This window comes from Marmota flaviventris, chromosome 17 (assembly GCF_047511675.1).
Source record: "Marmota flaviventris isolate mMarFla1 chromosome 17, mMarFla1.hap1, whole genome shotgun sequence".
Lineage (NCBI taxonomy): Eukaryota > Metazoa > Chordata > Mammalia > Rodentia > Sciuridae > Marmota > Marmota flaviventris.
This window is the reverse complement of record NC_092514.1, coordinates 1,703,126-1,806,971: the sequence shown is the minus strand read 5'-3', so window position 1 is coordinate 1,806,971 and position 103,846 is coordinate 1,703,126. Positions and strand designations below refer to the sequence as shown.

The window sequence follows — 103,846 nt, the reverse complement described above, 5'->3', positions numbered from 1 at the left end:
CAAATGTCCGATGATGACAGCCCCAGCACCAGCAGTGGCAGTTCAAATTCGGACCAGGAAGACCCTGCTGCTCCAGAGCCTGAAGATCATGAAGAAAGAACCTTCTGCCACCCAGCAGAAGAAGAGCACCAAACTCTCTAGCAAAACCACTGCTAAGTTATCCACTAGTGCTAAAAGGTAACATTGTCAGGTTGTCTTCCAAGCAATTGGATGCTTTTATTTTTACATCAAGAACAATACTCCAGAAATACTTCATGACCAATTTTATTTGTACTTGAATGAATTGTCATCCTTTAGGGGGACATGAAAACGTCCTCACTAAAATTATGCTTCTAAGCAAACCTATTCTGTACCTAGAGACTGAATTCTCTTCCTGACAGTTTAAGGAGTTGGCCAGGAAAATTTGTGAAACTGAATTAGATGGTACATTGGGGATGTTTCCTTTTGTGACTTATACTCTTGAGTGAAATTAGCACATGTCCACGTGGGTGTCAGTCCAGGCATCTGTGGTGGCAGCTTCATAAAAGGAAATGTGTCACTTTTCATGAAAGGAAATGATCAAAAAAGTTTATATTTGCTAAAAAATGTTGAATGTCAGGCCTTGGCTTTTTTTGAAAGCAGATTTTAAATTTGCTTAGTTTTACAAACAAGTCTTTAAATCCTTCATAATAGGTATAATTTTTTTGTAGTTATAGTTATCCCTCCTTGTTCTTGTGAGAACAAATAAAACTGAAAAGTAGCCATTAACAATCTCAGGAGTCACTTTGCTGTTAAAACTTTGCACATCTTTAAAACTCGTGGATGTTCTTGACATAGTAGTGAAAACAACAGCAGGAAAAAACATTTTGTTGGTTGTAAGTGAAAGATTATTTGTTTCCTGCTGACTTTTATTTTCTATGATGGCAAAAAAATCCATCAATGGGACTCCATTAGTGATAGTGGTTGTATTGAGTAGAACTCTTGTACCCCCATCTTAAAAATAATAATAATTACTGATGTCAAAACACATCTCAATCATTATGATAGTCACTAACTCTTCATTGTTTTCCTTGAAACTCTAATATACATTTAGTGAATGTCAATTTAGGACTAATTGTGCTGTTTTATAGAGGAGAAAGCTGATTATAATGGTAAATGAAATCAGCTAGCATGAACTGATTTGTGTTTATTTAATTACAATTATCATGCTGATGACTCTACATATTAAGTCTCCACCTATAGTCCCCTAGGTGCTAATTTTAAAAACATGAGTTTTCATTAAAAATAAGAAAAGAAACCCCTCCATATGCATTTCAATAATTCAAATTGTATCATAATTTGACTATTAACACAAAGGAAAATCAATGCAACTAATTCAGATTTAAATTTAAGATTACACAGTGCAAAAGAGGAAATAGTCTTGGAAAGGGAAGTAGAAAAATGTAAGATCCCTCTTAGAGGTCAGAAAAAATAAATTCAAAAATGTGATTTTTTTAAAAGGTAGTGTTAACTTGAAGTGGAAAACAAAAAGCAAAAAACCTTTGAAGCAAAGTCAGTTGTGTTTACAAGGGCCTTTGGGTTTTTTTGATGTTTTAGTGCTTCTGGTTTTTAAAATGTTGATTTGTGGAGGATGGGCACAGGGGATTGAATCTAGGTGCTTAACCACTGATCCACATCACCAGCCCTTTTTTACATTTTTTTTTTATTTTGAGATAGGGAATCCATAAATTACTTAAGGCCTTGCTAAATTGCTGAGGGTGACTTTGAACTCAAGATCCTCCTGCCTCAGCCTCCAGAGCCACTGGGATTACAGTGTGCATCATGAAACCGGGCCTTAAATGTTGATTTTATAATCCTTTCTTTTTAGCTGATAAGAGAAATTACAAAATACAGAATACTTGCAAACTACAAAATATAGGATACTTACAACTAAAGATGCTTTGTTAAATGATCAGAGTTTAACTAAAGTTTCAAGCAGTGACTCTCAAACTGGGAGAGTGATTCTAGTCTTATCAAGAGAAGTTTAGAAATGCCTGGGGGCATTTTGTTGTTGTTTCACCATGACTGAGGAAACTACTAACATTTTTTGGCCAGGCCCATGGATAGTATATAACCTTCAGCTAGTAGGAACAGTCCAAACCAAAGTACCAATAGAGTTCTATCAAGAAACCCTGGTGCAAAGAAGCAATCTACCAAGGTCTCTTACTTAACTGCAAGGAAAACACAGTTGCAGTTAAGTAAGAGAACAGAGCAGATGCCTGGTGCAGTGCTGCATGCCTGTAATCCCAGTGGCTCTGGAGGCTGAGGCAGGAGGATCATGAGTTCAAAGCCAGCCTCAGCAAAAGTAAGGCCCTAAACAATTCAGTGAGACCCTATCTCTAAATAAAATACAATGTAGGGCTGGAGATGTGGCTCAGTGGTCTAGAGCCCTTGAGTTTAATTCCTGTTACCAAAGAAAAATAGACCACCCAGGTGACTTGTTTGTACCAGTAGGTCTACCTAAAACGAAAAGGGATTTTATGTGATCAAATTGTTTTATTATCCATTTAAATATAATTCTTTATTTCTTTATGTTTGTCAAGAAGTAAATATATTTAAGATAACAATGAAAAATAATAAAAGAATGACAAGTATAGGAACCTAATGATGACTTACACTTTTTGATTACAGACTTGAGATTCATCTGAAATGACAATGCAATCCCTAGCTATTGCAACAGAAATCTTAACCTCTCAGTGAAAAAAAAAAAAAAAGAGGGATGTTGAGATACCTTCAATCATCTTTTCTCACTTCTGCGTAAGTACCAAGAGAGGTTGGCCCAAAATATTTTAAAACCTAACACATACTTTTAAACTTGACTTTTTTTAAAATAAGTGCAAGTATATGGTATGGCCTAGTGTTAATTTACAATCCCTACTTTCTTATGCTGTGACTGTCTTTAAATGTGCCCAGTTTGAACTGAGATGTGCCATAAGTCAGATGTCAAAGACTTATTGTGAAGAATGTAAAATAACAGTTATATTTTTATTTTGATTACAAGTTAAAAGAATGACATTTTGAATATATTGAATTATGTAAAATGCATTATTAAATGAAGCTCGTCTGTCTTTTTAAAATATGACTTCTAGAAAATTTAATTTACATGTAGAGTTAATATTATATTTCTATTGGTGGTTCTAAGGGATCAGTGAGAAATAAGAGAAAGATCATGTTCAGATTCTCTATTTCATCATTTGGGTTTGATGTCATTCACTGGTCCTCTTATGTATTCCAAACCATTTCAAATTTCATGTGCATTTGGGTAAGGCTGAGCTTTCATACTAATCGCAGAGAACTTACTTTCCCATGTATGTTTGTTCAGTGTCCCCCACTGAGTATAGTCTTCATAATAGTGATTATGGTCCTGTTTCTAATTTTATTTTATTTTTTTAAAGAGAGAGAGAGAGATAGAGGAGAGAGAAAGAGAGAGAGAAATTTTAATATTTATTGTTTAGTTTTTTAGGCCGACACAACATCTTTGTTTGTATGTGATGTTGAGGATCGAACCCGGGCCACACGCATGCCAGGCGAGCACACTACCACTTGAGCCACATCCCCAGCCCCTGTTTCTAATTTTATACTGCATGCATCAATTAAAATGCTGAAGATTCAGGAGGGCTTGCTTTGCTTCAATGTATGCTCTGGTAGACTATATGTTATCCCGAAGAACATATTTTCTCCTCCACTCTCCCTGTCTCCTCCAAGAGGTGCTTGTGATCTTCCAAGCACACTTTGGGAGGATGTTATCAGCCTTACTTTGTTTCAGTGAGAAGAGGACAGTTTCCAGAGTAGGCACTATCTAAAAATGTCTCCTTAGTGATGAAAGCATTTATTGCCAAGACTTTTGTTGCTTTGTCAATTGTCTGTATTGGCTGTAACAGCCAGGATTTTGCTGTATAATTATTTAAACCACATAAATGGGCAATCTTTCATATATTATCTCATTTTCTTCTTAAAAAATGAACTATAAAATTTTTAACTTTGACCCATATTTGTATAGATGAAATATCTGAGACTCAGAAAATTTAATGATTTGCCTATAGTCACACAATTAGACTTTTGACTCTTACTACAATCCTTTTGGCTATATTCCTTACTTCTGCTGTTGTTCCGGTAAGGAAGTAATTTATATTTCTGAAAACTAAATGGATAAAGCCCAACAGTGCACTGTGGAAACTGAGATGTACAGGCCACATGTCCCCAATGTCTGTTCTGCATTTATTTCAACACACCAAATATTTGACCTCCATAGAAAGAATGCCAAGGTAAATTAGGCAGAACCAGAAACAGGAACTCATATACATGCCATATATTAGTGGCAATTTCAGATGTTTGAGTTTCTTTCTTTGTACAGTTGAAAGTGGAATAATATTTGTCAGGGCTAGACAAACAGTAGATGCTGGCAGAAGACCTTGCCTTGTATATGACTCACTTCCATTAGTGCAGTACACTTCGACATGACTTTTTAATTGTGGGGAATGCCTCAGCCCTACTGGTCATGCCCAGCCTAAACCTCCATCTTCCCTGGATTTAAGGACAAGATACTTGTTTAAATTCCACTTAAGTTATATGATCCCTTTACTTAAAGTCTAATACTTTCTGCATTTTTATTCAATTAAGTCTAAATCCTTATGCTTGATTTTCAAGGAATTTCATAATCTGACCTAAGCACACAAATATGTCTTCCTTTATAGAATCCTTTCCTCTTAGCAAAATGAGGTGTCCTTACTGTCCTTTAAACATACTTCTTTCTGCTGAGTCTTTCTTCTGCTGTTTAATTCACTTGCCTTTTATTCTCTTTTTAGAATCTGAATCCTATGTACTTACCCAGGTCTAGCTCAAATCCCAAGACTCATCTCTTACTTTTAACTCTTTAATGTTTACAATTTGTACCAAAATACATTTTAGCATTTATTTTGCGGCAGGGTAGGGCCCTTGCCACCCTCCCATTACACTAACTCTTACCAAGGAGGAAACTGGTGTTACCAAGAAAGACCTATTTATTTTTTTAGGAGTTCCCACTCTCGAGATTATAATGAGGAGCTAGAATCACCTCCACCCTTGGAGATAGATCCAAGATTGGGTCCTTAGGCACAGGTGTAAAGGTTGATCCATTGCCTAAACCTCTTACACTGGCACAGAAGATGATGTACACACACACACACACACACACCAAAACTCAGAGAGGAAGGGAGGGAGGGAGGGAGGGAGGGCAGGGAAAGAAGGAAGGAGACCCTTTGAAATCCATTGAGAAATGATACTGTTCTGGTCAACCTGACAGAAAATGGATATTTGTTGTCATTTTCTGACTTACCATATTGTGACCAAGCATAGTGCTTTTATTTTTATTATTTTTTTATTAAGACCTTTACTAGGATTCACCTGGTTTATAACTTTCTACCTTTAAATATAACTGAATCTGCTGGGAGGTGGTGGCAGAGTCTGTAATCCCAGATATTCAGGAGGCTGAGGCTGGAGGATCGCAAGTTTGAGGTAAACTTGGGGAACTGAACCAGACTCTGTTTCAAAATAAAAACTAAACTGGGCATGGTGGCACACACCTGTAATCCCAGCGGCTCAGATGGTGAAACAGGAGAATTGGGAGTTCAAAGCCAACCTTAGTAATTTAACGAGGCCCTGAGTAACTCAGTGGGACCTATCTCTAAATAAAATACAAAAGAGGGCTGGGGCTGTGGCTCAGTGGTTGAGTTCCCAAGAGTTCCATCTCTGATAGCAAAAAAAAAATTAATAATAAATGAATAAATAAAATAAAAGAGCTGGGGATGTCGCTCAGCAGTAGAGCACCCCTGGATATTTGTACTAGGGAGTACAAAAAAAAAAAAAGAATTTTCAATGCATATTACTTTTTGTCTAGTTTATTTCATTCAGAATCTCCCTGTTTTTGCTATTATCAATAGTTCTTTATTCTTGCTAAGTATGTTTCCAAAATTTATTATCTATTTTCCTATTGATATACATTGGGAATTTTTTTTAAGTAAACCAGGTTATATTTATACAGTGGAAAATTATTAAGCAATGAAAATAAGAAGTACATTCACATTCAACAACTTCGATAAGTCTTATAAAAATACATATGGAGCTAAAAAAGCCACACACCGAAGAACACATGTGTATGATTGCACTGTATAAAGTAACAAAACAGGCAAAACTAATCCTTGTTATTAGAAGTTAAAATACTGCCTAACTCTGGGGGAGCGGAGGGAATAATTAGGGGAGCAATGAGAGAGGGCTCATGAAGGTGCATTTGATGTCCAATTTCTTGACCTGGGTTAGGGTTTAGTGGATATGTTTACTTTGTGATAATTCATTGTGCTATACGTGATTTTCTTTTGTCTGTTATATTTAATAAAAGAGAAGCTCTATTAACAGTAAAAAAAAAAAATCAATCTCTACATTCATGGAATAGTTAGTAATCAAATGCCTACTATATGTTTAATATGAGTATAAGGGTTCTGAGGCATGTAAGACAGACATGTTCCCACAGTCCAACATTGGGGATTTTTTGACTATTACAAATAAAACCACCATGAATAGTTGTGCACAAGTCTCAGTGTGGATGTATGCTTTTATTTCTCTGGAGTAAATATCTCGACAGATGTGATTTAATTTTTAAAGCAACTGCCAAACAGTTTTCTAACAGTTTGTGCCATTGTTTGTACTACATGTTATACTCTGCAGTTCTAAGAGAGATACCATAGTCTTCATCTTTGTCAACATTTGTTATGATCAGTCTTAAATTTTGTCCATCTTACTGTATGTGTAATAACATTGCAGTTTTGATTTACATTTCAACTTATGTTGGATATCCTTTCATGTGCACATTCACCATATTTGTATCTACTTTGGTGAAGAAAAAAATCTTCTGCCCATCTTTTCAAATTGGGTCATTTTTCTTATTAATAAGTTGCAAAAATCATTTGTATATCCTAGATATCATTCTCTTGAGAGATATATGTTTTGCCAATACTTTGTCCTAGTCTGTCAGCTTATCTTTCCATTTCCATAACAATGAATATAGAATAGACAAAGTTTGTTGTTGTTGTTGTTTTTGGTACTGGGGATTGAATTCAGGGGCATACCACCACTGAGAGAGCTAGTTAGTTTTAAAAGTCTCTGCCAAACAGCTTTTTATGTTTTCTTCCAGAAGTTGTATAGGTTTAGCTGCTACATTTAGGTCTGTAGTCTATTCCTACCAGTAGTGTGTGAGGGATCCCATTGAGTCACATCCTTGCCAACTTATTATTATCTTTTTTATTATAACCATCTTAATAGATGTGAAGTAGTATCTCACTGAGGTTGTACATTTCCCTAATGGTGCTGGGTATCCTTTCATTTGCTTATTGGCTTTTGCCTATTTTCTTTGGAGAAATGTCTATTCTAATTTCTTGCCATTTGTCTTTTCATATTGAACAATAAGAATTGCTTATATATTCTAGGTAGTTATATTCTAACTACATGAATTGTAAATATTTTCTTCTATGATTGTGTTTTCACTTTCTTCGATGGTAGCCTTTAAAAGTTTTAAATTTGATGAAGTTCATTACTTTATTATTTTTTCTTTTGGTGCTTGGGCCTTTGGTGTCTTAACTACAAAGTCATTGTCTACTCCAAGATTTACCTATGCTTTCTTACATTTAGTTTTGGTTCTTACATATATATGTGTTGTCCATTTTGAGTTCTTACATTTATGTCTGTGGTCCATTTTGAGGTAATTTTTATGTGGGGTAGCGTTTAACTTAATTCTTTTGCATTAAAGACTACATCATTTTGAAATATATTTTCATTTGGAATGCAATTCTAGGATGTCAGTGTTTTTTTTCTTTCAGAACTTGAAAATGCTGATGTACTGTTTTCTGGTTTGCATGGTTCTTGAATGAATTTTGACATTTTACTTTCACTCCTTTGTACATAATGCTACCTGATTTCTGTAGATGCTTTTCAATTTTTTTCTTAGCACTGGTTTTAAGCATTTAGTGTATATTTGTGTTATCTTTATCATTTTTCTTATTTATTGAGCTTTTTGAATCTGAGTGTTCATCAGATATAGAACATTTTTATTTATTATTTCTTCAAATGTGTTTTTCTCACCTCTTTTTGGAACTAGCATAACACATATATTGGACTGGTTGAAGCTGTGCATACTGATGCTCTGTTCAGTTCAGTCTCTTTCTCCGTGTTTGATTTTGGAGAGTCTTTATCACTGCATATTCAGTTTGCCGATATTGACTTCTTCAATGTCGAATCTGCTGTTAATATCATTCAGTGTAATTTTCACCTTAGTCATTGTTTTATCTGAGCTTGAATTAGACATTTTTATATCTTCTTTTTTCTCCTTTAAATGCTTATGCTTTTCCATAGCATCTTGAACATATGGTATACAACTGTATTAATGTCCTTGTATAATAACTCTATCACAGTGTAATTAATGATCATTTCTATTAATTTTCTTTTCCACATGGGTTATATTTTCCTACCTCTCTGCATGCCTCATACATTTTTATTGGATTCCAAATATTGTGAATTTACCTTGTTGAGTATTGGATATTTTGTATTCTTTTAAATATTCTTGAGCTGTGTACAGCTTTTTGCTGAACTATCTTGGAAACATATTTTGTATTCTTTTAAATATTCTTGAGCTGTGTACAGCTTTTTTCTGCACTATCTTGGAAACATTTTTGTCTTTTTAAGATTCTGCTAGACAGGAGTTACCTTCAATCTTGGGCTAATTTTTGCCTTTTACTGAATGTGTTACTTGATGCCCTTTTATTACAGATTTTCCATTCCAGCTGGTGATTACAAAAATTGATCTCCATGCCAACAATCACCACCACCTTCTATCCTGTTCCTTTCTGAAGGTTCTTTCTCTGGCCTTACATGTGCACCCATTGTTACTTAACCACAGACTTCAGGGGAACCCTCCATGGATGTCTAGAGAGCTAGTGCATGTACACACTCTCCCTCCCTCTGCAGTTCTCTACTTTCTCCTTTATTCTGCTCTGTGACTTCTAGCTGCATTGGTCTCTTCAGACTTTGAAATCCATCTCTTCAACTCAGGAGATTTTCTATTTGAATTTCCCTTCTCTGGATGTGACCTGAAAAATTCTTTCCAGGGAGTAAATTGGGATAATCCTAGCACTCATCTCTCATGCTTAACTTTATCTTAGAGGTCACGCTTATGCTGCTTATTATCTAATATCTGAGAAATGTTGTTGTTTGTATTTTGTCCACTTTTTTTTTCCAATGTTTCATATGCAAGGGTAAATATATTGCCCCTCTCGGAGAGGTTTAGTCCTCCATAAATGTTTAACACTATTCTCTGGCACATCATTTACAATAGATGAGGTTCTTCCTGGTAACAGCAGCGTTAGGCCTTCTGAATGCTCCTAGGCAAGTGCCTTCACAAGTTTCCAATGGTGTATGTTATTATGCTGCCAATTATTTGTTTCAGATATGTTTTTCTTGTCTCATTTAGATTGTACTCTGACATTAGGAACCCTTCATATCTTAGAATTTTATGTCCCCTCCACCCAAACTGGATACATTTACCTTTAACAATTACTCAACTCTTACCCCATAAGAATTCCCTTTGAGGTATTAAAGAATAATGCACTTGAGATTATTTATCTCCATGCCAACAATCACCACCACATTCTATCCTGTTACTTTTCTGAAGGTTTTTAACATAACCTTATATTAAACATCAGTGCCACATATTTAAATGCTATAAGTAAAAGTGAATGCTGATTCATCCACTAATTGTATGTATCCTGGTAGAAAGAACTACCACTACCTTATTCTGGCCAGTTGAGAAATTTTCTTCTCATTATCCACCAGACTAGTTAATATGTCTTTAAGGCAATAAGTTTAAAAAATAATGCTGATAAATCAAAATATTGAAAACTCTACAAACTAAGCAGCTAGTTCTTCAGTAACTGGAAGCACTGACTATGCATATAAAATTATATCTGATTATGAGTCAAAGTAAATATCAAGAAGATAATATACAATTAGATCATTTTGCTATTCTGATTTTTCCACCAATGAATTGTCATTAATTTCTATTCTATAATAAGAAAAATTCTACAACATACCATATTCTATAATAAGAAAAATAAGAAAAAAATTAAAACTAGTTTTTAAAGATCTGCTTAAATATTCCAGTATCATGTAACCAAACAACTACTCTCCACAACAACTATGTTTTTATTCAACAACAAACACATTCAGGGGTACATTCCTGGAGTTGAGGATGCATGCTGCTGAGAGGTGGACCTTAAATGCCTTGTTCTCATAGCTTATTTCCTCTCAGTACTATTTATATACGGGGGCTTAATAGTTAATATATGTGTTTAGGTTAATAGTGTAGTATATTTATAATATCATTGGAACCATGAGTTTATCCAACAAATCATTTGTTAACTCTCTCATACATTCTAGGCATTTCCCTAGTCACTGATGTAACAGTAGTGAACAAAACAACTAATTTCCTGCTCGTGTTGGAAATTGTGTTTGAGGTTGGGTTGGAGCAGTCGAGTAGATAAAAAATGTAAGGCAAGTAGTAAGAGAAGTCTAAAGTGGTAAGGCAAGTCTGAAGAGAAAGAAAGGCAAGGTGATGGGCTTGATAGTCATGGCAAGAGGCTCTATTTTGTGTAGGGTGGCCAGGGAAGGCCTTTATCACATGAAATGCCACTGTTACAGAGACATGATAAAGTGAGGGGGTAGTTAGCTAGTCAGATGATTTGGGGAGTTAAGGTTGAGGCAAAGTTGCAAGTGTAAATGCTCTGAAGCGCAGGGGTGGGCTTGGTGTATTTAAATGGAACTAACTAACAGAGCAATTGAAGAATGTTAGGAAATGGGGAGAAAAGGATGAGGGGAGTCACATTGAATAAGAGCAGTCCATAATAAGGCAGGGCAGTCCATAATAAAGTCATGGCTTTTTTTCCTTTTTTTTTTTTTTCCTGATACCAGAGATTGAACCCCCAGGGGCACTTAAACACTGAGCAACACCCACAGTCCTTTTTAAAATATTTTATTTAGAGATAGGGTCTCACTGAGTTGCTTAGGGACTCGCTACATTTCTGAGGCTGGCTTTGAACTCAGGATCCTCCTGAGAGCCTCCTGAGCTGTTGGGATTACAGATGAGTACGACCAGGCCTGGCTAAAGTCATTGCCTTTTATTTGGAAATGGGAAGCTATAGGAAGATTTTCAGCAGAGAGACACAATCAAATTTATATTTAAAAATATCACTCTAGTTGCCATCAGGACAATAGATACTGGGGAAAATGAGGGCAGAAGCAAGGGCAGAAGAAGGCTATGGGAATCATTCAGGTGACTTATGATGTGGGTTTGGCCTGTATATTGGCTTAGCAGATGCAGAGGAGTGGTCAGATTCTGGGCATGTTTCAAATGCTTATTTGGAAAGAAGGAAGTCAGAAAAATAAATAAATAAAATGCTGTATAATTTATATCAAATTCTAGAAAATGCAAAACAATCTATAATGACAGGAGATGTTTGGAGACAGAAAAGGAGAGGGGAGGGATTACAAAGAAGGATGAAAGACTCTTGATTTTGGTGATAGTCTCATGGGTATATTCATGTCAAAACTTATCAAATTGTACACCTTAAACATGTGCAATTTATTGTAGGTCAACTATATCTCAATAAAATTATAAAAATAAAGACATAATATTGTCTAATGGACTGGAGTTGGAATGTGAGAGAAAAGAGATCAAAGATGGTTTGTAAGTTTTGGGCTTTGAGCACCTGGGTAATGGGAATTAAATTGTTGTTCTTATTTCTGAGATAGGGAAGACTGAAAGGAGCAGATTTTGAGAGAAAAATGAATTCAGTTTTCAACATGTTACTAGAGATGCCTACTAGATACATTTTATAACATAATAAATACATGGTAGAAAAGAAATGAAGAATGACTCAGACAGTTTCTATGATCCACTGGTTCTCCAGAAAGCGCAGAAGTACACTGGACCAAAGGGGACCTCTCATGGCCCCTGTAGACAAATGTTTGTGCACACCTTTTTTCCAACGTTTTCTTTATTTAACATTATGAACATGGTGGACTACATTCTTTTCTCTGAGTTTTAAAGATTGAGTTAATTTGGGGAAACAACTGATGGGTTCATTGTTGGAGGTTGATGAATAACTTTAGCAGAGACTATAGTAACAAGCCCTTGGTCACAGACAAATGAGAATGGCTCCACCAAGGATGGGAGCATTGCAGACACTCTTCCTTGGGCTGGCTAGCTTGTGCCTTCCCCCCCTTAACTGTACATATCAGTAATTCAGCTATATTATGATTTAAATCAGATTTTGCTCCTCTTGTCAGAAAGTACAACATTTGCTTGTTAGTTGATAGGTTGTGATGAAAAGGAGTCTACTCCTTGGGTTTGAAACTTAGCTCCGTTACTCACTGGATGTGTGACTGCCTCAATTTACTCTAAAATAAGGATTGGAATAGGACCTACTACTACTGTAAGGTACTATTGTTATGAAGATCAAATGAATTGATATGTATAAAACCTTCAGAATAACAACTGGACATAAAGCGTTCAAGAAATGTTAGCTACTAGCTTTCTTCTCTGACAATCGGTTTTGTCAGTTGGTTCCCACTAAGTTGTGGACTTTTTCGGACCAGGACCAGATATCTTGTCTTTTGATTTTCATCCACTCCCACACCATGCTAGGGCTTTGTCCAGCGTCTGGCATGAATGGTAGCACAAAATGAAAGTTAAAAATATGCTGTTGAATTAAATGATTTCTTCCCTTCTGGATAAAGATAAGAATCTCAAGATCTTAGCCCCAAGACTACTGTCCATCTCTCTGCCCTCACCTGTCCCCGCCTTAAAAAAAAGCAGGCCATTCATTGTCTCCAGTTTACACCCTCACTCACAGTTCCATTCACCTTCCCCTTTCCTAATCAGAGGGATCTTGGGGTGGGGCTTCAAGGAACCTCTAGGAGTTTGAAGGGGAGGGAGCCTGGAACCATAGACTAGCTGTGACAAGTCATGAGTGGGATTTGGTAGTTCAGAAAAGGAGGTACCCAACCAGGAATGGGGGATGGGAGTGATGGTGAAGTGGAGTAGGCTAGTTCAGGATGGACCAGAAATGAGACGTTGAGGAAAGCCAGAAAGGACTGGTTGGCGGAGTGGGGGGGGATGGGTGGGTGATGACTGGAATCATGCAGAGGGTCGCTTGTGAGGTCACAGAAGCAAAGGCAGGTGATTGGAGGAGAAAGAGAGTCCTAGTTGCCCCGGCAACGACTGGAGGAGAAGGTCTTCAGTTGAGGAGAAGGTCTCCACTAGAGAAGGACGGAGCTCTGGCTCCCTGCGTTCTCCAGTAGAGTCTGTGCATCGACCCCCAGATATCCCTGCTGACGAGTCACCTGGGAAAGGCTTAAGCCTTCCCAGGCGCCACCCCTCCGCGCCTCGCTACCCACCCGCCCCCTGAGGCCCACCCTCACCTCGGGGAGCGTCACCAGCTCCCCGAGGGGACCACAACATGGCTGAGGCGCCGGGGCTGCTCTTCTGGCTGTTCGTGCTCTGTCCGACCTGGCGAGTGCCGGGCCAACCGGACCCGAGCACCGGCCGGCGCTTCTCGAAGCACAAACTCTGTGCAGACGACCAATGCAGCAGTGAGTGCACAGGCGGGCGGGCGGCCCGGGGTCTCCGCGGTGGCTCTTCGGGGCTGCATGGGGCTCCAATCCTGTGGTCCCCAGCCCCGCGGGCTGGGCTAGGGGGTCGCTGGAAGACGGGTGGGGCGCAGGAGTGACAGAGCCTCGGGACCCTGCGTGTGTCCCCTCCGGCTCTGCCGGCGCCCCGGCCACTCGACTCCCACTTGTTGCCAGCGTTTTATTTTTCTCTACTGAGTGAGGCGGGGGTTGGGAAACACGATTCCCCAGGGACAGCTCTCAGTTTATTCCCTTCCAGGATTCGCCTAGGATCTCAGTGGGTGATGGGGTTGCGTGCCGCGTGCCGGGGGGCTCCCCACGCTGTATCAGAGCGCTTTTCTGCCCCCGCCACAGGGACCTGGGCCGGTGAGGTATCAGGGCAGATGCTCTCCAGGGCTCGGTGGCCCTAATCCCAGCGGCAGGTTGATGGTGGGGCTCCTTGGGAAAGGCTCACTGGCCCCTTCGTCCTTTTGCTGCACTGGGGATTGGGCTGGTTTTGCCTTTTAACAGGGACTAGAGTTTAGGCTTGGGAAGAGCACCGAGTCCAGGCACGCAATGTGTTCCGAGGTCTCGGCCCGACTCTGCTTCAGTCCTGTCATTTCTGTGCATAGAAACCTCCCTTCATATTTGAGGTAGGGTAGCAGGTGGGCCAATAATCTTTTGCTTTTGAAAGAGGCCAAGGATCTGCACCAGCCACCTGGGAACTGCAGCCTCTTCTGTGCACAGGAAGCGGACAGAATTGCTTCCCAGTCCTGGATTGGAGGTGGGCGGTGGGGAGGATGTAGCCATTCAGATTCAGATGAAGAGGTTTGTTGCAATAACAATAATAAATACTCCAAGATTTTTATAAGCCAATTCAGTTTTAGACTCAGTCGCTAGTGTTGTTGGAACCTCTTTCCTCTGTATATTTACTGGCCCAGAATACTTCTTATGGCCTCCCGCTTGGTTTCTAGTAACCTTGTAACTTGATGACCCTGTTGTCCATAAATTGTAAGCAGTACATATTTTAAAATATTCATGCTAAAAAGGCCAAGGAGTTTACCATTGAGCTCTTTATGCCTAAATTGGTGTTACCAAAAACAAATTTTATAATTTGAATTGTTTGTTCCACTCCAATAAAGAAAAAAGATGTCTCCAATATATGTTAAGCAGTTCCTAGAGGTAACCCTAAGGCTGGAGTAAATAAACACTCAGAAAAGCAAAGCAGCTGCCATGATATTTCCTTTCAGTTTTGGGTGAACAAAATCAGGCTTCCAGCATGGTAAAATGTTTGCTATTCTTTGCTATCGAGCGCTATCCTACATGGGCTACCTGGACAATGTCATCACTGATGCTTCCTCAGTACTAAGACATGGTGTTGGTAAGGTTCAGTGGGGTAACATAACTTGAGAAATGGCCTATGTCCAAACAGATGTGACCAAACACAACAGGTGGGTCTGTGTTGTGTTGTAGGAAGTAGTGAGGTGTGGATGTCAGGTGTCCTTTTGTGTGCCTTCCAAATAAGTGCTCCAAAAAAAAAAAAAGAACTAAATAGGTGCTCCATAGTATGCATTATGTTGTCACCTAATATATTACTGATTTGTAAATCCTCTATGACCTAAGGGGGAACAAGAGAAACATTGCCATTTCCACTTGTGATGAGAATTCCCCACCTTAAAGTGTCTCTCACCTTCAACTTGGCCTCTTAATTATATATGAATTAGGATGCTGACAGTTCTGAAAATAGTCCTATTTTAGCTTCAAAAAAAAAAAAAAAAACAAGTTACCCTCTCCAAATCTGTGTTTGTTCCTCAGACATATATTTTTATAAAACACACATTCTTGTGTATTTTACTGCTAATTGGCTTTTAGAAAAAGTGTTATTTCCATTTATTCTTTGTGATTTTTACATACATCTATTGTCCATTTCATCTTAAATCAGAAACTGTGTATTTGGTCAACCAAAAGAAAAATGTTGCTTCTACCAGTTTCTAGATCAATTGTGATTCTAGTCCTGCATTTTAAGCATGAAGGTATTGCCTGACCTTTTCTCATGGTTAAACTTGTTCCTTGTCAGATAGGATACCCACTTTTGATTTTGTTTATTAAAAAAAATACGAATGAGAATGTTTTGAAACAATGTTGAATATAGTCAACAATATTTGCTCAGAGAAAATACATTTCCTGGTAATTTACCCAGATCCTGAACACAGAGACAGCAACTCTGCTGCAAATGAAATTTACAGTGTTTACGGCTGCATGGTAGCACTTGCAGCCACTTAAAGGTAATGTCTTTTAGTGGTTAGTTCAAGTTAATTAACCCCTTGGGGGTTCCTGGATATTCTTCCCTCTTCCCTATTACCTCTGCATGAAGCCACACTTAAGCCTGTCCGTGTCTACACTTGGATTTACATATTTGCAAAATGAAGCTTTTTATGATTATGAAACAGAAAAAAATTGAGGCCTGCAAGAACCAAGAGTTTCACTGAAACCAGCCATGGTTGGTAGTAGCCACTTTGGTTTTTATTTCTCAGCACAGAGAAAAATAGAGAAGCTTCCTTTTCCCTTGTCTAATTGCAGGGAATATTGTATTTTATAGCAATAAAATCTCTAAGGATTTTAGATACTTTGAGCAGGTGAATTAAAAGTGATTCCAGAGAGTACTGGAAAAACTTGATTTTTGTTCATAGTGGGATTCATATTTCCTGATGAGTCAGTATGGACTGTGAAAAATCAAATCCTAATGTTTGTTTTTCTTTTTTAAATGTTCATATACAGTGTTAATGTATCGAGGTGAAGCTCTTGAAGATTTCAGAGGCCCAGATTGTCTTTTTGTGAATTTTAAAAAAGGTGACCCTGTATATGTCTACTATAAACTTGCAGAGGTATCACCAGAATGTTGGGCCAGAAGCGTAAGTAAAAGTTTGACAGGTGTTATATTCTTACTTTTGATGGGTTTTTCAGCAGTGTAGATTTAAATGACTGATTTCTTGGGGTCTTTGTAGAGTTAACCTGACCTCTCTGCCAGGCCCTGTGCTCCTAACACGCCTTGGACCTGGCACAGCATAGAAAGTCAGGAGACTTTCTGAAACAGAACTGAACTGGTTGTGGTTGCTATCCCTCACATCAAGTTCCAGAAGGCTCTACACATCATAAAGGTTGTCATGGTGAAAACCTGACAATTTTTAGTTTTACTGCTTCAAAAGGGAAGGATTCATGGACATTAGAGTTAATCCTGTAAATTAAGTCTGAGATAGTAACTCAGGCATGCATATTTAAAGTTGATTTTTTGTGTATTTTACCTAATCATTTGTGCTGTTTTTACTCTAAAAAAGCAGAGTATTATGTTCATTATGTGCTTTTTTTTTCTCCCCTTTTTTTTCTTTTTTTGCAACTTCTGGGCCATCCATTTCCTGCTTTTCCTATATTCTATGCCTGAAGGTTCCCCCAGGGGTTCTACTTCCAGCCAGTTGTATGGATCTTCTGATGAAAGACATGACATTGTTTATATCATTCTTTGATATTTTAAATGGGGAGATTCACTAGGAGTGACCTCATTGAGAGACTTATGAGTATTGTCCTTTTCATTTAAAAAAATGTGATATGTGGATTGTTTACTTAAAATAGTAGCAAGGGTCTTTGATGACTGTAGGAATGTTCCAGTTTAGAGACATTCCGGGTTGCATCCCTGAAAGTTCTCACCCTAAATAAAACACCACACAGCAGAAAATAAGAGTAATCCCTATGGGAAAACTAGTTTCATTTTGTTGCCATTTCTGATTCTTAGGGAATGATCTTGAAACATGGTGGCTCTAGGTACAAACTTTATATTTAGACAGAGTCCCAGTTGCAGTACTCCATATAAAGAACCATCTATTGTTTCTTTCAAGTATACCAAATAGGATTGGTAATCTTTAAACTTGGAACTGTTTTTCCATGTACCTAAGTGGCATTTTTCATATAGTAGTCATCTTTCTCCCCTTCTTTGAGCTTTTGGATAAATGGCTTGATTTACATTTTCTTCTGTCACATTGTAGCCTGTTAACTATGTTCATCCCTAGGACTCTTGCCATTCTGGGTGGCAGCACTCATCTTGTCTTCCTGAGGAGCCCTGCTTTCAGCACCTGACCAGAAAGGATCTTTGCCGACTGATGAGTATTTGGGTGGCACTTTGTTTGCATTGCTCCTGTGGCATTCATTTGTCTTCTTTGCCTTCAGTCAGGTTGTGTTTTATGTTAGCTCCCTATAAAGTAAAAAACTCAGTTAGGAAAGGACCCCTGTCTAATCCATCTTCCTTTTGAATATTTCCTTTCAGGGCAGTGGCACTTAAGTACATTTGTTCTGATAGTAGCTTATGCAGAATTTGTTCTCTTGTGGCAGTTCTTTGCTCCCCACCCACAAATCAAATCAACAGCACCTTGGCAGGGATGATGTATGGAAGCAAAATTAGATATAAAAATTATTTCCAGTCATGAGCTTCCATGATTCTGCATCATTTCTTTTTCATATCACAAGAAATGGGATACCACCCAGTGTGTAATTATGGAGCTTTATATAATCTATGGTCTCAATTGACACAGATTAAGAAGAGATAAATGTGTTTCCTTTCTCCATACATCTCTGGTTTCTTTCCCTTTTCCAAATTTAACTATAATAGAATTTTCAACAGAAGGGAAAATTGTATTTCCCCTCAGACTCGCCTCTCATGTCATGAGTGTTATACTTAGGAAATTAAAAACTCTTTATTTAGTTTTCAAAATGATTTCTCCTTTCGAGTTTTTAGTTTTCATTCTGCAATGTTGTTGGTTTTCTAGAGTCTCAGACTTTATCTGCAGTGATGAAGCTTTTAATTGCTCTGTCTTATCTAATCTTCATGGCAGTATTCTACCACTAATACTGGCTCTCAGATGGTTTCTAGATATAACAAGAACATTCATGAATGGGGATATTTTAGAGGTAGTGATAAGATGCCTTTTTTAATTTTCTTTTTTGGGCATTTGATTTGCCTATCAGTTTCCTTTAATTATTGGCAAGAATCTTCTGTTCCTTTTAGTCAGTAGTTAGTAATAAGAGTGTCTTTCTCAAGGGGAACTTTATATACCTTTTGTACACTTTATGTAACTTCATATAATTTAGCTGTTGGTGCTGAAAATAAATGGCGTTCTTTTCTGCAGAGGATTTATTTTCGGTGAAACTGAAGCTTGATATGTGGTTTCGTATGCATTATATTGTAATTTTATTTTCTCCCCAAGTACTTGTAAAAGTAGATTTGGAAAAAGCTAGGAAAGCATATACTATCAATACATTTGCTATAGTGGTAATACATTTTAGAGATTTTGTATTGTTTTTACTTATTAATTTTCATGACTGCTGTGTATTGGTTAAGAAAGACATAAATATTGGTTTATGAGCAATGCTACAAAATGTACAGGTAAATTCTTGCTAGAGGTTATTTGGAATTGCATTTATAACCAGCTTTGATTTACATAGTTTTAACCATATAATATACAGTAATCTCCTATGCAGATCTTTTATTTACTTCAGAAGTCTTAACTTTATGTGCTCTGTGTTGAGAATTAAGCTAAATGTAAAAAAGAAAACTTCAGTGGTTGGAAATGTTGTTTTAACAGTTCTGTACTTAATTTTTATTTGGAATAATAATCTCAGTGTAATTGTTATAGCAACTTTCTTTCTTGGTTATACCATATACCTATCTATTATGTGTATATTTCCTGCCACTTCTGAGAAATCTCTTATTTATATTCCTTGTACAGAATTTATTTGATATTTGTCTCTTTTGCACTATAGGTTGGCCATATTTTTGGATACTTTCCAAAAGATTTCATCAAGGTAGTTCGTGAATATACTAAAGAAGAGCTACAAATTCCAACAGATGTAAGTTATGGATTTCTTTTTTGTTCTCAATTGTAAACTGGCTTATGAATCCACCAGCTATATTCAGTTAACTGCTTCTGAAAGTTTTATAATGTGTTTGGGGGGCAATCTAACATTTGTGTATCAGATTTTCATTTGAAATCAGACTACCTGTAAAAAAAAAGTTTGAAAGGCATTCAAGGGTGATTATATTATAATCTGAAAGTTGTCTAATATGTTGAAACAGATATTCTTGTAGAAGGCTGTTTACTCAACTATGGGGCTTTTCTCTTCTGTTTTATATGTGAAAAATAATTTAATATATTTGTACTTGGCTATTAAATTTAAGAGGTAAATAATTTCATTTTACAGGCAAAACTCATTGGATAGTTATTAGACATTTTAAGTATATTTAGGTTAAATTAATAAACTCTAACTTTTATACTAGGCTAGAACTATGTACTTACAAAGGTTTTCTTATTCTTAGTCATATATGGGATCATAGTCATGTTATAGATTTGGAAAAGGGGACCTGAGCGTTTCAGGTGATGTTCAGTCTCAGATCTTTTAAGGCCCCAACTGCTTCCTTTATACAGCATTCCTGTATGGTGCTCTGACTTAAATTGATTTTGTGACTGAAAGGATTTCGTGTTCTAGAATTCTCACTTCAGCTGATTATATTCTAAAGTTTTAAATTGTATAGTAATTGATGCCCACCAACATTGAAACATCTTTGGGCAGCTCTTTGTCGTGGCTGTAGAATATGCAAGCTGCTAGGCTAGGACAGTTCTTAGATTAGATGGGCTGAATGGATAAAGTCATCCTGTTTGTTGCTGTTGTTCCTAAAATTTCTTCATAATCTCGGGCCATAAAATCACTTCTGTTGCTTGTTGGACTTCATTGTTGGTAAAGAGAGTTCTTGGGATTTAAGCTGTGACAGCAGTTCACTGATTACAGAGAACTCATTTGTTTTGAACTCTGCCTTCTCATTATATTTCCCATTACATGCATCCCTCATGGCTTAGAAATGCATGTGATGGGGAGAGGAAATCACTCATCCCTCCTACATTGAACTGCCTCCCCCACCCCCGGAACCCCCGCAGAATATTATGAAGATTTAATTAGGAGATGGAATTTTTTTTTAATTTCCATTCATACTATGGCTCCTTTTATATCAATTTGCTTACTAGTGGCAAGAAGGAAGACTAGATAAATATATAGATAGTCCTGAGAGAGATCTTAGTGACTGTGAAACCCTGATGAAGAGGAAGGTGTATACCTTGTTGAATCTTGTTTTCAGTTTGTTCTTGTGGTAATAATACCCTTAATATCATTCTTTATTCCACCAAATGTACTTGTATCTCAGTAAGATACTTTAAAACTGATTCATCTTTCTCAGTGCTGCAGGATCTTCCAGCTTTTCCTGAGCAAATGATTAAGAGTTAAATTTCTGAAACATAGGTGTAGATATTAAGAGCTGGAGGATCCTATAAGTGATACCTTGCCTTTCCCTACTTATGCTCAGAGCAAATTGAGAGAGACCCAAGAGTCAGGCAGTTGGAGACCAAATTGTCACCATTTTTACTCATTATGCTTTTTAAAGAATATGACCCATGTGAAAGAAAGAAAGAGAGAGAGAGAGAAAGAAAGAAAGAAATAATAGACTTTCTAACACTGTAGTCTAGAAAAAGACAGATTTACTCAGCCATAGATGGAGTGAGCCAATGGGGGTTGGAGGAGGGTAATCTGGTTGACCCCAAAGATTCTTTAGAACCAATCCTGTATTTGGGAGCGTGGATGAGTTTGCTTTTGTGACTCTTTGTTATTGACACACTAATGTTTTTCTTTTCCTTACAGGAGACAGATTTTGTCCGTTTTGATGGTGGAAGAGATGATTTTGATAATTATAATGTAGAAGAACTTCTAGGATTTTTGAAATTGTATGATTCTGCAAATGAAGATTCTGAGAAAGCTATAGAAAAAGTGGAACAATTTCCTGAAGTCTCCCAGGACGTTGAACCTGAACCTAAACCAGTAGTAGCAAACTCAGAGCAAATTGAAAGTGCATTCTCAGAAAACACTATGGATCTTGAGGAACAATTTTTGGCTCAGAAGAACCATCCTCATTCGGATAGTCAAACAGATAATGCTCAGGGTGAACAAACTTCATTTGAACCTTTTGAAGAAATACTACCAGATAAATTGAAAGTGCCAGAAAGTGAAAACAACAAAACCAGCAACAGTTCTCAGGTCTCAAACGAACAGGAGAAGACTGATGCTTATAAACTTTTGAAAAAAGAAATGACATTAGACTTGAAAACCAAATTTGGCTCTACTGCTGATACACTTGTGTCTGATGATGAGACGTCCAGAATGGTGACTTCATTAGAAGATGATTTTGATGATGAGGAATTGGATGCTGATTGTTATGCATTTGATAAGGAAGAAGAGGAGAATGAGGAAAGCTTTGGGGAGCTCCTGTTACCAACCTTTATAAATGAAGAAGACATGAAATTCCCAGTGGAGTTTGGAGTGGAGAAATATTTAATAGGTGAAGAGCAGAATTCAAATGAAGAAGATAAGGTTGAGTCACACATTTTGAGCGTAGCAGAGCAAATGCTTGATAATCGTGTGAATGATAATAGAGACATAGGAATAAAGGAAAGTAACATATTTGAAGAGGCTGCAGTGCTTGATGATATCCAAGACTCGATCTATTTTGCGAGGTACAAGCACTGCACAGTGGAGGAGACTGCTCCATTGATAACAGCGAATCCTCTCGAGGAAATCTGGGCTAAAGCTAAAGGTAAATACCTGCCTTCGGCTTGAGCTGGAGAAAAGGAGTTGTTCCATCCAGGTGTTTTCGTGTATTATTGTAAAGTTCTGTTCAGTTTCCATGTGCCTAAAGAAGAAAGGAGGCTGACTCAGGGGCCCCATATGTTCCTTTATTCATTCTTTTGGGCTAGAGCATGAAAGGACATTGCTTATTCTTTTTTTCCTTTAGGACAGTTGGGATTGGTTAGCATGTTCAAAAAGAAATTTTATAAAAAGCTAAAGAGAAAGATATAAATGAGAAACTAATGCACAAAAGTAGACCTGTTAACAGTACAGATTTTATGTTAAAATTATAAAAGGGCTTTATTAAACATAATTTCTTAATCATAAAATACCTGTACTAGATCATGTGGGTGTGGAGTGACTAGCATAACTTTTTTTTTTTTTTTTTTTTTTTAGAATTTAATCTCTTTTTATGTGGTGCTGAGGATCGAACCCAGTGCCTCACCTGCACTAGGCAAGTGCTCTATCACTCAACCCTAGCCCTAGAATAACTTTTAATGGATAGCTTGCCTGAATTCCCCTCCCCAGCATTCATCTTTTGTGGATACCATGCTATTTCCAGTCTCTTGGGGTTCTGAGGTCCTTGCATTCATATTAATCAAGGATGGAACCAGGATGACAAGCCTTGTAATGTAGTGCTTGACACATAGAACTGTCTTTCAATTAAATATTTGTCAAACTGACAATGAGCCAATATCCTGATAAAAGTTTTCTCTTTCCTGGTTTCATATTTGATCATCTCTATCCATTGTTTTTCAAAATGAAATATTTCAACTGAGAGTATATGATAAGAATTCCAGAAGGACATAAAGCCATTGGAAAATTTACTTCCCAAGAGTGCTAATTTTACCTGATAATTGGGGGAAGAAAACAGTTGTACATTTAATCAAAGCAGATATATTTTGGATAAGAATGCAAAGTACAAGTGAATGTTCAGGGTAGAGTATGAAGCTGTAAAGAGATAATCTTTGCTCTGGATCCTATTGGTCTATGTCCTGAGCTCAGGAAGGAGACAGGTTCACCATTTGGCTCCTAGGTTACTTTGAATATATTTGAAAGGCACATTAGCAAGCTAGACTTACGGAATTCCCTTGTCTATACTGGCTCAGTGAGACCAGCACACTTGTAGATGAAAGAGTTCCTGTTATTTCTGAGCAGAATAGACATTTCACATTTTTGTTCTGGACCAGAATTCTCTTCTGCACATTTATTCATGTGGGTGTATGTTGGTTTGCCAAGGGAAGGTAAGTTATTGAAGCCTCTATCATAATAGGACACCCATAGCACAAAAGTTAATAACTAGAATCAACAAATGGGACTTACTCAAACTAAAAAGTTTTTTCTCAGCAAAAGAAACAATAAGAGAGGTAATAGGGAGCCTACATCCTGGGAACAAATCTTTACTCCTCACACTTCAGATAGAGCCCTAATATCCAGAGTATACAAAGAACTCAAAAAATTGGACAATAAGATAACAAATAACCCAATCAACAAATGGGCCAAGGACCTGAACAGACACTTCTCAGAGGAGGACATACAATCAATCAACAAGTACATGAAAAATTGCTCACCATCTCTAGCAGTCAGAGAAATGCAAATCAAAACCAACCTAAGATACCATCTCACTCCAGTAAGATTGGCAGCCAGTGGGAGATGAGAAACAATTTTTCAAAAAAATCCCCAATAATGGCATCAACAGCATTCTACTTTTGTGTTGCTCACTCTCATTTTATCAGTAAATTAGATGATGATTAAATGTTTCATTTTATCCATCCAGTATGGTGCTATGAAGCCATAATTACTGTATTTTGTGTTTTTAAAGGTTCTGGTCTGTAAGCATAGCTATAGCATTATCCTGCACCAGTGCAGGGCTTGGCAGCACTGATCTGACCCCCGCCCCCCCCCCGCCCCATCTGCACAAACAGAGTGTAGGAGAACTCATAGCAGGGGGGATTCAGTTAATTTGAGAAGGAATAACATATCAGTTCTCCCATTTTCCAGAAGACATTGCATCCATATATGAACACTACTGACTTCTGAACTGTCTTTAACTCCATAAGGTTCTGAAAATGAATCATGCACCATTAAGATTTGTTATTTTCATGCTCCAAAACTTTCAAGATTAGGGAAAACTTGGCTTACAAAATTAAGAATGAATTATTTCCCTGGCCTTTTAGGTTCCACCACAAAATGATGTCAATGACCTTTATGGGTAAAATCTTCCCAAATGTCATTTAATGTGTCTCAGGTGCTGAGATGCTGAGCCAATGGGGCAGACTTCACCAGCAGTCAAATTCATAGACCAATAGTGAATGGAGGGCCTGGGGTTGTAGCTCAGTGGTAGAGCGCTTGTCTAACATGTGAGGCACTGGGTTTGATTCTCAGCACTGCATACAAATAAATAAAATAAAGGTCCAACAAATAAATAAAACAAAGGTCCATCAAAAACTAAAAAGAAATTTTAAAAAATTAGGCAAAAGCTTAAAAAAATAGTAGTGAATGGAATCTCAGGGTTGAGAAAGACCTTAGAGGCAACTACTGGTCCAACATCTTTTTTTAGAGGGAGGGAGGGAGGGGGGGGGAGAGAGAGAGAGAGAGAGAGAGAGAATTTTAATATTTATTTTTTAGTTATCGGCGGACACAACATCTTTTTTTTTTTTTTTGTATGTGGTGCTGAGGATTGAACCCTGGCCACACGCACGCCAGACGAGCGCCCTACCGCTTGAGCCACATCCCCAGCCCAACTGGTCCAACTTCTTAATAACTGCATGTTGGACTCCTAGCTGTTTAATCAAACGTACCCCAGGCTCATGTAACTCATACTGAAATTCCACCCCTACAAGCTCTCAGGTCTGACTGGAATTCTACTTCATTCACAGAGCCTCAATGCAGGTCTGTACCCAATTCCCTTTAGTCTCTCTTGGTATTACTGTGTTCTTTTTAAATAGCTGTCATCTGTCCGTTCAATAAATAGTTGTTGAGTATCTCTGCCAGGTGCCAGATGCTGTGTTAAGCCTTGGCTCATTCCACCTGCAAATCTGCAAACCAAGACTCCCTCTCTTTCAGCTTTCCTAAAATTTTTAACACAAAGTTTCACCAGCACTAAATCCATGTTTGTTGAATGTGACCCTGTCTATATATCTCTGGTTTTAAAAATTTTCCTTGAGTAAATATTGTTCTGATAGCAGTTGTATGGTCATGGAAGTATTGGAGAATAGACTGGAGATTGTTCATTTTATAATTGAAGGGTCTGACAGCTCTAATTAGGATTTTGAAGTTTTCTTCTCTGTGTTAATTGTCTTTAGGAGAGCCACATATTCCAGGCACTGTGACTCATATATTTAGTGAAACACTCGGTGAATATTGAAACTGAAGAGAGACAATTCTTATTCTATAGCATAAAATAAAACAGCCATTCCCCCTTTCAGTTTTAGAGCTACTTATAACAGAAGATACTTCTGTTGATGCTGCTGATACAGAAGACCATCTAGAGATAAAGGTGGAAGAGCCAGCAGATGCCACCCTTTTGGACAACATACTTTTCTTGTTATATTCATTCTTGCCTTATTTCTCTAAGACGGTAAGTTTGATATAGTTTCTTCAATTAGAATGTTGATTATTTATTAGTTTTTAAGTGGCTTCTGGTCATGAAGTGAAGAACTTAAAATGTCTTTATGAAAATGACTCCTGACCCTTTGAGTAGATAGCTCCTGAAACAAAAGCCATAGGGGTGTGGCTTAATGGCTACTTAGTTTAGCATATGAGGAAGATTTGCTGTCTACCAAGGCTGGACATTTGTACACCTGTAAAAACTTGGTTCTTCCCCTCAGAACCTTTCATTCTGGCAGGGAGATAACAGCATTCACTTGAAACACAGTAAGATAATGGCAGAAAGAGAGGTATTTATTTGATGGTAGAACATTATTGTCCATAAATGCATTTATTCTGGTTGGAAGGGTGATCAATAAGGTCAGAAAGTAGTTGAGATGTGTTTGAAGCACAGGCAAAGGGCAAACAGGAGTCTGACATGTGGTTTGTTGTTGATTAGACAGGCTGGGGTGGAGGACGGTGGGGGAAGCTGGCAGTCAGAAGAAATGTGTTCAGAGAAATGGAAACATGAAGAAAAGGGTATTTGGGGAGGCCAGGAGAATGTGAATAGTTGGTATTGTAAAGTGTAAAGTTGGAGGGGGATGGTCTGTTGGAGAGGCCAGCAAATCTTAAAGGAAGTCATGAGCCAAAGTAGCATTAGACCATTAATAGTGGGGATCCTTAGAAAGTTTTAAGAATGAAAGGAATTAGGTTATATCTGTTTCTTAGAAAGAGTCACTTAAGGCTGATCTTTCTAAAGAAAATCATGATCCAAACAAGACATTTAATATGTCTAGAAGCTTATCTAAGCATTTTAGGACTTACCTCCCCCTCATGGTATTTGTTGATATTGGACTTTTAGAGTTTAATTATAGGAATGAGAAAGCTTTTAGAGATTGGAGGATAAGATGGTCCTAGGGCCATTGTGACAGTAATCCTTCTCAACTGAAGTTGTTTCCTATAGGTTGTGTTATTTCAAGGCTTGTGTAAGAAAGATGATGTTGTTGTTTTCCTTGTAAAATGTATAGATTTTGAAGCCAGGTAGATCTGGTTTCAAATCCCAAGGTTATCATTTAGAAGTTTGGGCAAATAACTAAACTTTTGAATATCAGATTCCCCATCTGAAAAATGTAGATAATGCTTACTCCAATCATAAGAATTAAATGATTTGACAAGGTAAAGTGTCTGGTGAGGTGTCTGGCATTTTGTAGCGTTTTACCCCCACGCACCCCCTAATTCTCATGTAGGCAGTCAGAGGTGGTATAAAGACAATGAATACCTGGGGAGGAAAGACCACCAGGGTGGAAAAGATGTGGTGGGGAGAAACAAATCATTTTTCAGTTGGCTCCATGTTTGTTCATGGTGGTGGCAGCCACCTGGGTAAGGGGTATGTACAAACCAGGCAGTTAGAATAATGATATTTCCAGTGATTAAAGCAGTCTTCCACAGTCATAATTTGATTATCAGAATGAATCAACATCACTTGGAAAGTTTACAGCCTCACGATATGGGAAGGATTTCTTTATTCATATTTTTAGGTATGCACAGAGCCCTCCTCTAGGTCTAGGTCGGGGGACACGAATGTGGTGCAGGTATGGTCAGTGATTGTACGGTGATAGGTAAGACATAGACGTGAGTGGCAAAGCAGAGGCACAATGTTACGAGACTGATTTGAAAGGAGCCTTCAAAAAGGCATTTTGATGGCCCAGTATGTATAGGACATTGTGCGAGGACTAAAAGAGTCTAACAGGTGTAAGGCATGATTGTGATTTTTGAAAGCCTTAAGAAAAGGACTTAACAAATATATGCAAAAATTATGAACAAGTCAATGTAAAATCTTAAACAAGTAGTATGATATCTGATAGGACTGGAGAGTAATAGGTTCTGATGTGTTTGGGAGATGTGCACCAATCAGATTCATTGATCAATGGAATCTTAGTAGAATCTTAGTGTTAGAAGAAACCTTGGAAGGCTGTTAGTCTAGTTTCTCACTCATTGCTGTCATTTTCTTTACTGTGGCCCTGATGAGTAGTTATGAGGCCTGTACACCAGTATTTCCTAGCATGAGTCACTCTCTTACAAGGCTATATGTTCTTCTGTTGTCTAGTTCATCCTTGTATTGACTCCAAATTTTCCTCCACATGATTTCCTCTATAAAATTGAATTCTTTTCTACATAGAAATCCTTTAAATATTTGAAGTTATATCTTAATTTAAAAATTACTTTTAGTATTTTTATCACGGAAACTTTCAAATAAGAGCAGAGAGAATAGTAGGGGACTATAGGTAACCATAACATACTGTACATTTCAGAATACTAGAAGAAAAGATTGTGAAAGTTTTACCATAGAGAAATGATGTTTGAGGAGGTAGATATGTTTAACCTGATTTAAACATTACATAGTGTATACATGCATCAAAATGTCATGTTACCTACTTCAATAATTATAATGTTTATTTCTATGTACTAATTAAAAAAATAAATTTAATTAGAAAAGCTTTAAAGAAAAGCATAAAGAATAGTATAATGAACCCACGGGCCATCACCCAACTTAACAGTAATTCCTTGATAGCCAATATCAGTGAGTTTTTTTTTTTTAAATTTGTTCTAATTGGTTATACATGATAGCAGAATGCATTTCGATTCATTGTACATAAATGGAACAAAACTTTTCCTAGTTGTACACAACACATGTGTAGTCCTACATGTACCTCGGGTAATGAGGTTCATCTCATTCCACCATCTTTCCTATCCCTATGCCCCCTCGCCTGTCCTACCTCCCCTTTGCCCAATCAAAGTACCTCCATTCTTTGCCACACACCTCACCCCCTTTATGGGTCAGCATCCACTTTCAGAGAGAACATACAGCTTTTGGTTTTTGGGATTGGCTTACTTCCCTTAGCCTGATATTCCCATTCACCCGCAGATGCCATAATTTTTTTCTCTTTTAATGCTATAAGCAATATTCCATTTTGTATATGTACCACAGTTTCTTTATCCATTCATCTGTTGAAGGGTTGGTTCCACAAAACTATGGAATGATTCACAAATGTGGGTGTCATCCTTGCTCAGGGACCATGCTAATTTTTTTCTGTATTGTCCCAATTTTAGTATATGTGCTGCCAAAGCAAGCACACTCTGAGTTTTAACAAATGTAGATACCCATGTAAAAACTACCATAATCAAGATATAGAGCCGTTTTTTCACTAGAAAAGGGGTTTCCTTGGGATCCTTCCCAGTGAGTTCCTTCACCACCTGTTCCAGGCAACCACTGATAACTTTTTTTTTAAAACTATAGATTCATTTTTCCTACAGTACTATTTCATATATATGCCACTATAAGTGGACTCATATCTAGAAGTGCAATTGCCTCCTACGTTTAATGTATGTTTTTATCTTATGTGATACTGTCAAGCCATGCTAAAAAATGACCACAATCATTTTATACTTCCACCAGCAATTTAGGAGACTTCCACTTGACTTCATCTTCACTAGCACTTGGGCCATTCTAGTGGGTATGTCTTTGTGAGTTTATTTCCTGACAATTAATGATATTGAGTGAACTTTTTTTTTCTTTTGAGATAGGGTCTCACTAACTTGCTTAGGCCCTTGATAAGTTGCCAGCCTCAAACTTGGGATCCTCCTGCCTCAGCCTTCTGAGTTGCTGGGATTACAGACATGTGCCATCATGCCTGGATCAAATAGTTCTTCATGAGCTTGTTGACCATACTGTTTTTGTATGTCAGCTCTCTCTGGCTAGCTGGAATCCAGACTTCTCCCAGCTCAGTGCCAACTGTGGGATTGGTTAGCTTATAGTTGTTCTTGGCCCTCGCAGGTACTGCTTAGAATGTAGCCCCAAACTGAAGACCACCTCCATGCAGATTTCTGGAACTCTTTTTCTTGTGTCTCCCATCTTTCTGGTAGTTTTCTCTACATATTTTTGGCTGCTTAATCTCCTGGAACTCTGGTCTCTCCTCAGTGAGACTGTTATGCCCCATTTGGGTTCCCCTTCCCAAACTGAGGTCTAGAGGGTGCCTCCAGGTAGAATGCTCACCTATTTGTTCTCCTGCTCTTAGGGGTGACAGTTGCATATCCCTTGTGGCTTTCTATCTGAAAAATAGCTCTTTAAAAATATATTTTGACTGGGCATGGTGGCACATGCCTTAATCCTAGTGGCTCGGGAGGCTGAGACAGGAGGATCACGAGTTCAAAGCCAGCCTTAGCAAAAGTGAGGTGCTAAGTAACTCAGTGAGACCCTGTCTCTAAATAAAATACAAAATGGGGCTGAGACTGGGGATGTAGCTCAGTGATCAAGTGCTCCATATATATATATATATATTCCAACTTTCTGGTTGCTTTCAGTGGGAGAACAAGTCTCATATAAGTTACTATCTATTGATTTCTCCTTTTGTTGTAACTTTTTGCAATAATTGAAAAAAATATGTTTGTGGGACTTCTAGGATATATTGTAGTTTTGGTGAATAAATGACATCCCCCTGGTACAACAATTTAACCTGTTTTCTCTATTGCCTTTTTTTTTTTTTTTTTTTTTTTTTGGTGGTGCTGGGGATTGAACCTCAGGCTCCATGCATTCTAGGCAAGTGCTGAGCTGACAACCTCAGCCTCTCTCTGTTGCTTTATATTTCTTGGAAATTGGTAGTCAGGTTTAGGTTCAATTCTGTTTCTTATGAAAACTTAATAGGAAATATTGCATTGACATCTGCATGTCCTCTCCTTTGATGTTGACTACTAGTCAACAGTGACGTTGGTGAGATTTGCTAATATATTACAGGTTGCAAAATAGCAATGGTCTGAGTTGCTGGGATTTTTCTTTCTTCATTTAAAGGTTGGGATGCCTACACAAATAAAAATTTATGATTGATTATTCTTTCTTTTTTTTTTTTTTGGTACTGGGGATTAAACTCAGGAGCACTTGGCTAGTGAGCCATATCCCCAGCCCTATTTTGTATTTTATTTATATACAGGGTCTCACTGAGTTGCTTAGCAATTCGCTTTTGCTGAGGCTGACTTTGAACTTGCTATCCTCCCTCCTCAGCCTCCCGAGCTACTGGGCTTACAAGCGTGTGCCACGGCGCCTGGCTATGATTGATTATTCTTTACACAGATATTTGGTTTGTATAGTTAAGGCAGGAGATAAACATTTGATTCCTTTTCTTCATTTAAACACTTTTCAGAATAGTAAGATATTCTTCTAGCATTATCAAATGATACCCAAAGGGGCTTGAAATCTTTTTAACTTTTATTTAAGAGTCAATATGATGTCATGCATTTAAAAATATTTGGTGTATTTAATTCAATTAGGAATAGTAATTGTTCTTACCTGATGCTCCATTTCTCCCCCTTTTGCCTTGTAGAAGCCTCTTTATCTTGGCTCCTGGGACCCTTTGCCACCATCTAGTGGTCATTGTTGCCTATTTCCCTTGCTTTTGAAGTATGAAATGTTCCAAGTTCATCTTAAACATTTCCTGTCCAGACCTTGAAGGAATTATTTCTCTAAAAGAACTTTGGTTCCTTTCAATAGGAAATGATATTTAGAGGCTACATTCCAAGTACTAGGATTGCTTATTGCTCAAATTGACTGTCATTTGTAGGCCTTTTTAGTGAACAAAGCTCAGAAATATGTGGGAATTTTTCATCATGTCATTTAGATAATTCCCATGAAAATTCAGGATGCTAGAGAGATTTTACTTCACTTCATCTATCTTAGATTTGTGTTTTCTTTCTCTGATGTTGGAATTCCAGTTTTAAATGACATCAGTATAATTGTTTACAGTCTTGTGCCACTTAATGACATTTTGGTCATTAGTGCATAATAATGGAGCTAAAAAATTCTTGTCACCTAGTATTTTTAGTATCTTTTCTGTGTTTTGATATGTTTAGATATATAAACATTTACAATGTTATAATTGTCTACAGTATTCAGTATAATAATGTCTTATAGGTCTTTATCCCCAAAGCGATGATATACCACCATATATGAATACCTACATGTGGAAATGGCTATATTTTCTAGGTTTGTATAAGTATACTCAATGATGTTTGCACACTGAAATTGCCTAAGATGTGTTTCTCAGAATTTATTCCCATCATTAAGCAACACACGACTATATTTATGTTATTTAAAATACTTTCAGGAATGTATTCCTGAAATTAAATGAAATTCTCTTGTCTTTAAGCTATATCCCACTAAGACGTGTTTGAAATAATTCATTTCTGTGGTTTGTCACCAACTTGATATAACAGGTTGTTTCATTTTTGCTTTCAATATTTAGGTGTTACTTTTTAAGATTTTTTTGTTTATTTTACAATTATTTAAATATTTAGAAGAGCCAAAGTTAATTTGTAAAAATAAGTTGTTTCTGTTTTTTGGTACTGGTGATTGAACCCAGGGCTCCTATCCACTGAGCAACATACCTAGCCTCTTTATTTTTTATTTAGAGATAGTTCTTACTAAGTTGCGTAGGGACTTGCTAAGTTGCTGAGGCTAGCTTTGAACTTGTGATTCTCCTGCCTGATTTTGAAAGAACTCTAGCTTTTGTCCCAGTTTTGTCTACCCTGATGTTGTTACTCTCTTTTATAGTTAACTTTTAAAATTTATTTCATTATGTATTCTGCTATTAAAAAATAAGCAAATGAGAAAAGGGATATGTAGCTCAGTGGTAGAGCACTTGCCTACCATACATGAGGCCATGTGTTCAATCCCCAGCACCATAAAAAGAAAAAGAAAAGCAAATGATTTTTACATCTAGCTATGATAGCTTTATATAGGTACTGGCTTCACCTTCCCAACTGAAACAACTAAAATAAATATGAAAAAAAAAAAAACAAAACCCACAAACAGATCAAATTTGAAGATCAAGCAACATTGAAGATCAAGCAACAAAGAATAATTCTGGAAACATAAGGAACAAATGCTATGATCTCTTTAGTTGTCCCAGCTTTTACTATGTTAAGAGATTCCCAAGCCATGACAAAGAAGGGGAAGTCAGGCAGAACCAGAGGATACCATGAATTGAGAGATGGTGCTGAAATTCCAGGAAAACCAAAGTGACTAGAATTCACAGGGTGGAGTACCAAAAGAAGGTTGCTACATTGAGAGACAATTCTGGAAATCTGTGAAAGGCTCTCTGAGTGTTCAGCAGGGTATTGATCAGCACATAAGTGTGATGAAACTGCTTAGCAAGTCAGAGAAACAATCTTAAGTGATTAGAAGGAACAGGTCCTAACACAGGGACCAGAAAAGCACCTGGAAGAAACTATCTAAGGAAGTTGGGTAGAATAATCAGAAGGGTGTCACCTCAGACTGACTATTACAATTTATGTCATACCTAACAAATATTCAGACCCAAGAGAATCAAATTGTTACCAGTAACTTAACTGTATACAAAATATTAAGAATAGTAATTCGTAATGTATGGCATCCAATCAAAGCTTACCAGGCATGCAAAGAAACAAGAATAATACAATCCACAATGATGAGGAGAAGAATCATCCAATCAAAGCCAACTGAGAACTGGTGGAGATGTTAGAATGAGGTAATGGCATTAAAAGTTATTACTACGATATTTCGTGTGTTAAAAGGTAAATAGAGATATAGAAGATATATTTTTAAAAATCAGACTTCTAGAGTTGAAAATATATGATAAATACAGTGGATGGGATTAATGCCAGAATAAGCATTGTGATGAAATTGTTAGTGAACTTGAAGACATAGCAGGAGAAGTACCCCAAATGAAACACAGGGAAAATTTCTTCTGCTAAAGAAAAGTGTCCAGAGCATCAGTGAGCTGTGGGACCGTTTCAAGTTGAGCGATAAGAGGTTTTCAGAAAAATATTTTAAGAAATGATGGCCAAAAATTTTCAAAAATTTGTGAAAACTGTACATCTGCAGATCCAAGATATTAAATGGAACTAGAGTACAAAAAGCATGAATAAAGCTATATCAAGGTATATTATACCATAAACAAATTGCTCAAAACCAGTGATAAAGGGCAATCTTAGCAGTTAGAGAAGACATTTATGTAGAGAATAACTAAGGATGACATCAGATTTCTTGTCAGAAATTAGGCATAAGAGAATATAGTGGAGTGATACCTTTAATATATTTGAAGAGCGATAATGTTGGCTGATAATATCATGCCCAGTGAAATATCTTTCTATAAAATGAAGACTTGTACTGACATACAAGCTGAAAGAATTCACCCTACACTTGCACCAAGACAGCAGATGGAAATAATGGAATAAAGGAGTAAAGAACACTGAAAATGGTGACTCTGTGCATAAATATTTAAAATAATTTTTCTTATTTGAATATTTTAAAAAGTCATTGACTGTTTATTTTTTTATTGGTTGTTCAAAACATTACAAAGCTCTTGACATATCATATTTCATACATTTGATTCAGGTGGGTTTTGAACTCCCAATTTTACCCCAAATACAGATTGCAGAATCACGTCGGTTACACATCTACATTTTTACATAATGCCCTATTAGTAACTGTTGTATTCTGCTACCTTTCCTATCCTCTACTATCTCCCCTCCCCTCCCCTCCCATCTTCTCTCTCTACCCCATCTACTGTAATTCATTTCTCTCCTTGTTTATTTTCCCATTCCCCTCACAACCTCTTATATGTAATTTTGTATAACAATGAGGATCTCCCTCCATTACCATGCAATTTCCCTTTTCTCTCCCTTTCCCTCCCACCTCATGTATCTGTTTAATGTTAATCTTTTCTTCCTGCTGTCATTGACTGTTTAAAGACAAATATCAGTGTAGTATGGGACTTAGAAAACATGTAAAGTAAAATACATGACAACAGTATAAATCTCAGAAGGGTAGTAACTATTGTAACGTTCTTATTGAATATGTGAAGTACTATAGTATCATCTGAAGGTAGATTGTGACAAATTAAAGATGTATATTCTAAACCCTGAAACACCAAGATTAGAAAACAGAGTTATAGCTTAATAAGCCAATAGAGGAATCACTAAAAATACCGATAGTGGTATTTCTGCAAAAGAAGACAGAAAGAAAAGAAAAAGAACAAAGAACAGAAGGAACAAATAGAAGATTATATTAAGCTTACACCTATGCACAGCAGTAATCCTATTAAGTGGAAAGTATCTAAATACATCAGTTAAAAACAGAGTTTGTCATATTGCCTAAAGAAGCAAGACCCAAATAGATGTATATGGGAATAACACTGTAAATAGAAAGACACAAAGAAGTCAAAATTAAAATGATTGAAAAAGGTATCTCATGTTAAACACTAGTCAAAGGAAATCTGGAGTAGCTACATTAAACCAAAAGAGGTTGTGGGGCAAAATATATCATCAGGACTAAAGAAAGTCATTTCCTAATGATAAAGGAGTCAGTTAGTCAAGATTATATAATAAATCTAAATGCTTATACTTTTAATATTAGACCTTCAAAATACATGAAGTATAAAAATTGATAGAATTATGAGGAAAATGATGAATATAGGATTACATTTAGAGATTTCAATATCCTCTCCTCAGCAATTGGCAGAAAACAAAAAATAAAAGTAAGGTTGTAGAAAGTATGAATGACATAATCAATCCATCCATTTGAAATTAGTTGACATTTATAGAAAACCCCCAAAGAGCTGAATACCTATTCTTCTTAGTGCACGTGGAACATTTACCAAGATAAACCATATTCTGGATCTTAAATTATCAGTAAATATAAAAGTATTCAAAGACAGGCAAAGCTTATTCTCTGAACACAATAAAATGAGAAATCAATAATGGAAAAATCTGGAAAATTCCCAAATATTTGGAAACGTAAGTGCCAGGCTGCTATATATATAATTTTTTTTTCTTTTTTTCATTTTTGGTACATGAACACACAGTACATTTATTTTTATGTGGTGCTGGGGATCGAACCCAGTGCCTCACACATGTGAGGCAAGCACTTTACCACTGAGCTACAACCTTAGCCCCCACTGCTAAATAATTTTTGAGTCAAATAAATCAGAGAAGAAATTCATATTTTGAGTTGAATAAAACTGAAAACAACATATCCATTTGTGCAATGTCACTAAAGCGTTACTGGAAAATTTATAGCACTACCAGGCCCAGATAGCTTTATTATAAAAGAAGTCTCCAGTCATTGACTTTAGTTCCTACTATGAGAAACTAGAAAAGGAAAAATAAGTTAATCTCCAAGTAAGCAAGAAAAAAAGATATAATAAAGACCATAAGTCAGTGAAATTTTAAAAAAGGAAAATAAGAGAAAATCAATGAAACCCAAAGCTAGTTCTTTAAGATGAATAAAATTGATCAACATCTAGCGAGGGAAATAAAGAGGAGACACAGATTATCAATATCCTGCAATTAGAGAAGGGATATAACTACAGATTCCACAGATACTAGACTGATAATGGGGATATTATGAACAGTTTATGTTAATTAACTTGACAATTTAGTTGAAATGAAGAAATTCCATTTAAGCCACAAATTGCAAAAGTTCACTCAAGAAAAACAGACATCTTCATAAACCTTGTTGACTATTAAAGAAATTGAAGGTATAGATAAAAACCTTTCTACAAAGAAAAAAATATAAGACCCAGATAGCTTTATTGGTGATCCAATTAAACCTATAAGGAAGAAATGATACTAATTCCTAATAGTAATACTAAACCCTTGTAGAATATTAAAGCAAAGGATCCAACATGGCGGCCGGCAAGGAAGCAGCACTTTCAGTGTCTCCACATTAACCGGATCAGAAACACCCATTAAAACAGCTACATTCTACCTACTGAGGAACTTCTAGCAAAATTCCGCTGAAAGGAGACCTGCCAGGAAGTAGTAAGTTATATTAGAGGTGACAGTTGGCCCCAGACAAGTGAATCTTGGCCGGCCGCGGGCGCAGAGGTCCAATCCTGCAGCCACCGCCCAACCGGCTCTGCAAGCGGCCACCGGCGGCCCGGGGCAGTGAGAAGGGTCCACGCCTGGCCCAGGAGACGGCTCCCGCCATCCTGGCTCTCCTGGCGGCCCTGCTCGCTCGGTGATCGGCCACCCCGCCCGCCCGGCTCTTAGCCACGAGGCCACTGCCTACCGGGTTCTACAAGCGGCCCCGGCGGCCGGCGCGCCGAGAAGGGTCCCCTCCTGGCCGGGCAAACGGCCCCGCCCACCCGGCAAACGCCCCCCCCCACCCGCCCTCCCGGCTCCGTTGGCGGCCCCGCCCCCGGCCAGCGCAGGCTCGGCTCTGCAGGCGGCCCCTGCGGCCCGCGCAGCGAGAAGGATCCCTGCCAGGCCTGGCAAACGGCCTGTGCCCTCCCGGCGCTGCTAACGCCCCGCCCACCCGGCAAACGGGGCCCCCGCCCTCCGGGCTCTGCTGGCACCCCGCCCGCGGCCACCACCCCAGGCTCTGCAGTCGGCCCCTAGCGGCCCTGCGCTTCCAGAAGGGTCCCTGCCCAGCAGACGGCCTGTGCCCTCCCAGCTCTGCTAACGGCCCCGCCCCCACTGCGAACGGCCCCGCCCACCCGGCAAACGGCTCCCCCCCTGAGACGGCGTGAAGGAAATCTAACCAAGCCTTTATGAAATAGCGAACTGGGAACTAAAACCAGAGATTGGGTCAGACCAGAGACAAGCCAGTTCCACCCCTCCCTTCGGACACTCCAGCAAGGAGGCAGGGGCCCGCCATTGCAGAGAGGGGAAGTCACCAAAGTTCGGCCAAAGAGATTCCTTCCCAGCGGAATCTACTTTGGCAGGTGTGTGACTCCCACCCGCATCAGATACAAACAACCGGGAAACTTCAAAATCTCTCCGTGGGCATGACTGTAAGGGCCAAGGGACTCCCGACCCCCAACTCCCAATACTGCCAGTGACGTGGGCGTGACTGTAGGGGCGGAGGGAAGCAGAGAAGACTCCCCACCCCCAACTCCCCCAACCGCCAACTGAGAGGGCGTGACAGTAGGGGCGGAGGGAAACAGAGGACACTCCAGACCCCCAACTCCTCCTACTGCTAGCGGAGTGGTCGTGATTGTAGGGGCTGAGGGAAGCAGATGGGATCCTCGACCCCCAACTCCCGTTACCACCAGTGGCGACACCAATGGTCTTAGCCGCCAGACTCCGAAGGTGTGCCCACCAAAGGGGTCAGGAAAAATTAAACTATTGACTCCCAGAACACAGCTCCACAGCACTGGGGCTTAGATGAATGACAGAGAGAGTGCTCAGTCATTAGGGAAATAGAGCACCCAGAGGTGCTGAAAGTGTAACCAAATCCTTGGAGAACCTCCTCCGGTGCACAGGACCTGGCTGGCTGGCAGGAGGAAGGGGAGGAGGGGCCGTAGAAGTGAAATGGCTCTGGACCAACAGGATTGAGAGACTCCCAGGAGCCGCCTTACAGGGATTGCTGTTGACACATTGAGGGCAAATCTCAGCCTGGAGGGCACAGCTTTGCCTACGGGAAGAGAAGAAAATGGATCTCTAAGACCTAATTTTATTTCTTATTTTATTTTATCTTTTCTCTCCCTTTTTCCCTCTTTCTCTCCCCTTCCAAGTTTTATTGTTCTTTCCATTCTCCTCTATGCTATCTAACTCCCCCTCCTTCTTACTTTTCAAGAGCACCTTCCTTTCCCTTCCCCCCAACTTTCATCCCAAGCATTACGTCCTCCATTTCGTGTAACTGTCTAAATGCAAACAGGTGAATGTTTCGAGGCCGTCTATAGTGCTCCTAAATACCTAGCTACTACCAACACCCTGATCCAATTGACGGTTAGCATCCCCCTTCAGTAGAGCAATCTTCTAAAGTAGCCAAGACATACTAACCCGTATACCTTCATAGCACCCAACATAAAGTCCTAAGAACAAAAAACAAATCACTATATGCATACAAAATCCGGAAGCCCTTTATAAATTGAATGAATCAGCTCTAAAGTACAATAAAGCCCAACATCTATAGGCATAATCTCCCACCACAAAGGAGAAACAACAGATATAAACAAAGCCAAAACAAATGTATAGGAGAAGGCAGTTACAAAGCAGTCAAATAGAGCTGGAAAGTAACGTGAACAACATGAAAAAACCAGGGAAAAAAGGAGTACAGATAATGCAGGACAACTTAAATCTACAGGAGGACCTAGAAGCATCAGAAACATGGACAGGGAAAGAAATCAAGGCATACCTAACTCAGATGGAACGGAATTTTAGAGAAGACATGAGACAGCAAATCCAAGAATTGAAAGTATATTTTGAAAACCAACTAAACAAACAAATACAAACTGCAAAGAATGAGCTTTACCAGGAGATAGAGATCTTAAAAAAAAACCAAACAGTGATTTTAGAAATGCAAGAAACCATAAACCAGATTAAAAATGCTAACGAGAATATTACAAATAGACTAGATCAAGTAGAAGTCAGAACATCAGATAATGAAGACAAAGTTTATCAACTTGAAAAGAATATAGTCAATACTGAAAAGATGCTTAAATCTCACGAGCAATCTATCCAAGAGATATGGGATTTCATCAAAAAACCAAATTTGAGAGTCATTGGGATAGAAGAAGGCACAGAGATTCAAGCCAAAGGAATGGAAAACCTATTGAATGAAATAATCCTAGAAAACTTCCCAGAGATGAAAGATGGAATGGATTGCCAAATCCTGGAAGCCTACAGGACCCCAAACATCCAAAACTGTAATAGGCCAACTCCAAGACATATAATTATGAAGATAGCCAACATACAGAACAAGGGGAGAATATTAAAAGCTACGAGGGAAAGGAGGCAGATTACATTCAGGGGTAAACCAATTAGGTTAACGGCTGATTTTTCATCACAGACTTTGAAAGCGAGAAGATCCTGGAACAATGTATTTCAAACGCTGAAAAATAATGGATTCCAACCAAGAATACTGTATCCAGCAAAATTAAGCTTCAGATTTGATAATGAAATTAAAATCTTTCACGATAAACAAAAGCTAAAAGATTTCGCAGCCAGAAAACCAGCACTGCAAAGCATTTTGGGCAAAATTCTACAAGAAGAGGAATGGAAAAACAGTGCCCAAAACCAACAGCGGGAGGTATCTCAGTAAAGGCGGAGGAAAACAACCAAAAAGTAAAAACTAGCCAAACTAAAATAAATAAATAAATAAACATGACTGGAAGTACAAATCATATTTCAATTGTAACCTTAAATGTTAATGGACTAAACTCACCAATCAAGAGACACAGGCTGGTAACCTGGATCAAAAAAACAAATCCAACAATATGCTGCCTTCAGGAGACTCATATGATAGGAAAAGACATACACAGGCTGAAGGTGAAAGGTTGGGAAAAATCATACCACTCACATGGCCCTCGGAAGCAAGCAGGAGTGGCCATACTCATATCGAATAAACTCAACTTCAAACCTAAGTTAATCAAAAGGGATAAAGAAGGACACTATATCCTGTTAAAAGGAACTATTCACCAACAAGACATAACAATTATCAATTTATATGCACCAAATAATGGTGCAGCAACATTCATAAAACAAACTCTCCTCAAGTTCAAAAGTCAAATTGACCACAACACAATAATTATGGGTGACTTCAACACACCGCTCTCGCCATTAGACAGATCCTCCAGACAAAAGCTGAATAAAGAAACTATAGAACTCAATGACACAATCAATAACCTAGACTTAACCGACATATATAGAATATATCAACCATCATCAAGTGGATACACGTTCTTCTCAGCAGCACATGGATCGTACTCAAAGATAGATCATATATTATGCCATAGGGCAACTCTTAGTAAATATAAAGGAGTGGAGATAATACCATGCACCATATCTGATCATAATGGAATGAAACTGGAAATCAATGAAAAAAGAAGGAAGGAAAAATCCTGCATCACATGGAAAATAAACAATATGTTACTGAATGATCAATGGGTTACAGAAGACATAAAGGAGGAAATCAAAAAATTCTTAGAGATAAACGACAATTCAGACACAACATACCGGACTCTATGGGACACAATGAAAGCAGTTTTAAGAGGGAAATTCATTTCCTGGAGTTCATTCCTCACAAAAAGAAAAAACCAACAAATAAACGAACTCACACTACATCTCAAAACCCTAGAAAAGGAAGAGCAAAACAACAGCAAATATAGCAGAAGACAAGAAATAATTAAAATCAGAGCGGAAATCAACGAAATTGAAACAAAAAAAACCATTGAAAAAATTGATAAAACTAAAAGTTGGTTCTTTGAAAAAATAAATAAGATCGACAGACCCTTAGCCATGCTAACGAAGAGAAGAAGAGAGAAAACTCAAATCACTAACATACGGGATGAAAAAGGCAATATCACAACAGACACTACAGAAATACAGAAGATAATTAGAAAGTATTTTGAAACCCTATATTCTATTAAAATAGAAGACAGTGAAGACATCGATAAATTTCTTAAGTCATATGAGCTGCCCAGATTGAGTCAGGAAGACACACACAATTTAAACAGACCAATAACAAAGGAAGAAATAGAAGAAGCCATCAAAAGACTACCAACCAAAAAAAGCCCTGGACCAGATGGGTATACAGCGGAGTTTTACAAAACCTTCAAAGAAGAATTAATACCAATACTTTTCAAGCTATTTCAAGAAATAGAAAAAGAAGGAGCTCTTCCAAATTCATTCTATGAGGCCAACATCACCCTGATCCCGAAACCAGACAAAGACACTTCAAAGAAAGAAAACTACAGACCAATATCTCTAATGAACATAGATGCAAAAATTCTCAATAAAATCCTGGCGAATCGAATACAAAAGCATATCAAAAAAATTGTGCACCATGATCAAGTAGGATTCATCCCTGGGATGCAAGGTTGGTTCAATATACGGAAATCAATAAATATTATTCACCACATCAATAGACTTAAAGATAAGAACCATATGATCGTCTCGATAGATGCAGAAAAAGCATTCGACAAAGTACAGCATCCTTTTATGTTCAAAACACTAGAAAAACTGGGGATAACAGGAACTTACCTCAACATTGTAAAAGCTATATATGCTAAGCCTCAGGCTAGCATCATTCTAAATGGAGAAAAACTGAAGGCATTCCCGCTAAAATCTGGAACAAGACAGGGATGCCCTCTCTCACCACTTCTATTTAATTTAGTCCTTGAAATACTAGCCAGAGCAATTAGACAAACAAGAGAAATTAAAGGCATAAAAATAGGAAAAGAAGAACTTAAAATATCACTATTTGCGGACGATATGATCCTATACTTAGAAGACCCAAAAGGGTCTACAAAGAAACTACTAGAACTGATAAATGAATTCAGCCAAGTGGCAGGATATAAAATCAACACGCATAAATCAAAGGCATTCCTGTATATCAGTAACAAAACTTCTGAAATGGAAATGAGGAAAACCACCCCATTCACAATATCCTCAAAAAAAATAAAATACTTGGGAATCAACCTAACAAAAGAGGTGAAAGATTTATATAATGAAAACTACAGAACCCTAAAGGGAGAGATAGAAGAAGATCTTAGAAGATGGAAAAATGTACCCTGTTCATGGATAGGCAGAACCAACATCATCAAAATGGCGATATTACCCAAAGTTCTCTACAGGTTCAATGCAATGCCAATCAAAATCCCAACGGCATTTCTGGTAGAAATAGATAAAGCTATCATGAAATTCATATGGAAAAACAAAAGACCCAGAATAGCAAAAGCAATTCTAAGCAGGAAGTGTGAATCGGGAGGTATAGCGATACCAGATTTCAAACTGTACTACAGAGCAATAGTAACAAAAACAGCATGGTACTGGTACCAAAACAGGAAGGTGGATCAATGGTACAGAATAGAGGACACAGAGACCAATCCACAAAATTACAACTTTCTTATATTTGATAAAGGCGCTAAAAGCATGCAATGGAGAAAGGATAGCATCTTCAACAAATGGTGCTGGGAAAACTGGAAATCCATATGCAACAAAATGAAGCTGAACCCCTTTCTCTCGCCATGCACAAAAGTAAATTCAAAATGGATCAAGGACCTAGATATCAAATCAGAGACTCTGCACCTGATAGAAGAAAAAGTTGGCTTCAATCTACACATTGTGGGGTCGGGCTCCAAATTCCTTAATAGGACACCCATAGCACAAAAGTTAATAACTAGAATCAACAAATGGGACTTACTCAAACTAAAAAGTTTTTTCTCAGCAAGAGAAACAATAAGAGAGGTAAATAGGGAACCTACATCCTGGGAACAAATCTTTACTCCTCACACTTCAGATAGAGCCCTAATATCCAGAATATACAAAGAACTCAAAAAATTAAACAACAAGATAACAAACAACCCTATCAACAAATGGGCGAAGGACCTGAACAGACACTTCTCAGAGGAGGACATACAATCTATCAATAAGTACATGAAAAAATGCTCACCATCTCTAGCAGTCAGAGAAATGCAAATCAAAACCACCCTAAGATACCATCTCACTCCAGTAAGATTGGCAGCCATTATGAAGTCAAGCAACAATAAGTGCTGGCGAGGATGTGGGGAAAAGGGTACACTTGTACATTGCTGGTGGAACTGCAAACTGGTGCGGCCAATATGGAAAGCAGTATGGAGATTCCTAGGAAAGCTGGGAATGGAACCACCATTTGACCCAGCTATCGCCCTTCTCGGTCTATTCCCTGAGGACCTTAAAAGAGCATACTATAGGGATACTGCCACATCAATGATCATGGCAGCACAATTCACAATAACTAGACTTTGGAATCAACCCAGATGCCCTTCAATAGATGAATGGATTAAAAAACTGTGGCATTTATACACAATGGAGTATTACGCAGCACTAAAAAATGACAAAATCATGGATTTTGCAGGGAAATGGATGGCATTAGAGCAGATTATGCTAAGTGAAGCTAGCCAATCCTTAAAAAACAAATGCCAAATGTCTTCCTTGATATAAAGAGAGCAACTAAGATCAGAACAGGGAAGAAGAGCATGAGGAAAAGATTAACATTAAACAGAGACGAGTGGGGGGAGAGAAAGGGAGAGAGAAGGGAAACTATGGAAATGGAAGGAGACCCTCATTGTTACACAAAATTACATATAAGAGTTTGTGAGGGGAAAGGGGGTAAAAAAAAAAAAAAACAAGGGAGAGAATTAAACAATAGCAGATGGGGTAGAGAGGGAAGATGAGAGGGAAGGGGAGGGGGGATAGTAGGGGATAGGAAAGGTAGCAGAATACAACAGTCACTAATATGGTATTATGTAAAAATGTGGATGTGTAACCGATGTGATTCTGCAACTTGTATTTGGGGTAAAAAATGGGAGTTCATAACCCACTTGAATCAAATGTATGGAAGATGATATGTCATGAGCTGTGTAATGTTTTGAACAACCAATAAAAAAAAAAAAAAAAAAAAAAAAAGAATATTAAAGCAAGGAAATATTTCTCCTATGAAGCCAATGTTATCACTACACTAAACCAAGACAAAGATATAACAAGAAAACCACAGACCTCTCATGGGATCTCCAATGAACCTGTAAAGAAATTCTAAACAAAAATTTAAGTCAAATACAATAATATGTAAAAGCTCAAGAGATACAAAACAAGCATTTAAAAAATATAGCAGAGGTGGGAAATATTGGGGAAATTATATTGTTATTTTGTGTGCATGTACAAGTAGGTGACAATAAATCCCATCGACATGTAAAAAAAATCAGCCCTGATTATTATTTAAAAAAATTTTTTTTAGATGTTGATTGACTTTTATTTTATTCACTTATTTATATGCAGTGCTGAGAATCGAACCCATTGCCTCACACATGCTAGGCAAGTGCTCTACCACTGAGTATCAACCCCAGCCCCTCAGCATTGATTATTGATGTAGAAAAACAAACAACAAACTAGGAATAGAAAAAGGGAGCTTAAAACATCCTCTGAAAAAATGCAGCTAACCTCATACTTAATGGTTGATAATTGAATACTTTTCCCCAAGATCAGAAACCAAACAGAGATGTCCACTCTCATTACATCTATTCAGCATTGTCCTGGGGTACAGTAAGGAAATAGCTAGTATACTAAGGCAAGAAAAAGAAATAAAATGCACTCAGATTGGAAAGGAAGAACTAAAATTCTCTTTATTTTCAGATAACATGAACATATATAGATAAAATCTGGTATGATCTAGAAAAAAGCTATTGTAAGGTTGACGGATAAAATTTATATCTAAAAGCAATTATATTTTCTATATATTAACAATGAATAATTAGAAATTGAAATTTTAAAGATTTCCATGTACAATAGAATAAAAATATGATGTATTTAAACAAACGTGGCAAAAACTAAAATGTATATATTAAAAACTATAAAATATTGCTGATGGAAATTAAAGAGAACCTAAATGGAGAGATATACCTAATTTATGAGTCAGAAGACTAAGGTGTCCATTCATCCCAGTTTAATCACCAGAGTCAACATTATTCCAATCAAAATCCCTGCAGAGTTTTGTAGAAAATGACAAGCTGATTGCAACAGACCTAGAATACGTGGCTTCAAGACTTAAGCTAGGGCTGGGGATGTAGCTCAGTGGTAGAGCACTTGCTTAGCATATGCAAGGTCCTGTGTTCAATCCCTAGTACCATACGAAGAGGAAAAAAAAAGAAAAAAAAATATTCTAAAGCTACAGTAATTAGGATCGAAGACAAAACATTGGAACAGAGCCAAAAATTCAGAGATAGATACACATATATATGGCAACAGTCATTGACAAAGATGGAAAGACACGTAGAGAATGGAAAGTTTTTCAGCAAATGGTACTGAAATTACTGCATATTTATATGCCAAATATTGATCCATGCCTTGCATAGACACCTGAGTTAACTCACAGACTTAAATATTAAACTCAAAACTACAAAACCTCTAGGAAAAAAATAAGAGAAAAATTTTTGTTGAACTTAGGTTTGGCAAAGATTTCTTAAATTTGACAACAAAAGCATTAAAAAGGATTTGACAATGTGGGATTCATCAAACTAAAACCTCTGTAATTCAAAATACACTTCGAAGTGAATGAAATAGACAAAACACAAGCTGGGAGGAAATTACTGTAAAACATTTTTCTGATAAAAGACTTGCATCAAGAATATATGAAGAACTCTTAGAACTCATTAGAAGGAAAAAAATATAGTCCTGTAAAATAACACTTCATCAAAGAAGATAAACAGATAGTAAATAAAGACATTAAAAATGTTTGACATAATTATCAGGGAAATGCAATTTTAAAGCATAAGAGTTACCACTACACACTTATTAAATAGCTAATATTAAAGACAATTGTGCTGAGTGGTTGGAGAAGAGATGGAGGAACTGGATGGGTACACAGCTGGTGGGGATATAAAGTGGTAGAATCACCTTCTTAAAAAGGTAAGCATACACCAGTCATATCCAACCATTCTTTTCCAAGAAAAGATAAGTTAGATAGCAATAGAAGGAATTTTATATCAGTGTTCTTGGCTATTTTATTTGTAAAAGCCCCAAACTGGAAAAAAATCCAAATGTCTATCAATAGATGATAGACAAATTGTGGTACGTACATATAATGAAATGCTACTCAGCAATAAAAATAGATGATAGATAAAACTGATGTAGATGAATCTCAAATTATGCTGAATGAGAAAAGCCGTAGAAATACAATATATTATCCCATACACATAAAACTTGAGGAATACAAAGCAATCTATTAAGATAGACATTTTGCTGGAGGAGTGGGAAAGTGGGGGGCAAGAAGGAAGGGTGACAAAGGGCAGAATTACCTAGAGAATGAGAATATTTTTGGAAGTAAAGGATGTGTATATTATCTTGATTATAATGGTGATTTCATAATTTCATGTTAAAATTTATCAAATTGCACACTTTAAATACATGTAATTTATTGCATGCCAATTTTACCTCAAAGCTATAAGAAATATATTCATCTTTTTTCACTTTCTAAGATACAAATAGTATTCTATAAATACTTTTCTCTACTTCATTTTTTAAAAATGTATTCTGGAAATCAGCTCTTAGCAGTATTTAAAATTATTTTCTTTCTTCTTTGGTTTATTCAACAACTTTTATTTATGACAGTTGTTTCAGCCTTTTGTGACCATCTTGTGTTATTATAATTAATGCTTGAATAACATAGTTTTGTAAATACAAGTTTTAAACATTTGTTGTTGTATTCCCAGTATATTTAGAAGTTAGGGCTGGGGGACTATAGCTCAGCAGTAGAGCACTTGCCCTAGGTACCCTTCCCCAGCACTGAAAAAGTTAAAAAAAAAAAAAAGTGGGATTGTGGAGTTAATAGGTAAATATATAAGCAGTTTTGGGAGATGTTGCCAAATCTCATTCATAAGGGTTGTATCATTTTGTATACTTATCAGCAGTGTCTGAGAATTTGTATTCCCCCACATTCTCTCACCTACTGAGTATGTTGTCAAACATTTGGATCTTGCCAATGCAAGTGAGAAATGGTATCTTGGTGTGGTTTAATTTGTATTTTGTTCATTATGAGCTAAGCAGAGCATGTTTCCATATTTTATAGCTGTTTGCATTTCTTTTCCTGAGATCTGTTTATTTCTTCAGCCCATTTTTGTATAGGTTTGCTGGCCATTTCATTTATAATATTCTTTATATTTCAGGAACATGATTCTTTGGACAATAATATGTTGCAAATATTTTTTCTCAGGTTGTCATTGTTAAACTGCATGTGTGTGTGTGTGTGTGTGTGTGTGTGTGTGTGTGTACCAGGTTTAGATACAGCCAGGAAAGATTTTTTCATTGAGGCAGGTTTTGCCCACTCATAATACATAGAAAATTTCACCCAATATTTTCTAGTACTTGTTTATTTTCTATTTTTACATTCATGTTTCTTATCCATTTGTAGTTTATCTTTTGAATAAGTAGAGAAAAATCCAATTTTATAATTTTCCATGTGGTATTTGCAAACGCTACTTATTAGAAAGTCTATTTTCCCCAAACTCACTTTTATTGTACCCCAAATGTCCAGTGCAGTCGGTTCTGTTTCTGGATTCTCTATTCTGTCCCACAAACTCTATGTATTCTTGGGCTTGGACGAGGGTACATGATTTGATTATATAGTCTGCCCTCCCTGTACCCTTCATTGCTCTTCTTTTTCAGTGCTTTCCTGCTTATTCTTGTTCTTTTGAATTGATTATATTCAACTTGACGACAGATTTTTAAAGATCCACATATGTTCATTCCCTCCCCAAGTTAAACGTCCCCAGTTTCTTCAATTTTTAGCACGTACTTTTCGGGCTATTCATGATTCTGTTCTTTTCCACAAGTCATGCAACCTTAAAATGTGGCATCCAGAAATGAAGCCACCGGCGTGGGGTGATAATGACATGATTCCTTAGGGTAAGGCTTTTTAAAAAGAGTATCATCCACAAGTGGAGAAAGTAACATAGGACTGGAGTGAGCAGGGAAGGAAAGCCCAGTCCGAGCAGTAGTCCTTTAGAAGGGAGCAGGAGAAGCATCTCCTCTTGTGTCTGCACTTTGGGGGCAGGTACCTGGTGTCTCAACACATTGACAAAAGGGTTTTGCTCTGGGAGGGGCTGGGAGGCCTGACTTTCTCCTTTTTCCTAGTCTCTGCCTATAATCCCCTTCTGCTAGTTCCCTGGCTTCCTCCAGGGCCTTCTAAATCGCAGGTCCTCTCCCAGTTCCAGGGTCAGGTGAGCCTCTTTCCTCCTGGAGTCCTTTCATTTGGACTCTTCCGCTGCACTCTCCTCGCGCTGTCCCCTCCGTGCTCCGTAGTTGGTTCTTCCCGCTCCCGGCCCCGCCCCTCGGCATCCTCCATCTGCTCACTGCAGTCCGCCCAGTGGCTTCGTCTGATGACACGTTTTACATGCGTTGGGCGGAAAGCGCCTGCGTGGAGGTAGGCAAAGTTCACTCCCAGTACCCGCCCCCTGCGCTGGGTCCTCCCGAAGTAGGAAAGGGTGAAAGAGAGGGTCCTGTGCTGTTCTGCAGGGAAGCGTCGCTTCCGCTCAGCTGTCCCTACACCATGGACTCAGTACCTGCCACTGTGCCTTCTGTCGCTGCTTCCCCGGGGAACCCGGAGCTCCTGGGACTCCTGTAGGTGCTCTACGCAGCCCTCATAGCCAAGCTACTGGAGGTGACGGTCCCATTCCCAGCGAGGGACCCCAGCTCTGGCAGGCGGGTGGCTGAGTTCTGGCGGAGTGGGTGCACTGACTGTCGCGGCGACGGAGAAATGGAGTGTGTCAGGCCCAAGGCAGGCAGGACGTGACTGTATTGTTAAGCGAGGCCGGTGAGGGTGTACTTGAGCTTTCCCCACTTGCACTTTTTTTTTTTGACGGAATAGAGGTGACAACCTCATGTTATGTTCCGAAATGCAGCCAGCAATCGAAACAGCTAACATTACTACAGGTCTTTTCCCTACGGAGAGTGCTGGGGAATTGGGCCCAAATGACAGTTATCTCTCATTACGTGTAGAGGGCGGTGAAAATAGGGAAGAGTAGGCAGGTGTTTAATGCACTGCCTTTGAGCAACCATTTAAAATTAGGCTTTGAATTTTATAGAAGGATGTTAAATTCAGAGAAGTTTATCTAAGCCAGTTTTCAAGAGTTGTCTGAAATTACATGTCACTTATCTGTTTATATAAGAGTGGAATGGAAGTAAGATTTAAAATCTTATACGTATATCATCATTGTTTTTATTTGTTGCCATAAAATTAATTAGTTCTTTCATATATTTAAGTTTTTGTCTTAAATGAATTTTTAAATTATAAAAACCAGGTTATCTAAGAGAAAAGAATGATCCAGAGGGATTCTAGCCAGGTGTTAGACAATGTGATGATATAGGGCCTGTTACAAACTGGAAATGTATGCTCAATTTAAAGTATTTAGATTCGGGCTGGGGTTGTGGTTCAGTGGTAGAGCGCTTGCCTAGCATGCATGAGGCACAGGGTTAGGGTTAGGGGTTCAATCCTCAGCACCATATAAAAACAAAATAATGTGTCCACCTAAAACTAAAGATACATAAATAAATATTTTTTAAAAAGTATTTAGATTCATTATACTTGAAAACACTGCAAGTGAACAAAAAATATGAGACTGCCAGTATCCTCTCTCTTGAAGAAGCTATTGGAAAATATTGAGGAGGTGGATTTCTGATGAGGAGGTTGGTTTAGAATTGCCATGATTCTTTGTGACTGTTTTGTTATAAATTTAAGGTTTCCCATTTCTTCTAATTTGTCTGTTTCAGCTGTTTACTACATTGCCTGATGATACTCAACCTGGGCCTGATTTTTATGGACTACCATGGAAGCCTGTAGTTTTCACTGTTTTGTTTGGATTTGTATCCTTTGTCGTTTTCTTTTGGAAAACTATTCTTGTTGTGAGTAAATTAACTTACTTATACCTTAGCACATAAGCACAAGGATTATTTTATATAGTCACTGGCCCCCACCTTTTTTTTTTCTTTTTCAGTTGCTAAAACACAAATTAGTGGTTTAAGTCAAACTAACCTTATAAAATAATTTAGTGTGGGTGCAGTTGGTAGAACTGGTAATTCTTATAGCCATCCTGACCAGTAGTTTCATATGTATCAGAAGTTTTAAAAGTGGGATAAAAGATGGAATAGGTTAGATAAATATCCTTTTATGTAGCATATATGTCTAGTAATCTATATTAAAGAAATAACCATACTTTGAAGATTTTGGTAATGTTTTTCAGTGGAACAGTGTATTAGATTGAAGACTTAGCACAACATAATTCATTTAAGGGTTATTGTATGTTCGCTTAATGTAATAGTAGGCAGATTTATCTATTTCAAAGCTTTGAGGTACAGAAAATGCTCACAATTAAATGTGAAGTGGAAAAAAAAGCAGAAACTAAGATTTAAATGTTGATGAACTGTATGTTAATATAAACACATATAAACAGGGGGAAATGCTGCAAAGAAATACAGTAAAATGAGAAAAAGGAGATGAGATAATTTTTCCAGTCTTTTATATATATTTTTCCCAGATTTTATGATTTGATCATATGTTCAGAAAATACCTTTTTATTTGGAAGTATAGATTATGTGTTGTCCAAAAATCCATTAAATGTTTTGTTCATTAAGTCTTTTTTTTGTTCTGAGCAGAATTAGTCCATCTCTGTGTATGTGTGTACATATATGTATAAGTGTGTGTGTGTGTGTGTGTATGTATATATATATGCTTATACATACTTATGTTTGTACTGTAGGTCATTCTGTTTCATAGTTATTTAACATAATTGGAAGAAAATTATTTTAGGTAAATGGGCTTTGCATATGAAAAGCCTCACAGTTAAAGAGGCCAAAAGCATTGGATACAAATATTTTCAAATCTGAGTGTTCTTTTTCTGATTTCTTAATTATATCAGATATATCATTGTTAAGATAAGTTTCCTCTCCTTGTACAATTGAGTGTAAAATCTCTTAAAAAGTATTCCCTTCTTAAATAGAAGAATCGTTTGCCTGGATTCCTGTGAGGAATTTTCTAATCTCATTGAACTTTTTCTCAGCTAAAAGAAAAAAGGAAATAGAAGGATAAAGAGAGGGGAAAAACATTAAAACATTTTATATTTCTCTCTCTTGTTTCTTTCATTTCAAGAACCCCGGTACCTGTTTCTCTTTTTACTAGGTTATGTGGGATCTGGTTCCTAGCTGTTGCTCCTCAGTTTCAGCATTTGACTTTGGAGCTTTAGTCCCTTCCTTAGATGACTGCTTTTATGCTACTTCCCATTTTCCTCTGTTGTCATTTTGAGTAAAAGGTTAGCAAGGCTATGACATTAAACAAATGTTCATTTCTTTCTGTGTTGGGGTTTTCTGAATGCAATTTCCTATTACGAAGATCCCATGGATGATCCTTGGACACATCTGAGTATCCCATCACCATTTATAACATTTGAAAGGACAAGTATATGCTAAGTTACAAAGAAATTTAGTGATGTTTTTTAAAAAAAATCCTGCTTAGGTTTTATTATCAGGCAGTTTATTGCTGTCTTTAGGAAATGATTGTTTTTGTCCTTTCCAGAATATGTTAATTGTCATTTCTCTTGTTGCTTGTGCATTTTCTTCTAGCAGTCTTACCTTTCAGATTTCTTGCTATATGTTTAGTGGTTTGCAGAAATAAGATGATGTAGCCTCTTAGTTTCTAAATTCAGCCAATAGCCAAATTTAAATTGGAGTTCTAAGATGTTTTCTGGTGAGTGAAAGTGGCATATCTTAATACAAAGATATGCCTTTAATATTGTTTCCTCATATTCCTTTTGAATAGTCATTGTTTCTAGACTTTATCCTGGTTATTTAGAATTGTCAAGTAAATGATTTTGGTTACACACACACACACACACACACATCTTTACTGTGAAATAAGGTACATATCTTAGTGTTTTTATGTCAGAGGCTATTTATGAAGTATCACTACCAATTAGATTTAAAAGGCTTGTTAACCTTTACTTATTTTTAATCCTATAAATTATTATCCTGAACCAGAATGTTATTAAATTCTCACTTGGTTATGATTCTGACTGTTGTTTTAGGAATGCTGTTTCTATTGAGCAGATGTTTGACATCAAATTTAATCTTTTTTCTCTCTTCTAGGTAAAAGATAGAGTATATCAAGGTAAATTTTTAGGTTTCTTAAACTTGTAATAACCCTTTGTATTGGTGTTTGATGTGTGTTTTATGTATGTTAGAAGTAGATACAGTGACTTTTAATGTTTATTATCTTTTTTACCTCCTGAAAATTTTACTATTCCTGAGTTGCTAGCATGGATAATAGAGTAGATGATGATGGTTCCAACTCTGAGATAGGAGATAAAGAGGAGGAACAAATTGTGGATAGGGAGATGATGATAAGTTTTAATTTGGGGCAGATTAACTTTGAATATTGATGTAATGCAGATGTATTACATTTGAAGAGTATTTCTATGCTAATGATTTAATCATGCATTAAGTAATTGAGTAGATAATTTAAAGAATGGTAATGTGCATCAGTATGCTTTCATTTCTGTTTTTCTTTGCAAAGAATTAAATGATTCCATTTTCTGAAAAGAAAGTGTTTTGAGAAGGGAGGAATATCAAGCTACAACACTTTACTGTATTTCCCATCTGTGAAATAATCTTAAATTGAAATATCATTTTGGATGGGAGGGGTACCTGGGATTGAACTCTGGGGCACTCTACTGAGCCACATCCCCAACCCCCTATATTTAGAGACCAAGTCTCACTTAGTTGCTTAGTGTCTCGCTCTTGCTGAGGCTGGCTTTGAACTTGGGATCCTTCTAGCTTAGCCCCCTGAGCCACTGGGATTACAGGTGTGCACCACTGCGCCCAGCAAAATATCATTGTTCTTATATTTTTCTTAAATTTTAATAATTTTTATACTCTTATTGCTAATAAGCATAGATTGCTTTTTAAAAGCATAATAGTTATGCTAAGAAGTATTTCCTCATAGTACCATATAACATGTCTTTGCTTTTAGTAGATTGAATAGTTGAATTTCATTTAGTGATTGTAATAATCTTGTGTATTTCCCCCTTTTAGTCAATGAACAGCAAATTTCCCAAAAGGTGAACAATTTCACAAAAGAAAATGAACTGAAGCAGAAATTGTCAAATTATGAACAGAAGGTATAATTATTATTTTTTTTGTTGTTTCTTTCTCCCTTGGTTCTAGCTTAAATCATTTCTACCTGTTTTAATTTAAAAATCGTATTTTAAAATTTTTGTTTCATTATTTCCTACAAATCATCCAAATTCTAAGCAGTCATATGTATTAAGTACTGCTTTCTTCTGGAAAAGGGTCACTTGTCTGGAACTTGTATAGTAGCACTATAATTTGTTTGTCTTAATTCTGAATGCTTTATTTACATAGATGAAGGAAGAGGTCAAAGAAATCATGAAGCAAAATATGATTCTTTCTGATGAAGCAACTAAATATAAGGTAAAAATCCCTTCTTTGGGGGGAATTACATTCTAAACTCAAAAGTAAATGTAATGAGTGAGTAATCTTGACACCTTTTTTTCCCAGGATAAAATGAAGCTTCTTGAAAAAGATAAAGAACTTCTGGATGAGAGAGCTAAAAGTCTTCATGTTATGTTAGAATATGAGAGAGAACAGAAAGCTAAGAATCAGGACTTGGTAAGAGTTTTGCTGCTAAGTGTTACTGTAATTTGGCTTTTGAAATATTTTGTAAAATTGGTTAAGTTGAACTTAGTCCAGCTGTTAACTAAAGTAAGATTAGGAGTCAAGGAAGTTGAACCCACTTCTGCCCATTTTGTGGAACTTTTAAGTACTGATACAACAAATTATTTTTATGGGCCTAGGAAATATTTTTATTCTCAACCTTGGATAATTTTCATATTGCTTTGATCTGCCCTTGGAAACATGCAGAACAACTAAAAAACTATTGTCCAGTTGAACAGTATTTGTTTACTTTTTACTTGAAAGAGTAATGAATTAATCAATTTTCTCTACTTAAAAAAATTTTACTTACATATTTCATTTTCAATTTCTATAAGTTTCTGTAATTACATAAAAGTTGAAAAAGATAGTAGAGAGTGTGTTCTGAAATATCCTACCCCCAAGTAAGCTTGATCACCTAGCTGAGGTAGTATTTATCAGATTTCTCCACTGTAAAAATTCTTTCCAATCCTTTTCATATTGTATTCTTTGGAAGTTACCATGCACAGCCCACAGTTAAAGTATGAAGAGTTACAAGCTCAGGATGCAGCTCATGGTAGAGCACTTGCCTAGCATGCATGAGGCCCAGGATTCAGTCCCAGGCATTGCAAACAAAGATTGCAGAGTTATGTCCACTTCCTTAAGGAGCGAGTATCTTTATAAATTTTTTGGAATTCTTCTGTATGTGAGATTAGTCTATTCTCCCTTAAATTTTATCATTTTTTACTTCAGATAAGAAAATTTTAAAAATGATCTTGGGAAATTTTTTTCTCTATCACTAGAAAAAAAAATTTACTAATTTGAACTGGTTTACTTGAAACAGTAATTAATTAGTTAATTTTCTATGCTTTAAAACATTTTATTTACTTATTGCATTATGTTTTTCTATACTTTGACCTTTTTTTCTGGTTATCTCATAAACCGTAAGGTTGTGGATGCCATGAAATATTTATGACTTCATTTTCCCTCATCTCTTTCAGTTCTTGATTTTTTGCTTAGTCCAAAGCTGGATCCCCTGCATTTACCTGAAATGTAATGGGATGGCTTGACAAATATTTTGTTGTGTTTATCTTTTTTAGTATATATATATATATATATATATATATATATATATATATATATACATATACATATGTGTGTGTGTGTGTGTGTGTGTGTGTACACACACACACATACATATATATATATATATCAGTATTTCTACTGAAATCCTAATGCATATTTTGTGTTCTGTTTTCACCTGGCAGATAATGGAAAATAAGAAATTGATAGAGAAGCTTAAAGAGGTCATTTCAGTGAATACTGCTGAACTTTCAGAGGTAAAGCTGCCAACTCTTGCTAACGGATATTAATACTACATCTTAGTTTTTTTGCGGACCAAAAATTTGAGGTGTGCTAAAATGTGCAAAAAATGAGAACTATATGATGTCTGGTTTGGGAAAGTATAACTTTGTTTTTTCTTTGGAATTAATTCACTAACTGTAGTGTTTTGCATTAGCTTCAAATTATCCTTAATGAAACTAAGCTTCGTGAAGAGAAGGTGAAGTTGGAATGCTGTCGGCTTCAGAAAGAAAATACCATGCTTAAGAAGAAGAAAGAGCAGGTAAAGAAAATTTGATGTCATACATAATGTAAACTAGAGAAGTGAATATCATTATCTTGTATCTTTCTTGGATCTGTTTCTGAGGTAAGGAATATTCATGTAGGACCTTTACTAGATATGCAAAGTTTAAACAGTGTTCCCCAAATTGAGTGCATATATTTGTTCTCCATCTGTTTTGGATTTTTGGATTATTGCTTTTCTTATCAAATATCAATCAGTTATTAACTTGCATAGCCTCAAAGAAACTTTTTAAACCAGAAAATTAAGTATTTTATGATCCTCTTTTGAGTAGTTACTGATTCACCGGCCAAGAGAAGATTACATGATAAGGAGTCTAAATTTAGGAGACAGTCATATGTGCCCAGCCATTCCTGCTGGAGGTAAATTATTTGAATTGGCAGCAATTTTCTGGGGAATGCAATAAACAGGGTCAACTTCCTGATAGCTCTGATGTTCTTACTGCAGCTATGAGAGTTGGGGCCACTCTGCCCTCTTCCTTAACCAAGGTCTCAACCCCCTCGATTGAGGCAGGCCACCGAGGAGTATGGCTCTCTATTTCTTTGTCTAAGTCTTGTAGTCCTGATGTATCCAGTGCAGAAACCTCTCCCTAACCCATAGGAATTCATATGTTTTGACTTTTCAGTTGCAGCAGGAAGTCAAAGACTGGAGTACATCACATGCTGAGCTCAGTGAACAAATCAAATCATTTGAGAAGTCCCAGAAAGATTTACAAGTAGCTCTTAGTCACAAAGAAGATACTATTAATGTAAGTTTATACTCCAAATACATGTTTCATCTCATGAATTCTCCTGAAATCTTCTGAATTAAAATCGAGAGTCTTCCAACCTTTTGCTTCTTTTCTAGGCTTCGACTAATTGTATCACACAGTTGAATTGGTTACAATGTGAATCTGAATCTGAGGATCAAAATAGAGAAGAGGAGTCAGATGAATTAACCAATGGAGAGGTAGCAGGTAAGATCAGTCTCAGGGAGGTTGAATCCTTTTTTGCTTTCCTGTCTTTAATTAAGTATACAGATGCCACTTTTCAGCTGGCTGAATTTCTTCTTAAGCTTCAGGGTTGTAGACACATATCATTGGATCTATAGATATGTCTGTTGCATTGGCAGAGGTGGGTTGCTGGGGTATAATGTAGCAATAGGCATGTGAAGAACACTGACTTTTTCTATCCCATTGAAAACTAGTAAGTACACTGCAGCTACAATAGTCACATCCTATACCTCTAAGTATTGAACATTGTACAGTAAGAGAAATTTATTTCTTTATTCAGATGATACTTGATTTTGATACTCATCATCTCTATGGCTCTGTGGTTTTAAGGTCCACAGTCAGTCTTAAGAGTCCGGAGGTAGTTGGAACCATAAACTAAGGCTGTGAGAACAGAGGCTAGAGACTATCAGAAAGCTAGAGAGGGAGTGTAACAGTGTTTACTGATGAGGAAAATATTTCCAGATGTTTTCTCCCAAGTTGGATATTGCTTACATAGCAAGTATTTCAAACCACACCTGGTAGTAGATTCAGGGAGAAAATAGAGGATTGAATCTTTCTAAATAAGACACTTACTTGCCCAGGTGAAGATAGATCTGAGAGAGAAGAAAAGCTTTTATCTTACAAGAATAACATAGATGACATTTCAGTTGTGCAAACTAGAAATTCACCTTTTTTTTGTTTGTTTTTAAGACAGACACAGTACTTTTATTTATTTTTATGCTGAGGATCAAACTCAGTGCCTCACACATGCTAGGTGAGCACTCTACCACTGAGCCACAACCCCAGCCTGAAATTCACCTCTCTCTCTCTCTCTCTTTTTTTAAATCTAAGCTTGCAATTCTCTTAAAAGTCATTAGTCTAATCAGTTTAGTTATTTAATTGATTTTTTTGTTTTGTTTGAACACAATCATTATTTAGTTTGGGGAAGTGAGGAGAATATAGAGTTAAAAGTAAGGAAAGAAAAAGCTAAATTCTTTTGTTTTTTAGGTGATCCGAATAAGAAGATCAAAGATCAAATTAAGCAGATGATGGATGTCTCTCGGGTATAGTTCTTTGTAAGAGTCCCATAGTGCCTGTGAATTCTTCCTGTGCCTCACTTTTAAGAATACCTCTCTTTTCTGCAATTTTTAGACACAAACTACATCAGTAGTTGAAGAGGATCTAAAACTTTTAAAACTTAAGCTAAGAGCCTCGATGTCCACAAACTGTAATCTAGAAGGTGGGTTCTTCTTGAGAAGAAATTGCCATGTTGGAAAGACTTAAAATTTTATTGGAAAGATAAAGAATGGCTTCTTGCTTTCATGCTTCTTACTTTTCTTGGCACTACTCCCTCAAACAAGTTCTTAAGTCCTTGTACACATATAGAGATAAGCTTTTTTATCCTTTACAGACCAAATAAAGAAATTAGAAAGTAACTGCAGTTCACTACAGTCTTCTAAAGTTGGACTGGAAGAGGAATGTAAAACTCTAAGGCAGAAAGTGGAGATTTTAAATGAACTCCACCAGCAAAATGAGATGGCACTACAAAAGTAAGATTTTCATTGTTTGTTATTGTTATCACTGTGTGAACTAATAGATAATTTTATCTTTTCTTAAGATTATTTACAATTTCTTCTAGTTTGTAATAAGTAGAGATTTGTCTTTTTTCCTTTGTGTTTTGTTTCCTATAAGTTGCATTTTTCTTTCCATCATCAGTCTTAAGAGTCCTGAGGTAGTTGGAACCATAAACTAAGGCTGTGAGGACATCGTAATCAATTGTCAAATTCATATGAAGGCAGGAAGTGGTAAACTGGTATTAACAGTCACTGATGTGGAAACACCTCTCAAAGATCTAGACCCTTTCTATGATCCCACTATTTATTTTAATTACCTTTCATTGTGATCAGTTATGTAATTCTAATGTTTTGAACTTGTATCTCTAACTCTGGACCTTTAAAAATACTGAGTGATTTGGAATGACATGTTTTAGTAGAATAAAAACTTCAAAAAGGAATAATATTTACTTATTGATGGTACAAGTTTTGGACTTGAATATCTCAGATGTTCACACTAAAAATTGAACTCTGGCAAGGACCTTAGGAGTTATGATTACAGAAGTACTTGTTTGTAGTATATATTTATATATTAATCTTCTCAGTGTGGGGCTAGTTATTTTTTGAAAGTTCATTTGAAGTTTTTAATCCACAAAAATACTTGAATTCTCTAAAAATAGTTTTTTTGTGTCAGATTTTATTTGCACCTGATTTTACTCTTCGGCATATATATATATATATATATATATATATATATATATATATATATATATATATATATATTTTCTTGTAAAGCAAAGACAGACCTTCTTACAGACCTAACTATTTTTAGGTATTTTGACTTCTGTTGCCTAATTAATGCATTAAATATTGAAACCTTTCCATTAACTTTTCTAAAATTCTGTGATCTCCAAGCGACCTTTTTAGAATCTCAAATATTTGTTCAGGCCAGTTCTAAATGCCTGGCCTGTTTCAAAGAAACATTTCTCATTTTATCACTTTTTTTTTTTAAAGAACACTTGTTTTCTGTGTCCCTACTAGTAATATGAATGACCTAAATGGCAATTAATTTTCTTTGTAATGCAATTAAATTGTAGCACTATTTTCCTCAACTCCTCCGAAATTCATTGTCATCATCTGTGGTTTGTACTCTTTTTAAAAACTCATCCCCGGGTACTATGTTAGTTCATGCCTGTGTCATCTTTTCTGTTCCTAACCTAGATCATCTGTCTTCATTCTCCATTTTTTATATTTTTTATATAACTTATTTCAAATTCTTAGTAGTTTTCTCTATAGCCGCTTGAGTGGACTTTCTAAAATGTAAGTCTGTCCATGTCAATATGTGCCTGTGGTTTATGAAGAATTTGCTTTCTATTTGATGACCTGTTCTTTTTTTCTTCCTTGTATCTTTTTAATAGTTTAAATATTTTTAATTATTTTCCTCATCCCCTCTGTATAAGCTTGATGTAATCATAAATTATAATGGAATTATCATTATATAATTATAATTTTATTCATCTTCTCATAATTTAAAGGCCATGGTATATATTCTGGATTTAATAAAAACCTGACATAGATTAATAGGTTTGTTATTTTTTTTTATGGGCTTTAAGTAGCTCCTGAATCAGATAACTGTTGTGGCATTGTATGTTAGTACTTCATACACTGTGAACTCCACAAGACATTCATTCAATTTATACACATATTTAAAGTTTCTGTAGTTCTGCATTCTACACTGTTTGTTTCTTATTTGAAATTATTTTCATTCTATTTGAACATTGTCCTTTAATGATAGATTTGATTAGTGTATCAAAGTAGTACAAGGATAAACAGAGAATAGTATTTTATCCACTAAATATTGCTACCTTTATAATCTGTATTAGGTTGACATGAACTTCATGATTAGAGTTAAAACCAGTTTCCATTTTTAAAGGATCTTTCTTTTGGCTACTGAATTTTGACTGTTACTTAGTTTTAGCAATTTAAAAATATCCAATTAATTACCATCTGTTTTAAATTTTTTCTTTAAGGAGTCCATTATCATTGTTGTTTGGTCTTATCCCTCCCCTAGTTCCTGTAGTCATTTCTCTGTTTTTTTAACTGTTGTATTGGGAAGTGCCTAGGTGTAGTTTTCCCCACCCCACCCACTTTTTCCTCTTGCAGTTATGTTGCTTGGGACCATTAAACATTTCTTGAATTTTCAAGTCTTTTTCTAAATGTTGATTTTACCTCATTCTCTCTTCTGATTATAATAATGCATATTAGAATTTGATTTCCCCTGCCTCCTACATTCTGGATTTACTTCTTCTGGATATTTTCTTCTGACCTGTCTTAAAAGCGCTAGGATTTATTTTACTTCCCAAATCTGCTGCTAAAATCATTCATTGAGTTTAGGATTTTAAAAAATTCAGGGTTTAAAATATTATTTTAGTTGTAGATGGACACAGTATTTTATTTTAATAGGATTTTTTTTTAAGAGAGAGAGAATTTTAATATTTATTTTTTAGTTTTTGGCGGACACAACATCTTTGTATGTGGTGCCGAGGATTGAACCTGGGCCGCATGCATGCCAGGCGAGCGCGCTACCGCTTGAGCCACATCCCCAGCCCGACACAATATTTTATTTATTTTATGTGGTGTTGAGGACTGATCCCAGTGCCCCACACATGTGGGGCACGTGCTTCACCCCTGAGCCACAACCCCAGTCCTATTTCAGTACTACAGCTCAAACCCAGGACCTTGAGCCATGTGCTCTACTATTGAGCTACCTCCCCAGACTCCTTGCTCTTTCGCATAAGGGACTAGGGTCTTACTGCTTTCCAAGCTATCTTTAATCTCATCATTCTGCCTCTGCCTCCTGAGTATCTTCCACTGTAGGTAGGTCACCACATCCAACTATTTCTTGGTTTTATAGTTTCTAATCCTTTGACAAAATTCATAATCTTTTTTTTCCTCTTTTGTGGTGCTGGGGTTTGAACCCAGAGCCTTGTGCATGCGAGGCAGCACTGTACCAACTAAACTATATTCCCAGCACTGAAATTCATAATCTTGACTTTACTTTTTTGACTATATAAAAAGCACAGTGATTTTAAAACATGTGCGGATAACCCCATTAGGTGGTTTCCTTTTCTGTGGGATTTTTTCTCACAGAATTTTGTCTTATGGAGTGCCTGGTCAGTTTTGATTGGCCAACATTGTTGTGATAATTATAGATGAAATTTGAGGACTAAGATGAAGTTATCTTCTTATAGAAAAGTGTTGAGGTTACTTGAGTAAGATTGTTACTTTAAACTTAGTCAGCAATTAAGATAATTCAAAAATGACTTGTCTTTTCAATGTTTCATTATTGTTCCTTTTGGATTTTTTGCCTGTTCATCACTTAAGTGTGCAGTACTTTCTAATCTAAACTCAAAGCTAGGGCTTTTATTAAGGGTCCCTTTATTTGTAGCCCCAAACACTTTTTTTTTCCTTTAAGCCCAGGAATTTGATGAAGGCTTAGTTTAGACTCATTATATCTTTGTGTTATCTTCAATATGTGGGTGAACCTAGGAGAAAAGTACCTTAAAGTGCCAGCCTTACTTGTAATTCTGAGATTCCTTTTTCTAATGGATCTTGGCCACATACATATATCTTCACTGCCTTTTTAGCTTGGATCCCTTCAAACACAATTTTATATTCTTATAAAGATGTTTTGATTGTTCTTAGTGCTCTCAGACTAACTCTTTGATAATTGGAAACAAAATTCTCTCTGTCCTTCAAGATTCAGTTTTCTCCATATTCCTTCTTAAGCCAGTGGGGAAAATTATTATATTCCTTTAGGCATCATTTATACCTGAAACAGTGAGCTCTTTTATTCTTTAGCATCTTACAAGGTAACTAGTATATTATAGCCACTCATAAAATACTTGCTGAAGAATTAAATGAGAAGCTATATAAGAATATATAATCCCCTTTTTCTATTTGGTATCAATAATCCTTTTTTACTATAGTTCTTCTGATTTATGGAAAATTAAGTTTCAAGTTAATTATCTTTTGAATTGGAACTATGGCTAAAGTAGTACAAGGATAGCAGAAAATAGTATTTTTTAAATCATTAAATGTGGCTACCTTTGTCTCAGTAGATGAACATCTTGAGTTTCATGATCAGAGTTAAAACTTGTCAGTAGATAATACTCTGATCGTGGGTCAGTTTGGCTTCTTTTTCTGGTTGACAGACATTATCAAAACTCAGATTTGTCTTTTTGCTTAATTACAATTCTTTTGAAATAGATATCTACAGTGTGAAAAATGTTCTGTGGTTAATTGCATAGCTAAAAGACATATTCTAGAAGATTTTTTCTTTGACTGACTATATCTTTATTCTGGTGCCAGTCTTGGATTGAGAAAAGAGTTCCTCCATGACAAAGATATACTTAGTGTCCTACCCATGGCAGAAACGAGAAAAGAATTATCCCCTGCTTTATCCTAATATGTTTAATTATGTTAGGTTGATCAGTCCTGATCTTCCACATTGAAGTAAAGTGAGTTTTTGTTATCTTACACACAGGAGACTTGCCCTTGGGGCACATGTTGTTTTCACATTTATTTTATTTACTGGTAAGTAGAGAATTAAGAGGAGAAGTTAGAAAATGTAAGTGATTTACCAGAGTTTGATTTACGAAATTGCAGGTTTGAATTCCTATTTTATGTGCCTAAGCATTTTATAGAATTGTGGGAAGTGATATTCACAAAGAGAAACTTTTGATTTGATAACTGGCTTTATTTTAGGAAACTGAGTCAAGAAGAATATGAGAGACTAGAAAAAGAGCAGCGGCTGTCAGCTGCAGATGAAAAGGTGGTTTCCCCTGTAGAGGAAGTTAAAAATTACAAATGAGTTCAGTTTCTAAAGGAGGGTGTCAATGTCTAATGAACTAGTGTTAGCTTTCTTTTTAATCTTTTTTTACATTATGTAGATAGAAGAAAATAGCATGGAAGTATAAATAACGAGAGAATATGAATACATTCAATTCACACAGGAGAAAAAATAAATTCCAACTTAACAAATGAAAAATGTTAACAAAAATTTACTTATACCCAATGGGCAAGACCATAGGGAACTTGGTCAATGCAAACAGTTCTGGGGGTTTTGTATGTTGTAGTAATTCTTTAAGAAATCAGTTTGCTGTGTGATGTATCAAGACCCACAAAAGTGTGGCATTTGATAGACCTTGGAAATCTTCTATGGATATAATTTGAAAAAAAGTTTTAAGGAGGAAGATATTTCTAGCTGAATTACTTGAGAACACACTGATGAACAGTTAAGGAAATTATAATTTATCAATTCAGAATCTCTAGCAATTAAATGATAAAGAAGTTATTAGTATTAGGTTTTTATTTCATTCATTTATTTATTTTTGGTGCTTTACTACTAAGCTACATCCTTAGACCTTTTTTTCACTTTGAGAAAGGGTCTCAGTTGCATAGGTTCCCACTTAATTGCTGAGACTGACCTCGAACTTGTGATCCTCCTGCCTCAGCTTCCCAATCATTGGGATTACTGGCATGTGGCATTGCACCTGGCCTGTAGTATTAGTTTTGATCACACTGGATTCATATAACTATAGAAATGTTTTTCTTATGTATGATAAAGTCTTTAAAAGTATAGCTGATGGAATAAAGGGAAAATGGTCAGAATGTTTCAAATTTTATTCAATTGTTGTAATTCTTAGGCGGAGAATTGAAGAGATGGAAGAAAAATTACAGAAAACTGAGCGCTCATTTAAAAACCAGGTAGTAATTAATACTGTCCTGTAGTTGCAGAATTCTTTGATATCTAATACAGACAATTATAGGCTATTATAATGAGTCCCTAAAAACATTTTTTTTTAATGTGTTGTCTTTTTCAGATTGCTATGCAAGAGAAGAAAGTTCATGATAATTGGGTAAGATTTTTTCCCCCTTTTCTTTATTTTGTGCATAGCCTACCGCAACTGAATTTGAATATTTTCTCTTTGATAGCTCAAAGCTCATTCTGCAGAAAGAGCTGTAGCTGCAGAGGAAAGGGAAGTTGCTAATTTGAGACAGAAGTATGTGATTTTGGTACCTTACTATATGTTTTATAGTGTTTTAAGATTATGCTAGATATTATCTATGATAGATTGCTGTTTCATAATTTAGCCCATTCTTTCTCAATATTCAAGACTATTGGAAATGGCCCAAAAGATGGCAATGCGGCAAGAAGAACCTGTGATTGTAAAACCAATGCCTGGAAGACCAAATTTACAAAATCCTCCTCGGAGAGGTAGGGAGCACTTTGTAAAAGGAGCTATTTTATTTCTTGGTGCAGAATTATGTAAATTACTTTTTATTTCTGTGTGTAATGGTTATGAAATAATCTGAATGATTTGCTAAAGCGGGAGGTGGGGGTTGGTGTCAGGGAGAAGGCTGCCTTAAAGTAGTAACACGGCATTGTTGTCTTTAGGTCCCCTGAGCCAGAATGGCTCTTTTGGTCCATCCCCCGTGAGTGGTGGAGAATGTTCCCCTCCACTGACAGCAGAGCCAGCTGGGAGACCTCCTTCTGCTATCCTTAATCGAAGAGATATGCCTATAAATGGATTTGGTGAGCATTCACATGTTGCTGTATAGTAAACTGCTTCAAGGTTTTGGTTTTTTTTCCCTTTTGAATATTCTAATGAAAACATAGAATTTGGGTCTGTACAATATATAGAAGATAATTTCTTACTTTATCTTAGTGAATGTTTTCTGTAAAATCTGTTCTAGAATAGAAAACATTTTTTTTTTTTCCTGGAGGTCCCTGTATTGTTTTTTTTTTTTTTTTCTTTTAAATTTTACACTGTGAAGTGTAAACCTTTGTCTTTAAATTAAATCTCTATGATGTTCCTTTCCCAAATATTATAAAAGTAGCCTTAAACTTTATGTATCATACATATTTCCAATATGAAATACTGAGTCTTATTTCCAATTCTAAATAGGACTGTAGTCTTGGTAAGATTGGAATTCAGGTTATACAGATTAAAGAAAAGCCAGCCTACACATACTTCAAGTCTATAGCTTAAAGTTTAGGACCAGTACTTATTAATCTGCTGTTCTATCAACCCAAGGCAGTTCTTCATTTTATTTAAGTCTCTTCATAAATTGTGATTTACTATTGGGCAACCCATTTTTAAAAATATTTTTAATTGTAGATGGACATGATATCTTTATTTTTTAAATGTGGTGCTGAGAATCAAACCCAGTGCCTCACACATGCTAGGCAAACACTCTACAACTGAGCTACGACCCCAACCCCTGGGCAACCCATTTTTAATGTTGCTTTCTAGTTATTGTTGAACCCTGACCTGTCCACCAGTGGTTGATTTCTTCTGAAAAATACATACAAGGGCTCTGATCTTTCTTTCCCAAGGGTCAATGGATGGACCTTTACCTCGTACTCAATGGTCTTCTGAGGCATCTGGGAAACCCGTTGCCTCTGGTAAAGGGACCAAGTAATTTCAAAGAATCTGTAATTGTGGATGCAGGATTTTTATTCTTTTCATGTTAGAATAAGTCTGAATCCATTCTTTGATCTCTAACAGACCCAGGATGTGGTCCAGCTCACATGAACAGCAGCTCCAGAAGTTCTTCTCCAGCTAAGGTGACAGATGAGGGCAAGGTAAGTTCTGTAGTTACTGTGAATCATGTGGTCGTGCAGGAACATGTAGCTTTCCTACAGTACTTGCTCTTTGCTTTATCCTTCTTTGTGTTCTATTTGTACTATCCCATTTGTTTTTTAAAAAGCAAACTGTTCCCCAAGAACCTGAGACCCCCTCAGTTTCCACCAGTACTTCTTTGACTGAGCATCCAGTTGGAGTAAGTACTTAGAGGTTGAGAACTGAATTGGGTTTTATTCTGTGCATTTCTGGGAAGGATATTCAGAGCATGACACTGATCTTGTTTGCTTTAAAACTGCATGCAATATTGAGCTTACTTTTCTCCTTAACTTGGGAATGTTGCTTAAGTGTGTACAACTATAATGAACTACAGAATGTGAAAAGTTATCACTCTATATGGTGTTTTGTGTTGAATGTTCTAAGGCGAAGTAAATTCATTATAAAAATTATATAATTCATCATTTTTATTTTTGTTTGGAAGAATGCTATTTAAGAATTCCTCCATTGTGCAAACCCTATTTTGAGTGATTTGAATTAGATTGGTATCAGATTTTCTGAAAGTGACATACTGTTTCAGTGAAACAATGATAATCTGAAATGACCTCTTGAGCCAGTCCCAAGCAATGGTCTCATTTGTTCACATAAGTACATTCTCTTGTAACTGTGTTGCTATTATATCTGGTAGGTCTTCTGCAGCTCTATAATAAAATAAATTTTTAATTGTTCAGTTTCAAACCCACTACTCATAGGACATGATAAATCAATATCTCAAATGGTGTACAGTAAATGAAAGTAAATATTAAAGCCTTGTCTTCCTTGGAAATTTGTGTATATAGCACTGTGTTGGAAAATACTTCTCAAGTGCCAGTGTATATATATTCCAGGAATATACGTCTCTGGAGAAATCTAAGGGCAGCTTAGATAAGATCCCAAACCCCTTTGTAGTAGAAGATTTAAAAGAGAGCAAAGACCCGTTGTTAGGAGTAGAGGTGGGAAAAGCATGGCTTGGAGGCAAACCTTGGGATTGAGTTCCTTTAATATGCAGTGTGGCCTTCAACAAATTACGATATTCCATTTGCTTTTGTTCCCTCTTACTTAAAACAAGACAGTCTACTTAAAGATCTCAGAGGTTGAATAATATATGAAAGACTTACTGACGATACTCTGAATAGTAGCTATTATTAGATGGGTAGAGAATGCATGTTTCATTTTATTCTGTTCATTCTTAATATGGAAGTAATGAGCTATTGTGATGAAAGGGAAGTGATGGGGAGGGGGGACTCCCTTTGATATAGATTGTAGTGAATACAGCATGACATACTGGTCAGAAATCACCTCTGTTAATAACCTCTGCCAGTCCTCTTGCCTTTCCATTTCCTGTGCAGATATAATCAGTAACAAACTGCTCCCTCTTGTGGCATCCTTCTAACTTCTGTAAGCTGTCAGTGGGAATACACAGGAGGGGTGGGGAGAGTTTTGTTGCACTGATGGTGTTCTCTGGACAGATGCTTGTTTTGGGTTTTAGCTTTTATCGGTGTTGGTACTTTGTCTTAATACATAGGAATTTTAAAACTTTTAACTGCTTTCAAATCTTAAATTGCAGGTTAATATGGCTATGAAAGGGCCCCCTCCTTTCTCAGGGGTACCCTTCATGGGCCCCCCGATGGGACCCCCTATGGGACGGCCTCCACCACCTCCCATTTGGTATGGACCGCCACTTCAGTTCCATGGGCCTTTTGGGCCTCGGCCAATTCCTCCACCATTTGGTATGATGATCTGAACAGTAGTGATTGACTTATAAATCACATTCATCTTTCATTTCTATTGCTTGCTAAAGCAGTTGGTTGCTATCTCAGGTCTTAACAATGAAAGGATGAAGCTGAGTACATTTTAACTTTTCCTCCAGTTTTCTGGGACATATGGGACACTACATAATCTTATACTGAGATAGGCAATAGCTATCTCTCATAGATAAGGATAAGGGGCTATATACAGAAAAGCAAGAAATATTACTTCTGCAGATGTTTGTTGAAAATCTGTTGCTATGCACTGCAATGGATGGAAAGGTGGATGAGACACATGCCATAACTTAAAATTTTGTCACAGATATGAAAATCCTATAACATAAAGTTTGTAATCACCCATAATGGAAGCATAAGCAGTAGGTTATAGAATATAGAAAAGGAAAAGTCAAACCCTCCTTACCTTGAGAAAAGTCAGAGGGAAGTGTTAAAGAGGAGGATTTAACAGTGACCTAATAAATGTTGATGATTTAATTAGGTGGCTGTGGAAGGCCTTTTCCAGGAGGGCATGCACCTTGATTCTGATGGCATGTGTAAAGTCCATGCTGAAATACTTCATGAATTTTTAATGGATACAGTAATAAATAGTGGGATTTCCTTTTATCAAAATTTCTTTGATGTAGTAAAGTTTTTATTTCATAATCTATCATCTTGTCATGGTAAATTAGTACTTCCAAATATAAATGGAGCTCTTGTGAGATAGAAATAATTCTGCAATTATATAGTAGGGAAAGAAAAAAGACAAGCCTGGAGCTAGGTAGAGCCATGTTTAAATCCTTAATATGTTGCTTCATGGCTGGTTGGCCAAAGGCTATAACCTAAACTTGTTCCATCTCAGTTTGCCTCATCTGGCAAGTCAGGATGTTCACCAGTTGATGTTCTAGGCTTGGGAGAAATTAAAGACTATATTAACATACTTGAAATCACCCTAGTTCAGAAATTTCTGGGTATTTACATAACTTCCTTTTTATTTTCCAAGTCCTGGTATGCGTCCACCAATAGGCTTCAGAGAATATGCACCAGGTGTTCCACCTGGAAAACGGGATTTGCCTTTTGACCCTCGTGGTTTTTTTCCAGGACCCGCACCATTTAGACCTTTAGGCTCATTTGGCCCAAGAGAGTACTTCATTCCTGGTGCCCCATTACCACCTCCAACACATGGTCCCCAAGACTATGGGCCACCACCTGTTGCAAAAGACTTAATGCCTTCAGGCTTTAAAGATGAACCTCCACCTACACCTGATTCTCAGAGTAGTGAGGGCTGTTCACAGGCCTTAAAACTGGGCCCATAAAATTAACCTCTGACACTTAGTCAGAAAGTGGATTATGAACTATTCATTGTGTTAAAGGATTATTGGCTTCAAAATATAAAAGTTTATTTTAAATGGTTTGTGTTTTTAGAATGAAGCTGCCTTGGCGCAGTACACATTTTGAGCCAAAATATTTTCCCCCTAAATATCCCCCACTTAAGCTAGAGTATCCTTCCAACTTTAAAACGTGCAATAAGGAATACCTTTGTTTTAGTTAATATAGCATATACAATTGCTAAATGATTTAGAATGTCATAATTATGGACATTTCCTGTGGAAATGCTTTAAGAACATGTATTTCCATTATCCTATTTTTAGTGTATTCCAGTTGATAGAGAAATGGTGTTTTATAAGCTTGATTTTTCTCTTCCAATATCTGGTCACAGAGACTGTTATGCTAAAAATGTTTACTCAAAGATCATAAACTTCATTTTCCTTCTTGCTGAAGTTCTTTGTTGTAATAGTTCATGAAAAATTGTTTATTAATATTTCCCAAGTGTCTTTTGATTCATTGGATCGTCATGAGACTTTGTGCCATTGGGGAAGCATGTAAACTCACTCTCAGAACTGAAGATGGTGACTTGGCAGCATATTCCCTGTTGCTCACTGTTAAGGAGGCTGGACCTTGGTCAACTGTGAACTTCTACAGAGGATTTCTTTTACTTGTGAGAAGTCTTGTGGCTCTATTTTTGTAGCACATTCATGTACTTTTTTCTAACCATTGTCCATGTGAGAATGGTTTTCTGAGAATGAGTTTACATTAGTAGCAAGAGTTGTTTGACCTGAAGTTCTACTGCTTTTGCCATTATTGCATTATAACAGTAAAATATAAGGTGGTATGTTGTGTCTATAAAAAATAAGGAAATTTCTTTTTAAAAATGTACACACACACTCTTCTCTTTCCCATACCTTGCCACTGATTTTCAAGGAATATGATAAAAAAAATTAGAAAAGTATAATCCTCTGAGAAAGAATGAATGAAACTCTTAAGGCTTATAATGTCTAATTAGCAAATATGGGCTGAATTAAATTCTTTTTTTTTTTGATAGATACTCAAATATATTTTATTTAAAAATCAATTAAAGCAAGTCCTGAATCTGTAACTACTGTCTTTAAAACAATGTTTCTAAGAACTAGCTCTCCAGAGCTGTAATTTTAATTACGGCAATTTTAACAGTACATTTTAAGAGGTTTAAGATTTAAATAAAATTATAAAAGCCTGGTACTTTTGTTTACTGCTACACCATATTCTTCCATTCTTTTAAGTTCTAGGAAGTAATAGGATTGTTGAAACCTACAACATAACATATCATTGTTCTTTTTATGTCCCCTAAGTATTCTGAAAATAGGGGCAAAAGCTTCAGTTTGAAACAAAATCTCTGTGAAACAAAATCTCTAAACTACTGAAGAATTCAATCTACATAACCTCCATTTAATATCAGAAGCAGCAGCTGTGTGTAAGAGGAAAACCATATAATAGCTTATGCCATTTTTAACCATGTAAAATAAAATTTAAGTCACAAATACCAATTTTGAACGTATCTTTCAACCTCTACAGGACACAAGGCAATGCTGAAGTTACTATAACTTCTAATTTTAAAATAGCATTTAAATAAAGGTGATGTCAGTTAGGAAGATAGATTTTCAAGGAAAGGCAGATTTATTTTTTTTATTCAAAGCAACAGTAGTTTTCCCTCTAAAGCCTTTTTTGTATTTATTCTATTAGTAAGCTATAATGTGTTCTACGTAGTTTATCTGAGCAGTTCTGAACCCACCCATAGTTGCCTCTCCTTACATCCATCTGATTGTACCACTTCTGTAGCAAAGCCCAAGGTAGCTGCCCATATACAGGTTGTGTAGAGAATACTGTCCCTTGATTCAATTATACTTTTGTATCTCAAAAGTTTTAGAAGTCCTCTCCAGAAAATTGTGTTTGAGTTTAGTTACTAAAATCATTTCATTTGTGAAGCAGTAGTGTTTCAACCTGAAAGTATTACTGCTATAGTTGTAATTATTGTCCAGTGACTCATCCCCTCCCACACTAGAAAGTAAATTTAAACAACTAATTTGTGAGATACAGATTGTTTTGTGTTAATTGCTTCAAGATAAAATCACCTTTTTTTTGGGGGGGGGGGAGGTTTGGTCATTCAGGTCTGAATTAAAGCTAAGCTGATGACAATGTTCAATTTAAGTTCATTTAATGCTGATGAAAGACATTCATACAAAGCATCCTATTTTTTCATATAATCCCATTCTTTGGTGGCAGCTGGGGTTGTGGCTCAGTGGTAGAGTACTTGCCTAGCACAGGCAAGGCCCTGGGTTTAATCCTCAGCACCACATAAATAAATAGAGGTTAAAAAAAATAAAGCATTCTTATGTGAAGGATGCTAAATGTTTCTTCATATAAATTTTCACTTTGAGGGGCTGGGGTTGTGTGTGAGGCACTGGGTTTGATCCTCAGCACCACATATAAATATAAAGGTACTGTGTCCATCTACAACCAAAAAAAAAAAGGTTCTTTTTTTTATTATCACTTTGATATACATGTTTTATAGTCTATGAGAAAACAAAGAACAATGTATCAGTTTTGCTACATTTTAATAGTAGATTTTAAGGGAGCAACATCAAACATCAGTAACATCAAACAAAAAGGTACTGAGTACTCCACAGGGTACAGAGTGCTGCCCAAGCACCTTGGAAAGTTTACGTGACATGGAGAAGATGAGGCCCTTCTCTTGAGAAGTTTACAGTCTGGAAATTTTGACTACTCAGAGTTTCAGTTGAGTGAACATTTTATTAAGGCAAATTCTTCATTTCCTAGAACTACTGTAGACTGAACTATTTTTGCATTTGTGAAATTAACCCAATCCAGATGAAAGACTAATTTTGGCCGAGAATTCTTTCAGGCTCATATTTATTAATATTCATCTAGTAAACAAAATTGACCTAACAGACAACTGAAAAATTAAAGACTAGATCTCTTGAAGTGCAAGGGCTAAAACAACTGTTATTCATTTTAAAAAGCAAACGGATGGTATCATTAGGGTTTACACTAGTTTAAAAATAGGCCAAGTATTGCATTCCCTTCATGCATTGTTCATTTAAAACAGTGAATATTAAAATACATGGGTTCTACATGTAACCCACAAAAAAGCTCCTCACAAATCTTTATGTTCTGTGTATCAAATATCCACCTCATGTACTATGAAAGTTTTATTTATGTCTCATCATTAAGTTAAAAGTAATGTAAATAGTGAAATTATAATAGGCTAATGACCTGCATATTTTCATATGAATATCAATATATCTAAATAGGAAATAAATGTCAGTTGTATCTACCTATATTATAAAAAATAGAATATCTTTCCAGATTTTGCATACTCATCACTTTATAAAGACAAGGTATGCAGGTTTTAAGGTTTCACAATCAGTTGTCAGAAAAACAGCAGTTGTTCCTGCAGTATCTCATTAGCATCTGACTCAATTATTTTTAGATGACATGATTTAGAAGACGTAAACCCACCCCAAAATTTGTAATTATTCTGAGAGAGATGGTTTTACTGTTAACCCTAGAAACAGTAGCAATGTGATGTAGAACAACTAATCAACATGACTAAAAATATGCTCACTTTCAGAAATACAATCTGGTCATCTGGAAAAAAGTCACAGCTACAACCTAGAGAACACTCCCATATAAGATATTGATCTGGTCAAGGCACACTATTTCTAAGTAGAACTATCAGATGAGGGTGAATTTAGGCCAGCTCTAAGGAACAGCCTATAAGACAGACCATAACTGATCCAATTTCCTTTCAAAGCAATCTGGTACTATCCTACCCACTTCAATTCAAAAGTTTGAAGTTAATTCAAATCAAAAGACCATATTGGAGCAAAAGTGAGCAAATGTGTAAACTCTAGCACATTCTTATTGCTCTATTAAGTTTGAAGATGAGCATACCTACCACAGCAGTATTGTTCCAGGAAGCAGGGTAGGAACAGTGGTAAATTAGGAAACAGACTATTAATTGCACAATTAATTGAAAATAAAAACATGTTTCAAAATCTACAATAAACCTGTATCCAAAGGAGTCATAACAATGAGGTGCTGGACTTTAGTTCTGTGGTACAGCTTTGCAATGGACTCACTGGCCTATAGGTACGGCTTACTTCCTGCCTCCTGAAGGATGAATATGCTACACAGAGCTATGATGATTTCTACTGAGTGGTAAAATTCACAGAAATTCCACATTACTCATGTCAGAATCATTCCTTGTGCAAAGTTTGATGTAGATGAAGATAAAGTGGTTTCTTGGTCAATAACTGCAATTTCTTTTAAAGTCAGTGGGTTTCTTGTATCTGTAACCACAATAGAAAGATCATTGTTTAAAATACTTTGATGATTGATCTACTCCAATGTTACATTCTAGATAAGAGGGACTAAGAAGAAACATGAATTAGTAACCATTAAAACAGTAAGAATCCTATATGTATATCACTTACAGTTCTATTACAATTGGCCCAGGTTTAATCTCATCCATCTCCATGAAAGCAAAACACTTGGTGCTGATAAAACTTTTTTTAGGCTTGTAGTGTTTGAATTCAAAGAAGATAGCTGCACCTAAGGAATTAAAACAAACCACATAAGCCAGAGACCACACATTTCTCACGTGTCACCAGAAGCCTATGATTTTACAAATTAACGTGTCAAACAGTCTGATGACACAACTGTTGATAACTCACTGTGGCTGTCACTCCAAGCTCTTCTACCATGTCTGAGTGACATTTCTCCATATCATTTAATTCTACAAAGTACAACAAAATTGTATAGCAAGAATGTAAGTTATGTACACAGGTAGAATCATAAACTACCAAAGAATATAAAATATTAAATACCACAAGAAAAACAGAAGTTACTTAAGTATCAGCAGTACCTATAGAAATGGTTTCAATAAGCACCTATATTAGATAGAATAGAAATTTAAAAGAGTTCCTTTAAAAAAAAATTCTAGCTTACATCATTTCTCTCCCTCCTGAAACCACCAAGCCCAGATTGTCCTTTCCATATTCTTACAAACTAACTGCCAGTTATAGTATCTTTTTACCCAATGCATCTTATTGAAAGAAAAAAAATAATTCTTTAACTGTTAGAAAGTAATCATTAGGTTCCTAAAAGGACTTAAGGTAATTATTAGGGACCCTGCTTCCTTAACTCTGTATTATGAGAAAAACTTCCCTATCAAATAATATTTAACCACATTATTACACAACTAGATAATGCAACTGCTAATTCTCATATTTAAAAAAAAATGTTGATTTGACTTTCTTTAAGTCAATATTCATAACTATGTGACGTAAGATCTTGTGTTAAGTATACTATGAACACAAACCCAGATAAGTACTGTGTCCTTAAGAAGTCAGTAACTGATAATTACAAACCTTTGGTTAATTTTTCAATATGCTTCTGGAGCTCAATGTCCACATTAAAATGAACATATGTATCTTCTTTTCTTGAAGCCACAGGAGTATCTTGCACAGGAGTTAAATCTATGCCATTCAGATCTGGAGAAACAAATAAGTTTCTGCTTATGAGCATTCACATATACAGACGGAAAATCTAGAAACTGAAAAGGTTACAGTTCCTAAAGAGGCATGGAAGGAGCTGAGAGGAGATTCTCAGGCTAAGAGATTCCTATTTGGTGTGAGCAAGTATGTGAGAGTTGTTGAAGTTCATGGGGTATGTGGAGAGAAATGAATATAGACTGGATAGGAGACCTCATGAAGGGGACAAGGAAGCCTTTACATGGCCAAGTGGACAAAACTTGATCTTCATAGTGAAGTGGTAAAAAGAACAAACATGTTTTCTTTAGGGAATAGCCCACTATATTTTTTATGCAAAAAAAAAAAAAAAAAAAAAAAAAAAAATCTGGAGTATATAATTTGCCACAATGGAGCTCTGCCACCAATTTCTAACTTTGATCAAGTATATGGCTTATTTAGAAAAGCCTTTAAACCTAACCTTATCATAATTTCCCTGTTAAGAACCAAAAATGGATGAGAACAGCCAACAAAAACCCTTTTGTTAATGAATAATTTTTCATATATATTATCTAAATTCTGGTTATACTGTTTACAACATACCCTGAATTTACAACAACCAGATGGTACATTATATATAGTTTTAATTTTCCGGGTATGAAAATTCAGTTTAATCAAATTCAACATGGACTCATTTAATAACTCCTCAGTGTTTACGTGTTATTCATTTATGTGTCTCAAAAAGCTCAAAAACAATTTAGTACATTTAATAATTAAAAAATATTTACATAAAAATATTTCAGTTTAACATATGCAAAGGTAATTTAACATTTACAACATCATTAAATATTTTTGTGTTTTAAGTATACTTTCTGAATGAGTATGCAGTTTTACAAATGGCCTATCAAATAATATAAATATTTCCCAGTACACTATATATTTGATAACTGGTAACATCGGCATTTAAAAGTGTACCAGTATTAGTGCTGTGGATTATGTTCTTTAAATAAATGTTTTTCTTTGTGGTCATATTTTTCTTTTAATTAGCACTAGTGAACCCATGGATCTGACTTTATTTCTGCAATTGATAAAAGTTTCTCCATTTAATTTCAGCACCGATCTGTTCCTTTGGTGCAAAACTACAGATTAAAATAAGCTATTTGTACTAACTATAGTTATTTCTATAAAATGGTATAATTTATTCCTTAATCACATCATCATCCCACGGGATTGCATTCAGGGCATGGATGTTATGGGCGCATCCTACTTCCCTGTCCCCTGATTTTCATCTGCCTCTGTAGGACTCACCTATGTAGATACCTCAGTAGCACAGGAAGAAGAGGGGCTGAAGCAGGAGAGATGGGAAAACAGGATATGGGGCTTTGTGTAGAAAACTACACACCCATGGAAGGTGAGGGGTACTATTGTTAATCTACATCCTGAAGGCTGTAGCTGCTGTTAAGGACAATGTGTATGTTTAGTCCACACGTTAGATGGAATCTGAAGAGCAAAAATCTATACAAACTCAAAAGCAAAAGTGAGTGTGTAAGTAGGAAATATTTTTTGTAAGTCTTTCAGAACTATGTTCTGTTATGATCTTTTCTAGGATTTTGCATCATTATAGAATGCATTAAAGTAAGTTGTCACATATACAAGACCATCCCCTGTCAAAAACTTTGTCCCATATGAGAAAAAACATAATGCAATTTGCCAGTTATTTACCCTTTACACTAACTGTAATATAGGGATCGATGCACTGTCCAGCATCTTTCAGACCAATTTTCTCAATCCTGATAGTGAGTAATGTCATTCCCGGTTCTGATGGCAACCTTGGTAATAAAGTACCTGGCAACAGAGAAACCTCAATAATAAGTTAGCTCCACCAATAATTCAGAGTAAATACTTTGACAAACAGAAGATGTAGCCTACCTCTTAAGAACTAGCTAGGCATTATGTATTTTTATTTCCAAAATTCATGAACATCTGATGTTATACTTTTTTAGAAAAATATTTAATTTTACACATAATATATCTGCATTTCCCAAGCATACAATCACCTTTAAGCAGAAAATAATAATTTCTATAATAATAATAGTGTATAGTATGTATAATAAAAGTTTGTTAAAACATCACTTGAGGAAGCCCAATTATACATAATAGTATAATACACTCACATAATATTTATATTCCATATGTACTTCTATATTATACTCAGCATCTTAATATGAAGTGGTAGAACAAAGACAAGAAAAGCTTTTAAAATACTTGTTATACTGTCCTAAATCTGAGACATTTAATATCAGAGTTGATCAATACATTCTTTCCTTTAGTTACTCCTAATAAAGAAAATAATTTACAATTTGATATTTATGTTTCAATTTAACTATATAGTCTAACATCTATTCTTCATTCTATTTTGTATGATTTATTCTCTCAGAAATTAGTACTATACAGACTGCCATATAAAAGGGCCATTTGCATAACTGAAAATTTTCCCCAAACCAACTAAAAATTTTAAAACTAAAAACCCACCCAGAACAACATGACAACATTCACCCACCAAGAACATATGAAGGAAGAAATCAACTGTTCAGTATGTTCCCTTTTTTGAAACTACCAATAGAGAACAGATGCAAATAAGCTGATTTTAATCAAGTATGTATACAGAACCTCAAAATACACTTAACAAAAGATTTTGGTTGATGTTTTTCAAGTTTCTATTCAACAATGTGTTATGCTACTTTTAATGATGAGTTATTTGATATACATGAAGCAATCAACACACTACATTTGAAAATACACATTTGATTGATGGCAAGTGTGGCTTGAGGAAATTTTGGGAGGTGATGGGAATGTTCTGAACTTGTATAGTGATGACAGATGCAAAACTCTATAGAGGTGTCAAAAATCAATGAATTTTATACTTACAGAAGGGAAATGTTATGATATGCAAATTATACCTCAACAGTGCTGTTAAAAATGTATTACTTTTAATTTAAACAAATATGAAGACAATACAGACAAATGCAAGAATGGGAAGGCCTGGAGGCTGCATTCCACTGTTGCATTAACAAACCTAAATGGGCTCAGGCTGATATCATTAAATATATACATAATACCTTTTATGCATCTTCTTTGATTGACAAATTAGGGTACTTTTAGAAGAGGGGCTTGTACCTGGACATCTGGGATGAACTTCAGAGAGTTAAGAAACACCTCTGAAATTTTATGAAAAATGTGAATATGTATACATTTATATTTATATATATACATATTCACATGTATGTATGTCATATATGAATTTTTCTGCAGAAAAGTTCATTCTATTATGTAGTACATGGCTGTATAAATATGCTACAGTTTATGTACACATTCTTGTGTTAGATATTTGAATTACTTCAAGTGTTTGGATATAGTTAACAAGGCTATTATAAATACTCTTCTGAACATCTTCTGGTGCCCATAAGCACCCATTTCTGAAACAGAGGAATCACTAAGTCACCTGGCATATTACCTCCATACCTACTATGTAACGACAATCCATTCCCCAAGGTGGTTGTGCCAATTTTTATTCCTAGCCCAAGTGCAGTAGTGTTCCCATTGCTCCACATCCTCACTAGGTACTGTTTTCTCAGATTCTTCATGTTAGCCAATTTTGGTATAAAGAGATCAATCATTTTAATCTGCATTCCTCTGAAGATTAATAAGGTTGAGCACCTTTTCGAATAAATCAAATATATGATTTCCTCTTTTCTGAAGTGTGTTCAATTATTTTGCTCGATTTTTTATTGAGATGTCTATCTTATTGAGCTGTAGGAGGTCTCTATTATTTTGTTGGACAAATATTTTACAAGTAGCTTCTTAGCAGTTTTCCTTTATAAAGACTTTTTGTTGAAGTAGAGCATATACATTTTAAAATGTACAAATTGGAGATCCGGGCTGACTGATCCGTGCGGCCCGCCACGCGGCTACAGACGGCAGGGCACCACCAAGAAGCGACCAGCAAGCAGGGAGAAACGTTGCTTCAGATTCTGTGGAATCCTGCCGGCTGAGCCCCCACTAAGCCCCGGGCTGAGTTCGGGATTTCAGACGGGGAAGGAAGCGGTACAGGTCTATCCCCCACAACGGAAACTCCACCAAGGAAACCAGCAGCCACCATGTTGGAGAGCTGAAGTAACCACTGCCACTCTCTGACAGATTGTAACAATAAAACAGGTGTGTGTTACTCAGCTCAGCTCCCATACAGCGGTGAATTCGCATAAAATCTCTCCTAGGCTTTCTGGGGGTGAGATTATCAGAGCAAGCCTGCATAAAGACTCGGGGAAAACTAGAGACACCTGACCTTCAACTCCCCCTCCCATTAGTGGCGAAAACGAAACCTGTCTAGCCAGCGCTGGGGGAGGGGCAAGTGGAAAAAATCAAAACAATAGAGTGCTGGGGTTCCCAATAGACACCCTCCACACCCAGCAAACGGCAGGCCCAGAGTACAGTTTGACTGCCGAGAGGCATCACTCAGGGGAAATCTGGTCTAGCAGGAGAAACCAGGACTAGCAGGAGAAACCAGGGAACTAGAGGCCAGGCCCTAGCGACTGGGCGGCTGGAGACCGCACGCCCACTGGCGACAGCCCACCCGCTGCCCCTGCGACTGGGTGGCTGGAGACCGCACGCCTGCCAGCAACCGGGAGCTGAAACCAACCAGAGACAGTCCAGTCCCACTCCCCCATTCAGACACCCCGGCAAGGAGCCTGGGGCCAGCCATAGCAGAGAGGTGACATCACTGGAGCTCGGCCATTGGAATTCCTTCCCAGTGGATTCCACTTTAGCAGGCATAGTCTACCAACACAAAGGAGAGACAACAGAGATATACAAAACCAAAACAAATCTATATAAGAGAGCAGAAACACACAGCAATCAAATAGAGCTGGAAAGTAACGTGAACATCATGAAAAAACAAGGGAAAAAAGGAGTACAAACAATGCAGGACAACTTAATTCTACAGGAGGACCTAGAAGCATCAGAAACAGGGATAGGGAAAGAAATCAAGGCATACCTAACTCAGATGGAAAGGAATATTAGAGAAGACATGAGGCAGCAAGTCCAAGCAATAAAAGTATATTTTGAAAATGAATTAAACAAACAAATTCAAATGGCAAAGAATGAGCTTTACCAGGAGATAGAGATCTTTAAAAAAATCAAACAGTAATCCTAGAAATGCAGGAAACTATAAACCAAATTAAAAACTCAAATGAGAATATTACAAATAGACTATATCAAGTAGAAGTCAGAACATCAGATAATGAAGACAAAGTTTATCAACTTGAAAAGAATATAGTCAACACAGAAAAGATGCTTAAATCCCACGAGCAATCTATTCAAGAGATATGGGATGTCATAAAAAAACCAAATTTGAGAGTCATCGGGATAGAAGAAGGCATAGAGATTCAAACCAAAGGAATGGACAACATATTAAATGAAATAATTCTAGAAAACTTCCCAGAGATGAAAGATGGAATGGATTGCCAAATCCTGGAAGCCTACAGGACCCCAAACATTCAAAACCGTAATAGACCAACTCCAAGACATATAATTATGAAGATAGCCAACATACAGAACAAAGAGAGAATATTAAAAGCTACGAGAAAAAGGAGGCAGATTACATTCAGGGGTAAAACAATTAGGTTTAGGACTGATTTTTCATCACAGACTTTGAAAGCGAGAAGATCCTGGAACAATGTATTTCAAACGCTGAAAAATAATGGATTCCAACCAAGAATACTGTATCCAGAAAAATTAAGCTTCAGATTTGACAATGAAATTAAAATCTTTCACGATAAACAAAAGCTAAAAAAATTCGCAGCCAGAAAACCAGCACAGCAAAGCATTTTGAGCAAAATACTACAAGAAGAGGAATTGAAAAATAGTGCCCAAAACTAACAGTGGGAGGTATCTCAGTAAAGGGGGAGAAAAATAACCAAAGAGGAAAAACTAGCCAAACTAAAATAAATAAATAAATAAACATGACTGGAAGTACAAACCATATTTCAATTGTAACCTTAAGTGTTAATGGCTTAAATTCACCAATCAAGAGACATAGGCTAGTAACCTGGATTAAAAAAACAAATCCAACAATATGCTGCCTTCAGGAGACTCATATGATAGGAAAAGACATACACAGGCTGAAGGTGAAAGGTTGGGAAAAATCATACCACTCACATGGCCCTCGGAAGCAAGCAGGAGTGGCCATACTCATATCGAATAAAATCAACTTCAAACCAAGTTAATCAAAAGGGATAAAGAAGGACACTATATACTGTTAAAAGGAACCATCCACCATCAAGACATAACAATTATCAATTTGTATGCACCAAACAATGGTGCTGCAACGTTCATAAAACAAACTCTCCTCAAGTTCAAGAGTCAAATAGACCACAAAACAATAATTATGGGGGCCTTCAACACTCCACTTTCGCCATTGGACAGATCCTCTAGACAAAAGCGGAACAAAGAAACTATAAAACTCAATAACGCAATCAATAACCTAGACTTAACCTACATATATAGAATATATCAACCATCATCAAGTGGATACACATTCTTCTCAGCAGCACATGGATCCTACTCAAAGATAAACCATATATTATGCCATAGGGCGACTCTCAGTAAATATAAAGGTGTGGAGATAATATCATGCACCATATCTGATCATAATGGAATGAAACTGGAAATCAATGATAAAAGAAGGAAGGAAAAATCCTACATCACATGGAAAATGAACAATATGCTACTGAATGATCAATGGGTTACAGAAGACATAAAGGAGGAAATAAAAAAATTCTTAGAGACAAATGACAATACAGACACAACATACCGGAATCTATGGGACACAATGAAAGCAGTTTTAAGAGGGAAATTCATTTCTTGGAGTTCTTTCCTCAAAAAAAGAAAAAAACAACAAATAAATGAACTCACACTACACCTCAAAAACCTAGAAAAGGAAGAGCAAAACAACAGCAAATGTAGTAGAAGACAAAAAATAATTAAAATTAGAGCAGAAATCAACAAAATTGAAACAAAAAAAAAAAAAACCATTGATAAAACTAAAAGTTGGTTCTTTGAAAAAATAAATAAGATCGACAGGCCCTTAGCCATGCTAATGAAGAGAAGAAGAGAGAGAACTCAAATTACTAACATATGGGATGAAAAAGGCAATATCACAACAGACAATACAGAAATACAGAAGATAATTAGAAAGTATTTTGAAACCCTATATTCCAATAAAATACAAGATAGTGAAGATATCGATAAATTTCTTAAGTCATACGATCTGCCCAGATTGAGTCAGGAAGACACACACAATTTAAACAGACCAATAACAAAGGAATAAATAGAAGAAGCCATCAAAAGACTACCAACCAAAAAAAGCCCTGGATCGGATGGGTATACAGCGGAGTTCTACAAAACCTTCAAAGAAGAATTAATACCAATACTTTTCAAGCTATTTCAAGAAATAGAAAAAGAAGGAGCTCTTCCAAATTCATTCTATGAGGCCAACGTCACCCTGATCCCAAAACCAGACAAAGACACTTCAAAGAAAGAAAACTACATACCAATATCTCTAATGAACTTGGATGCAAAAATTCTCAATAAAATCCTGGTGAATCGAATACAAAAGCATATCAAAAAAATTGTGCACCATGATCAAGTAGGATTCATCCCTGGGATGCAAGGCTGGTTCAATATATGGAAATCAATAAATGCTATTCACCACATCAATAGACTTAAAGACAAGAACCATATGATCATCTTGATAGATGCAGAAAAAGCATTCGACAAAGTACAGCATCCCTTTATGTTCAAAACACTAGAAAAATTAGGGATAGCAGGAACTTACCTCAACATTGTAAAAGCTATATATGCTAAACCTCAGGCTAGCATCATCCTATATGGAGAAAAACTGAAGGCATTCCCTCTAAAATCTTGAACAAGACAGGGATGCCCTCTATCACCACTTCTATTCAATTTAGTTCTTGAAATACTAGCCAGAGAAATTAGACAGACAAAAGAAATTAAAGGCATAAAAATAGGAAAAGAAGAACTTAAATTATCGCTATTTGCGGATGACATGATAATATATTTAACAGACCCCAACGGGTCTACAAAGAAACTGCTAGAGTTAATAAATGAATTCAGCAAAGTGGCAGAATATAAAATCAACACACATAAATCAAAGGTATTCCTGTATATCAGCAACAAAACTTCTGAAATGGAAATGAGGAAAACCACTCCATTCACAATATCCTCAAAGAAAATAAGATACTTGGGAATCAACCTAACAAAAGAGGTGAAAGATTTATATAATGAAAACTACAGAACCCTAAAGAGAGAGATAGAAGAAGATCTTAGAAGATGGAAAAATGTACCCTGTTCATGGATAGGCAGAACTAACATCATCAAAATGGCGATATTACCCAAAGTTCTCTATAGGTTTAATGCAATGCCAATCAAAATCCCAATGGCATTTCTTGTAGAAATAGATAAAGCAATCATGAAATTCATATGGAAAAACAAAAGACCCAGAATAGCAAAAGCAATTCTAAGCAGGAAGTGTGAATTTGGAGGTATAGCGATACCAGAGTTCAAACTGTACTACAAAGCAATAGTAACAAAAACAGCATGGTAATGGTACCAAAACAGGCAGGTGGACCAATGGTACAGAATAGAGGACACAGAAACCAATCCACAAAATTACAACTTTCTTATATTTGATAAAGGGTCCAAAAACATGCAATGGAGGAAGGGTAGCATCTTCAACAAATGGTGCTGGGAAAATTGGAAATCCATATGCAATAAAATGAAACTGAATCCCTTTCTCTCGCCATGCACAAAAGTTAACTCAAAATGGATCAAGGAGATAGATATCAAATCAGAGACACTGCGTCTGATAGAAGAAAAAGTTGGCTACGATCTACATACTGTGGGGTCGGGCTCCAAATTCCTTAAGAGGATGCCCATAGCCCAAGAGTTAATAACAAGAATAAACAAATGGGACTTACTTAAACTAAAAAGTTTTTTTCTCAGCAAGAGAAACAATAAGAGAGGTAAATAGAGAGCCTACATCCTGGGAACAAATTTTTACCCCTCACTTCAGATAGAGCCCTAATATCCAGAATATACAAAGAACTCAAAAAATTAAACAATAAGATAACAAATAACCCAATCAACAAATGGGCCAAGGACCTGAACAGACACTTCACAGAGGAGGACATACAATCAATCAACAAGTACATGAAAAAATGCTCACCATCTCTAGCAGTCAGAGAAATGCAAATCAAAACCACCCTAAGATACCATCTCACTCCAGTAAGATTGGCAGCCATTATGAAGTCAAACAACAACAAGTGCTGGCGAGGATGTGGGGAAAAGGGTACACTTGTACACTGCTGGTGGGACTGCAAATTGGTGCAGCCAATTTGGAAAGCAGTATGGAGATTTCTTGGAAAGCTGGGAATGGAGCCACCATTTGACCCAGCTATTCCCCTTCTCGGTCTATTCCCTAAAGACCTAAAAAGAGCATGCTACAGGGACACTGCTACATCGATGTTCATAGCAGCACAATTCACAATAGCTAGACTGTGGAACCAACCTAGATGCCCTTCAATAGATGAATGGATAAAAAAATGTGGCATTTATACACAATGGAGTATTATGCAGCACTAAAAAATGACAAAATCATAGAATTTACAGGGAAATGGATGGCATTAGAGCAGATTATGCTAAGCGAAGCTAGCCAATCCTTAAAAAACAAATGCCAAATGTCTTCTTTGATATAAAGAGAGCAACTAAGAACAGAACAGGGAGGAAGAGCATGAGGAAAAGATTAACATTAAACAAAGACGAGTGGGGGGAGAGAAAGGGAGAGAGAAGGGAAAGCATATGGAAATGGTAGGAGACCCTCAATGTTACACAAAATTACATATAAGAGGTTGTGAGGGGAAAGGGGAGGGAACAAGGGAGAGAATTGAACAACATTAGATGAGGTAGAGAGCGAAGATGGGAGGGGAGGGGAGGGTGGATATAGGGGATAGGAAAAGTAGCAGAATACAACAGTCACTAATATGCCATTATGTAAAAATGTGAGTGTGTAACCGATGTGATTCTGCAATTTGTGTTTGGGGTAAAAATGGGAGTTCATTACCAAATTGAGTCAAATGTATGAAAGATGATATATCATGAGCTTTGCAATGTTTTGAACAACCAATAAAAAACAAAAAAAACAAAAAAACAAAAAACTATACACTTGTACATTGCTGGTGGGACTGCAAATTGGTATAGCCCATTTTGAAAGCAGTATGGAGATTCCTGGGAATCTGGGAATGGAACCACCATTTGACCCAGCTATTCCCCTTCTTGAATTATTCCCCAAAGACTTTAAGAAAGCGTACTATAGGGATACAGCTACATCGATGTTCATAGCAGCACAATTCACAATAGCTAGACTGTGGAACCATCCTAGATGCCCTTCAATAGATGAATGGATAAAAAAAAATGTGGCATTTATACACAATGGAGTATTACTCTGCACTAAAAAATGACAAAATCATGGCATTTGCAGGGAAATGGATGGCATTAGAGCAGATTATGCTAAGTGAAGCTAGCCAATCCCTAAAAAATAAATGCCAAATGTCTTCTTTGATATAAGGAGGGCAACTCAGAACAGAGCAGGGAGGAAGAGCATGAGAAGAAGATTACCATTAAACAGGGCGAGTGGTGGGAGGGAAAGGGAGAGAGAAGGGAAATTGCATGGAAATGGAAGGAGACCCTCATTGTTATACAAAATTACACATAAGAGGAAGTGAGGGGAAAGGGAAAAAAAAACAAGAGAGAGAAATGAATTACAGTAGATGGGGTAGAGAGAGAAGATGGGAGGGGAGGGGAGGGGAGGGGGGATAGTAGAGGATAGGAAGGGCAGCAGAATACAACAGACACTAGTATGACAGTATGTAAAAACGTGGATGTGTAACCGATGTGATTCTGCAATCTGTATACGGGGTAAAAATGGGAGTTCATAACCAACTTGAATCAAATGTATGAAATATGATATGTCAAGAACTATGTAATGTTTTGAACAACTAATAAATAAAATATATCTACAATGGTGATGGTGATGATTGTAGTTATGATGATGATGATGGTGATGATAGTAATAGTCATGATGGTGATGGGGATGGATATGGTTTTGGCAATGGAGATGGTTTTGGTGATAGTGATAATAATGGTGGGTGGTAATGATGATGGTGGTGATTGTGGTGATGAAAATTATGATGGTGATGATATGATAGTGGCAATCATGATGGTAATAGTTATTATGATGGTAGTGATGATGGTGAGTGATGATATCCATTGAGCCATTACCATATATAAGACACTATTTTAATAGCTTTAAATGTTTAAATCAGTTAACCTTTACAATAAGTAATTTCTCAGCTGTCCCTTGGAGCCCAGTGAGTGTCCTAGAAGAGTTATCATGGACTCATTCATCACAGCAGGACCCCAATCAAAATCAGGAAATACAGGAAAATGACAGGGATGTTGAAGCTATTGTTCCTATAGAATTTATTACAACTAATTGTTAAAACTACTTATACAAGAACATGGTAGCACTAAGTGAGGTGGTCTGACCATATTGTCATGAATCACAGTACAGAGATGTAGTTGATTTGCAAGTACCTAGTGGACAGCCTCAATTCAGTATTTTCCCCACATCTAGTATCTGGTGGACAAGTAAACAGGAATTCAGAAAGCCTCCATCACGAGCCTTGATGATGAAGAGACTCATGGAGGGCCACACATACACGGAAGGGTTCAGGAAAGTTTGTTGTGTTGTTAAACTTTGTCACTAAACAGTCAGCATGACTTTCTCAGGACAGTATGCATTTCTGTAAGCACCTATACTGATGCAGATATATTCACTCTGCCAGCCTCTCCTGTCAGTCCAACTTCCCAGTTGGGGAGAGAAGCCCTGCCTAAAATACACTCTCAACATCACTTTCATGTCTTACCATCTCATTTGATCTCATAAGTCATTTCTCCTAGAAAAGCAAGTTAGAATAGTTGCTTGTATTTGCACTAAACATTGAGGTTAAAATCACATAGTATAAAGTAAGGAATTCATATCTTGGGCACTAAGCCTAGAAAAAAATCCTATCTCCTTTATTACAACAATACAGCCCATCCCCTATATAATATATAATGAGTGTTGGGATCACATCCAATGCTAAAATATACCAGAAAGATGACTAGTGATCCACAGGCTATGTAGTCCATGCACATGAAGGGCAACATTGTTGTATAAGGATGCAATGATCGGGGGATGTTGGGAAAACAATAGGCTGAACAATGGTCAAAGGGCACCATTTTTTCAGGGCTCAGTGGTGCACACCTGTAATCCCAGCAACTAGGGAGGCTAAGGCAGGAGGATCGCATATTCGAGACCAATTTCAGCAACTTAGTGAGGCCTTAAGAATTCAGCAAGACCCTCTCTCAAAATAAAAATTAAAAGAGGGCTGTGGCTAAGTGACCCCAAGTTCAATCCCCAGTACCAAAATTAAAAAGAAATAAAGAGAGAGAGAGAGAGAGAGAGAGAAAGAAAAGCACCATTTTATTATAGTGCCTGTAATGGAGAGAGAAAGGGAATAGGAATGAAACCTAAGGGCATTCAGAATCCTAGAGCAACAGATGAATACTCTAGGGTCACATGAGCAAGTGAGCCATGCACAGTTGTTTAGCAGACTCACAGCTGCCCACTTTTCATACAGCAGGTCCCAGTGGGCCTCCTTGCTCCAAAGTCCCTCAGACACTTTGCAATAGCTGAGGGTGCTTGATGCCCACAAGCAATCACCAAGCAGCTAGAGTGGAACTAAATGAACACAGCATTATCTAAGTGTTGGCTATCTCCCAACTCTGAACAGTGAATGGAAAGACTTAAGTTCCAAAATTAGCTCTTACCTGATCAACAGGAAATGAGCTTCAGGGTTTTCCACAGCTGCCCTGGGTCAGGGTCAGAGTAACCTGTCAACATAATATAGCCTCTGATAATGGGAAAATTGTATTTCCAACAAGGAAGTTCAATTGATTTCTGCAGTGGAGACCCAAGAAATAGGCACCAAAGTGGAGGACCCTACTCAGACAGCAGCACTCACTAGTGAGTTGCAGAGGTTCACCACAAAAAAGCACTGGCAGTATGAATTCATTGATCAGTTGACACAATGCTCCAGGGAAAGTCTCTTGGAACTAATAAATTATTTTCTCATGTTTGGGAGGTTAGTTTTCAAGATGGTTATTGTAAAAAAAAAAAAAAAAAAAAAAAAAAATCAAGGCATCTCTAGGTTATTCTGGAGTCTCACCAGAAAGGGACACATAAACATTTGGGATAATGTCCAAGAGGTTTCTAGGTTCTTGGCTAAGGGGATTATACAATTGTTAGTTAATCAAGTGCTAGAGATGACTCTGAAACCACATGACCGGGAAGCTAGAACAGACAGATGTTGAGTAGACCCTGTATAGAAGTCACCTCCTGTATTCATCATTGCCTCATAGACAGATGGGATTGGAGGAACTTTGAAAGTTTAATTTTGTACATGCATACACACTAAGGAGATGGTGCAGGAATTTAGGGGTCAGCCTAGCCTCAGATGGTGAACACAAACTGGAGGTTATTATAATCTGGCAACATTAGACATTCTTCATCAGAAGAATTCCTCTGTGCTGGATGGATGGGATGTCCACTAAGAGTCAATTGGTGTCTTTGCCTCGGACCTTGGCCCTATTCCAGAGCCCATCCCCCAAGTCCTCCAGCATGCCTGCATTAGTCTATTTGGGCTATTATTAAAAAATGAACAAAAAAACACAGACTGAGTAGCCTAGAAACAACAAAAATGTGCCATAATTCTAGAGTCTGGGAAATCCAAGATCAAGATAACAGCGGATTCAGCATCTGATAAGGACCCATTTTCTGTTTTAAAGCTGTTCATCTTCTTACTATATCCTCACATGGTGGAAGGAGCTAGGGGATGTCTCTAGGGTCCTCTTATAAGAGCACCAAGCCCATTCATGAGAGCTCCACCTTCATGATCCAATTGCCTCCCAAAGGATCCCCTCCTAGTACCCTCACACTGGATGTTAGGTTTCAGCATCTTGATTTCAGAGCGGCACAAACCTGCTGAGCATAGCAACACCTTTCCTTACTGAAGAGGCTGGAATGGTCAAGCCCTATACTTCTAGATCTCTCTTTCAATGTGATTTCCGAGTGGAAATCAGGTTCCTCCAATCTGATGCACTTTTATGCAATGAGCAAGGCAAAACTGAGGATGGGGCTGTCCACATTGCCTCCTTCCTTTGGGGTCCTGGAGTCAGGATCTTGTCAGAAGCTTCATGGCTTCATGAACACTGCACAGCAGCTGCAGTGACAAGGTCCAGGCTCAGTGTCCTTCTGTCTCCACTCCAGTGTTGTGCTTTGGAGGACAAACAGACCAATGAGCTTTTCATCTCCACAATCCTGGCAGGACTCCCCATCTTCCTGACCATATGGAGTCTGTGGCTCTATAGCAAATAACCACCCCACCTCACATCCCCCAGCTCTGCAGGACTGCTCAGGAGGCCTACTGGGCCTAGAGTCTGCTCCTCTGGCCCTCCTATAATGTCACAGCACTCCTTCACCATCTGCATGTCTGTTCTGCTCAAAAGCTAGACTTGCTCAGAGAGGAAACACATTCGTTCACTAGCAAGAATCAGGGTTGCCCAGCTCACAGGTGCAAGGTTGCACCCCATTTAAGGAATACAAGGAATTTCCCTTTCTCAGTCTCTTCCTCTTTAGTTTCCTAGGGAGACTGAACACATGCAGCAAGTGGGATGTGATCCCTGTAGCATAAACAGCTCAAAAATGCTAAATAAAAGCATAAGAAAAAATATAAGCCCTCTCCAGTTGTCAAAGAATGATGTAAGGATAATGTATCCTAATATATCAATACAAAACTTTTTTTCTTTAATAGCAGTACCAGTACTGCATAAATTACCTTAAATCAGTTAGGGAAATAGTTGGCTGCTTCTATCCTTTAAGAAACCATGTGACAACTACTTTCCCCAGTTTTAGAAAAAAGATCATGATTCTTGACCCATAATAACCCTGCTTAATGATATTTTAGTTAGTTTTCATTTCACATCATCTTTGTATTTTACCTGTCTATACTTTATAAAGTTTTTAATGGTGTGGTCAGATATTACTTTTAGCAACAGAAAAAGAAGCATTATTTTTTAAAGGTTTAAGTTTGTTAAAAGTCTTTGACCCTGTAACTTCATCTCTGGTGATTTTTTTTTTTTTTGAGATGGCACTAAAGAGGGATTGTAAATATGTGGGGTTTTTTTTCTCAGTTTTCACATGATATTTCACATAGTATAAAAAAATCATGACATATATTATGGTCTCAGTTTGATAGTAATTACAAACATAAGTAACTTTTTAATAACACTACAAGTGGTGGTTGTGGGTATTATAGGGAATATTTAGCTTTTATGTTGCAGTCGAATTATTTATTCAACCAATATTGATGGATAGTATGTGACTATGTCAATCAATTCTAGGTACTGGGGACACAGCACTATTCTGAATCAACTAAGCCCTTGGGCTCATGTAGCTAATCTTCAGTAGGGGAAAGAGAAGCATAGATCTTTCCTTTAGTTTGTTCCTACCATGAAAAAGTACCGCATGCTGAGTAGCTTTGACAGGAGAAATTTATTCTTTCGTTGTCCCAGATCCAAGATCAAGGTGGGGGTAGGATTTGTTTCTATGATGCCACTCCACTTGGTTTGCAGATGGTATCTTTCCTCCTTTGTCCTCACGAAGTGATCCCTCTATATCCTGATTTCTTCTTTTTGCTTTTCACTTTTCTTATTTTGTTTATTTTTCTAAAAGTATGTCCAGAGTAACTTTACAATTATTTACTTCTGTCAGAAATATATGAAAGTATCCATTTTGCCTGTATTTTTACCAATATCAACTAATTTATATAACCTAATTTTCTCATTTCAAAGTTTTTTTCTACTTTTATATACCTCTTTGATATTGTGCTTGACATTTCTATTCTTTTAACATGCACTTTTATCCCAATAAAGTTTTCCAAAAACTTTGTTTTTAAACTGCACCATAAAAATATGCTATAAGCATTATAAGTCAATTTAACCATTTCCTTCATATTTTGGACATTCACACTGGCTTTATTTCCAACTTTTATTGTACATAATACTATAATGAATGTATTTGCACATGCAACTTTTTATATATTTTAGTTATTTTTTTCTTAAGACAAATTCTGAAAATGTAGTTGTTGGGTCAATTCTTTTTTCTTCTTAGGAGAACATAAGTCATACTGGATTAGGGCCTACCTTTGTGATCAACTTAATTTTAACTTAATTCACTCTTTAAAAATTCTGTCTCCAAATACAGTCACATTATGAGGTACTGTGAATTAGGATTTCCAACATATGAGGTCAGGATGTGAAGACACAATCAGCCCATAACAATAAATAAATGTATTAAATAAATTATGTTGAATATCAAAGAAAAATATGGCAGGAAGTTAGATTAGGAAATGTAACTTTAAATACACTAGCAAGAAATGTCTCTGATAAAGTGACTGGAAGAAAGAAGAGGAATAAGCTACAGAATTATCAGAAAAGAAAAAAAGAAAAAGTATTTCAAGCAGTAGACCATCCAATGCAAAGACACTGAAAAGAAAACCACCAGCTGTGTTCCAGGAGGAGCCAGGGGAGCAGTGAGGATGATGCTAGTTATTGGCATGGACATTGGTCATATGCTAGGGGCTACTTGCCTGACTCACAGGAGCAGGCAATTAAATGTTTAAAGAAATCTGTGTGCAAGTTGACAACATATCAGTAGCTTGAAATTGGCTATTATTGAAGTATTTACACCTCGGAAATTGGCAAACACTACAAATCATAGTGTGTTCTCACCAGGGGACCCAGTTGTTAAACATTTACAGTGCACCAGAGAGCCAGGGGGAGAGTTTCAGGAGGTGAGTTCAGAGAAAAGGCCAGGACAGATCCTGTGGGCTGGAAAGCCATTGCAAGGACATGGGCCCTTTCCTAAGGAAAAGTCTTTAGGAGGACTTGAAGAGAAAGGGCACATTATTGCATGTGTGTTTTAAATAGATCTCAATGCAGTACATAGGGGAAATAGACTCACAATGCATATGTCTGGAAGCAGGGAGAACAGAAAAAAAGGCTGTGGCTAGAATTCAGGCAAGAAAGAACAGCTTCTCTACTCAGCAGGAAAGAACTGGTGCTGTCTGACAAGGATTCAATTCTGAAACTTTTATTTTATAAATAGGGACACCAGCACAAATTGGAGAATGTGTGAGACTGGGAGGAGTGGAGGATGACTTTGGGGATTTTGTCTTGAGCCACAACAAGAGAAGAAAGGAGTACTCTCTGCAGAGAAGTTTGCTGGAGTCACTCAAGCTTGAGATGAGTCACAAAGACCCCCAGATGGAATCACACAGTAGGTATTTGGATAAATACACTTGAGTTTTAGAAGAGAGACCCAGATACATCTTATATCTCGAACACAAATATGCATGGTCTTCAGATGCAGAATGAAACAATACTATACATCCTCTAATGATGGTTTGCCATCATTAATCACTAGAGGGCAATATAAACTAATTTTCTCCTGTTTTACAGTCTTGAAAGAAGGGATTAAACAAATCTGATAAAATGATGAAGATTGTTAGGCCAAAAAGCCAGGTGTTCTAACCCAGAACGGAATGTACAAGACACTACATTTGATGATGTTGGCATTCTTCAATGTGGAAAACATTTATGTCAGGCCATACCAAATAGGAAGATTTGAAGGCTGACATGTTCAGAATGAGCAGAAATGTCATTCTTTGCTGAAGTTCAACCCAACATTTACTTACTATGTTTATTCAAGTGGTAGGCAAAATGTTCTGTACTGTTTCTACATGAGTTAAGGTACGTATCAGTTAATACTAGAGGATCGTGGTCACCCATGGCTCTTTTATCTTCAGGAAACAGCAGAGGACAGTCACAGTGTGACTAAGGGCCCTTGATACCCTTGGCACTCTCTTCACCTAGTTACAGTTTCCTAGAAAGGACGTGTAGGATGATCAGAGGTAACAAATGTCCAAGAGAATTTTTACCTCAGAGGCCACATCGAAGGAATGATTAACCATGTGTGATACATTAAAAGGTTAAACATGAAGGAGGAACAGAAGAAATGAGGGAGGAAGTCTCACAATTACAGGGTGATTTATTATCCATAAAAAATAAATAAAAGAATAAGGGAGTGGTTGATTTATACAAGATCTCTGGCCAGGAGCAATGCCTTGAGAAGGGAACTGCTGGCAGCCAGACTGCTTGGCTCCTGACATGCTGCCCATAAGCTACAAGTAGCAAACAGCTCAGCCCTGCTCACCTGCCTCTGTAGTAATTAAAATGTCCCAAAGCAGCCTCTGAACTACAAGCACCTGTCCTTACGGTTGTAATAAAGGGGGAGAGGGCAAAAGTAGTCTCAGATCCTGGTTGGATACCAATTCTTCCCTCAGTGACCTTGGACATGAGGTTGTGGGAATGCATCTGCATGAACAAGGAAGAGAACCAGGCAATGGATCAAGGATGTATTTTATCCAACACATGGCTCTGTGCTCAGCACACAATGCCTGTGCTTACACCTACAGAGTGATAGAAGCAAAGTCTCTACTGGCAGAAATGCTTCTTTTTCTGAAATCCTTGAAAGGTTCCTAGCAATATTATAAGACAAAAACAGTTTTCATTGGTTTGCTTTTCCCTGGAAGAATCAAAGAGACTGACACTTCCCATGAGTTCTGGGGTCAGGGTGAGGAGACCCAAACACTTCAATATGTGGTTGGGTATTTTTTTCTTGGTATAGAAAAAAGTAAACTTGTAGCAAATAGGGTTGAGGATATGGCTCAGTGGTTAAACACCCCTGAGTTCAATCACTGGTACAAAAAAAAAAAAAAAAAAAAAAAGATTGCAGCAAATAAAGTAAAATGTTTAAAAATAGTGCTATGGTAGCTATGTCAATCAGACAACAAATAGAGGAAATTTAAAACCATCATGATCATCAATCTAGAGTTTAAAATTTGGTATATGTAATAACAAACAAGCCTAATTGTTTTAAGCTTCTTTTAGTAGTAGAAAAAAAAATTGCATTCAAGTAAAATCTTTCCTGTAACCCCAGTTACAAACCCATAAAGGTGAATGCTGCTTAGACTGAAGCAAAAAAAAAAAAAAAAGAAGGAGCTGAGCCCACAAGTCCCCACCAGGTATTCCATGTGACTGTCATCAAGGTGCCATCTTGCAAACTGTTTTTTTTTTTTTTTTGTCCGTAAGATGTATGGCTAAGAACAAAGTCCACTAGATAATGAAAGTAATTTAAAAATTTTTTTAATCTTGAAAAACACACATGATTTCTTAATCCAAACCATCAGGGGCTGGGAGTGAGTAAGAAAGTGTTCCCCTTTCTGTATGAAGATAAGAATTCAGAGTTTCTATTTCATAGCCATGGCTCAACCAATATATTCGCAAACTTGTACTTAAAAGTAAATCCCAGAATTCCTTGTGGATTCCTCATGGCTGTTCTCTGTAGCAGTCACCAAGATTATAAACAGGCAACTCATTTTTCTTTCCCAATGTCTGCAACCCATTCACTTCCCACTAGCATCAATCTGTCTTGTTCTAATCCCACATAAGATAACTAAGCTTTATTACTGATTCTGAAACCATCTATATCATGACAACACTCTGCTCAGCCATCTTCAGCACTTTCTGCCTTCCCCAAGTAAGGTCCCGACCATCCTGCTAAGCACCCTTACTGCCCGTGTAGTCAAGGCAGCATGGATGGAAAATCCATCTATGGGGACTAAGCTAGACTAGGTAAACCTGAGGCTGCACTGAGCCAGAAAAAGGATTGCCCCAGCCATCTGGGGATAGAACATGAATTGAATGGCTAAACCATTCTGTAGGAGGCTAAAGTTTCTGATGGAAAGAGAACACAACAGGCCAGATCCAAGGACCAGTGACAGAAAGAGAAGGAGGAAGGAAGTCAGAAACAGGAGAGACAGGGGCAGGTGGGACATGGTAAGGGAAGAGCCCTCAAAAGGGAGAGGCTTAAGACTGAGCCTGCACCTCTAAGAGTATGTGGCAGCTCACTTCTAAGAATAGAAACTAGAGACCTAGGTGGAACCCAGTCACTATGGGAGAGCCACAGTCCCCAAGGAACCATGTCAGGAGACCTAAGACACTCCATGTGTTGAAATGCATTAATAGAGACTGCAAGGGGCTGTGTCAAGGGGCCTGTGCTTCTGTGTCAAGCACAAAAAGAATGTGAGCTGTCCTCATGCACCTGTAAGATGTGGTTTTCTAAGCACAGCCGAGCCACCATTCCTCCATAACTGTATACATGTTGTTCTCAGCCTCAGATTCTCCTTTCTTACCAACTTTCCCACAAACTTCCACTATGTCCAGACCAAATTGAAATCCTATGGTGTTGATGAAACCATCTCTAAAGTGTCCCTTTTACCCAATATAAAGTTTCAGCATGCTGCAAGGCAGAGACATGCAGTACACAAAATACAGCAATGTCTCTTTATTTGGAGGGAATATGTTCCAAAATCCTCAGGAGATGCATGAAAGCTCAGCGTACCAAATTATCTCTGTATTGTTTTTTTTTTTCTATGCAATCATTCCTTCGTTTCCATGGGGGACTGTCTTCAGTAACTCCTTCAGACACCCAAATCCATAAATCCTCAAGTCCCTCATATAAATTGTATAGTATTTGCATGTAACCTAAGCACATCCTCATGTATACCTTAATTCCTCTTTAGATTACTTATAATACCTGATGCAATATAAACACTATGTAAATAGCTGTTGAACTAAATTTTTAGGAAATAATGAGAAGGAAAAAGATTGTGTATTCAATACAATTTTGTGTATGTGTGTATGTGGTGGTTGGAAAGGACCTCACACGTGCTAGGCAAGAGCTCTCCCACTGAGCCCTGCAATTTTTTATTTAATATTTTCAATCTATGGTTGATTGAATTTGTGGCTACAAAACCCACAGATATGGAGGTCCAACTGTATTTACACACCTATTATAAAGTTTAATTTATAAATTAGGCATAGTAAAATATTAACCAAAATAACTAATAATAAAATATTTTAAAAAGTATAGCAATACACTAGAAAACAAGATATTTATACCTTATTGTTTATTACTGAAACTTTCTATTTAATAATTTTAGACTGCAGTTGACCATAGGAAACTCCAAGTACAGAAAGTGAAATCACAGTTGAGGAGAGACAATGTGCTTACTTTACACAATTGCTTTAGGAAAAACATTAAATACTGTATAATTAAGCTGATTCAAAACCAGCCCTGGATTTCAGATGGAGGTACAGATTTAACAGTCTTCAGTATAAATATGGAAACTAGAACTAAGGTGATATTTTCCTGTAAGGGTAGGTATGTAGAGGGAAACAGGGCCAAAGAGATTTGGGGGTTCCATGTAAGGATCTGTTACTGAACCAAACACCATCAAAGGACAAAGTAGAGAGGTCAGCAAGGGGAAGGTAAGGAAAGCCTGGCTTCATGAGGAGTGTGTTTCCATTGGTGGAGCATAGAGTGTCATTAAAGAGAGGCAGAGGGCATTGAAAATGTTCACAAAGGATATTTTAATGTTTTTTTTTTCTTACATGAAGAAATTTTAATAGAGGAGAGGGGCCTATGTGATAAGGTTTTGAGGAGATAGGGATACACAGAAGACAGGTCAGTATCTAGATGACATGGGTTGAAAAAAATTGGACAACAAAAGGAGTAAGCTGAGAGGGTGGATATCCAATTGACCAAGCACAGTGCTGGTACAAATAAAAAATTGTGATGTGGTCTCTGGAGATTTTCTTATCATTGTCTCAGTTCAAATAAAAACACCACTTTTTCTATGAGCCCACCACAGATTTGATCAAGGACAATGATGCACATTCACTAAATTCACCAAAGCCACATGTAGAAAGCAAAATGTCCAATTATTCCTTTATGGTGAAAACGAGTCATCAAGGAAATGCAATGAAAACTACCAAGAGATTCCTCTAAAAACAAGTCATAATGGTTAAAATTAAAACAGCTGACAAAATCAAGTGTTGAAAAGAATATGGGTCAATTGGATCTCTCCTACTCTGCTGGTGGAACACATCCACTATAGAAAGTTACCAGTAGTTTCTAAAGTTAAACATATGCCTACTCTATTATTCCTAGATATACCACAAAGGGGAACAATCGTACATGTCCACTGAAGCACACAAACTAGAATGGGGCTAGCATCTTTACTTATAACAGTCAACAACTAGAGTCAACCCAAAAGCAAACCAAGACTAGGCTAGATAAGTAATTTGGAATATATTTATACAATGGAATATTGCAGAGCAGTACAGAGTACAAAGAACTATAACTACATGGACAAAGCCACAGCAAGAGGAAACTACACCCAAAGGAATACATAGGTTCCTCTGGTGAACAGATAGGGAAGGGGTACAAAGGAACCATTCAGAGTATTAGAAATGCTCTCTGTTCTATATCTGGGTTTACAGTGTACGAACACAGGTACATACATTTCTTAAGACTCAGGAAACTCTATAAGAACTGTGCACTTGATAATATGTGTGAAATCTAACAAAAATAAAAATAAAAAGTAAAAAAGCTTAATTAGATGATCAGTGGGAGTTATAGAATGAAACCAAGATTTTATTAGAAGAACAAGACCTGTTCCATTGAAAACAGAACCCTGAAGAGATGAACCATGAAATGTCATGAGATCAGAAGCCCCTACCAGGCAGAAGCCATTTATTTTTATTTTTTAAGTTGTCTGGACCTTTATTTATTTATTTATTTATGTGCTGCTGAGAATTGAACCCAGTGCCTCACATATGCTAGGTAAGCACTCTACCACTAAGCCACAACCCAGCCCCCAGAAGCCATTTCTAATGTAGCATGATGCACCCAATGCATAGACAAGTTTCTGAAACATAGTAGGGCCTCATTAAATATATAGTAATTAATAAACAGGGTTAATAAACCAAAAGAGATCTAATTAAGTAACACAAAGCAGTAGTGTTTTGAGATTAAGAAGTTAGTTCAAACCAGTAGGAGAAACAACAAGCAAAAATAGTGCTTTGGTAGCTTGCTCGCTCCCTCTCTCTTCATATGAATTAGTTTTTCTTTTAATGAGTTTATTCTTTGTAGTAAAATTGAGGCTCATATTCGTGGCTCCAATACAACTTGACTCAATTTTTATAAATCTGATACATTTGGGAAACCTTGTAAACTAAGTTTTAATTCAATCCGGAAATACTGGATTTGGGCCAAAAATCAATGATACCAAAATGAACAACAGTATACTGAAACTACAGTAAGGGATGGATAAAGGCCGCCTTTGTCAAACTTCTCCAACTTAGTAAAACCTGCTTAGCAGGGAGAGTGTGGAAACTTGGACAGAAAATCCTCCCATGTTGCCAGTTTCCATCTATTACAGAAAATGGTTATTTAACACAGTACAGGTGGAATAATCCCAATTAATGTTTCCCACATGCTACAACTTGGAGAAATAACATCTCATCCAATGACACAGTGTCATCCAATTGTCTGTGAAAAGCTGCTTAATGACCGGAACTATCGCATTGTCATACGGAAAAGCCACTTGTAAATATTATGTTTATTTGGTTTTCTATCTTTTCGGGCTCCAGTGTGTAAATTGTACAATCTCAGTGACCACACCTACACAATCAGCTCAGAACCGTCAGGGCCACGGTCATATATAGCAGGGAGGTAGGGTTGGCAAACAGTCTCAACCCATGGGACTCTCACTGAGAAGCACGAGCATCTCATTGCAGTGGCTGCTGAAGTGGGCCACTTCCAGGCTCAGGAGAAAAGTGAGGCTTGATGAATTAATGAAACCTGCAAGAGCAATGGAACAGCTGGGTGAGAATGGATGCCACCTCTGGTACTCCCTGGTACTGCCACAAGGACAAGACTGAAAACAGGTGGCATGATTCTAAAGAAGTTCTAGAAAGAAGACTGTGAGGGAGGAGTATATGGCCAATTGTGTATGACCTCTCAAGATTCTTTATGTCCTTGCCAAGTCTTCTCGATTCAGGGGTCTTTGTCACCAGTCTTCAAGGGGAAATTTTCTTGTATGTGTGAGCCCAATACTGATCTGTTTAAAGAAGTCCCATTAACCAAAAACTACAAGAGGTTGATACAAAAATCAGATACCAACTTAATAAATAATGGCAAGATGTATCGATATCAAGAAGTGATATTAGTCACATCCAATAGGAAGTTTCCTTGGTCCTATGATGAAAGCCTATATCATAACCAGAAAAACGGAGCCAGAGTCAGTTTGAAGGCAAAGGTGTTAGAGTTCACATAGCTTAAGGCCACCATTTCCCCCTGTTGACACCAAGCCTACAGGTCAGACACCATCTCCTCTGCACAAAGCCGGAGAGATTTGACCAAGTCTGACCCTGAGGCCCCCATACAGGGCATGCATGGAACTGCTTCTGCTATTAAGTCTTCCTGCACAGATGTTAACAGGACCCAGAGTTTTGTACATGCAGACATGTCTATCCTTCAGGACAACTTCTGTAGGCCCTTGGGCTCACATTTTTTATTGATTTTATTTGCTGAATTCTCAAGGTGTGACTTAGGAGCAACTCATAGTAATCATACACTATAAATTGTCCACAATTTCCTCTTCAATCCAATACTAAGTAGCTCTGGGATTGGGTCAAGTCAATTTACCTCGGAGACAAAAGCTATGTAATCTATGAAATTTTAGCATACAGTTTAGAATTTAGACAAAATAGCTAAAGGTCAATGATCTTAAGGAGAAATACTTGCATATTCCTACAATACAGGATTTGCACAGATACCACTGGAGTTGTACTCCATTTCTTCTTGGAACAATTCCTGTGAATTTTCTGTTCAGACTCTCTCTACCAGTTGAACTGCACATGAGGTAATTCACTTCTTGTCATACAATGATTCCTTAGATCAGTTTGGAAATTTCCAGCCTACAAAACATTGCTGCTTCATAGCAATTATGTAAGGTATTCATTATCATCATCCCTATTTTACAGATTACAAAAGGTCACATCAGAAGTTTTAAATGATGTGTTCAAGTTTCTAGCCCTGATAATTACAAGCTGTGGGTCAGATCTGGAGAATTCCAGCTTCAAATCCGGTGTTTTTGCCGGTAAGCAAAGGATATGCCTTTCTGTTGTGTTTGCCTTTTCACAATTTATAGGCAGTTGCGGCCCAATTTGTTTTTGTATCATTTGGCTTTAAATCAGTACAGTCAGTATATACAGAAAACAAGATTTAAATTTATAAAGTCATAAAATAGAGCTCAGTGTACATTCCACACATGTCACCCAGACATGGGGCTGCTCCACACTTGGGAAAGATTCGCTAATGCAACAAGAAATTGCTGTACAGGCCCCTGAGTATCTGGAGTTCCGGAAGGGAAGGATGCCAACCAAACTCGACACCAGGGATCCCATACGTTCTTCCTCGTGGACTGAAACTCAACACCTGCCTTCACAATGCACAGCAGGCCTATCCTTTTCCTTATTTGGAAGGTGCTATCACAGTGTGGATTTGAAACCTGATCAGCCCTGCGGCTGGACAGGCTCTATTGTGTTTCCTGGTAACATCAGATCCAGAGACCACAGACACTCTGGGTGCCTCTGTGCTCCGTATTCTAGAAAGTTCAATTTGGGAATCTCTAACTTTGAGACCACTGTCTGAATATGCTTCACTGTGCGCACTGATGACTATAAGACAGCTAACCAGGAAGTGTTGCCCAGCAGTTACTGCTGAAGCAAAAAGCAGGATAGTGAATATCTTTTCTCCTTGTTTTATCTCATCAATGTAAACTTATTAGTCAATTAATAACTACTTCTCTTCAATCAAATCTATTTCTCTTTCTTTGGAAATGGGCCTAAATTGCACATGAGAAAGAGGAATGGAGTTTAATTACTATATCTTGGGCCAGAGAAGTCAGAGATCCCATGTCCTGTTATCTTCTCCAATTTCCTCCCATCGAAGGGAAGAGAGAGATAATTTGTAACCTGTGCCCATTCAGAAATACACATGTAAAACAAAAGTTAAATGTCCAGATATCAGTGAGGTCTGAGATGGGAAAATCTTTCCATCTATTGCCAGAGCTGAGGAGGGAAGGTGCAGAAATTAGTGGAGATCAAGGACAATCACTTGCATTATTTCTTTTCTATTTTTCCATTTGCTGTCATAGTAAAGAATTAAATTCCCTGCTTTTTCAGGGCTTAATATTCTCAGGAAAATATCTTATTCATATGATAGACTAATTCAGGTAAAGGCATATAAAGCACATTATAACTAAGTTTTAATTATAATTTTATTTTTCAAATTATCCTGGCCATTTAAAGTTTCATCTGATTGGCGGGCTATAAGAACTAAATCAAAATATCTGTTGCAGATACATTTAGCATAAAGCAAATATTTAAAAGGAATTTTGTATGTATTAATTGCTGATTCTTTCATATGCCAACATAATTGTTAATATGAACAACTAACATTATGCTTATAATGATTCCATATGACTGCCTTGTCCTTTTTAATTTTTGCAACTCAGGGGATTAAACCCAAGGATTTGCACCTGCTGGGTAAGTGCTCCACCATTGAGCTACATCCTCAGCCTCACTGGCATTTTTATCATCCCATTTTATAGATGGAAACTGGGGCTTCTGTGGAGACCTCTGATTCACAAACCACTACTTGTGATGAGGGGCTAGTTTGCAGAGCAATAGTTTCCCTCTGGAAGTTATATGCAATTGTACAATTGTTTTAAGATTAATATTTTAACAGACAATCTTGAATGTGGGGGTTCTGGATTATTGACTAACTATATCCACTAACAATTCTATTTTTCTACATGTAGTAGGCATGCCATGAATGACCAAATAAACTTCCAAAGAACAGATGAATGAAAACTGCTTGTTTCCTCAATTTAATAACTTACTAATGTCCCTGTAACACATTTGCTACCTTATTTTCATCACTGAAAAATGAAGAAGACTGAATCTTAGTTGATATTTTCAAGCAATTTCAAAAATAACTTTAATTTTATTAAAAAATTTAATTTCATATACACTATGTTGATCCACTGGATCCACACCTGTCAGATGGCAGGGTACCTGAAAACAAGAAATATATATGAAACAAGAAATATAAATGAAATAATGCAAAAATTTTTAAAAGATTAAAATCACCACAAACCCCAATATCAGAAGCAAGCATTCTCAACATTTGTTTGAACTATTTAAAGTCACACTATGTATATAAGCTCACATATAAGATCATGCCCTTCCAAGTTAAAAGAAAGGTATAATGATTACAATGTCATTAAAATAATTCAGTGAAAGAATTTTACATGCAAAAAGGCATATTAAATGGCCAAGATAACTGAGCAGTGATTACATTTTCATCATATTATATTTCAGCTTGGATCCCAATGTCATATGCAAATTCTCTAATGAGAATTTATTGCTGAGGTCATAATAACAACACAACCATTTCCAATCTGCAGTTATTAGAATTTGGTTAGACATTATATTAAATATTAAAGGTATATTAAAGTGCTGATATTAAGTTGAAAAGGAATAAACTAATATTCTTTGGAAATTTCCAAATAAGCACAATTGACTTTTTTAGTGAGTTAAACATATCAGCATGTTAGCTGTGGAAGAAAGGTCTACACCAGGCCCCAAAGCTCAGTGTTGATATTTTAGAGACAGATTTCTTTTACAAGCAGGCTAAATCCTAGAGTAATGCCTCCCGATTCTCTCTTCTAATAGTTCTCTCATTTAACTGGGGGTGAGGGAACAACTGTTTTTATTTTTGTTAACCTTTGGTAATTTCAGTAGCATCTACACTAGACAGGGAATTTTACACAATTCTGCTAGGTGGATGCTTGTATCCATTCTATTCACTAGGTGCACAAAAGCAAACAGGAGGAAGAGACCTTAAGGGTTGATGATTGCAAATATAGTGAGAGAATTGCATGTTTTGAAAGGCTCATGTGTCAGTCTAATGCATGTTGACACCTTTTTGTAGGTCCATCTAAATAGATAGAGCTTATTAGGAAGAAACTGCACATGTGAAATAGATAAAAGGAGAAACATCCTCTCCCATTACCTTAGGTGGAAATTGAACAGCTGCTTAATTCCCCTGGTTGGAGCCCAGCCCTCCATCAAATGAGCAATGTCTTTCAGAGGATGGTCAACGGCATGCAGATCACTGAGTCCACTGGATCAACACCTGTCAGATGGCAGGGTACCTGAAAACAAAAGGCTTTTGTGGATCAGTTGGCACCATCTGTGAAATACTCCTCACAGCTGTGGTCCACATTTTGCTTTTCCCCTCTATAGAAAGTAGGAGAAAAGGGGGATACTCAGATGGTTATCATGCAACTGAGTGACAGGTCTTTCTTTTCAAGGCAGGATGGCAGGATATCCCTAGTCAGAGATGGCAGGATGGGTCACCAGGGCTGCAAGCTCTGTGACAGTGGGCAAGGGAGATCATCAAAGTTTCTTTCATCCATCTTATTTATTTGAGATTGACAGCTGTTTGATTCTGGCCCTACTGGCAGAAGAATGGACATTTCACATTTTATTGACATTTCACTATTTTATGCCATCTGGTTTCATCATGGTGGCTGATTTAAAACTCCCAACGTGGAGCATCACTGTTCAATAAGAATAGTAGAGAACACACAGCTGCTTATTTGGTTATTTTGTCAGAATCTGAGAAGACATTTACATTTCACACTGGCCCAAATGGCTAATGACTGTTTGTTTTAGCACTTCTCAACTGTTCATCTCTATTAGTTTACACATCTCAACACAACACAGAGAACTGATGAACACCAGAAGTGAATGGCACACACATGGCCCTGAAGTCTTAAGAGCTGATCTTAATGTTGCTCAGACCGCCAGAAATATCAGAATGGATCTTGATTTCAAAGG

General features: G+C 36.9%; 2 protein-coding genes and 1 non-coding gene across 3 annotated transcripts; 1 reads left to right on the top strand and 2 right to left on the bottom strand.

Moving 5' to 3' along the window:
* The first annotated feature begins 15,027 nt into the window (after positions 1-15,027).
* LOC139702404 (transport and Golgi organization protein 1 homolog) lies at positions 15,028-68,267 on the top strand. Its single transcript, XM_071603492.1, has 21 exons — positions 15,028-15,085; positions 16,483-16,620; positions 17,811-17,926; positions 19,513-19,599; positions 21,436-22,384; positions 25,845-25,996; positions 50,281-50,412; positions 55,479-55,550; positions 55,730-55,834; positions 56,478-56,600; positions 56,699-56,807; positions 57,831-57,886; positions 57,975-58,062; positions 58,234-58,372; positions 64,084-64,144; positions 64,261-64,296; positions 64,373-64,440; positions 64,555-64,655; positions 64,836-64,973; positions 65,950-66,026; positions 67,628-68,267. The coding sequence occupies exons 1-21, from the start codon at positions 15,028-15,030 to the stop codon at positions 67,802-67,804; spliced, it is 2,982 nt and encodes a 993-aa protein (XP_071459593.1). The 3' UTR covers positions 67,805-68,267.
* On the bottom strand, positions 29,032-29,139 carry LOC139702563 (U6 spliceosomal RNA). Its single transcript, XR_011705180.1, has one exon. It is a non-coding gene; the product is annotated as a U6 spliceosomal RNA (small nuclear RNA).
* Positions 68,268-73,319: 5,052 nt separating the features above from the next.
* On the bottom strand, positions 73,320-76,529 carry LOC139702256 (axin interactor, dorsalization-associated protein-like). The gene is made up of 4 exons (XM_071602905.1): positions 76,394-76,529; positions 74,573-74,695; positions 73,637-73,754; positions 73,320-73,492 (listed from the first exon to the last, which is right to left on the bottom strand). The coding sequence occupies exons 1-4, from the start codon at positions 76,479-76,481 to the stop codon at positions 73,450-73,452; spliced, it is 372 nt and encodes a 123-aa protein (XP_071459006.1). The 5' UTR covers positions 76,482-76,529; the 3' UTR covers positions 73,320-73,449.
* Between the last annotated feature and the right edge of the window lie 27,317 nt (positions 76,530-103,846).

What these genes read in the sequence shown, in the direction of transcription:
- LOC139702404 (XM_071603492.1), top strand. Translation starts at nt 15,028, where the DNA reads ATGGGCTACCTGGACAATGTCATCACTGATGCTTCCTCAGTACTAAGA. An exon ending in TTTGGAAAACTATTCTTGTT is followed by an intron (nt 50,413 to 55,478) that starts GTGAGTAAATTA and finishes TTCACCTGGCAG; the next exon opens with ATAATGGAAAATAAGAAATT. An exon ending in TTAAGAAGAAGAAAGAGCAG is followed by an intron (nt 55,835 to 56,477) that starts GTAAAGAAAATT and finishes TTGACTTTTCAG; the next exon opens with TTGCAGCAGGAAGTCAAAGA.
- LOC139702256 (XM_071602905.1), bottom strand. Translation starts at nt 76,481, where the DNA reads ATGACATTACTCACTATCAGGATTGAGAAAATTGGTCTGAAAGATGCT. An exon ending in TATTACAGTTAGTGTAAAGG is followed by an intron (nt 74,696 to 76,393) that starts GTAAATAACTGG and finishes TTGTTTCTCCAG; the next exon opens with ATCTGAATGGCATAGATTTA. An exon ending in TATTGAAAAATTAACCAAAG is followed by an intron (nt 73,755 to 74,572) that starts GTTTGTAATTAT and finishes TTAATTCCTTAG; the next exon opens with GTGCAGCTATCTTCTTTGAA.